We start from the raw sequence: 144,179 nt of genomic DNA on the forward strand, positions 1-144,179 counted from the left end.
TTAATTTTATAGTGACTGGAATAAATGCAAACAGAAAGTTGAATGCTATATTTTTGTAAAAGTTTGTATGATTCCTAATCTTCTATTCTTTCACATATATGTTCATAATGTGAATAATAGTGCCCAGGTGGCACTAGTGATAAAAACACACTTGTCAATGCAGGAGATGTAAGAGATATATGTTTGATCTCTGGGTGAGGAAGAGCTCCTAGAGTAGGAAATGGCAACCCATTCCAGTATTCTTGCCTGGAAAATTCAATGTACAGAAGAGCCTGGTGGACTACAGTCCATAGGATATCAAAGAGTCAGACATGACTAAGCAACTAAGCACATACGTATTCATAACATAATCTTCTTAATTGTTGACTGCCATTGAGACCCCAAAGCACAGGTATAACAAAAATATTTTAAAATAATAGTTTGTTGAGAAAGTTGAATTGTTCTTTCTAAACTCATTGCTAAACTGAACTAGCTGTTCAGATTGTAAGGCCAATGAGATTAATGGCAAATTCTGGAAAGGTTTAAGCAGGCCTCTTGCTGCGTCAGATAACAAAAGGTACACACAAAATGTATAATTTTTTATTTTAAGATCTTATGATCACAAAAAATCAGTTAATCATTGTTTAGCACATCTTCCAGAATATTGATAATAAAGTTAGGTAACAAAAATATTGTATCCTAGCCACCAAACTATTTTTTAGCTTGTATAATAATAGAATTTTGGATTAAATGCTGATTTTATCAATGTAACATTAAATGTTTTAGGACCATGTCTGCTGATTGTAGAGTGCTAAATCATAATCAGTTTTATTTTAAAACATATAATTTGCATTTAACTTTTAGGGTCAAAAATAATCTACCTAATCAATCAAATTTTTTTACAAATACATCCTGGAATTTACATGGGAAAATAAGTTGGCAGTGTTACTTGAAACATCTAGCAAACTAAGAAGAAAATGGCTTAATAGATTTCTGTATATCTGTGTGAGTGTGTGAAAAATTCAGATCAGTTAATTATTCTTAAGAATTTCAAAAGTATGATAAAGTAACAGTATGTAATCATTATATAATCCCTTACTTTGGGGTTTTCCCTCAACATTAACAAACCAACTTAAACTTAGGGCTAGGTTACAATTTTTTCTTATTCACCAAGTCATTAACAAATATTTCATATTAAATAGACCAGTGTTGTATATGGCTTCATTTATTTCAAATAATATAAATAAAACACTTTAAAGAATAAAATCACTTTGAGATGTAAAACAGGACAAATTAACTTACTTGGGTGAATTCACTACTTACCACAATTCAATCAATTGAATTCATTTATCTTAAAAAAGAAACACACTAGTAAACAGTAAACCTCTTATTTTACCTTGAAGAGGTTACAAATGCCACCATGCTGGGCTACAAATAAATGTCTGATTTAGTGAAAAAGCAAAATAGAAATCATCTTTACCAAAAATTTATTGCTATTTTCATTGTAATGTTTGGGAGGTTTTTCAAAAGTTTTATTTTTAAATAGGATAAATGCTTTTCCCTGCTGGGGTTAAGCCTTGCAATGCAGTGTTATGTACAGAAAATCTTTCAGCCTTTTAGTTTCAGAAATACATTCCATATTACTGAGAAATGCACCTATAAAGAACTAAAAGTAAATTGAGCTAAAAGAAATTCTTCTCATTGTCTGTGTCAAACAAGTTAGAGGAATACTCAATTTCTGTTGGAAACAGTAACAACTGGTGATTGTCATGATGTAATGTGTCATTTGCAATTACAGTCAGTTTTTCCATTAGGTTTTCAGATTTAATTTCAGAAAATGGATTCATATTTAAAGCTCAGAGCACCTGGCCTATGACTAAGCCCTGATTCAGTATAAACAGTTGGACTGTTTGATGAGAGGAACCTGCTTCTGGCTTTAAATGGCATTTTGTAACTATGGGTGCTGTTAAATGGCTTAGCTGGTTTGACACACAATGCCTCCATGTAAATAGAAATCCTCTTTTTAGCTACAAACATCTTCCTCTATTGTGTGTGAGTTTTCCAAGCTTTCCAAAATTTCATCAAAATAGAAATTTACAGAGTATTTCAGAATAGTTTTAGGAACTTTGTATCTAGGATCCATAATTCTAAACTGATTCAATTATGCCTTTTTAGGAACTTCAGGTGAAAAGAAATGAATCAAAATATCAAAGGGGAGATATCTTTAGGAGGCCTTAAAAGTAACAGTGGAATATTTTTTTAAATAGTTGCTATTAAAGAGATACATGATTTATCAACAACTTCCACGTTTACATTTTTAGCATATGTCATTTCAGACCTCTCTAAAAAAAAAATGTATACCTGTGTTCACATTGATCTTTGATTGAAGGACTAGCACAATCATGTTCCTAAAATATTTTCTTAGCTATAATCTAATTCATTATATACATCAACAGCAAAAGGTTGATACAGAACTTTTTATTACTGTACCATTTATGGCTGTGTACACTTAGACACATACACAGTTTTCCAACGTCTTTCTTCTGAGCTCTCCTTATTCATTGCCCTTACTATTCAGTGTGACTAGAGAGTTAATAGGATCATCATCATTCCTGGGAAGCTTGTAATTTTGGGTCTTATCAGATAGTTATTGAATTAGAATCTGACTTTAATATAATACCAAAATAACTCATATTGACATTAGAGTTGGAATAGCACTGCTGTAGACTACCTTCATGTCATAGTAGAAGCAATCATCTTATGGTCTGAAGATAAATATTGATCTCTGATATTGAACCGAGTTCCCACGAACCATGCCAGTAACCTGATTCACAATCCAGAAATATCTATATATTTTGTGGACATATAGATGAGTCACATTTCTACACTGTGGAGAATATATCAGGAGTTGTGAAAGTCACTCAGTCTGGGTTTCCCTGGTGGCTCAGATAGTAAAGAATCTATCTGCCTACAATGCAGGAGACCTGGGTTTGATCCCTGGGTCAGGAAGATACCCTGGGATCTCCTTTGATACCCAAAGATACTCCTTTGAGTGGCAACCCACTCTAGCACTCTTGCCTAGAGAATTCCATGGACAGAGAAGCCTGGCGAGCTATTTATATCAGGAGATATACTATTAATTAGTATTATTAATAATTATGTGTTCTGAGCTCTACAGTCCAGAAGAGACTATAAAATGTTATCTAATCACTTGACAACAGGGATACCAAGTTAAATGCCCCCCAGAAGACAAAACATTAAATTCTACTGGAGTCCAAAAAGTTAAAAAAATTCCAACCGTCTGAAAAATAAAAACCGTTATGGAGAAAGCTTCATTTAAGCTCGAAGAAGAATAAAATGTCAACACATATAGCTAGGAACTTGTTTCCTAGAGACAAGGTTATATTATATTAGTTCAGCTGTACAAGAGTGGGATATTTTGGTGAATAAGCAATCAGTCAGGCTTCCCTGGCGGCTCACCAGTAAAGAATCTACCTGCCAAGCAGGAGATGCGGGTTCGATCTCTAGGTCAAGAAGATATCTGAAGAGGGAAATAGCAACCTACTCCAGTATTCTTGCCTGGGAAATCTCATGGACAGAGGAGCCTAGTCAGCTATAGTCCATGGAATCACAAAAGACACATTGTAGTGACAAAAAAGAGCAACAAAAGTAGTCTGTGGCTGTAACTTGAAATATATTAAATGATAAGAGGTTAAAATTGAAACAGGCAAAGTGAATTGGGCTGATGTTAAGAGATTAGAAATCTACCTTGAGATGTTTTTACTTTATATCGTATTGTGATTGAATGACTTTCTTTAAGGGACCAATGTGAGTGCAAAATGTGTGATGTTTAGTTTTATGTAGCACCTTGAGATATGGACTCAGGGGAAAGAGACAGTGGGATGAATTGAGAGTAGTATTGATATATATACATTATCATGCGTAAAATAAGTAATTAGCTGATAGCTGGATATAACACACAGACCTCAGCCTGGTGCTCTGTGATGACATGAGGAGGTAGAGGATGGGAGGGAGGCTCGAAAGGGAGGGGGTATATGCATACTTATAGCTGATTCACACTGTATGGAAAAAATCAACACAATATTGCAAAGCAATTATCCTCCAATTAAAAATTTAAAAAAAAATTAAAGAAAAAAAAGAATTAAAAAACATCAGATTCAGTTTTGGACACATTGAAATGAATTAGCCAACACTGCGTCTTGTGTGTCTGTGCACATAAGATAACAGATGAAGGGAGAGAGATTTGGTGTGCATATTTGAGAGATATTGATACTGAAAAAATAGTTGAAACTGTGGAACCATATGAAATTCTGGTGGGCCTGAAGGGGAGAGGTTGGAATATGTTTTATAGTCCTTTGCCCTTTTCCGGCTATACTGTTATCAGCATCCCAGCAAAAATATGTTTGATTGTGAACTTTATTTCATTTACCTATATGATTCTTTCCTTTTTGAACTGTTAAGCAAGTTTCTAAAAGCAGGCTTCTCTTGTTCTGATAAATGGGACAAAACAGCTAGGTTCTCTGAATAGCCATTCCCTCCTGTCTCCTAAGCTTAACTGTGGCTTTAAGTTTCTCCCTCCTCTTGCCAAAAGTTTCCCCAACTTCCTTTGCAGCTCTTGTCAGGCAATGGAGTTTTTATCAATATGATAAAGGCAAAAGTTACTGGGAATCCATTGAACCTTATTTGTGTTTTACCATGTTGTGCCCTAAGATGTCAGCTGAATGGCTGGAGCTCTGGCAGCCATCTTTCAAGTGTAAAACGGGGATCATAACAAAAGCAAGGAAACAAATGATGTCAGAAGAGACATGTGTGCTTTGAAAACATGCTGGAGCCACAGCATCAGTCTTAGATTTTTAAGTTCTTACAAAGGAAAAAAAAAAAAAAAAAAAAGATAGTTTGTTTAAACCATTATTTTGGAGTTCTTTGTTTCTCTTACCCAAATGCTAGCCTTTAATTCATAAAATTAATTCAATGTGTTCCTAATAGAATCTTAGTTAAACTGAATATGCATATTTAATATCATCTTGGGCAATGTGTACCTTTTAAGGGCAAGAAGCCTTAGTGTACCATCTAAATCATCTCATTATCAATGTGGCTTAACAATATGTGTTAAACTAGGAATAGATTTTAATGAAAGGTGTGGCTTTTAGATGACAGGCTTATTTATCACTTTAATATTATTTCACCTTTCTGTTCCAGTTGTCTTTTGTTGATAGGAGCAAGCATGAATTCATGTTAGCAACCACAACATCAATCATAGGTACCAGCTAAGAAAGCATAACATCTGAAAGTTCCTTGATTCCATATTCCTATCATGCTAGCCTAGTGCAGAGTGGAATGCACACTGATCTATTAGGGGATGATAAAAAGCAATGTGATTAACTAGTGTTTTATATCCTTTGAAATCAAAAGCATAAAGAAAATACTGACATATGGGAAATCTAGTGAGACTAAGAAATATTATATTAGAAGTAGAAAGCCTTATTACTTTATCTTATGTAATTCATCATTGTTGCCTTCATCAGTTATCTTCCCCTCTCCCAGCACAATAAAAAGCGATGCCTTAAAAAAAAAAAATGTCCAAGTTGGGCTTATATTACATGCTTTTAGGATAAATGCAACTTTTCCTCCTAACAAATATCTAAAATTACTCAAGTAAGACTTTGCAAATGAAATTACAGAAATATTTCAATTGAACACAGGAATTCTACTCACACTGCAATCATATTTGTCTTATCTATCCAAAAACCCAAGCAAAACAAAGTGGACAGCTGGTTTAATAATACTTCACAGGATCCAGGTGAATAAAAGATGGAATTTTTAGAAAATATTTGAAGAAATGTTTAAACACCAGTAGTGGAAACTTGTGATTGCTTGACCAATAAATATTTACTTCTTTTCTGACTGAGTCAAACTTTTGTTTTCAGCCCTTACCAAGTCAATAAATAATCACCCATCTCGAGCTCCAGGTCTCATACTTGATCAGTTTGAACCAGCCACTCAGACCCCATTCTTATCTTCAGTCATGGATTTAGGCATTGGCTTGTGAAGCAATTCTAGGCAATTAGATTAAAAAAAGTCTGTTTCCCAGGATCCTCTAGAATAGGTTTTCTATCATCTTAAAAGAAAAACATCTTCCCTTCACATTCACTGGCCTTTTTCATTTCTGGGTGCGTTGGCTGGAACTGCTGTAGGTTTTCTTTGGCCTCGTAGAGTTAGCCTGTGAACAAGCCAACTTGCTAAGGGTGGCAGCACAGATTTTTAAAGGTCCATTGGTCCTTAATGAAACTTCTTAGCAGCTAAATTTGTAATCCTGGAGTCTTTTATATCCAGCCTCTTGTTTTACAGCAGGAAAATGTATTTCTTATGTTTTAAACCAGACAAGCAGGGTTTTCTGTTTCTTGTAGCCAAGAGCATGCTGATCAAAGCACATGAGCAAATAAATACCAACTGATACCTATCCTGGGCAAACCTAGCATGCCTAGTAGGATTATAAATTTACTGTTTATGATTTTTTAATTTTTAATGTATACAAATGTACTTTTCACGTTTAATGAACATTGAGTTCAGTTCAGTCACTCAGTCATGCCTGACTCTTTGCAACCCCATGAACCACAGCACACCAGGCTTCCCTGTCCATCAGCAACTCCCAGAGTTTACCCAAACTCATGTCCATTGAGTCAGTGATGTCATCTAACCATCTCATCCTCTGCCGTCCCTTTTTCCTACTGCCTTCAATCTTTCCCAACATTAGGGTCCTTTCAAATGAGTCAGCTCTTCCCATCAGGTGGCCAAAATATTGGAGTTTCAGCTTCAACATCAATCCTTCAAAGGAACACCCAGGACCGATTTCCTTTAGGATTGACAGGTTGGATCTCCTTACAGTCCAAGGGACTCTCAAGAGTTTTCTCCAAAACCACAGTCAAAAGCATCACTTCTTAGGTGCTCAGCTTTCTTTATAGTCCAACTCTCACATCCATACATGACTACTGGAAAAACCATAGCCTTGACTAGATGGACCTTTGTTGACAAAGTAATGTCTCTGTTTTTCAATATGCTATCTAAGTTGGTCATAACTTTACTTCCACGGAATAAGTGTCTTTTAATTTCATGGCTGCAATCACCATCCGCAGTGATTTTGGAGCCCCCAAAAATAAAGTCAGCCACTGTTACCCCATCTATTTGCCATGAAGTGATGGGACTGCATGCCATGATTTTAGTTTTCTGAATGTGGAACTTTAAGCCAACTTTTTCACTCTCCTCTTTCGCTTTCATCAAGAGGCTCTTTAGTTCTTCACTTTCTGCCATTGGGTGGTGTCATCTGCATATCTGAGGTTATTGATATTTCTCCCAGCAATCTTGATCCCAGCGTGTGCTTCTTCCAGCCCAGCGTTTCTCATGATGTACTCTGCATATAAGTTAAATAAGCAGGGTGGCAATATACAGCCTTGACATACTCCTTTTCCTATTTGGAACCAGTCTGTTCCATGTCCAGTTCTAACTGTTGCTTCCTGACCTGCATACAGGTTTCTCAAGAGGCAGGTCAGGTGGTCTGGTATTCCCATCTCTTTCAGAATTTTCCACAGTTTATAAGGGAGATATAAAAAATGTTCTGGACTATAAATCCCCATTGGAACTTTTAAAGTGTGATCATTTGAATGCTAATTAACCTAGGTTGAAAAGGCAATTCCTGGATCCTATGGATTCCTGATAAACTATACAGTATCAGCATATTGAAAGTTAATTATCAGATTTTTAAATTGAAAGAATTTGAATTGACCTTAGTTGTTTGAGACACAATGGTAGATACATAGTAAAATTTTGAGTACTTAAAAAACTGGGCACTTTTGCATCTTCTTCATTAAAAAAATAAGTTCATAGCTGAATATTTTCATGAAACTACTTCAAAAACCTTAAAATCTTATTTTAAAACTAAGTAAGTCTGCAAAAATTACTTCCCTTCAGTCCCAAAGATATGTCTCATACATTAAAACTCTAACATAACCACTATCAGCACACCAGTTCCTAAGAATTTGTTAAATTTAATTTTAACTGATTTAATCAAGTTAGCATATTCTTTTCAAAAATCCCAAATAGAATATGTACTATCTTTGTAATAGATAAATGACATCTAACATTTTAAGATAGTATTTAGATTGTTAGAAATGAGATCAATAATACAGTTCCCAGAGGATGTACAAGTCCATTATATAAGCATGAATGAATCAACTTAAGGATGGTTAATTTATGGAGGAAGTATTAATCTCTGTGTTGTTGCCTCTTCTGCCTCCCAAAACTAATTGCAGAAAGAAATCCACAGTGTTGTGTGTGTGTGTGTTTTAATGAAAATACTTGTCAGATTCAGCAATGGCCATAGAAATGTGCTTTCTTGGGAGTCAGACTCACAACTGAGCTTCATCATCTACCTGCTGTTAGGTGAACTGACAAGAGTTGGGCACAGAAAGTAACTAACTGCTTTCAATGTAAACATGAGAATTTATGTGTACTCCTCAGAGATAGAACTGTAGAAAGAATCTGAATTACTGCCATCATGATGTTCTTACTTTTTATTATTAATATATGGATGTGAGAGCAATTTTCTGCAGGTAAAATAATACACTTTCAAGGCTTCTTCCCTGGCATAGGTATAACTGTTCTTATGGGACGCGACTGAAGCAGCCACCTTTCTATTCAATCGCTAGCACACGATATAAGTTTACCTTAAAATTTTTATCAGTATTATTTGTGTACAATATGTGCTTAACAACCCATAGCAATAAGTAAGAATTGCAAAAGGGCATTTTATCATAAACATAAATATAAATGTGTTCAACCTATTTCAGGGTACATTAGTAATTTATTTAAGGCAAGCTTCATAAAGTTAGGAAACTAGCTCTTATTCTATTGTTCTGCAAGATGAGTTTTCCAATTACTAGCACTTTAAAATGGGATAGTATTGTAAGATTTTTAATGAAAATATGAAACTAAGAGATTTAATATATTTCTAATTAGAGATACCTATTTTCTCATATACTTTTTTTTTCTCATATACTAAGTAGAGATTATTCTTTCTCTGTGTAGTAAACTGGTACATGTTTTTTGGGTAAACTTACAGAGATTAGTTACATTATGGCATATAATTCTACATAAAAGCATAAAAAAGAAAATATTCTTGATAAATGGATCATTTTGTGAATGATTACAATTGACCTTATACTCTAGTTCCAATGTATGGGTTAATGATACTCAGAGATTCCTTTTATTGTTCAACTCAGAGGCTAGTTTTATAAGCAAAAAAAGAAAAAAAAAAGCATTAAGGTAACTCCTGTTATTAAAAAAAAAGTTTTAGTGCTATTGATGAGGCAATTGAGATTAAATCATAATTTTTTCACATAAAAAGTCCAACATAAGATGCATATAACAGTTAGTCAGTCTCAGTACACAGAACACCTTATAAATCAACATAGACTGTTTTACCAGCACAACTAACTGTTGTTGGAGTTGTGAATTTAACATTGATTTACATAGCTTTTCTTTGTTTCAAATGTGAGAACTACAAGCACTTGGGTTTCCAATTTATGAGGTAGTTGAATATAGCCGTCAGAAATTCAGAGCAAATGCATCAAGTTCTTGATCCACCACCAACACATTTTTCATCCTTTTGTGCCTGTACTGTAAAACTGTCCAGTCCTCTCAATACCTATTTTTCTCCCCCAAAACCTGGACTTCTGTTTCTAGGTATCAGCTACATTATTGTCTCTTTCTCCATTAAACCTCTTTCATACTCTAGGTGGCTAATGCTGATATGTATGTGTGTTTTTTCCCCCCCTTAACTATAGTACATATTGATTGTACCACTCTTTTTGAGAGAGAATCTATATTGTCACTGGTATTAACAACTCTGCGAGAAATAGAACTAAGCACCTGCTCTGAGTCAGATTTCAGATCATTCCCCATAGCTAGCTACTGCTTTAGCCTAGGCTGAAAGTGCAAGTCGCTCAGTCTTGTTGGACTCTTTGCAACCCCATTGATTATACAGTCCACAGAATTTTCCAGGCTGGAATACTGGAGTGGAGAGCTTTTCCCTTCTCCAGGGGATCTTCCCAACCCAGGGATCGAATGCAGGTCTCCCACATTGCAGGCGGATTCTTTACAAGCTGAACCACAAGGGAAGCCCAAGAATACTGGAGTGGGTAGCCTATCCTTTGTCCAGAGAATCTTTCCAACCCAGGAACTGAACTGGGGTCTCCTGCATTGAAGGCAGATTCTTTACCATCTGAGCTGTGAGGGAAGTCCTTTCACTTTCACTTTCTTTTGCGGAAATGAAACAGTGGGCGTGGCCAGCTTCTGGCCTCCATCTCAAGTCTACTAGCCTTAGCGAATCCCCCACCCGAAATAAAAATAACCACACACACACACACACACACACACACACACACACACACACACACACATTCACCAGTGTTCCTACTTCTCCAGGTGTTGGGTTCATGGATGGTGCATTCAAAGAAATTACACATTTTTACATGGTAGGTCATGTAGGAGCGGATGTTGGCTTGGCAGGTAATTATAGCTGGTTCTTTCTTTCTTAGACCCTTTTATAGCTTCCCCAGACCTCTCATCTCCCAAGATTTCAACTAATCTCTGGATAAGGAAGATTTTTTTTCCCCAAGCCTGAGTATTTACAGCCCCCTTTCTACCAATAGTCCTTCTGATACAACTCACTGATAGAGCCCCTCCCCTCAAACCATCTTCCTCTATCTTTAATCTTCTTGTTCCTTATTTATTTTTGCTATCACAATGGGGTAAGAGAGACAACACTAGTTTTTCACACTTCTTGGCAAGTGCTATATAGGCTCATTCCTTAGACAATAAATTTTACTGAGTGCCTGATAACTCTGGGCACTGGGAATATATTTCAGAACCCCCCCCCAAAAAAAAAACAAAAAAACTAAACTAAACTAAACAAAATCTCCCCTCTTTGAACTAGAAAGGACAAAAATAAAAACTAAATATATAGTGTGCAATGTGGTGATAAATTCTGAGGAGGGAAAGTAAGCAGGAAAGAAAATATGAAGTATCTTTGCATGAGTGGGTAGAGTTGAAATTTCAGATAGGGTTGTTCAGTGCAGGCCTCCATCCCGAGAGCATTAATTTTGACTACTTGTGACCCGACAAGGATAGAGGATGAATCCGAACGATATGGGAGAAGATTTTCCAGACAGAATAATCATCAAGTTCAAAGTGAGCTGAGAATATCCTTGGATGTTCAAGGAACTTTGCAGGACCAGCATCAATGGCATAGAATGCGATGTGTTAGGAAGGTGGAGAGAAGTAATGTGGTGAGGGGGGAGAGGTACCTTTGCCACTAGTATAGGCTCCAAGAAAGACTCTTGGATTTTTACCCTGAGTGAGACAAGAGGCCTCTGGAAGATTTTGAGCAAAAGATCGAAAGGATTTTGTTTATGCTTTAATATGGTCATTATAATTTCTGTGTTGGGTCTACTCTGAAAAGCACAAGGGCCAGAAGAGGGAGAATGGTTATTCGACTCTTGCTGGTGAGTGATAATGTAGCAACATGTACCAGGATGGTGATGTTGGAGTTGATGAGCAGTTATGCCAGCAAATTTGGAAAACTCAGCAGTGGCCACTGGACTGGAAAATGTCAGTTTTCATTCCAATCCCTAAGAAAGGCAATCCCAAAGAATGCTAACTACCACACAATTGCACTCATCTCACACGCTAGTAAAGTAATGCTAAAAATTCTCCAAGCCAGACTTCAGCAATACGTGAACTGTGAACTTCCAGATGTTCAAACTGGTTTTAGAAAAGGCAGAGGAACCAGAGATCAAACTGCCACCATTCCCTGGATCATCAAAAAAGCAAGAGAGTTCCAGAAAAACAACTATTCTGCTTTATCGACTACGCCAAAGCCTTTGACTGTGTGGATCACAATAAACTGTGGAAAATTTTGAAAGAGATGGGAATACCAGACCACCTGACCTGCCTCTTGAGAAACCTGTATGCAGGTCAGGAAGCAACAGTTAGAACTGGATATGGACCAACAGACTGGTTCCAAGTAGGAAAAGGAGTTCGTCAAGGCTGTATATTGTCACCCTGCTTATTTTAACTTACATGCAGAGTACATCATGAGAAATGCTGGGCTGGAAGAAGCACAACCTGGAATCAAGATTGCTGGGAGAAATATCAATAACCTCAGATATGCAGATGACACCACCCTTATGGCAGAAAGTCAAGAGGAACTAAAAAGCCTCTTGATGAAAGTGAAAGAGGAGAGTGAAAAAATTGGCTTAAAGCTCAATGTTCAGAAAACTAAGATCATGGCATCTGGTCCCATCACCTCATGGGAAATAGATGGGGAGACAGTGGAAACAGTGTCAGACTTTATTTTTTTGGGCTCCAAAATCACTGCAGATGGTGATTGCAGCCATGAAATTAAAAGACGCTTGCTCCTTGGAAGGAAAGTTGTGACTAAACTAGACAGCATATTAAAAAGCAGAGACATTTCTTTGCCAACTAAGGTCTGTCTGGTCAAGGCTATGGTTTTTCCAGTGGTCATGTATGGATGTGAAGGTTGAACTATAAAGAAAGTTGAGGGCCGAAAAATTGATGCTTTTGAACTGTGGTGTTGGAGAAGACTCTTGAGAGTCCCTTGGACTGCAAGGAGATCCAACCAGTCCATCCCAAAGGAGGTAAGTCCTGGGTGTTCATTGGAAGGACTGATGCTGAAGCTGAAACTCCAGTACTTTGGTCACCTCATGCAAAGAGTTGACTCATTGGAAAAGATCCTGATGCTGGGAGGCAGTAAAAGAAGGGGATGGCAGAGGATGAGATGGCTGGATGGGATCACTGACTCAATGGGCATGAGTTTAGGTAGACTCCAGGAGTTGGTGAAGGACAGGGAGGCCTGGCCTGCTGTGATTCATGGGGTGGCAGAGAGTCAGACACGACTGAGTGACTGAACTGAACTGAACTGTGAACTTTGGGGTATGTTTTAAAGTTAAAATTCACCTGATTCACTGAAAACTTGCCATGCATGAGAAAGAAAAGGGTTATGGATAAATCCCGGTCTGTGGCATCAGCGATTAGAATATTGAGGTAAGCAGTAGTTGAAATGCTACAGACTGTAGGGGCAGGCTTCCTGGGTAGGAGTCCTAGGGAACCTGTAATGTTTGAAATTCAGTTTGTATACTTATCTATGGGCATTAAGGAAGGTGTTAAATACATGAGTCTGGAAGTCAGGGAATAAATCAGCACAGATGCTCTCTACCAAATACTATTAATACTTTTATGTACCACAACCAAAACGTAGAACTATGGTCATAAATGTACCAATACAACCTTGTTTCATGTGCATTTTCTCATTCTATCCTAAACTAAAAGGAAATCCTTAGACTGATAGTATTTTTCCAATTTACCAGTTTAGGATAAGGAGACTCTAAAATTTTGGAGTTATTTATTCCTTTCAGGATACAGATTAAACTGCTCACCCTATGTCTTTTATTTATAGCATAAACAGTTAACATCAAAGTGTTATTTAGGGCAATCATGTCATTTCATGCGTAAAAAAATTTTTGGACAAGCAAAATTCATGTTTCAAATTCTCTCTTTATTAAGATATTTTTCTTTATCTGGATAATATGTCTCTATTTTTCTAAAAAAGTAGAGATATTTTATTTATATGCAGCAAAACACCAATTCAACAATGGCTCCCAATTATTAAAGACATTTTCATTTTTTGATTTATTTTCTTTCTTATGAATTATATTTAAAAAATTTTTCTTTTACAGACAAGACAAGCATCTAAGAACATCTTCACTGCTCTATGTACTATATTAATAAGCTTTTGATTCAACTATAAACTACCTTGGAAACTCAGTAGATTTCATTACATTCTTACTTATATAAAGTGAGAGAAATGCTTGATCTACAGCTATATGTAGTACTGGGCCAAGGTTTTTGTGTCTTCTCTTTCTAGGACCCCAGAAGAAGGAGCAGTTTCTACATTGAGCAAACTATTCTGATTGATGGCAGAAGCCTGAAGGGGAAGTGGGGGGAAGATATCTGAACAACAGTGGGGCATTTACAGCTCTAATTAGAATGTGACTTATGTCATGTACATACACATTCCACTGAGCAAATCAAGTTATTTGACCAAATCTAAAGTCAATGGGGCAGAGAAAATATTCCCCAATGAAGCATGACAGGAATGGAGAGGAAATAAATAAATGTGAGCCAATAGCACATTTCATTTTCAATTTTTTTTTCCTTAAGCTAGTTTTTTCTTCCTTTCTACAAATAAAATCATCCCCAAGAATTCAAAATCAACAATACTGATCTCCCTCATTGCAAATGCACTTCTAGCTCATAATTACCTCTTAGTCTAAAACTCAAATTGACATATTAAGACAAATTATATTTCAAACATACATGTTCCATTTAGACTGAGTGAGTTAGTGGAAGTTTAATTTGTTTTTATTTTTTGCAGTGGTTGATATTATTATTTTCATGCCATTAATTTGTATTCACATCTCACCAGACAATATCTTCCCTAGCTATGAAGATCTTTGGCACTTTGTCTGCCCAGAAATATTGTCATGTATTCATCATTGTCAAGAGATTTTTCACAAACAGAAAGAACCGCAGAATCCAACAAAGGAAATAAACTATTGAATTCCATAAAATGAAATAGCTCAAACAAGTTGGATATGACCTTTCCACTGAAGGAATCTCTTGATATTCTTATACAAAGGTGTACAATAGTTTCTTATCATTCTAAGAAAGAATTCTAAAAGCTTTCTATCTCTAAGATAAAGTAACAGCCAAGATCATACCAGGGGATGAAATCATGTTTTCAAAAAGGAGCACAATTACATATTTTTAGGTCCTACTGGAAAGGGGAAAGGAAAAGACATTAAAGCAAGAGAAAGCCTGAATTATTTGGGTATGGGGTGTGGTGTTTGCTGGAATGCCTAGTTTTGCTCTATAATTTATGTATAATTCAATACTGGTTGGGAGTGGGGTGGAGGTGTAAAAGCTTCATCTGGTGATTAATTAGTATATACCAATTTTATAATACTTCATCTCAGAGTTTCTTTAAAAAGTGTGCTATATACCCAAAATACTCAAAGTATATTTAACCAGTGGCCATTTATTTCTCTCAACTTCAGTAACAACTGTTTTATGAGGGATCCAAGGTACATGTTAGAGAAAGAAAAGGCAACCTACTCCATTATTCTTGCCTGGAGAATCCTATGGACAGAGCAGCCTGGAGGACTACAGTCCATGGGGGTCACACAGAGTCGACCAGCCCACATATACACACACATACACAACATATATAATGTGTGCATGGGTATGTGTTTGTGTATACACAAATACATTAATATATGCATGCATTAACATATTCATATTCATACACACACACACACATATATATACATATATATCTATATACACACACACATTGGAGAAGGAAAAGGCAGCCCACTCCAGTATTCTTGCCTGGAAAATCCCATGTAGCCTGATGAGCTACAGTCCATGGGGTCCCAAAGAGTTGAACACAACTGAAGTGACTTAGCACATACACATATATATGCATATATCTATTACACTTGAACTGGCATGCATGAAACAAATGTTTTATGAAGCTATAGTGTTGCATACAGTTTATGTCATAAAGCGGACTTTGATATTTCTGTTCATTAAAAATAAATCTTGCCCATGACTTAATAAATTAATTTCATGAGCCGTCAGCTTGAAAAACACTGTTCTAAACCTAGTTTAACACTATTTTATTTCACTGTTTGGTAATTTTAAAAAATAACAACAAAAACCTGGTTTAGAGAGTACACTAATGTAGTAAGTAATATTTGATATGTCAGAAAGCACTGGAGAATAATTTCTGAAGTTGATACAACCAGAGATTACACTCAAATCACATGGCAGAATCAGTTTTCGAATCCACCACTTTTGTTGCTGGGCAGAAACAGCTCAGTTTTCTGTCACAGATGCTAGACAGAAGCTCTCCTTCCACTGCCTACCCTAGGGGGAGGGGCTGCCATTTCTCGGGGTCTCTATTTCCCTGATGGCTCAGTCCGTAAAGAGTCTGCCTGTAATGCAGGAGACCGGAGATTGATCCCTGGGCCAGGAAAATTCCTTGGAGAAGGAAATGGCAACCCACTCCAGTATTCTTGCCTGGGAAATCCCATGGACAGAGGAGCCTGGCAGGCTCCAGTCCATGGGGTTGTAAGAGTCAGACATGACTTGACGACTAAACCTGCCTGCCTACCTAGTTTAATGAATGCAAGGCTCGAGCTAAATTTCTGATTGTTAGGGCTCATGTGACAAAGTTAAACACATCCTGATAGAAAACCTTGCTAGATGAACTTATACCTTGCAGAGGGGTAGACTCCCGATACATTCTGTTTCACCAACTAAGAAGCATGTCGAAATATTTTGAACCACCAAAAATTGTAACAAATGGCATTTGTACTGTACAGCACGGCAGACCTGGCCCATGCTTAATGATCTTCATGATATGAGATTTCCCTATTGAGAAAGCTGCAACAACATAGTTTCAAAAATATAGTACAACATAATATAGTGATTTGACTGGTAGACTTAATCCTGTATATATTGTTACATATTCTCCATAGATATTTTCTGTAATTGATTCCAGTTAGTGCTTTATTAAGACAATGAGAAAAAGTCTAATTTAATGTGTGATAAATACATTTCCCTGATGATATGCATTTTGTAATCCATATTATGTAATACATCTGATGAATCAGTGATAATTCAGTTTACCTTAGAAATACACGACAAATGAAAACAATTGTAGACTTGAAATTTGTGTTTACTTATTCCTTTTTCATTTAATAAATAACAACCTATAGAAATTTCTGTTAAGATACTTATTTAGTGTCAATGGCTTATTGAAAATTATTTTAGAAATAGCATGATAGCGATTATAAATAATCATATAATAGCAAAAAATTGCATATGGATTATTATAGGGCCTCGTGTATCAATTTGGAATATGCAAATTGATATTTAAATATATTTAAAACCTTTTTAAAGATTATTTAATTTATATCAAGTAAAAACTTATAGCAATCCATAGTATGCTAATGTTTAGATTCCCCCATATACTACATGGGTCTAGTCGAAGAAAGAGGCTTTTTTCACTCTTAAGTTTTAAAAATAAAGAGGATTCAATCTTTATTTTTAAATTGAAATAAATAAATAAATAACCCCTGATTTTCACTGATGTGAAATGGGAAGGATAACAACTTCTTTACCTCTAACATTCCAGGACATAGAAAACATGCCATTCTTCAAATGCTTTCCGACTTAATAAATTACCACTGGAAATTAATTTTAGTTGAAAATTCTACCAAATACCCTAAAGAGGATGCAATTAAGGGGCAGGTGCCAGTTCCTTTCCCCTCTGGACTATTATATGTGGAAATTGATATGGTTTTTAAAAGAGAAGATTATCAAATAATCTCTGGTGAATGAAAGCTAAGTATTATTTTTGGGAGTGAAAAGCACTAATAAATGGGGATCCAGCCATTATATCTTTGAGGTGCCTCAAGCGCAGACATGTAAGATTTTTTTTTTTTTTCCTGGCTTTCCAGAACCTGTTCTGCATTCACATGCAGGATTTTATGAGTCTATAAGTTGTAAACATATTCACTCAATATTTATTTATTTATCTGTTATGATCAGTTATTAATTCCATTTCCAGCCCCTTTTTCCTCCCTAGAGAAGTTGTGGGGGAAGATCCCATGCTTCTAATAGTGACTTGGGCTTTCTTTTGAGCAGCCCCCATCTAGAAGCTTTCCAGGAGCCCTCCCAGAGTCACCTCATTAAAACAAAAGATGCCCCTAGTGCTCTAACACTTAGGAATTTGCAAAGGTTTTAGGAACCTTAGGTAGGGGACTGGGAATAAAGATCAAATATAAATGTTTCTTATTATAAATTGCCATAGCACAACATATGTTTATTTTCTGATTTTTGCTTCTTTCTTATAAAATTTAGCATACAACGTATGCTGTCTTGCAAGCCTTCTTTTTTAAAAAATATTAACTCATACCCTTTCACCTATTTTTCTATCTCTGCCACCCCAGCAACCAATAATCTGTTCTCTCTATGAACTTGGATTTTTTTTTTTAAACTCAGCATATAAAAGAGGTCATGTGGAATTTGCCTTACTGTGTTTCACTATTTTATCTTAGTGTACTGCCCTCAAGGTCCATCTTTTTTGCATAGGGAAAGATTTCATTATTCTTTTATGGCTGAATAATACTTAATGATAAATATGTATAGATATATACCACATAGATATGCTGCATATATGTATATATATCAAAGTATACTCATTTTGCTTATTGCCTAAGAATAAATGCTCATTCTTTCTGTTAATTTTGAGAAATAACAAAGATGTCCATGATCTTGACTTTCCTCCTTCAGCCATAATTTATGATCTTGATTTTTCCATCAAAGATTTGAAAGAGTGATAATTCAGGTCCTAGCTTTAATTTTACACAGAAATTAAAATCATCCACAAATGCTTTGAGCAAAATATATTGGGATCTATTTGCTTTTCCTCCTAAAATTAATTGCCTCATAAGCATACACTCAGTATTCCTTGAACTTAACCCAGCCATGGGTGTCCTAGCCCTAGTTTGCACTGGATCACCAGAGCTAATTATTCAATTTTGAGAATTTTACAAACACTTTGATATTCATTGATGAATCAGCCATGATGGGATTACTGGCAAAATGAAAATTGGGAAATGATACAAATGAGAGATTTTATTTCATTTTTTCAAACACCATAGTTCTACCAGCACATTACTGAACACAGCATGGGTTTATGAGTATGGAACATTTTGACATACTTACCTGGCAGAGAAAACTCTGAGTATTTGTTAATGGTTTGTAGTCATTCATGCTTACATACCTAGGCATAGATATAGCTACTGTATCTGTTGGCCCTAAAGACTATTCTTGTGTTAGGAAAATACCTTGAGGTTGAAACAATGAGGATCAAAATGAATGGTCTTGAAATTATGTAAAAATATTACTAATTTTCTGCATGTATGATGGTGTGGCAGTTACTGGAATTGGGGACTGAAAGATGGCTTGAGAACGGAGGAGATGGTTATGAGGAGGCAGTGGTCACAAACAATTATGGGAGTATTTTAAAAGACTGAACACAGTCCTCTATCCTAATATTAATACTATATAGAAAATGAAGAATGTCCATTCTTCTCTCATTTTGTCCCTACAGCAAGTATCTGACTACTCTACTTAGCAGATCTTTCCTCTCTTCAGAGAAAAATGAGAATGTTCAAGGTTTAGTAAAGGTATATAAATAAATACAAATATATGTGTGTGAATTTCAGAAATGTAACTCAGTAAAATTTTGTGTGGGTTATATTACTAAAGGCATTGAATTTAGGACTTCTGACTCATCACATGATATTTAATTAAAGAATATATTTAATTTTAGAGAATTTTCTATTCTTCAATATAATCTCTACTTTTAATATGCAAAGTAAAAATATCACAAAGACAACTGTAGATTACATAGACATCCCAATTATATTAAGGATACTCTATATGAGCCTCTTGATGAAGGTGAAAGAGGAGAGTGAAAGAGTTGGCTTAAAACTCAACATTCAAAAAACTAAAATTGAAGCATCCAGTCTCATCACTTCATGAGGATGGGAAAAAATGGAAACATTGACAGGCTTTATTTTCCTGGGCCCCAAAATCACTGCAGATGGTGACTGCAGTCATGAAATTAAAAGACACTTACTCCTTGGAAGAAAAGCAATGACAAACCTAGACAGCATATTAAAAAGGAGAGCAACACTTTGCAATAAAAACACCTTGCAACACAGGTCCATCTAGTCAAAGCTTTAGTTTCTCTAGTAGTTATGTACAGATGTGAGAGTTGGAACATAAAGAAGGCTGAGCACCAAATAATTGATGCTTTCAAACTGTGGTGTTGGAGAAGACTCTTGAAATTCCCTTGGAGTGCAAGGAGATCAAACCAGTCACGCTTGAAGGAAATCAACCCTGAATATTCATTGGAAGGACTGAAGCTGAGGCTCCAATACTTTGGCCACCTCGTTCGAAGAGCTGACTCATTGGAAAAACCCCTGGTACCAGGAAAGACTGAGGGAAGGGGGAGAAAGGAAGACAGAGGATGAGATGGTTGGATGGTATCACTGACTCAGTGGACATGAGTTTGAGCAATCTCTGGGAGATAGCAAAGGACAGGGAGGCCAGCATGCTGCAGTCCACAGAGTCACAGAGAGTCAGACGTGACTTAGTAACTGGACAACAATGACTCTGAATGAAGCTGTTGACTCATTACAGTTTTCACCTTTCAATAAATTCTTCCTCTTGTTGAAATGTAACACATACTCTCCATCTAAGATCACATCTCCACATCCTTTTTCATTTGCATATATTTATCAGGCCATCTTAAGAGTTATAACTTCCCTCCTAATTCTTCTTCTAATTGTCTAGGCAAAGGATCTTAACTTGTTAGGGACTTAGGGTGTGTCTATGCTGGAGAAGCTTGAATGTGGGAAGAGAAGGGGACAACAGAGGATGAGATGATTGGATGACATCACCGACTTGATGGACATGAGTTCGAGCAAGCTCCGGGAGTTGGTGATGGACAGGGAAGCCTGGCGTGCTGCAGTCTGTGGAGTTGCAGAGTCAGACATGACTGAATGACTGAACTGACTGACATTGGAAGAGAAAAAGTAAAATAGCCATCCAAACATTTTGCTTCATCAACACAGAACACTTTCTTAGAGGAGCAGAATATTAGAAATAGCTAAAACAGGATGTAACTTATTCATTAAGTTGTATATGTCTTAAGATATAGTTTTATATAAAATAGACAGTTGAACTCTGTGAAAGGAAGAAAGATAATACTCCTGGAACTTCAGATATCATCTAACTGAGAGGCATTTTGGAAAATTAACTTCTATCTATGGAAATCCTTGTTGATGTCTTTATACAAATTAATCAGTTTATTCCCCACTTAATAGCCAATTCACAGCAAATATATTCCTATAAATAAATACTTATATCTTCCATGTAACCTTAACTAACTTCTTAAGAACTTTAAAGGCCTGCCAGCTGTCTACTCTGTCACATTCATAAATGCTTCATTTTGGGATGTTACAGCCATCACAACATAGAAGTATTACTTTCAGCTTTCAAAATATTTGTTAGTTATTTGTGTACAAAGATTCTAAAAAATACCTTCCCCCAACAACAACAACAATTTTAAAAAAAAAAGGTTACATTAAAGGGATCTAGTGATTTCCAAAAAGTTTAAGATCTAAAACTTCAACCTGCTTTTAGGAAAGGTCTTCTGGTGTATAGAATTTGCTCTGTTTTATGGGGGCAACAGAATCAGGATAATGTCAATAGGAAGCACTGAACACAATGAAAATACATCGACTGCAGCTGTTGTAACAATAATAGTGACAGGAGGAGGGTACCAAGACTAATGGTACCTAATGATGAAGATGACAGATTCTATTTTTAAAAACAGGAAAGCCTAGCTGTATTGTACACATACTCTAACCTCAACAAACTATGTCTATTGAGTCTCTACTATTAATTGACATGACTCCTTCACAACACTGCTTCTTAACCTCTTGCATCATTCTCTTTTTCAGCTAGATTTTTAGATAGTATGTATACACACAAATGCACAACACAAAATTAAGTGAAAGTGTCAATTGCTCAGTCATTTCAACTCTCTATGGCGCCGTGGACTGCAGTCAACCCTCCATGGCGCTGTGGACTGTTGTCAACTCTACATGACGCTGTGGACTCTAGTCAACTCTGTATGATGCTATGGACTGTAGTCCATGAGTCTCCTCTGTCCTTGGCATTGTTCAGGCAAGATTACTGGAGTGGGTAGTCATTCCTTTTTCCAGGGTATCTTCCTGACCCAAGGACTGAATCCATGTCTTCTGCATTGCATTCTTTGCCATCTGAGCCACCAAGGAAGCCCCGACACAAACTGAGGCTTTCTGACTAAAACTTTAAGCTAAAATTGACTTTGACATTATGGTTACATATAGATTTTGCTTATTAAAAATGCTAAGGAAACAAAATTAATGTGGGCAAAGTAAAAAATGTAGAGAAATAGACTCACGATGCATGAAAAGTAACCTGAGTTTCAGTACTGTCTCATAAGTGTTCTTTTAGACATTTTATGAGTACATTTAAAAAATAATTTTTACTTGAATTTGAAAGGCATACTGTGAATTTGTTTTGCTACAGCAGTTCTATGGCCCTAATTATATTTTACTTGAGATATTATTAAGCTACTTTTTGTACTACATGAATCTCCACCTTTATAGCAGACAGAAATAAGTGGTTGAGGCATGAATTGAGAGAATGCAAATGGAAAGACTCTGATTTAACTTTTGCCACAGACAAGTCACATGTGAACACAGTATTTGAATATCATTCATAGGAAAAGTAAATTGTTGAATCTGTAATTAGCTGTATTTTTATGAAAGACTAATTGTCACCATATAGCTGAGAAAACTGAATATCTGTTATATGTAGGAAGAAGTATAGAATCTTTGCATCTATCCTCATATTCTGGGGGCACATAGATTTCTAGAAAATAATTTTATATGTTTTGGTTTAATCTCTGGCTACATGTCTGGATGTCCAGGTTGTATTTATCTTTCAGCCACAAAGTGGATACAAATGCATTGGAGTCAGAACGTTCCCTGTTCCTGGTCTGGAGAAAAGGTAATGTCTCTTTTGTTTCCAGGTTTCAGTCTTCCCTGTGATGTTTTGTGATATCCTCTCTTTGTCTTGCCTACTGATTAATTGGGCCAAAGTGAGGTAATCTTGGGACTTTGTACAATGTTCTAAACATGTTATATTCCTGATGCAGTTTTATCGCAATTTGACTCCACTTCCTCCTATCCATGGTAGCTCAGTCCGTAAAATATCTGCCTGCAATACAGGAGACCAGGGTTCAATCCCTGGGATGGGAAGATGCCCTGGAGAAGCAAATGGCATCCCACTCCAGTATTCTTCCTGGTTACGGTGCATGAGGTTGCCAGGCTCGGACACGAAATAGCGACTAAACCCCCTCCTACTTACAACTTTTAGGAAAGCTTCTAACCCCGTCTTGAGTAACGGGTTCATAGAGTCGATGCTTCTGTTAGCTACTCCGGTCTAATTCTCCACTGTGATACGGCTGCTGCTGGCGTTCACTTTTATTCTCTGACCTTTTTCAGGGGCAGCTGTGAGTGCCACCGTTTCCACTGGTGCTTGCTCTGGTTCCACGTCCTTTCCTGTTAGCACATCTCTGGGTTACTTAATGTTAACAGTGCTGCTCCTGTTCTCATATCTGACACCACAGCTGCGAATTTGGGTCCCCTTACTCTGATATAAATTGTGGTGGAGTTCTGGTCTGATTATTTCCTCTGCGCTGGCTCTTTCTCCGGATACGATCTCTATTCTCTGATAGTATACAGCTCTTTTAGTGAATTCTATGCCATATGTGGGTTATAGCTTCTTAGGTTAGTTTGTGATATGTGTACGTGTGTGTGCGTGTGTAAGAGAGAGAGAGAGAGCTCAGTCGCTTCAGTTGTGTTCGACTCTTTGACACTCCATGGACTGTAGCTTGCCAGGCTCCTTTGTCCATGGAATTTTCCAGCAAGAATATTGAAGTGGGTTTCCATTTCCTCTGCCAGTGGATCTTCCCGACCCAGGAATCAAACCCCTGTTTCTGTATCTCTTGCATTGGCAGGTGGATTCTTTTTTTCTTTTTTTAGATTTCATCAAGGAGGTTTATTGCAGTATTATTTCTAATGGGCAGGTGGATTCTTTACCATTGCGCCAGTTCACCAAATAGTCCTAAGTTCTTAGAACACTACCCAACATGGTGTTAAATGTAGGGAAACCAGGGAAAAACAAGACAATACCCCAGCCCTTAACTATTCATTTGGCTGGAAAGACGGAAGGGAACTGCAAATCAATGCTAGTGCTGTTTAATAGTACTGATGATTTCCTCACTGGTTTTACTCCAGTCTGCTCCAGCACTCTCCTTTGCTGCTGGGTAACCTACAGAGAACCATTGTGAACCCTGCAGAGACTTTTGGAATGTTCTGTAAGTTACTAAAAATAGGTCCTGTCTTTTGATCTCTCCAGCAGATCATCAGTTTTTCATCTTGGACTGCTTCCCTATTGTAAATGCTAGAAAGTATTGACAGCATGCTCTGCTCTGCTGAAAAGTGGACATTATTAGGCTCTAAATGCTAAAACAGACCTTGCTCTTTTTGCATCTGTCAAGTTTCTCTTTGACATGCTCTCTTCACATAAAAAAATCAATCCATTCATCAGTTGTTGTTTTTTTTTTTTTTTGCAAACATTAAAAGCCACAAGAAGAGGTGTGTTTTTAAATAATCAGAATGGAATTAAAAGTAGGTTCATAAAATTTCAAACTGCCGATTTTCTTTATAGATACTGATTAAAGAATTACGGTTCTTATCTTGTGTTTACATGGGGGACACACTCTTTTTAAATATTGTGCTCATTTGTAGATTAAAAATAGGAATCCTAAACTACAACAAAGGACAGACTTTACATTTTAATTAGTATTCAAAGCATAGAGCATCCTTAACTTTTTGAGAATAGTAATAGCATCAGATGAATTCTTCATTAACTTACTCCCAAATAACAAACATGTATTCAAGTCAGGAAATTTTCTCAATTCTTGACTCTGAGTTTATCTATTATACTTTCCATACAACAATTATTGCTCATGAATTTTTATGAAAGCAACTTAACAATATATTATAACTGAGTCTATATGAACTCAGTGAATTGGGGAATTGTCACACTAGATATAAATGCAAATTGCATAATATTTCCAACTAAGAAACCTACCTATTTCAGGTCAATAGTCTTTTGGCTTGAATTGCAAAGAATTTTCCAACACACTATTTGGCGTGTATGGGCATGAACTTAATCAGTCTTATCATACCTGGTTTCAAAATGTCAATGTTTTTAAGCACTTAATAATTAAATATGGATGATAAAACATTCCCTGACATTAACATGGTATGCTGGACTGGAAAATTCACAATAAAGACACTAAAAATTAAGGTGACAGTCAATAGCCAGATGGCTTCTGTGATGTTCTAAAATACACATGAAAGGTTTTATTAATTTTACCACCATCTGGGATATAGTTGAAAATTAGCATCGATGGACAGTTAAATCCAGTATAATCTGGATTTCACAATGTGTTTTTCTCCAACTTCTGCTATTTTTATCTTTGGTGATAGTACATGGCATCATTTCAATTCTTTTCCATGTGCATGCAGAAATAAGATACCTGCCTTCTGACAGGACAATATTGTTAAAAGTACTGCAAATTGAAATGAGAAAACGCTTTTGTATATATCCTTGGTGGTAATTGATTTTTATACACATTTTAGCTCATTTCTTTATGAAACCTATTGTTATATACTTTCAACAATTAACATTGATTTGATTTAATCTTCACTAACACCTGAAATGTTTTATATATAATTTTCAAATTAAAAAAGCAAGGAACGATTTTCCAAAATAGGTGTACATCCAGAGAAGTGGATTAGAGTGATCTTTTAGATGATGTTTTGCCCTTGGATAAGCAGGTCAGCCTTGCTTAAGTATAATACAGTTTCTCCCCCGTGAATTTAAGGTAGTGTAGCTTCAAATGGCATTTGCTCTACCAGACTGGGGATTGGCACATTATGACCCCTGGACCAAAGCCTGCTTACATTTTTTTTCAATTGCCCTTGCACTAAGTTGCTTTGTTTCATTACATTTTAAACAGCTACAAAAAATAAATAAGCAAATAAATAAACACATAATTATTAAGAAGACTATGTGACAGAAACTATGTAAGAGCAAAGATATTTATTATTTTTGCATATATTATGAACACTCTTTGCAACCTAAGGTATTTATCTCTGGCCCTAAGCAGAAAGTTTGCCAAACTCAGCAACTAGGTTGCAAGTTAGTATAGAGAATTGAGTCTGTTATTTTCAACACTGACACTTGATTGCAATAATTTTACAAATATAAGAACTATATCAATACACCTAAATCACCCTTCATTAAATATGGCAGAGCTCTTAGTTGAAAGTGAAAGTGAAAGGCTCTCAATCATGTCTGACTCCTTGCAACTCCATAGACTATGTAGTCCATAGAATTTTCCAGGCCAGAATACTGGAGTGAGTAGCATTTCCCTTCTCCAGGGGATCTTCCCAACCAAGGGGTTGAACCCAGGTCTTCCGCATTGCAGGAAGATTCTTTACCAGCTGAGCTACAAGAGAAGTTCAGTTCTTAGTTGACTAGTGCTAAAAGACCAAACCCTAAATGGCTAATACATCAAAGCACTGGTAATACTTAGTGTAGATGGCTGGGAATATAAGTTAATGGTGAATATTAAGCTATTTTACTTAACTTACTTTTTTCTAACCCTAAAGGAAGTAGTCATATTTCTTTCTGAATTTAATAATACAATTTTGTAATGTCTTTGAATTTTATAAACTACTACTCTATTATTTCATTTAATATTCAGAAAGATCCTGGATTTCCCTGTTTTATTTATAAGATTTACATAAAGCCATGTGCTACATAGTAATAATCTGTATTAATAAGTTTCCTGTCCCCAAAACCCATGCCCTCTCCTCTACAAAGGGTCACATCTCATCAGGAGAAAAACAGATTAAAAAAAATAACAAAACATAAAGAAAATTCTAAGAAAATTTTATTATGGGAAGGAAAAGAGTGTTCTTATGCATGTAAAAATGAGTAAAAAGCTTACCAGCCTCAAATAAACAAATAGATTGCAAGTTTAAATAAATTGTTTAGTCCATTATCATTTTCTTTGAGTTAAATTTTCAGTAAATATAAATAGAAGTTAAATTGTCATGGTATTTTATTAGCACTAGGTTATAAAATAGCTGTCTCTTTTTAAAATACACTAGTTTAGAATGGTTATTGTGAACCTGTCTACTTCCAGGTAAAGAGATCATAAGCATTAGATGTCATATTCAATGATAAAATCAAGATGGTTGTGAAAGTATACAATAAAAATATTGCATAGCTTTTCTAATATCTTATAAAGAAAAAATAATACAGAATAAAAACACTAGTGGTATGAAATTCACATTTTTCCTTCAGTCTTCATTTTATTTTTTGCTAATCACCTTAAATTTAGTAGAGCAGAAATGTATCAATTATTTCAAATTATAAATGTAATATGTTTTAGTAAATTGTAAGAGGTTACATTTCCTCACTGATATTCAGTAACTTAACATAAAGTAAAAGTTACGGTATTTCTGAGTCATGTAGACATCCTTTTTACCACAACCATTAGTGTTGGTTTCTAAAACTATAGCTTTATTACTCTATTAAAATCTTTTATTCTTCCTTATATAATGTGGAGCACTCTAGCTTTCCCTGTGGCGTAGAATCTTCCACACTTAGGTTTTTACAACCTCACTGAATAAAACACTGTCCAAGTTGCCAGTTATTATAAATATAAAACTTTATGTATGAATGGCAAATACACTTGATGAAATATTACAGATATAATATTAATATTAGCATTAATATTAATTGATGCAATATTAATTGACACAATTCTGCATGAATTCCAAGCACATTTCCTGAAATTAAGGTAAATTTTGTCTCATGAACCAGCTCACAAGGAGATCAGATCCTTAAAAATAGATTTTATCTGTGATCTGAAGTTATTCATCATGAAGTTCATACTAAGGGAATTTATGATCTTATATTTCAATTTTGGATTAAGGAAAATAAATCATTGAGAAAAAATTATATTTCACAAAGTTAATCACATAGTACTTACCATGTAATAAAATACTTCATATAAACAATCTAATTTTTTTTTCAAAATTTAAATTTGAAAGCCAAAGCAGAAAAAAAAAAAAAAAAAGAAAGCCAAAGCAAAAGTACTAGTCAATTCCCAAGCAAGTTCAACCGCATCTATTCCTTTCTGTGACTTATTTGATCCATAAAGACCTACCTAGTTGAGCGCAGCAGAAGCATTGCTTTGACTTTCCCATCTCAGTGGAGATTAAATGAGAGGATTTCTATCTAATAGTAGAGGATCGACTCTGGTGGAGTTTTTGGGCAATTGTTCATTCTTTCTAAGAATAACAGTTCTGCTATTGCACATGACTTTGGCTTAATTTTCTTACTTTTAAATGGAAAGAGAAAATTATGACCTAAATAATTAAGTAATATCCCTAAAGGACTTATCTCCTCAGGGAGAACATAAAGCAGAATAAATGTGTTTAATTATAGTTTGGTCATGCCTAAACTATCATAGCCTGCTTCTGTTTTATTTTTTTATTTAATTGCATCTTGCACAAAATTATGGCAAATAAACAAACACAATGAGGATTCCAAATCTGCCTCATGCACCAAATGATACATGATTTTGAAGATATTGGCAATTTAGAAATTCAGAAAAATGATGATATGTTTAAAGCAACAATAAGTTTAATTATACTACAAGCATATTTTCTAAAGAATTCACTCAAGGTGTAAGGGGAGTCTCCATTTCCTCAGCCTTGAATATTTTATCTCTTGAAGAGAATGGACTTCCTTCCACCATTCACAAATGAGTCCACATCATCAGCGGAAACTCGTCCGAGAAGGCTGGTCATGGTCATGACCATGACTAAGGTCATGACCCTCAGACTGCGAGCCCGAGTATTAGGAGTGTGTCCGAAGCTCAGTCCTGTCATTTGCCCACAATAGAATCTCAGGCACAAGTAGTTCACTATCTGAGCTTCAGTTTTCTCATTTGTAAAATAGGCTTGAAAATATCACACTCATAATACTGTTGTGAGAATCAGTGAAATGACTAATGAAATACTCAGGGTAGCACTTGTTACAGAATATGCATCTAATACAACAAAAATGTTGTCTATTATTATTATTATTTACCAGCTTGTTTCTATATACATCTGGAGGTATAAAAATTCAATCCCAGTAGTGCTTATTTCTGTGTCAAATGGTCCACCCACGAGCCTGAAGCTCACTTCTGAGACTTTGTCCTTGCTATCACTTCTTTCCATTTCCCTTTCAATGCTTGCAATGATATTACAGCATAACATGTTTAAGATTCAAGTCAAATTCACTATGTAAGCAAGTTCACTTTGGATAAATATACATACCTCCCATCACAGTATATTCTACAATACTATCATTTAGTTCTTAAACATTAATACTCTAACTGGCTGCTTTTCATTTCATTTTTGTAATAAATCTAGTGTGCAAAATATTATTGGGCAAATAATAGATAATAAATTATAATAAATAGATATAATAAATAGATAATAATAGATAATTAAATATATTAGACAAATAAATTATTACTTTTTTTTAATTTTAGAGCTACTAGAAAACTAAAACTTCCCCTTTCCTGGTCCTGTACTGTCAATCAATATTGTACAGAGAAAATAATGTACATACAGCACTCTGGTGGATAACTTTTTCTAGCTATAAGATATTTACTCAGTCATGTCCAACTCTTTGTGACCCCATGTACTGTAGCATGCTAGGATCCTCTGTCCATGGAATTCTCCAGGCAAGAACACTGGAGTGGGTAGCCATTCCCTTCTCCAAGGGATCTTTCCAACCAAGGAATCGAACCTGGGTCTTCTTCATTGCAAGCTGATTCTTTACTGTCTGAACCACCAAGGAAGCCCTGGTGGATATGCCTTTATAAACCAAACATGCCAGTTAATTGACACAATATTGAAATTAAACTAAGTTGAGACTCTTCTATAGTCACAGTAGCATAAGTACTGAAACATTGTTAGTAAACATTACAGTAATTATTAGAAACATTACAGTCTTAGCACACTGTGCATATGTGTGCTAAGTTGCTTCAGTCATGTCTGACTCTTTGCAACTCTATGACTGTAGCCTGCCAGGCTCCTCTGTCCATGGGATTCTCCAGGCAAGAATACTGGAGTGGGTTGCCATGCCCTCCTGCAGGGATCTTCCAGATCCAGGGATTGAACATGCATCTCTTACTTCTCCTGCATTGGCAGGAGTGTCACCTGGGAAATCCCTTAGCACAATGTTCAATATGCAATAGGAATTCAGTTCAATTCAATTTCTTATCTTGTAACTGAAAGAAATCTTTCTAGGTGATGTGTAATCCTCCCAAGTGTTCTTTGTCAAAACTAAATTCTATCAAACATGGTAATTTTAAATATCATCAACTGGCCTAAGGAACTCTTTGGGGTTGAATAAGACAAAACGCTAGAGATGTGTTTATTCCAGGACTTGTTAACATTAAAAAATACTGTCAAACAATAAAATAAGTGATGAAAGTCCCCATCGACTTTGGAAAATTTATTTTAATAATAGTAAAAATTATACTATCTTAAAAATTATAGCCCTGAAATGTTATCCTAAGGACATTTTAAGAAAGAAAAAATTACGTGAACAAAGATGCTAATCACCATTGTTTCAAAAACAGTGGAATGCTAGAAAAAATAGCTTTAGTTAAATGACTCTTTGTAAACTGATAGAATATTATATGGCATTTAAAATTATAACTGAGTACTATATCATATGAAATACGTTTAAGTACAACTTCAGGCAGAATAAAGCAAAGCACAAAATTATATGTTCTCTCTGATTAAAAGTACTCAGGTTGTGTTTTCAGGATATACAGTGTAAAATAATTTTTTCAAATTTCAAACATTGCTGAATTTTCAGATGTCAATTTTCCATTAGAAAGATTGGGCTGTTGAATTTGGTAACATGGATGGTTTGTAAAGAGGAATCTGATTCATTCTTCTATGTTCCATTGAGAGGTGTTAGATCCCCGGGTTGGGAAGATTCCCTGTTGAAATGAATGGCTATCCACTCCAGTATTCTTTCCTGGAGAATTCCATGGACAGAGGGGTTTGACAGGCTATAGCCTTTTAGGTCTCAGTGACTCAGTTTCTCTTGCTAATAGAACAATGAAAGCAATCAGTTGAAAATCAACTTGCCCAAAGAGTCCATATCTTTATATTTACTGGTAATGGATTTAAATTTTTTAGAGATTTATTTATTCCCTTTCCCCAAGCAGTTTGACATAATGCACTGAGATGAAAAAAATTACATACATATATACATATTTTTTTCATGATGTGATTGCAATGCTGTTCATATTAAGAGGACGTATCTTGCACATTAACAAACAAACCTAGATATGACAAAACTATCTTGGAAACAATGAGTCTTCATAATCAAAGATGCTGGTTATCCATGGAGTACTTTTGGAAGAAGCTAGTCTCTTCTCTGAAAGGTATAATTAAAAAAAATTTTTGTTTTAGTTTAATCTTTTATTTATTTATTTTATAAATGTATTTATTTTAATTGGAGGCTAATTACTTTACAATATTGTATTTGTTTTGCCATACATTAACATGAAGCCGCCATGGGTGTATATGTGTTCCCATCCTGAACCCCCTCCCACCTCCCTCCCCATCCCATCCCTCTGGGTCATCCCAGTGCACCAGTCCCAAGTACCCTGTATCATGCATCTGAAAGGTATAATTTAAAATTATGACAGGCAAGCAAAAGTTCTTCATGAGTAAGAACACTTGGGTTTTATAAATTTAATCATTCCACATTTTTAATAATAAGTATAGAATTCATATAACTCCCAGGTGACAACTGTGGTAAAAGAATTCCCCAGCTAATACAAAAGGAGCTGATGTGGTTTGATCCCTAGGTCTAGAAGATCCCAGGAGGAGGAAATTGTAACGCTACTCTAGTACTCTTGCCTGGACAACTTCATGGGCAGAGGGGCCTGGTGTGTTATAGTCCAAAGGGTCACAAACAAACACACAATAATAGTAATGGATAATGGCTAACCTTTCTTAAGCTCCTCCCCTTTTATTTTTGCTATTCACCAGCATGTAAGTACCTTCCAGGTGTTATCATATTTCAGCTTCACAAGATCTTATTAAAATCGGTAACATTTTATATTCTTTTTAATTAGGTGGAATCTGAGATTTAGAGAGAATAAATAACTTGCATAATGTCACACAATTTCAGAAAGCCAGGAGAAAGAACATTGTACTATGTTGTGGTATTTGTTACTATTTACAATATATCATCTTCATCAACAAAGGCTTCCAGGCTAGATTCAACAGTACAATAAAAATGTACTTAGGTAAAAGAATAAAAACTCATTGTAGTAAAGGATATTTGTTCCAGAATTCTTAAGAAAAATATCAGAATCCAAATGTGAGATCACTGATATCTCATTTGTTTTATTTTTAACAAAGTGTTCTCTATGAACATGATTATTTTGTAGATTGGTAAGTCTTGGGCCATGTGTAAAACCTTTGCAGAAATGAAAGAATAAATTTAGAATATTGAAATCTTTTTCATCATGTTGATTTCATCTTTTCCTGCAGAATATCTAATGTTGTAAAATGGAGAGAAGTCAAAGAAATGTCAACTTCTCAGGCTAGCATAACTAAAAAGTGTAATAACTGTGATTTGAAACCATGGAGGGTTATGTCTGTGCTCTACTTAGTGATGTAAAAGGAAGGATCTGTAAAGACATATAGAAGAAGCCAGAGCAATTATCAGTCGATTCAACTTTAGAAGAGTTGCTGCATTAGTCATCAGAAACTGCAAATTTGGGGAGCAGGTGACAAAATAATTCACTTTTAAGTTAGATGACACTGGAGAAGCCAATTTTCACCAAAGTATTAACAGCTTACTACAATTAAGGCTTTAATTAGACCAAGAGATACAGTTTCTTATTTCTAGTTTTTATGCAGCAAAAACCTGAATTGCACATAACAGAGCTGTGGATAAAGATTTAGGGAACCTCATACATTTATGTATGAATTATAATGGAATCCATAAGAAAGATAACATCTTCAAGATATAAAGGGAAAAAATGAACTCAAGAAGCTCCAATTCTGCGCACCGCCATGCTTTTTCTTCAAGGAAAGTATCTTGTGAAGTGCTAAGATTTGTTCAGATAAGCTCTAATATATTGCTTTTTCTATCATAGTGTAAAAATCTTGTTAAGTCCTTAACACAAACAAAATCTAAAGACTTTTTTTAATATATCATTTTGAATAGAATACTCTATCCAGAAGATTTAGAGATTTGTATACCATTGTTAGGTTAGATGACTGAGAATGTCATTCTATGAAAATAAATTCACCATATTCTCTTAATTGTGTGATTTACATGACATTTATATTGTAATACACATGTTTAAAAGTTGTTTTAAAAGGAAGTATCTACTCATGAATCACATGCAAGATGTTTTCCTTGTTTTGACATAACATCTGTAAATAGATTATAAGGTTCTTAAAACATTTTGAGCTCTAATTCCATGTGGGTAAACATGGAACATCAGGAATTCAACCTGGTGGGGTAGGAATAAAGGAAAGATTTAATTAAATGTTAACACTTCTGAAGTCAACAGCATACCAAGGGAGTTTGCTATTTGCTGTGCTTTTATTTCCCCAAGATTATATTCATCAACTTTCTAAGAAAAAAATGAAGAAAGCAGAGGAAATCTGAAGCTCTTCTGTTCTTGGTTGTTTGGGAAGCAGGAAGGGAAAATTTAAAAATAAGAATGTCATAAAAGAGTTGAAAATCACAGTCAAGGAGCAGATAGAGAGTATGATATAGCAGGACTCATGTGTTAAGTGAGTTATTCAATCATGAGTCACATAGAAGTTTTCTTTTCACTGGGAAACAGTTTCATTTTAATCAAGTATTAAGGAATTTCTGACTTTTCATGTTACAAATGGAGAAGAACATAGCAAAAGTGAAGAGACCTGTATTTTCAAATAAATAGCTAACATTGCCCTTAATGGACATTCAAGCCATGTGGCAGGTCTTAGTAGTAGCCAAAATATTTATGCCCCTTCTCTTTCTTGAAGAAATCCACCAAACTGGAATTATCTGGGAATAAAAACCAACCTCAGGTATAGGAAAATGGTGAGGACAAGACTACAGAAATCAAGTTGAACAAGGTAAGGAATCAAAATAAAGAAGGAATTAGCAAATCAAAAAGTAGGAAAATGGGGCAGTGTTGAATAAAGTGTAATTAATCAAGTAAAGATAAAATGGGTGAGAACAAATATAATGCCTCTCTTAACAGATACATACAGATGTTTTTGAAGAGAAAGTGATCATTATAAGCCTTTTTACATTTCTTGAAGGAGAAAATTAACTAAAGCATTTGGAATTGAGTGAATATTAGAGGAGGAAGTAGGGATTCTGCAGTTTTGTTATTTACTTGATCAATATCCATAACCAGACAATTGAGCACCACCTTAACCCTCAATTCACTTTAGTGCTTGTAATCTATTGATTGTCAGCTAACCAAATAATTATGAAGCTCCACTTTTGTATCTATTGAGTAATCATAATCCTAGTGGCAACCTTCACTTATTTAAAATGAATAAAGATGTACCTAATAAATTGCAAATAGGCAGAGTATCATCAGTTTAAACATTCAGATTATCTCTTTATTTAAATAGAATTATACCAGCTATGGTTCTTCTAGTAGTCATGTATGAATGTGAGAGTTGGACTATAAAGAAGGCTGAGTGGTGAAGGATTGATGCTTTCAAATAGTGGTGATGGAGAAGACTCTTAAGTCCCTTAGACTGCAAGGAGATCAAACCAGTCAATCCTAAAGGAAATCAACCCTAAATCTTCACTGGAAGGACTGATGCTGAAGCTCGAATACTTTGGCCATCTGATGTGAAGAGCCATCTCATTAGAAAAAACCCGGACCTTAGGAAAGATTGAGTGCAGGAGAAGGAGGCTGCACAGGATGAGATAGTTGTAGGGAATCACTGACCCGTGAACTTGAGTTTGAGCAAACTCTGGGAGATAATGAAGTACAAGGAAGCCTGGCGTGATGCAGTCTGTAAGATTGTACAGTTGTAAATTACTTAAGTGACTAAACAAGAACAACATATTTTAAAAACTAAGTATCAACATAATGCAATCAACAAAATGCCTAAAATAGCAGTATTTCCTGTGTCACAGTCTACTTATACTGGGACATTTCTGTAGAAATTAAAAAATAAAATTACTCCTGAATCTGAATTATTTGTAAAGACACTTAAAATACTGCAAACAAATGCATGTTCACATATAAAGTTTAAAATATGTAAGTAGAACATATTTTAAAATAATAAATTTGTCATATACTTTAAAAACTAAAATACATAAAATTATTACTATAATATAGATAACTTACCAGCTTCTTAATTATATGTTTTGATAATACAATATAAAGCTTACTAGAATAAAGTATAATTATTGCAGTTTGTTGTCTATGCCTTTTCCCCTAGGCTATAAGAAAAGAATCAACAATGTGCTGAAAACTCAGAAAAAATAAATCCAGACAGACTCTTTTGCCAGGCTCTTCTTGCTTGAAGAACTAGAAGAAAAAAAAAAAAAGGATATGCTCAGGTAAAATCACTCAGCTTGGAATACAATTAACGGAGAATATTATTCTTTGACTTAGTGTTTGGGGAAAGACGTACAAATTTTCCTTAATCTCAAGCTAGTGCCAAACTCATGCCAGGATTTTAGAGATAACCTCTGATCTAATTTCTGGAAGTGTTTGTGTAAGATTGGAATCTAATTCTATGAGTATTAGGTAAAACTCAATTGCAAACACATCTGAATATGTAGGAAAATATCTGAAATATATTTCAGGGAAATACCTGAAATTACAGAGCTAGGGCTCAGGATTTTCAAATTATCAGAAATGTTTACATTACTTAATTCATACTCAGTCTGGTTTTTGTAAGTTTTAATTTCCTAAGAATCTGTGTATTTCCCCTATGTTTTCAAATGTATTTTGTATCACATCCACTATATGTTAAATCTCTGCTGCATATATTACTCTTAAGTTATTTGTATATATTATTTTCCTTTTATGTAGTAATTTATCCAGAGATTCGTCTGTCAGTTTTTTAAATAATCAAATTTTAATGTTTTACATTTCACCTTGCTTTCTGTTAGTTCATTTGTGTTTCTCCTTTTAATATTTCCTTCCCCACTTTTTAACAACTTTTATTCTGTTTTCTTCTTTTGAAAATTTACTTTGATCCTTTTCTTTTTAAATTTTTTATTCAATTAATTAATTTTGATTCATCTCTAAATTAAATCTTTAAAACTTTCTGCCAAGTACATGTTAGCCCCCCCCCACCCCCCCATGTCTGGGCATGATGTACTTTTTTAAACACTAGTCTCAAGTAATGTCTAGTTTCCATTGTGAGTTTTTCTCTTTAAACCATAAATGAGTTGAAGGGTATTTTAAAAAACATTCTAAACCTATTTGGTATAGTTAATTTTATTTTTGCAAATTTCTAAATTTGATTGTAAATTTATCATAGACACGATTATTTGAATCCTCTTAAGATTTGCTTCATGACCTCACAATGTGAATTCGCATACATATTTCATGTTTGCTAAGTAAGGATGTGTGAGTTTCTATGTTCTATAAATGTCTGACAACTGTGGCATTCAAATATTTGACTTTGCATTTTTTCTTCTGTTGGATGTAGCAAGTACTTAGAGGACTATGTTAAGATATCTGCACATAATGGAAAATTTATTGATTTCCCTTATAGTTGCTCCATATAATTATAGCAGATTGGATGCACTAGTAACCTTGAGTCTTCACCTCTCTGTAAGTCCACACTGTCTGTTGTGCCTCTGAATGTCCTCCCACTTGAGTCTGGCCTTTGTCTTTTTTGGTCAATGCAGTTTTAGCACGCATGACATGAACTTGAAGAGTACTTCATCAATTTTGCCTGTTTTGTGCCATCTTCTGAGATCATGCCCTCACTGGTCTTTTCAAGACATTCTGGCAAGACTGTACAGACTATCGGCAGTTAGCCAATAATAAGTTATATAAGTAAACCTATAAGAGACTAGAAAAGCTGCACAATCAAGCTAGGTTTAAACAGCTGATTTATGATTCAGCTAGGGATTCATGTAGATTCATGAGCTAAATATATGTATATTTTTGAATGCCTTTGATGTTATTGTGTGGGGGTTTATCACTTAAAAACTCTTAAAGAGAAACAATAGAGTTTAAGCTTTAAAAGGTACAAACATACACTCTATTATCAGGTATTGATAACATTTTATTATTATTTAAAGACTTTCCCTGAGAAAAGCAATAAGCTTGAATTTTTTTGTTTTACATTGGTAGAGGATTGCTATAATCTACTTTAATGTTTAATGTCTATCTTTTCTTCATTTCCATGTGTAGTGAGGTTCTTTATATAATATATAGTAGAGAGGATAGTGGCTCTCATAGTCAATAGAAATTCATATTATTTAAGTTGCCTTTCTGTGATACTAAAATGTAGCAAGACCCTATGCTCCTGCCCACCACCCACCTTGTCCCCTGCCTGCCTTTTACCTATAGAAAAACTTTAGCCAAAGAATAAGTTTAATTGGAGAAGTGAGAAAATGCAGAAACAGAGGAAAAGCAGTCCAACAGGACAAAATAATAATAGTTTAGCCATTAAGCAGAGTCAAGGTCTTTTACTTCTTTCTCAAAGGCTATGGATAATATTCTGAGCCGTATTCTGTATGATGCTGTCAGACCACTGCATGACCAATTTAAGATGACTATCAGAGCTAACTGTTTCTGCATGTCAGTGGTGGTGGGGGAGAGTTAGCCTTTGGACAGGTCATCATTAATAAAGCAAAGTTTCCTTTCTGCCAATCTTGCCTCTTCATTGGCTTTTGAGCCGTGAGCAGCCAGATGGTCACTTTCAGTCACACTACTAGTAAGATGGAGAAATTTGTGCAGATAACGTATAGCGTTAAACTGAAGTTGGATGCCTCTTTCCAACTTCAACTTAACCTAATATCTTATTTTCAAGAAATCACAAAATATCAAAATCTTTTAGCATATTTCCTCTTTGGTAGGCTAACACTGGACTCCACCTTAATGTTAAGTGGTATAGAACTGAATCTATATAAAGGCATTACATGCTATTCTCTCAGATTGAAACATGTATAATATCATATATGAAACAGATCACCAGCCCAGGTTGGATGCATGAGACAAGTGCTCAGGGCTGGTGCACTGGGATGACCCAGAGGGATGGGGTGGGGAGGGAGGTGGGAGGGGGGTTCAGGATGGGGGACACATGTACACCCATGGCTGATTCATGTCAATGTATGGCAAAAACCACACAATATTGTAAAGCAATTAGCCTCTAACTAAAATAAATTTTAAAAAAGGAAAAATAAATAAATTTCAACTTCTGATTTCTAAAAAAAAAGAAAAAACAACAAGTCATTCCATCAAAATATAGTAAGCTCCTTGCCAACAAGTGAGCTAGGCCTTTGTCATTGTTTTATTCATACCCACGATACATGTTACAATGGAATACCGTGGGTATTCATCTTTTAAGTCTGTCCGGCATTCTGAGCTTGAGTTAGGAGGACCATTCACCACAACCATATCAGATCCACCACCACCAAAAAATGTACCTGACTCTTCTGCCCATCAGTGATGCTACCTGAGACAGTGGGAGCTTTGCAAAGCGCATGTATGTTGCTACCAGCTGTGGCAGCTTTAGCCTAGAGGAAAGACTGGGCTAACTTGCATCCTTAAGCAGGGCAGTGGGTGGTGTGAATCAAGTGAGGCAGGGGCATAGAGTGCAAAACTTAAGGTGCCAAAAATTTAGATGAATTTCTTAACTAGATAGACAATATTTTCATGCCATATGTCTTAAAAAGTCAAAAGTAATACAAACATTATAATGAAGGAAATATCCAAATTTTAAGGATCTGACAGTGTTGTGAACTCTCAGAGTTCTCACCTTTCCTGCCTAAATATCATAAGATTCTTCCTCAACTGTTGACCTAGAGGACAGTTTTTGGAGTGAGTATTGGATTGTCCTCTTGTATAAATAAGAAACTGAAAATTTTATGTCAAGAATATCAAGTTTGATGTTCCCCATTCTCTGCAAGTGAGGCTACGTTTATTCATGACAACTTGTTTTTTTTTTAAATTTTTTAATAATTTATTTATTTTAATAAATACTAATTACTTTACACTATTGTAGTGGTTTTTAAAATTCTTTGATTCTGGAACATTTCCTTAACAATCTTAGTTAAATTTTGTTTACATACTGAAAATAGTTTTCTTTGATTATTTTGTTTATTTATTATGATTTCTGATTTTTTTAAAGTCTTAGTCTATTAATTTTATTACAATGACTGATCTATGTGGACTTATTTAGGCTCTTGTGTCTTCTTGTTTCTTTATTCATCTTACATGCTGATATACCTAGTTATCTTAACATAGTCTACTTTATTCAGTTTCATTAATCCTCCTACCAAATTATCCATGGCTTTAAAACTGATTTAGTCCCCAAATATCCTTGTAATTAATTTTATGTTATTTTCCATAAGCAAAATAGATCATATCTGTGGTTTTGTGATACATTTGCATTTGTAGATTAATCTTTCAACTCAATAATTTCTTCAATAATATTTAATATGCTGATTAACAAACACACTATATTTTGGTTTTTTACTTTTACAGTTATCCTTTCAAAAATTCTACTATTATTTTAATTTTTTAATTGTTACATTATTCTTATGGATGTTAGCTATTTTTCCATAAGTTCAATCCTCATAGTTATTTTTTTAATGCACTGTTTATTTCATATTTTATTTCTAAGATGCCTGAATTCAAAAGCTTCATGGGCTTAATTCTGATGTCTATTTTGTTTTCTGGTAATTAATTCTACTTATTTAGTAATTTTTAAACTCATGTTGTCTATATTTTTTCTTGAAATCCAACCTTTAGAAGTTACTCTAGGTCTGAATTAAAATACTGTCCCTTAAAATAGAAGGGTGTTTCTGCCTATTGCCAGAGGCAATCACTTAATATTTTTAATTCTTCACTAAATATCTTCAAATTTTCAAGTTGAGTGAATTTAGTCCAAAATCTATATAGGGCTAATTTGTCTTATTTTCTTAGAAGATTTTTATTTTCTTGCAGCTGAATACTTTGGCCAATATTTTATTATTTTTGTGGCTCTCTTCTATTCCACAGATATATCCACATAAACTTAAGGTATATTCCTTTGGTATCCAAATGTATATGAGTCACTTTTATTAATTTGGGCAATTCTCAGCCATTTTTGGGTGTTCCCATGGTATCATAAAGAGTTGGACACGACTGGGTGACTAACTCTTACAAGGACTAAATTTCACCAGGGTTTGCCATAAATCACAAGGATATCATTCTCTTTGGGCTTTCTTTACCATCCATGGATCGTTCTTTTACTTTATTACTGACTTCACACAGTACCTTACATTTTTATAAAATCAACATTATTGGATTCTATATTTTATTATATTTTTATAATTAAATTTTATATTAAATATTTTATATTATATGTATTATATTTAAAATATATTATATTTTAAAATTATTTCAAATATTATTGTAAACTATGTTATCTGAAAGCTTATTTTTTAAAAGCTGCTTTCATTAAATCACTTCTGAAATATTTTGTATGATTGCAAGCATCAGTTCAGTTTAGTTGCTCAGTGGTGTCCAACTCTTTGCGACCCCATGGACTGCAGCACACCAGGCTATCCTGTCCATCACCAACTCCTGAAGCCTACTCAAACTCATGTCCATGTACTCATGTACTCATGTACTCAAACTCATGAAGCTGGAATTTCAGCTTCAGCATCAGTCCTTCCAATCAATATTCAGGACTGATTTCCTTTAGGATGGACTGGTTGGATCTCCTTGCAGTCCAAAGGACTCTCAAGAGTCTTCCAACACCACAGTTCAAAAGCATCGATTCTTTGGTGTTTAGATTTCTTTATGGTCCATCTCTCACATCTGTAGATGACTACTGGAAAAAACATAACTTTGACTAGATGGACATTATTTGGCAAAGTAATGTCTCTCCTTTTTAATATGCTGTCTAGGTTGGTCATAGCTTTTCTTCAAAGGAGCAAACATGTTTGAATTTCATGGCTGCAGTCACTATCTGCAGTTATTTTGGAGCCATAGGAAATGCTAAAATTATTTGACATATTGCAAAAAATGAGTAAGTTATTAATGTCAGAGGCAGCTGGTCTAATATTTCAAATGTTGTTTAGCTAAGTAGGTGCTTGTGAAAGTGAATGTATTAGTCGCTCAGTCATGTCCAACTCTTTGCCTACCCATGGACTATAGCTGACCAGGCTTATCTATCCATGAAATTCTCCAAGTTTGAATATTGAAGTAGGTTCCTATTTCCTACTTCAGGGCATCTCCCCAACCCAGAGAGTGAATCTAGGTCTCTTGCATTGCAGACAGATTCTTTAGCATCCAAGCCACTAGGGAAGCCCAAGTAGGTACCTAGGGGATACATATTTTTGCAGACTTTTAATTTTTTTGCATATTTGTGCACCCCTGTAACTAATTTGTGAAAAAAAAAGTTTCAGTATTATATATGGATTATGAATTTTGGGGGGGTTTATTATATTTTCCTGACACATGGTTGTAACATGCAAAGGTATCTTTTACTCTAATTGGGAAAAATTCCTGCAACTAAAAATTTTTATACTGAAAATGTATCAGCTTGTTCCAAAATTTATATTCAGTAACTCATACCCTTCATAAGACATTAAATAATAAAAAGTAAAAAAAAAAAAATCTATCACATACAAAATATACCAAAAGAAAAAAAAAGAAAAACCTCTTGCAAACAGTGATATATCAAATCTGCGGTACATGAGCCCTGCCCCATTCCATTTATCAAAGTCTAGTTGTTCTCTAGGTACAAACAGATAACTCTGTTGTTTCCCAAGGGTATATAAGCAGAGCACTATCTAACACCAGATGAAAAATAAATGTACTTATTCAAGTGAAAAAGTATGGCAAGTGTTTCTGTTTTTTATGACACCAATTATTTCATGAATTTGCTGCTTTGTTTTCAGTATAAAAATGACAAACAAGGGCCATAGTGCATTTGGATATAAACCATGTCTATGTATGCAAATCACAATGGAAACTGGGGAGATTCATGTGGATAATTCAAGCCGACTGTGCCCTTACACTTGAAATGAGAAATACAAGATAAGAAAACACTGTTTTTAGCATATAGCTTAATATTTTAGTCTTTGAACTTATACATAAAGGTATGTATGTAGCCAATGAAAAACTATTGTCATATGTGCTTTCAGAAAGGTTATGTAATTTAATCCTCTCTCCCTTGGATGCTCTAAGCACACACATATATACACATACATGTATATGCATATAGAATTTGCATCCAGTGAAAACAGTGAACCAGAAAGATAAATGCATGATGTCACATAATTAAACCACAGTACTAAGTTTTATGACCATTTCTGCCATATTATAAGAACATATTCATTTTACCATATCACCTTATCTCATAAAAATGGAATTTTACAGTGGATTATGGCATATCAAATTATAATGCAAGGAGATCTCAAAATGAAATGTATTTGGTGATGGATAAAAATAATTACTATAAAATTTTTCTTAATACCTCTTTAATCTTTAGATATTAATACAAGATTTAAATAATTATATACTATAACTTTCACTTTTAAATTTTCATATTATTTTTCATATTTAACTAACTTCTATGTATGCATATTTTATTTATGTTATGTTGGTTAACAGTTTCACTCAATGTAATAGAGAAGTTGGATTGAGTGTGTTAGAAGCTAATTTACACAAAAAATGTTTTCAGTTGTAATTGAAATATCTTGTTTTTAAAGCTAATTCCTAAAAAATGTTATTATGTTTAAAACTTTTTGAAAATACTGAATTATCAAAAGTAGATCCCTGATAAACTATGAGATTATGGTATTCTCTATGAAAGTGCTCCACTGTATTTAGTTGCTCAGCCATGTCCAACTCTTTGAGACCTCATGGACTGTAGCCCACCAGGCTCCTTTGTTCACGGATATTCTCCAGATAAGAATTCTGAAGTGGGTTGCCATGACCTCCTCCAGGGGATCTTCTGAGATCAAATCCAGGTCTTCTGCATTGCAGGCGGATTCTTTGCTCTAACCTACCAGAGAAGTCCATTCTCTATGAATAATCAACATTTATTTTTAGTTTGTAAAGAATTGCCAACAATGTAAGAGGTTATTTGTGTAAATAAAACAAATGACAGGAACAAGAAAGAATAGAATAGAATGTCACTGGAATATTAATTGTTTAAATACTAAGATAATATATATTGTAGGGTAAAAGTTCAATACTATTATTGATACTTATACATAACTTCGTTTCCTCAAACGCATTTAAAATTAAACTCATCTGCTTTTCTAACTGTTCTTATCCTGGTGCTTCACCTCATCCTTCAGTGCTCTGGTGCTCAAATTTTAAGTGAATATAGCCACTGAAATGTATTTTTTTTTCCCACAAGGAATGTGGTGTTTCTTTAATGGACACTTCTTATTTTCAAATAGAGGCCAATGTTTCTTGAATAAAGGTATTGGTTAGTGAATATGCAGATTTGTTGTTGTTCAGTTGCTCAGTCATGTCCGACTCTTTGAAACTCCATGGACCATAGAATGAAAGGCTGCACTCTCCATCACCATCTCCCAGAGCTTGCTCAGACTCATGTCCATCGATTCAGTGATGCCATCCAACCCTCTCATTCACTGTTGTCCCTTCTCCTCCTGCCTTCAATCTTTCCCAGTATCAAGGTCTTTTCCAATGAGTCAGTTCTTCACATCAGGTAGCCAAAATTTTGGAGTTTCAGCTTCAGCATCAGTCCTTCCAATGAACACCCAGGACTGATCTCTAGGATGGACTGGTTGGATCTCCTTGGAGTCCAACGGACTCTCAAGAGGCTTCTCCAACACCACAGTTCAAGAGCGTAAATTATTTTGCACTCGGCTTTCTTTATGGTCCAACTCTCACATCTGTACATAACTACAGGAAAAACCATAGCGTTGACTAGACAGAGCTTTCTTGGTAAAGTAATGTCTCTGCTTTTTAATATGCTGTTTATGTTGTTCACAACTTTTCTTCCAAGGAGAAAGCATCTTTTCATTGCTTCAGTCACCATCTGCAGTAATTTTGAAGCCCAAGAAAATGAAAATTCCATCATTGTTTCCATTGTTTCCCCATCTACTTGCCATGAAGTAGTGGGAGTGGATGTCATGATCTTCATTTTTTAAATGCTGAGTTTTAAGCCGACTTTTTCACTCTCCTCTTTCACTTTCATCAAGAGGCTCTTTAATTCCTCTCCCCTTTCTTCCATAAGGATGGTGTCATCTGCAAATCTGGGGTTATAGATATTAAATTAAAGGACACCTACCCCTTGGAAGGAAAATTATGACCAACCTAGACAGTTTATTAAAAAGCAGAGACATTACTGTGCCAACAAATGCCCATCTAGTCAAAGCTATGGCTTTCCCAGTAGTCATATATGGATGTGAGATTTGTAGTATGAAGGAAGCTGAGTGCCAAAATATTGATGGTTTTGAACTGTGGTGTTGGAAAAGACTCTTAAGAGTCTCTTGGACAGCAAGGAGCTCAAAGCAGTCCACCCTAAAGGAGATCAGTTCTGAATATTCATTGGAAGGACTGATGTTGAAGCCGAAACTCCAAAAGTTTGGCCACCTGATGAGAAGAACTGATTCATTTGAAAAGACCCTGATGCTGGGAAAGATTGAAGGCGTGAGGGCAAGGGGACAATGGAGGATGAATTGGTTGGATGGCATCACGGACTCAATGGACATGAGTTTGAATAAGCTCCGGAAGGGGTGATGGACAGATGGTGTGCTGCAGACTGGCAAAGAGTCAGACACGACTGAGCGACTGAACTGAACTGAACTGAACAGTAACATGGGTGAACCTAGAAATCATACTAAGTGAAGTATGTCAGGCAAAGACAAATATCATATGATGTCACTCACATGTGGAATCTAATTGAAAAAAAAAATGATACAGATTGACTTATTCACAAAAGAGAAACAGACTACAGATATTGAAAACAACCTCATGATTACCAAATAGGAAAATAGAAAAGAAAGAAAGGGGAGTCACTCAGTCATCTCCGACTCTGTGAGACCTCATGGACTGCAGCCTACCAAGCTCCTTCATCCATGGGATTTTCCAGGCAAGAGTACTGGAGTGGGTTGCCATTTCCTTCTCCAGGGGATCTTCCCAACCCAGGGATCGAACCCAGGTCTCCCCCATTGTAGGCAGATGCTTTACCTTCCGAGCCACCAGGGAAACACAGGACAATAGGAGGCAGGGATAAATGAGGAGCTTGGTGTGAACATAAACAGACTACTATATGTAAGATAGATAAACAACAAGGGCCTACCATATAGTATAGGGAGTTCTACTCAATATTCTGTGAAAACCTATATGAGAAAAGAATTTTTAAAAGAATGGATATTTCTATAACTGAATCATTTTGCTGCACACCTGAAACTAACACAGCATTGTAAATCAACTCTACTCTTACAAAATCAAACAAAGAATAATAAGTGAATCCAAGGCCACAACTTGTTCAGTTCAGTTCAATTCTGTCGCTCAGTCATGTCTGACTCTTTGTGACCCCATAAACCGCAGCACACCAGGCCTCCCTGTCCATCACCAAATCCCGAAGTCCACCCAAATCCCTGTCCATTGAGTCAGTGAGAAAGGACAAAATAAAAGTGATAAAAAGAAGGAGGGTTGCTGGCGGCTGACCACCATGGCTTATGTTCTTTCTAAACTGCAGCACTGAGGGTAGCTATCCCTTTTATGTTTTGCATTCTGGCTGTTTTATGTGAATTTGCTTTTATCTCACCTAATTATCAACAGATTCTTTTTCCAGGTTCTCCTTAACACACGTTGCCTTATTAAGGGTATCTGAGAAAATCTAATATGCGACCCGAATTCTTAGCAAGATAGCAAAAGTATATGGTTCTTCAAGGTCTCCAGTATGCCGTGGGGCTATGCCTTTTTCTGAAATGCCAGTTTACTGTTGGTCAATTCTTGGGGACAACCTACTTTACTTTCCAGCCTGATTGGTATACCTCTCTGCTGTTAGAGAGAAATAACCCCTAGATCACTTTTCCATTTCAGTGGAGATAATGATGCACTGAAATAGCTCTCAGGTGTACCTGAAACTGCGACACTGCCAGGAAGTTTATATTTTAAAGCAAAGAAGTTACATCCCATTAGGTGTTACTATCTAATAAATATGCAGTGCACTGAAAGATTTCCAAGAAAGATGGAGAGTTGGTACATATTTCCAAAATTGTTTGACAGACATTAAAAGTGATATAAATCACAATAAAATAGAGATGAAAACTTCATCTACAGTAAAACTAGACAAGCTCCCATCATCATCCCACACATTTTGAAATATCAACCTGATATGATGAAATTTAGATGAAGCTGAGAGAGGATACTGGGAGTTAATACTCAATTTTCTGGCAAGTGAAGAAAGTGCAATTCAAAGACTATATACAAAATTATTATTTTTTTAAACATGGTAATATTTCTTTTCCTAAAAAAGTAAGAGCCATAGCCCTGGATACAATATCAAGAGCATACAAAGTGAACTATTTGGAAATTAGACTTTCAAGTAGGTCCGGGTAGAATTCCATCATGGAAAGTGGTATGTTACTCAGATTTTAGCATGCAGCAGAATGACCAGAAAGCATTCTTAAACAGCGATGACTGGTTCTCACTTCTCAGAATTTCCAGCAATTACTCCAGTAAGCCTGGAGAGATGCCTGAGAATTTAATTCTCTAAAAAGTTCCCAGGTGATTTTAAACCTGCTGTTCGGGGATTAGTTTGAGAACCTCTGGTATAAATGACTTAGTTGATGTGATGTGTTGTTGTTATTGTTTAAAAGATTTAATTTTTTAGAGCAGTTTTAGGTTTACAGAAAACCTGGATTGAAGGTACACATTTTTCTCCATATAACCTTCTGCCTTCACACATGCCCAGCTTCTCCCACTGTCAGTACCCCCTCCATCAGAGTGATACGTTTGTTGTAACTGATGAATCTGCATTGGAACATCATTATACCCAAAGTCCACAGTTTACATTAGGATTCACTTTTCATGTTGTACATTCTATGGATTTGGACAAATATATTGTAGCATGCATCATTATAGTATCACAGAGTAATTCTGCTGCCCTAAAAGTCCTCTGTGTGCCTACTATTTATTTGTACCTGTCCCCCCCCCCCACACACACACACACACTCTAGCCTCTGGCAACGACTGACCTTTTTATTGTCTCCATATTTTTATCTACTGGAGAATGTCATGTAGTTGGGAATCTACAGTCTGTACCCTTTTTAGATTGCTTTATTTAACTTAGTAATATGCATTTAAAGTTCTTCCATACTTTTCATGGCTTCATAGCTCATTTCTTTTTAGCACCAACTAATATTCCATTGTCTGGATGTAGCACAGTTTATTTATCCATTCACCTACTGAAGGACATCTTGGTTGCTGTATAAATGACTTTTAAAAAAAAGTGTTTTATTTTTGTCTTCAGCCTAACTTCCCAAGGAGAAAGAAAAAGGTTTGAAGACAAGGGAACAAGCTTTCTCTAATAGCTGTGGAGTGGGGGTCAGGGACACATAAGGGCAGTTCTCTGAAAAAGCTACTGTGCTACAGAGAAAGGAAAAAGTGTGGTGTCATGTGGGGATGACTTTGTGCTGTATCAGCTTATTAGGCTAAATGACATTCTAAGAATTCCCACTCTAGTATTTTTCAAACTAAGCCAGCTTTGTATTTTTATTAAAATTATACACATCAACACACCTAGTATAAAACTTAACCTAGATATTTCCAAGTATAACCAATGTGAACAATAAACATCTAAAATATATTTTAAACATTCTAAGTTATAAAGGAGAAATATTCCACAACAATAATCATACTTCTTTATTGAAAACCATGTAGTAAACTTTCAGACTTTTAGACTAGTCATTGTAAGATATCAGTGAAAAGGAGATGGAAAAAAGAAACATAGAAGCTACTATTATTTTCTCATATATTAGAACAGAGGGCATTAAGCAGATTTTGTAGAAAGAAATAGTTTCAGCCTGAAAAGAGTTAATAATTTCCAGGCAATAAACAAGCTGCTACCTAACAACAAAGAATTAATATTGAGCAACCAAAAAATGAAATGAAAAAGGCCATAGGCTCTTTACAAAGACTTTGCAAGAATTCAACTTTAATCACAAAGTCATTAAAGGAAACGAAGCAAAATGAAACTTTGTAGCAGAATTTATAGCCAGATTGAGTTAGAAAACTTTTTAGATCGGTTAACAAAACAAAAAAAAAAAAAATTAAATTAAAAAAAATACTTAGATGTTTAAGAGTACAAATGAAACAGGATGAAGCTCAGATTAAGAACATGATTGATTCTGATCTAGATACTTTTATATTGTCAGCGAGTAGATTGTTAGCATACCAAAGTTTTTTAAAATGCAAACATTTATAAACATAAGATAATAGCTAGTTGCAGATATCCATACAGATTTATACTTCATTTAGGTAATCCTGAAGAACTGTTTTATGTTTGACAAAATTCTATCATTTTGGCAATGATTTCTGAGACATTGCAAGAACAAGAAAGAACAGAGATATTACATCTGTAATTCTTAACTTTCTTTTCAGATCGTAAATCCCGTTGGTGTAGCTAGCTATCTATTATTTCTCTGCCTCAAGCATTCCTGACAAAGGAAGATACAGCAATTATGGGAGTGGTACTTAGTTACACATTTGTAACAATCTGGTGACAGTTTATGGCTCCTTGCCCATCAAAATGCTAGAATAATTTCTCTCAGGTTGGGGGTGTGGTGGTTGTAGAACTATTTCTAGAACAGAAGAAGATTGCTTATATATATATATATAATCTTTAACAGTTTTAGTCAACTAAAAGCCAAATGATTTATGGCCCTTCATATTCCCATTTGTGGCTCTTTTCAAATTTTACCTAAGCTCTGTGTGATTCTCTGACAATTTAAATAACAGAGCAAAAAAGACTATTTAAAACAAAGTCATATTATGACTGATTTGAAAGAGACATATGAATGTGACAGGGTCACCAATAGAAACTGGTGTCTTTACTAAAAATTGCCTGGCATTCTAAGTAACCCAAGGCATGGAGAACAGCATCACATGGGTGAAATTTTGTCAGAATGGTAACTGTCCTACACGTGTTCATGCTGCCATACGTGCTGAAGAAGTTCTTCAGTGTGGTTATGCTTACTTACCTTCTCCTGTGCTATGAATTGTGATGGAAGAGTTCCCCTGGTGGCAGAATCCACCTGCCAGTGCAGGAGATGCATGTTTGATTCCTAATTCCAGAAGACTCCACATGTCAGGACGCAACTAAGATGGTGAGCTACAGAAGTTGAGCTTGTGCCCTAGAGCCCGGGTTCTGCAACAAGAGAAGACACTGCAATGAGAAGCCCGTGCATCACAACTAGAGGGTAGCCCTTGCTCACTGCAAGTGGAAAAAGCCCACACAGCAACAGTAACGAAGACCTAGCACAGACAATAAATAGGCAAATAAATCAAATTATATATATATAAGAAAATAATTGTAATGAAACATTTGGCAAAATGCTGTTAACCATGAGGGGGCATATGTTGTAATAGTATTTGGTTACACAGTTGATTACAATCAAGTCAGCATTGCTAAATACAAGTGTGGCAATTCTCCTGCAAACAATTCAAATTCTCTGATATATAAGCAAAACAGATCATTATATTATTCATCCTTCAGGCAACAGGGCATCCTGGTGACATTTGCACTGAAGTAATGCTAGCTCTCTGTGAATAACCCTAGGTAGAAGGAGAATTCTGAATCTTAACAGGTACTCAGAATAAATCCAGTTATAGTAAGGACCTCTCTCCCATCCCCTTTATACAGCTGAATTGGAGACCAAACATTGAAATACGTGGTGATATTTATTTTAGAATAGAGACTTATCTTAAAGAAAATGTAAAATATTCTAACATACACACACACACACACACACAACCCTCACAATAAATAAACATTAATCCAGACACACATCTGAGTTGGAAGAGTGATGTGTATATCATATTTACTTTTTGTTTAAAGCTATCTTTTTTTCTAGCCTGGTAATTTAACTACAATTTAGAACATATCTATGGGAAAACATGAAATACAAAAACAACATATTTACAAGATGTTTTATCATCTTTCATTCTCTTCTCTTTTGAACACAACCTGTATATATTTTGGAGATTACCAACAATCAGTTAGCCAAGCAATCTCAGTCAACAATCTGCTGTGTGACAATCTCCTGTCCCTATATGTTCCATGAATATGTTCAGGAAGAATTTGGCATGTTGGTGCCTTTGATGAATTCATTCAACAAATGTGCATTTAGAACCCACCATGAAGCATGTGCTCTCCTAGATATTTTTCTACATAAGTTATATGCATGTGATCCTTCCCTCTAAATCTCAGGTAAATAGGGTTGGGAGTACAGAAAAGATCCATGACAAACCTCAGTATGTAAGGCAAAGAAGACATTCCTGTCCACTCTGGAATTCTGGTCAGTGCAAGTGGTTTCTAAGAGGAAGCCTCTTTGAAGCTTCCTGAGTTACAAAGGAATGAGTCAGATCTGATCTCTGCTTCTTTCCCACGCTGTGACCTTGGGTAAATATTTCAATCTTGTTTTTCTCTTCTGTGAGTTGGAGGTAAGAATATCTATACTTTCTGTCTCCCTCACAAGTTTGTTTTATATATACTAAGTATTTTTGCTAGTAGTAACAGTACTACTATAATAGTAGTATTACATGAACTAAATTGCTTCAGTCTTGTCCAGCTCTATGCGACCCCATGGACTATAGCCTGACAAGCTCCTCTGTCCATGGAATTCTCCAGGGAGTGGGTTGCCATGCCCTTCTCCAGGGTATCCTCCTGACCCAGGGATTGGACCCACATCTCTTGCAACTCGTATGCCTCCTGCATTGGCATGTGGGTTCTTTACCACTAACTCTACCTGGGAAGACAGTAGTATTATAATATTATATTATAATAATAGTAGATGAAGTATTTATATTATTGTTAGCACAGTATATTTAAGCAATTCTGCTTTTAATCCACTTTCTAATCCACAGGTACATCAATGAAAAGGGAACAGACAAAATGGCGAGAGAGAGATAGGGAATATTAAGCATTCAAAAGACTGAAACATGAGTTCTGAACAAAATGCAGCAGCAAAAGCCTGAAGAGTTTACAAAATTAACCAGTTCTACCCTGTTTCTTCAATGAGCTTCATTCTAGCTTATCTAATTGGTATATTATCAATAAGAACCATTTTCACTGGATTTGTATAATGCATGTGGTATGTATTTGAATGAATAATGATTATCTCTAAGTGGACAGGTAGCAAAGCCAGAAATCACAGAGAGCAGCATTTATAAGCCACACATCACATGGGAAAAGCAGGCACCTGGAAGACTGAAACAATTGCATCTGACCTTGATAACTGAATGGATTACGTGCACCCAAACCTTGCTCTTTAAAACAAAATAATAGAAGTATGCTTCAGAGGAGATAAATGAGTTTCTGGAGAGGTGCAAAAGACACATTGCCTTGTGCGCTCTAAAACATTAGTTATATGGGAGAAAGATTCTTATCCCTATTATCCCCCAAGGAGGAAAGGCCCCTGGGAGGAGAGGAAAACAGGCACAACATGAATTCATGGAACATTTTCATTTCTGTGAGCAACTGCTGACAGACACTAAATCCAGTGCTAAGTGTCATGCTGTTGTGCGGCCCTTTCTTGCTAGTAAGCCCAGTGAGATTACCTTATCTCCCCTGGCATAATTGTTCTTTGTTCCAGTTGAATATAATGGAGATTTAAAAACTCTAAGAGATGCTGTTCATAAAAAATGAAGAAAACTGAGACCCTATTGAAAATGAAAATCTATTGCTAACAAACTTATTTTCTTTCGATGCTACTCACCCTTAGTGTTTTATGATTTCATGATATCATATAGAATATCCCATCAGTAATTATAAAAGTTCTCGTTATAGATCTAGATGTCTACTTTATATGTTTGCCGTTATTTTGAAAAGAGAGAATGGAAAAAAAAAAAAAACAGGAAGCAGTAAAGATGTTTCTTTGGTTTCCAAAAGCTTTATGGACAAGAATTGCTTAAAGAAAAATGTCAGTTGCTTGTTTCAACCTGAACGTGTAAAAGAAGGTCATAGACATTTTAGATTTATAGTTAGATCGAGGCTATGCCTGAAGAACTAAATAACAAGGTCTGTCCTCCTGAATCTATTTATTGTTTTTTCCTTAAAATGAATGGAATTTTGGATTCCATAGAATATTTATATAGAATTAATATAATGAATTGTGTTGAAGTAAATAATTATAGTAAGTATGATCAATTAATCTTGAATATATTGATAATAATGATTAATTAATAATGTAAATATTTACTCAGGTATTTCCAAATAAATCCAAGTATACAATAAAAGCAATGAAAATTGACACTGGATTATGAGAGTTTTTATAACTGGAATATATCCAAAATTTATTGGGATTCTTCTTGGATGTCATAAAAACAGCATTATTTGAGCATGCATTAAATTGTCCCAAGGTTATTCTCTGCCAAGGACTATTCCAAGTGCATGCTGGTCCTGGGGCACCTCTGAAGAAACATGTTTATCTCAACTCCAGCATGACATAATTTCCCTGTCTAGTAGAGGCAATTTTAGGTTATTGATTCTAGCAATTGAAATATATGACTCCAGAAAACCTGGAATAACTAAGGGTTGCCAATGTCAAGAAATATTTTATCACTGAAGATTGCATGTATACTACAGAGATTTGCTGTCAGAGTTAATTTTTCTCCCTGAATAGCCACAAAAAGTCATTTCAATATTTGACTTTGTCATCACCATGCTGTACAACATCATAGAGAACTCAACACAGATACAACTGTTGGGCATTTCCCAGAACATGAATACCAAGGCTCATCATTGATACATAGCACTTGTTAACTAATCACACACTGTAAGGTCATGTGTCTGAATAATTTGCTGTATAATTTGTCACATTAGTTAAATTAAAATAGTATATGCATGGAAATGCATATACTATTCTTGTCAGTTAACTTGATGATGGGTGATATGTTAAAGCTAATCATCTGCCATAACGTATTATTCCAAACATGAATGAGCTTCCCATTTGACCCAAAGGTTTGTAAACATATAAATATGGGCAACTGACTAAGTTACTTCATACATAATCATATATATTAAATGCAAAGTAATGTCTTTAAAATATACAAATTTGGTGGCATGGTTTTGTGCAAGGAGACGTCATGTACCAAGACGACCATGTCTACGTGGTGCAGGTGTGACCCAGGGTTCACAGGGGAAACGGACTGGCAGAGACGTACCAGAATGAGTTCAGTTCAGTTCAGTTGCTCAGTCGTGTCTGACTCTTTGCGACCTCATGAATCGCAGCACGCTAGGCCTCCCTGTCCATCACCAACTCCCAGAGTTTACTCAAACTCATGTCCATCAAGTCGGTGATGCCATCCAGCCATCTCATCCTCTGTCATCCCCTTCTCCTCCTGCCCCCAATCCCTCCCAGCATCAGGGTCTTTTCCAATGAGTCAACTCTTCGCATGAGGTGGCCAAAGAACTGGAGTACTCTCTACCAAACTCTCAGTCTACAGCCTAGGTGGTTTATACAGTGTACCCCAGAGGCATTAAGCAACACATTGTTTTCCTACAAAACAAGAACAATATAAAGCAGAATTGACATATATACACTATTCATGTGTAAAATAGGTTGCTAGTGGGGAGCTGCTATTTAAAACAGGGAATGCAGCCTGAGGCTCTGTGATGACCAAAGGGGTTGGATAGGATGGGGGAAGGGCTATCTATATAACTATGGGTGATTCACGTTTTTGTATGGCAGAAGCCAACACAACACTGTAAAGCAATTATCTTCTAATTAAAATATTTTGAAAAAGGAATGTAGCAAGGAATACCCAGGTCCAGGTTATATGTAGAATGTGCATAGCAAAGACAATGTCTACACACCAAGGATTGTGAGAAGAGTTTTTCAGAGCACATCTGACAGAGGTCTTGTTTTTTGGCAGAATGCTTAGTCCAGCTGAGCCATCTCTCTGCTTGATTATTGACATGGGAGGATATTTTCCTCCAGGGCTGTTAAAACTGGTTTTTCATCATATATCTATTTTTCTTCTGCATTTCTTCTTATGACCAAAGACAAAGTCTCCGTTAAGAGATATATTTTGCTTAAGTATTGATTCACTTCTAGTATACTAAAAAAGAGTTGTGTACTGTATCAACATCAATATAAATTTGTTTATATATGAATAGGGTTCTTTCCATATTTTCTTTCTTTCTTTCTTTTTTTATTAGTTTCAGGTCATCTGTTTTGTTTCAGGTAATTTCGCAAGGTGTTAGGGACAAAAAATCAATAAATAAAATTGAGTTTTAGACTTGTGAGAATTTTAGTATAATGTGGAATTGGGTCTGTAAGAATGCCAGAACTGTAAACTATATAAGAAATATAGGCATAAATTACACAAATAAATACAACTTACTGCAGTAGTGATGGTTAGAGAATACAGTTTATAACAGAGAGTGATAGACTCCCTGAGGGAGAAAATGGTGTCAATAAACTTCAAAATAAAAGCCAGGTTTTTTTAAAGTAATACACAAGTATTTTTAAGTAATGCACTGATTTAATATGTTTGGACAATTATAACAAAAAACTCCAGTCTGGTGGCTTATACATAGCAGAAATTTATTCCTCTCAGTTCTGGATACCAGAAGTCCAAAATTAGAATGCGAGCATAAGATTCTGGTCAGGACCACCTTCTGGGTCATAGAAGGAACAAGGGAGCTCTCTGGGGTCTCTTTTATGAGCATTACTCCCAATTGTTAGGGCTCTGCTCTTTTAACCTAATCACTTCCCAGAGACAGTGCTTCCTAACACCATCACCTTGGGGATTAGGATTTCAACATACAAACTTTGAAAGGACATAAACTTTCAGAACATAACAGGTTCTTTACAGATGAATGTGGTCGGAGGTGGGATTTTAGGTTGAGCTGTAGTATGAATAAAAACCTAAGAGTTATGAACAAACAGATCATTGTGGGGGGGATTTAATGTATTTCATAGAATGCCTGGCACATAGGGTGTGCAGAGAAGAGAGGGCTAGAGATTAAGTGCTTTGATATGGAGGTGCTCCCTTCAGTTCAGTTCAATTCAGTTCAGTTGCTCAGTCGTGTCTGACTCTTTGCAACCCCATGAACTGCAGCACTCCAGGCCTCCCTGTGCATCATCAACTCCCAGAGTTTACTCAAACTCATGCCCATCGAGTCGGTGATGCCTTCCAGCCATCTCATCCTCTGTCTCCCTGTTCTCTTCCTGCCCCCAATCCCTCCCAGCATCAGGGTCTTTTCCAATGAGTCAACTCTTTGCATGAGATGGCCAAAGTATTGGAATTTCAGCTTCAGCATCAGTCCTTCCAATGAACACCCAGGACTGATCTCGTTTAGGATGGATTGGTTGGATCTCCTTGCAGTCCAAGGGACTCTCAAGAGTCTTCTCCAACATTTCATGCAAAGATGAGTTCGATAAAGGTGATCCCTTATGCATCCCTAATTTCTTCAACTTTGAATTTTATGCTGTGGTCAGCAGCTGACTGGTTTAATGCATGGAATGACTTAAATAGGATTACATTCAGAAATATCACATAGAAAACAGACTGTGGGCAGATTGTAAAGAGATGAAATTAGCATGGTAGAGACTGGTTAGGAAATGACTGATTTAGTTAGTTTAATTACTATTATAAATTTCTTATGATTTACTCAGATTTGAACCATGTGTATCTTGACTTTTGCTGAAGAACAAATTCAACTTGAATGAATAGATTACTAAAACCACAGTTTGACAATGAGAAAAACACAGAAGTTAACTGAAAAACAAACAAAATAAATATATAAATCAATGGGAAAAGCAGTGTCAAAAAGGAAATATGAAAAGTAGCTTCAACCATTTAAAAATCAGAGTTAAATTTATTCAATGTAAATAGATTAAATTTCCAAAGTAGTATGATTCAATATACACTTTTTAAAATATTTTTTTGATGTGGCTATTTTTAAAGTCTTGAATTTGTTACAATATTGCTTCTGTTTTATGATTTGGTTTTTTGGCCACAAGCTATTGGGAATCTTATCTCCCCGACCAGGGACCAAACCCACAACTCCTGCATTGGAAGGGAAAGTCTTAACCCCAAATACTCTTAACTTCAAGAAAAACTGCTATGTGAAATATATTTTTTGTTATTTAGTTACTAAATCATGTCTGACTCTTTGTGACTCTATGGAATGTACCCTGCCAGGCTTCTCTGTCCCTGGGATTTCCAGGGAAAATACTGGAGTGGGTTGTCATTTCCTTCTCCAGGGGATCTTCCTGACCCAGAGATAGAACCCATGTCTCCTGTATTGGCAGACAGATTCTTTATTTCTGAGTCACCTGGGAAGCCCTATTTCAAATATATGTAAATGAAAGTCACTCAGTTGTTTATGACTCTTTGTGACGCCATGGACTATACAGTCCATGGAATTCTCCAGGGCAGAATATTGGAATGGGTAGTTGTTCCCTTTTCCAGGGGATCCTCCCAACCCAGGGATCAACCCAGGTCTCCTGCATTGAGGGCAGATTCTTTACCAGCTGAGCCACAAGGGAAGCCCAAGAATGCTGGAGTGGGTAGCGTATCACTTCGCCAGCGGATCTTCCCGACCTAGAAATCAAATCGGGGTCTCCTGCATTGCAAGTAGATTCTTTACCAACTGAGCTATCAGGGAAACCACAAAAGGGTGTGTTGCCTCCCCATTGGGGAATTGAACCTGGGTCTCTCACATGACAGGCAGGACTACTCACTGCTATACTAAAAAGAATTTGAAATATATACACTCATCATATTCACAACTTGCATATCCTTTTAGTTTAGCAAGCATTAGAATGAAACAATTAAAACTATTGCCCAAGTTTGACTGCAAGAGCCTATCAAATATTGGGTTTGCCATCATTTATCTTCAAAGATTCAAAATTCCTTCTGAGGCCTTGAATCTCTTCTGAAGCTAGAGATCATCCTCATAGATGTGATCTTGATATGTTGACTGTGAGGGAATATTTATATCTATTATGATTTAAATATTCAGTGAATTTTTTAGTAAGATTTTTCTCTGAAATTTCTTCCTGATCTGCAGAACTTCGGAGATCCAAGTGCAATATACCTGCAGTTCTGGCTCCCCCTGGAGGATATAAGGTGTCACAGAACTTTTAAAGCTATCAAGTCAAAGCTAGTTTCCCACAAGCAAAGCAAGGTTGGGAAGATGAAATGAGACAAAATTCAGGGACTTCTGCTTCTGATTACGAAAGAATAACTGGTACTGGGCTTGTCATCTCACATAATCAGCATTAAAGTTCAACAGAATATATGAGACAACTGTCTTCAGTCAAAGACAAATGAAGAAAAATCAGATCAAAGTGTATGGAGAGAGTAACCTGGAAACATGCTTACCATATGTGAAAAAGATAGCCAATGGGAATTTGCTCTATGACTCATGGAACTCAAACTGGGCCTCTGTAACAACCCGGAGCAGTGGGATGGAGAGGGAGGTGGGAGGGAGATTCAGGAGAGAGGGGACATATATGTACCTAAGGCTGATTCATGTTAATGTTTGGGAGAAACCCAAACAATACTGTAAAGCAATTATCCTTCAATTAATAATAATAATAATAATAATAACTGATCATCGAGGGAAGAGAAGCTCAGGAGGTGAACCTCAAATCACCATGGTGCCTAGCTCCTTGGCTGGTGGAAATTTCATGAGCAGAACAGACTAGAGTCTTATCAGAGCACCGTGGTACTACTGAACCCCAGAGGCAGAAATCAGAGTGGAAACCAGCCACCTAGACTGCGGGCTCTGGAGAGTAGCTTCAGAGCGTTGAGGAATGAGGAGGCAAGAATCTATCAAAGGGCATCCTGTAAAGCCCTGATGAATGCTTGGCTGAGAATGAGCAGGACAAGATGGCAGGAACTTACCACACGTTGTTAGCAAGTTGAGAACAGAGGAGCAGGAAAAAGGTCAAACTAGGGCTGAGGAAGCTTCAAAGATTCAGTCAACCTGAAGGGAGAGAGTTCATTAGTAATTTCATAATCCCTACGGGCTGAAGCCAGAGCTCGTAGAAAGGCTTTGATTTGGGAGTGAGGACAATGTCCGAAAGATATACATTAAGATTAAAAACGTGGTTAGGATGAAAGTAAAAATATACATCATCAGACAGTAAGCATAGAAAGCTCTATGACTATATTATTATCTGATAGCAAAGACTAGAAAACAGAATGAATAACATACAAAGAGTGACATTTTCTAATGCTAAAGGGGCAATTCATTAGAAAGTCAACAGTTCAAAATATGCATGTACCTAAAAACATAATTTCAAAACAGAAGGAAAAAAAAAATCTAACTCATTAAAAAAAAATTGAAAAATTCTTAAAATTAATTTGAAATTTTAACATTCTTGTCTCTTAAAAAAAAAAGTCTAGAGAAGAACAAGATGGCAGAGGACTAAGTGGACATGGAGTCTGTCTCTCTTCATGGATACATCAGGAATACACCTTCAGACACAGAAGTGCATGCAGAATACCAGCTGAGAGTGGACAGGAGTACCTGACCAGTGGAAAAGAACATGGATAACTATGCAAAACTCAGTAGGACTGGGGAACAAGGGGAAAAACAGGAGTGTTATTAGGACTGGACTTGCCCTCTGAGGGTGGGGAAACTGAAGCAGGGGGGTCCAATCCCCATATCGGGGCAATTTTCTGATCAGAAGAGAAACATTTAAGGCTGAGAGTGAAACAGCTGATCTTTGGCAGCCCAAATGGAATGAGAATCAGACAGTCCTTGCCGCAGCCATGCATATCTTGGACAGGAAGGCAGGTCGTCTGGAAGGCGCAGTGGCTGGGAGCTGGAATTTAGGGATTGTGACACCATCCCAGGGTGAGGACTGCTGTTGACTAAGGAGAGACAGACTGAGGGCACGTGAGGGAGGAGACTGTTGGGGGGAATGCCTGTGGAGGAAAGCCAGGCAGCCATGGAAGCAAGGCGATACTGCTGAGTCACGCGTAGGGGGCGGAGCCACCACCATAGCCTCTGTCTCTCCACATGCCGGCATCCGCAGCTGAACAGAGAGGCTGGCCCATCAAATGCCTGACGCACTGAACTGCAGAGTAGGACCCCACCCAGGATGCTTCTTTAAGTGACTGCTGCCCCGAACTTCAGAGTAGGACCCGACCCAGGGTGATCCTGTAAGTGACTGCTGCCCCGAACTGCAGAGTGCCTGTACAGGAAACCCTCTAAGTGCCTGAACGGGCAGAGCCACAGAGAAATACTGGCCAAAGAGGCCTTCCGATCACCAGCTACAAGAAGCCCGAAAAGACTCTGACAGGGCTGTACCTCCGGCAGCAGAGGCAGTCTGTGTCCTTGCACGCTTGCTGCCGCCAGGGTCCCCGCAAGCCAAGCAGCTGTGCCACCTTCACACTCAACTCCCACTGGGGCAGAGCCGCCACAGGCAAAAATGTCTCGCGTCTATGCACACAGGGTCACTTCGGTTGTGTCTGACTCTTCGTGACCCTGTACACTGTGGTCTGTTAGTCTTCTCTGATAGGTAGGGGGGTTCTCCAGGTAAGAATGCAGGAGTGTATTGGCCGATACTTGTTGCCATGCCCTTCTAGAGCACTGCTATGTCCTGCTGCCTTAGCTGCCAGCTCCCCCGAGTACCTGGTGCTGCCAGAGCCCCTGTGACCCAAGCAGCTGCACCACCTCCCCACGTGGCCCTCACTGGGGCAGACCCAAGTCCTCCAGGGCAGCCTCAGGAGCAAACCCCAGTGGACGACCCACATGCAGAGGTGGAAGTAAAAGCACAATCAAAACCCAGGGCAGTGTGGCTAAGGAAGACGACCCAAAACCTGCCCACCGGCTGCACAAGCTGCAGATTAAATCCACACCATCAACTAGGCAGACTCTGTGCCTATGGAATATATAAATGTCACTGAGAGCTCCCACAAAAGAAAACGCACCAGTTCTGACAGCTGTGGACATTGGAGGCAAGAACACACAGGAGCAGGACCAGATTAGACTCTGACCTGCCCCCACAGCAGGTCCAGAGATCAGCACAGTGTGGGAGGGCGTCCCAGGGAGGGGAGGTGGACTGTGAGTCCCGGCGAGGGAAGGGACTCTGACAGCAGTGACTCAGGAAAAACATTTATTATTTTTATTTTTTGACTTGTTCTGTAGAATCTTTTGGATATTTTTCTTTTTTTCCTCCCCTGCCCCCTTGTTGGAGCTGTCAATTTTATTGGCACTATGAAATCCAATTAAGATTTTAAGCTTTTTTTTTTTCCCCCCTCAGTTACATTGTTTATTATTGTTATAAACCTCTGCCTCTGTCTTGGGCTTTGGCAATTCTGTGGAGTTTCCTTTTTTTTTTCTTTTTTCTTTCTTCCATATTTTTAAAAATAATTTTAACTTTTATTTTTTAAAACCTATTATTTTTTTTTCTACATTTATTGCTTTGTTTGTCTTTCCTACTGCTCCTTTTCCCTTGCAGTTAATCTTTAATGTATATAAATCTTAATCTACCTCTATTTAACTTTGCATATCTATTCTTTCTTTCCTTTCCTCTTAACATATTTGTTAGCTTTGTTTTCATTATTTTATTCCCCACCTGGCACCTTGCTTTAGTTTTCTTTTCCAGTTTATGCTTTAGCTAGTTTTGTTCTTAACTGGTAAATATACTTTCTAATTTCCCTTGTTCTCTGGGTCACTCTACTGTGCTTTATTTTTGTTGGACTGTTTTGACCTTGCTCATGTGTGTATATGTATCTGTGTATATTCCATTATTTCTATTACTATTTGCCTGATTTTGTAATTGTCATTTGTCTGGGGTTCATCTTTGGTTTCTCATTTTTGGATATTTGTTTTAATCTCACTTAATGTCATACTAAACCAGTTGTGGAATCTTTGTTCCTGACCAGAGATCAAGCCCTGAGCCTTTGGAGTGGGAGTGCTGACTCCAAGACCCTAGACTACCAGAGAACTAACCTTAGGGAGTATCAAATAGTGAGAACTCACACAAATGAAACCACTTGAATAAAAGACCCAGCATCACCCAACCACCAGTAGCACCCGTGCTACTAAACAACATCAAAACAGAAATACAAACCCAATCATCAGCAGGCAGGATTAGTAGCACCTCTCTCAGACTTGCCCATCAGAGGAAAAACAAAACAAGCAAAAAAAAAAAAACTCTGCAAAAATCTTACCTATAGGAAGCTTACACAAACCAGTGGACCAACCTTAGGAGGACAGAAACCAAAAGGAAGAAAGAATTCAACCTTCTTCAAGGAAAGAATTCAACTTTCCTTGAAGCCAGGGAAAAGGAGATCTCAAGAACAATAAGTTAAAAAAAAAATAATGAAAAGGCAGAGAAATACTACACAAATGAAGGAAGAAATTAGAAATACAGAAGTCCAAATAACTAAAGAGGAAATAGTCAAACTACCTGAAAAAGAATTTAGAATAAAAATAGTAAAGATGATCAAAAATATTGAAAACAAAATGAAGAAAATGTAAGAATCATTTAACAAAGACCTAGAAGAATTAAAGAATAAGCATACAGAGACAAACAACACAATTACTGAAGTTAAAAAAATACTCTAGAAGGAGTCAATAGCAGAATATCTGAAGCAGAATGAATCAGTGAGCTGGAAGATAAAATGGTAGGAATAACTTCTGAAGAGCAGAATGAAGTAAAAATAATGAAAAGTACTGAGGATAGATAGTCTCAGAAACCTCTGAGACAATATCAAACGCATCAGCATTTTAGCTTCAGGGGCCCCAGAAGAAGAGAAAGAGAAAGGACATGAAAAAATTTTTGAAGGGATTATAGTTGAAAATTTCCCCCAAATAGAAAAGGAAATAGTCTATCAAGTCCAAAAGGCACAAAGAGTTCCATACAGGATAAACCCAATGAGAAACATGCCAAGAAACATACTATTCAAACTAACAAAGACTAAACACAAAGAAAGAATATTAAAGGCAGCAAGGGAGAAGCAACAAGTTAACATACAAGGGAAAACCCCATATGCTTAACAGCTGATCTTTCAGCAGAAACTCTGAAGGCCAATAGGGAATGGCAGGAAATATTTAAATTACTGAAAGGGAAAAATCTACAACCAAGATTATTGTACCCAGCCAGGATCTCATTCAAGATTCGTGGAGAAATAAAAAGCTTTTCAGACAAGCAAAAGTTAAGAGAATTCTTTTCCACAAAACCAGCTTTACAACAAATGTTAAAGGGACTTATATAGCCAAGAAATACAAGAGAAGAAAAATGATCTACAAAATCAAGCCCAAAGAATTAAGAAAATGGCAATAGGAACATATACATCAATAAATAAATGTAAATGTATTAATTGCTCCACCAAAAGACACAGACTGGCTGAATGCATACAAAAAAAAGACCCATATATATGCTGTCTACAAGAAACCCACTTCAGACCTAAAGACACAAATAGACTGAAAGTGAGAGGATGGAAAAATATATTCCGTGCAAATGGGAAGCAAAAGAAAGCTGGAGTAGCAATGCTCATAACAGACAAACAGACCTTAAAATAAAGAAGATTGCAGGAGATAAGGAGAGACACTATAATGATCAAGGGATCAGTCCAAGAGGAAAACATAACAGTTTTAAATATCTATGGACCCAACATAGAAGCACCTCAAAGCATAAGACAAAAACTAACAGACATAAAAGGAGAAATTGACAGTAACAAAATAATAGTAGGAGACTTTAACACCCCACTCACAGCAATGCACAGATCATCAAAACAGAAAATTAATAAGGAAACACGAATCTTAAGTGATACATTAGATTATATGGATCCATTCAAATGCAGAATACACCTTCTTCTCAACTGCACATGGAACATTCTTCAGGATAGACCACATCTTAGGTCAAAAATCAAACCTCAGTAAATTTAAGAATGTTGAAATTGTATCAAGCATTTTCTCCAACCACAATACTATAAGACTATATATCAATTACAAGGAAAAACAAAACAAAACTGTAAAAAACAGAAACGCATGGAGGTTAAACAACAAATTTCTAAAGAACCAACAGGTTACTGAGGAAATCAAAAGGGAAATAAAGAAATTTCTAGAAACAAATGACAATGAAAACATGACAACTCAAAACTGATGGGATACAACACAAGCTGTTCGAAGAGGAAAGTTTATAGCAATACAATTTTACTTCAAGAAACAAGAAAAACATTGAACAGACAACCTAATTTACTCCTAAAACAACTGTAAAAAGAAGAAGAAGAAGAACAACAACAACAACAAAAAAAAACCAAATTAGCAGAAGGACATAAATCATAAAATTCTGAGAAGAAATAAAGGAAACAATAGTAAAGATTAATAAAACTAAAACCTGATTCTTTGAGAAGATAAGCAAAATTGACAAACCTTTTGCCAGACTCGTCAAGAAAAAAAGGGAGAAGAATCAAATCAACAAAATTAGAAATGAAAAAGGAGAGGTTACAACAGAAAATGCAGAAAGACAAAGGTTTACAAGAAACTATTATGAACAACTATATGGCAATAAAATAGATCAGCTGGAAGAAATAGATTCTTAGAAAAGTTCAGTCTTCCAAGACTGAAACAGGAAGAAATAGAAATTATGAACAACCAAATTACAGGCACTGAAATTGAATCTGTGATGAAAAATCTCCCAAGAAACAAAAGCCCGGGACCGGATTGCTTCACAAGAGAATTCTATCAAACATTTAGAGAAGAGCTAATTCCTATCCTTCTAAAACTCTTTCAAAAAATTGCAGAGAAGGAAGACTTCCAAACTCATTCTACAAGGCCACTATCACCCTGATGCCAAAACCAGACAAAGACAACACACAAAAAGAAAGCTACAGGTCAATATCACTGATAAACATAAATGCAAAAATCCTCAACATAATTTTAGCAAACAGAATTCAGTAACACATCAGAAAGTTCATACAACATGATCAAGTTATGTTTACTCCAGGGATGCAAGGATTCTTCAATATATGCAAATCAATCATTGTGATATAACATATTAACAAATAGATAAAAACCATATGATCATCTCAATAGATGCAGAAAAAGCCTTTGATAAAACTAAGCACCCATTTATGATCAAAACTCTTCAAAAAATAGGTATAGAAGGAAACTACTTCAACATAGTAAAACCCATATATGAAAAGCCTACAGCAAGCATTATTCTCAATGGTGAAAAACTGGAAGCATTCCCCCTAAGATCAGGAACAAGACAAGGGTATCCACTTTTCACACTGTTATTCAACATAGTTCTGGAAGTCCTAGCTACAGCAATCAGAGAAGAAAAAGAAATAAAAAGAACCCAGATCAGAAAAGATTAATTAAAGCTCTCACTGTATGCAGATGACATGATACTGTACACAGAAAATACTAAAGATAGTATCAGAAAGTTATTACAGCTAATCAGTGAATTTTAAAAAGTTGTACAATATAAAATCAATACACAGAAATTACTTGCATTTCTACACACGAACAATGAAAAATCAGAAAGAGAAATTAAGAAATCAATCTCATTCATCATTTTAACAAAAAGAATTAAATATCTAGGAATAAACTTACCTAAGGAGACAAAAGATCTCTACACAGATAATTATGTCAATAAGGAAAGAAATCAAATATGACATAAACATATGGAGAGATATTCCATGTTTCTGTATAGGAAGAACAATATTGTAAAAGTGACTATACTGCCAAATGCAATCTACATTTTCAATGTGATCCCTATCAATGGTATTTTTCACAGAACTGGAACAAAATTTTTCACAATTCATATGGAAATGCAAAAGACTCCAAATAGCCAAAGAAATCCTGAGAAAGAATGGAGCTGGAGAAATCAACCTTCCCAACTTCAGCTTATACTACAAAGCTACAGTCATCAAGGCAGTATGGTACTGGCACAAAAACAGAAACATAGAAAATGGAACAAGATAGAAAGCCCAGAAATAAGCTCATGTACCTATGGGTACCTTATTTTTGTCAAATGAGGCAAGAATATACAATGGGGAAAAGACAGTCTCAATAAATGGTGCTGGGAAAACTGGAGAGCTACATGTAAAAGAATGAAATTAGAACACTTGCTAACACCATACACAAAGATAAACTCAAAATGGATTAAAGACCTAACTGTAAGACCAGAAATTATAAAACTCTTAGAGGAAAACATAGGCAGGACACTCGATGACATAGATCAAAGCAAGATCCTCTATGACTCACCTCCTTGAGTAATGGAAGTAGAAACAAAATTAAAATTAAACAAGTGGGATCTGATAAAGTTAAAAGCTTTTACACAGCAAAGGAAACTACAAGCAAGGTGAAAAGACAACCCACAGAATGGGATAAAATAATAGCAAATGAAACAATTGACAAAGGATTAATTTGCAAAATATGCAAGCAGCTCATACAACTCAATATCAGTAAAACAACTAGCCCAATCAAGAAGTGGGAAAAAGACCTAAACAGACATTTCTCCAAAGAAGACATACAGATAGCTAGCATGTTGAAAAGATGCTCAACTTCACTCATTATTAGAGAAATGCAAATCAAAACTACAATGAGATATCACCTCACACCTGTCAGAATGGCCATCATCAAAAAGTCTACAATCAATAAATGCTGGAGAGAGTGTGGAGAAAAGGGAACACTCTTGCACTATTGGTGGGAATGTAAACTGATACAGTCACTATAGAAGGCAGTATGTATATTCCTTAAACAGCTAGGAATAAAACCACCATATGACCCAGCAAACCCACTCCTAGGTATATACCCTAAGGAAACCAAATTTGAAAAAGACACATGTATCCCAGTGTTCATTTCAGCACTATTAACAATAGCTAGAACATGGAAGCAACCTAGATGTCCATCGACAAATGAATGGATAAAGAAGTTGTGGTACATATACACAATGGAATATTATTCAGCCATAAAAGGAACACATTTGAATCAGTTCTAATGAGGTGGATGAACCTAGAACCTACTATACAGAGTGAAGTCAGTCAAAGAGAAAGGTAAATATTGTATTCTAATGCATATATATGGAATCTAGAAAAATGGCACTGAAGAATTTATTTTTAAGACAACAATGGAGAAACAGACCTAAAATAGACTTATGGACATGGGGAGAGGGAAGGAGAGGGTGAGATGTATGGAAAGAGTAACATGGAAACTTACATTACCATATGTAAAATAGATAGCCTACAGGAATCTGCTGTGTGGCTCAGGAAACTCAAACAGAGGCTCTGTATCAACCTAGTTGGGTGGGATGGGGAGGGAGATAGGAGGGAGCTTCAAAAGGGAGGGGATGTATGTATACCTATGGCCAATTCAAGTGAGGCTTGGCAGAAAACAACAAAATTCTGTGAAGCAATTATCCTTCAATGAAAAATAAATAAATAAGCTTTTTTTTTTTTTTAAAGTCTCCCTGAGTAACTAATTAGTAGAACAAATAGATGAAAATGTATATATACAGGAGATCAGAGCAATACTATGAATCAAACTGACCTAATCATCATTTATAGAAAATTGCACCCAATGATTGAAACTGTAAAATCTAGACATGCTTTACAAATACATACATGGGGAAAAAAAAAATTCTGGTCCATAAAGTAAATTTCAATAAATTTTAAAGCGTACAAACTATGAGCTATAGTTTACCTGACTCAAAATGTGTTAAATTAGACATGAAAAAAACAAGAAGCAGAAAATTCCCAAATAAATAATTGGATAATAAACTTCTATGCAACCTACAAGTCAAAGGAAACATCTTTTGGAATATTTAAAAATATTACAAAATAAACAAGGAATACCTCAAATAAAACATTTGCAAGATATAGTAAAAAGCAATACTCAGTAACAAGGCTGTAATTCTAAATTTCTGTATTTTAAAAAGAATAAAAGTCCAAAATGATTATGTAAGTTCCTACCCAATTAACTCAAAAAGCAAGAGCAAATCAAATTAAAAATAATAGGCAGAAATTAATAATGGTGGTAATAGAAATTTTGTTGTTGAACACAACAATAAACAAAAAATACAAAGGAAAAGCTGTTTTTTTTTTTTTACCAAGTTTTAATCAAATTGCTAAACCAATAACAAGAATAATCAAGAAGTAAATAAAAGATAAGAAATTATCAATATAAGGAATCAAAGAGATGATATCACTACTGATCATACAGATTCTAAAAGGAAAATATGATAACATTGATTACTTATATGAAATGGAAAAATATTCCTTGAAAAAGGTAGCTTAGCAAAACCAAGAAGCAATAAGGGACCAGAACACTTTATTCAAGAATTATTTAAATAAATGTAATTTATAATCAAAATCTTCTGACACAAAAATTTTATTCAAGCCAAAAGAGTTTCAGAAGTTATTTCTTTATGACATTTAATACTCAGAGAGAAGTAGCTATTTTAATTCCACTTTGTTCCTTTTACTGTCACCACTTTTAAACTGTATTGTTTTGAGAAGATAGTGATTTAACTTTTGCTTCAGTTATATGGTTTATAACCTCATGAGGGTAGTATACCAGGTTCAATAGTGGCTCTAAGAAATAGAGCTGCAGAATGTAACCGTACTTGGAAATCAGGTCTTTGCTGATGAAATTAATACTAAATTAAGGTGAAATTATGCTAGAGTAAAGCGGGCCCTAATCCAAGGACTGATGTCCTTAAGAAAAGAAAGCAGAGACACAGATATGGAGAATACCTTCTGACCATCTAGGCAGAGACTTGAGGGATGAGCCAACAAACTAAGCAATACCAAGGATTGATAGCCACCCCCAGAAGCCAGGAACAGGCAAGGATAGATGAGAAAGAACAAAGCCCTAAGGATAGCAACCTTAATTTAGGACTTCTAACATCTAGAACTGTGAAAAAAATGCATTTCTGGTGCTTTAAGCCACCTATTCTGTGGTATTTGTTATGGCAGCCCTAGAAAACTAATGTAGATTTTTGTACAGAAATGTGTGGTGCTGCTGTAACAAATATGTAAACAGGTGGGTGTAACTTTGGAATAGGATAATGGATAGAGGCTAGAAAATGTTCTGAGTCTCTTAATAGACATATCCCAGATTACCTTGAGGGGCTATGAATGCAACCATGAAACTAAAAGACACTTGATCCTTGGAAGAAAAGCTATGACCAAACCAGACAGCATATTGAAAAGCAGAGACATCACTTTGCCACCAAAGTCGTATAGTCAAAGCTAGGGCTTTTCCAGTAGTCATGTATGGACGCGAGAACTGGACCGTAAAGGCGGCTGAGCACCAAAGAATTAATGCCTTCAAACTGTGATCTGGGAGAAGACAATTGGAATCCCTTGGACAACAAGGAGATCAAACCAGTCAAGCCTAAAGGAAATCAACCCGGAATGGCCATTGGAAGGACTGATGCTGAAGCTGAAGCTCCAATACTTTGACCTCCTGATGCGAAGAATTGACTCATTGGAAAAGACCATGATGCTGGGAAATGATTGAAGGCAAGAGTAGAAGTGGATGACAGAGAATGAGACGGTTAGATAGAATCACTGACTCAATGGATGTGAGTTTGAACAAATCCCAGGAAATAGTGAAGGAAAGGGAAGCCTTGCATGCTGTAGTTTATGTGGTCATAAAGAGTTGGACTTGACTTAGCAACTTAGCAACAACAACCCTTAAGGTACTTTTGATAGAAATACAGATATTAAAGATATTCTAATGAAGGCCTAAAAAGACACAAGAGGGCTACAGAGAATGCTCTGCCATCTTAAAGAATGCATATATCATTATGAACAGAATTTTCATAGAGATATGAATGTTAAAACTAATTTTGTGGTTGCCTTAGTTGTTCAGATTGGGTAAATTCCATTGATATGTCCTCAAGGTCAATGACTGTATCCTGAATTATCCCCCCCCCCACACACACCTTGTACTACTGAATCCTTCCCGGAAGGTTTCTTTCTCTTTCATTGTATATTTCATTTCTGTAATTTTCATTTGGTTCTTTTGTACAATTTTTACTTCTTTGCTGATGTGTTTCATTTCTTGTTTGCTTCAATAGAATGTGTAACTGACTATGGAAGCATTTTTATTAGTGTTGGTTTAAAATTCTCAGCAGATATTTTCAACTTTTGATTCATTTTGATGTTGGTGTCAGGTGAATGCCTTTTCTGTGAATGTATTTTCTCCTGACTTTCCTTATTCTTGGCATGGTGAGTGATCTTTATTTTCTCCTGGACATTTTGGCTATTTTTTTGTTTGCTTGTTTTTTTTGAACACTCAGAATCTTACTTAATCCTTTATTTGAGTAGGCAGCCTCCCTATTTAGGTTTACCACACAGACTTTGGCCTATATTTGTGGGCTATGGGTCCAAACACCATTTCATTTTTACGTTCTTTGGATGACAGTATAGCCCTAATAGCAAACCTAATAAGAATTTTTTAAGACTTAAACATTTCCAAAAAATCCTCTAGATATAGATGCAAAAATCATCAACAAATTCTAAAAAATATTTAAAATTCAGTAACATGAAAATTTTAATAAATTATCAGGAAATTTTATACCAGAAATTCAAAGAAATTTCCATTATACATTCTAAAATCAATTACATTATTTGAATACACTACCAGAATTTAAGAATGAATTATTGCATTGTTTCAGTAAATGCAGAAATAGAAAAAAAAACACAGGGGGATACACACAATTTTGAAGATGAAAGTAATATAATGAAAATATTTTACCAATTGTCTTATATTCATTGGCTACAAAAAGATAATATCTTTTTCATTGATGGTTAAAAACTTAGAAAATATATTCAATGAAAACCTAAATTCAGTTCTGATTATGATCTCTAGAAGGTCTGCAATACTGCCATAATACTTAAACTATCTTAATTTCACTTTCTTTTGTAAAATCACTATATTTATTGTTCTATTCCAAACAGGATTTAAGAATAAGTGCAAAATCCATGTCAAGTTCTTAGTACATAAAAAGCACTTGCTCAATAGCTTAGTGCTGCTGTTTGCTAATAATTTTGTTATTGGTGTCAAATTTATAGCAGGTGATTATTTATGTTTATAGAATGATTACATGCATGAATAAGTGACTGATTAGATAACATAGTGAAATCTCAATCCTACTGTTCTTTTTTGTGTTGTTTTTTATTCACAAATTTATTTATTTAAAAAAATTTTAGTTGTTTAGTTTTACAGTGTTATTTCTGCTGTACAGTAAAGTGAATCAGTTACACATGCACATGTATCCACTCTTTCAGTCTTTTCCCATATAGGTCATGACAGAGTATTGAATAGAGTTCCCTGTGCTGCACAATATGTTCTCATTAGTTATCTAGTTTATACATAGTAGAGTGTATATGTCAATTCCAGTCTCCGAATCCATCCCACCTCCCTTTTTTCCTGCCTTGGTGTCTGTACATTTGTTCTCTACCTCAGTGTGTCTATTTCTGTTTTGCAAATAGGTTCATCTGGACCATTTTTCTAGACTTCATTTTTTTTTTCTTCTTATTTTTGGTTTGCATGTATGCAAAAGCTTCGAGCTTCCTAGGTGGCACTAGTGGTAATGAACCTGCATGCCAGTGCAGGAGACATAAGAGATGCAGGCTTGATAACTGGGTCAGGAAGATCCCCTGGAGGAGGGCATGGTAACCCACTCCTGTGTTCTTGCCTGAAGAATTCCACAAGCAGAGGAGTTTGGCAGTCTACAGTCCATAGAGTCACAAAGAGTTGGACGAGACTGAAACTACTTAGCACACTCACATACAAAATCTTCAGGATATACTGAATCCAATGGAAACTTTAGTCAGATAAACAACTATCTGTTGGATGCCTACTATGTGCCAGGCATTGCCTTAGATGCTAGTGGTACAGAAGCATCTCCTAACTTTGTTCCTCAAACATTAATTTTTCTAGCCATCAAAAGTAACAGTTAAAAATTAATAAAGTATAACAAATACTATATTAGAGTAGTGACATCTAGTCTAGCTTGAATGTTTCCAAAATTACTTCTTGAAAGTTATGACAGAGGTAAAATTGGAAGGATAGTAGCAAACTGACAGGCAGAAAGACTGCTCTGATTGATCACTGACATTCTCCTGGGTCTCTGTGCCTGGGCAAATGTCTTGAGGCAAAAGAGAGAATGGGGGAATAACAAAATACAAAGAATTAAATGAAGCTTGGTCATTCACGGATCATCTACGGCAAGGTAAGAACAGTGAGAGATTTCTATGTGGGTCAAGGACCAGGAAGGAAATTGCAAAAGTTGCCAATGATCTAATCACCCTAAAGCATAAGAAACATGACAGAAATTTGGGCCTAGAACATGAACAAGGAATTCATAAATCACCGTGAAGTATATTCACTCTCAAAGAAGTGAAAAATAAAACTACTGATATGATAGTTTATATAATCTGATGTTTGTTATACATTTTATATATACATATGCATATATTTATATACATATATATATAAAAGTAGGTATAAAGTTACCATATACAGTGTTTTAAAGGTCATGAAGTACTATGTTGTCATTAGAGAAAATAAAATAAAATTACATGTTCTTTTATGGGAAAATCTATTAACAGAAAAAAAGCATATATTTAAATATATAAATAACATTATAAGGGAATGTATATATATTACATATATGTGTGTGTGCATTTAGACACACATGCATGTATATTTCTGTACACATAATTATAGAGAAATAGTCAAGGACATTTTTGAGAATGCCCACTTCTAGTAGAGTGAGTCTTGTGCATGTTTGGTAGATTATTTTTTCATTTTAAAATATATGTTTTTATCATGTTTATGCTTTACTTTTTTTAAAAAAGTTGAAGAAATTAGAAAATAGAAATATACTCCTGAGTAGTTATGTTTAAAAACAATGACTATAACACTCACTCTGAAATTTGATTCAACCTGGTTACAATATAATGACTTCTTGAAGTATATTGAAGAATCTGATTATATTTAGCCTATTTGCTGGAATTAATATTCAAAAATGTTTCATCAAATTTTGAGACAAATACTATATAAGACTCTGAATATAATTAGGGCTCCTAATATAATTAGGTTCCAGATTGTTTACTTATTCCTCAGTGATCATGGAAAACAAGATAATGGTTATAAGTTTTTAATTGCTCATATGTAAAGTAGGGACAATAACCTTATGTGCATCAAACTATAGAAATTTGATTATAGAAATTATCAAATTTTAAAACTGCTTTGAAAAACTGACCACATTCCAACTGACCTGGATGTCCTCTCTATCAGAACCTGTTTGCAAGAGTTTTATGAGCTATATTATACTTGGAGCAATTATTAATACTAATATTAAATGGGATAAGATGATTCCAAATATACTGTTTTAGCCTTATTGTTTTTGGAAAATAAAAATAAATAAATAAAATTACAATACCCTTCAAACAGCATAAATGTTACAAAAAGGTATACTATTTTTTTCTAAATAATCTTAATTAAATAAATCAAATTGGTTGTAAAAATTTACACTATCAATATTTGTGCTCAGTTTTCATTAGGAAACATTAAATTTACATGCAAGGGAATCATGGCTTTTTAGCAGAGGGCACAGTTCTTTCAGCTTCTGCAGGATTTAAATACCTCTTGCATTTGTTTCCATCTTTCTGACTTTCTTAACTCTGTATAACAGACTCTAAGTCCATCCAATTCACTAAAAATAACCCAATTTCATTTCTTTTTATGGCTGAGTAATATTCCACTCTATGTATTAAAGCACATGTACGTAATCTAGAAAAATAGTACAGATGAATCTATTTGCAGGGCAGGAATAAAGACACAGATATGTGGGCACAAGGCGGGGGGGAGGGTGGGGCAAACTGGGAGACTGGGATTTACAAATATCCACTTCCATGAGTAAAACTGACAGCTGCTGTATACTCAGCTTGGCGCTCTGTGATCACCTAAAGGGGTGGCGTAGGGGGTGTTTGAGAGCGAAGCTCAAGAGGGAGGGTATACATGCGTATATACAGCCGATTCACTTTGCTGTACAGCAGAAACTAACAGCATTGTAAAGCAATTATGTTAAAAAAAAATGCCTCTTGTAAAATGACCTTTCCTCCATACTCCAGTTGGGAGTTGTCAGCTAGAGTACTTGAGGAAAGATAGATCTCTACTGCCTCACTGAGCAGAACTGGTTTTGAATGGTACTTAAACTGATCCAAATCAAGGTGACACATTATTGCTGAATGGGAACATGTAAAAAATATTAAGGAGGGGGGAATCAACATTTGGGGATGAGAGGTCAAAGAAAAGAACTGAGAATTACTTCCCTTATTCTTAAATAGAGTAATCAAAGTAATATTGTATAAAATGTGCATTATTTGTTTAAAGGGATTTAAGAAAAGTTAATACCATGTAGCTAAATTCACAAGTAATAGTAACTAGGCAGGAGAAATTTGGATATGATTAGAGTGACATATTTCATGCAGTTTTCTTCTTTTGTTTTATAGAGAGAAAGCAAAGATAAATAAAAATAGAGTATAAATAATGTAATCTCTAATTGAAAATACCATAGGATATTTGCAGTTATTTTGAAATACCTGCCTTCCTTTTCAAAAGTTACAAAAAGTCTTCAAGCTTCAACAGAGTTCTTATGACTTTGTTTTGAGCCCTGGACTTGCTGACCTGAAACAGAACAAAGATGTAGAAATGACATTCAAGATTCTTAATTGGTATCATTAAAAGATTTTTTTTTTTCATGCCAAAGGACAGTGAGAGACCTCCTTGAGATTACTGTGCTCTTGGGAAAACTGAAACTGTCTTCTAATGAGAACACAATGCTTGTAGCTCTTAGAAAAGCACCAGTGAGCAATTTGTATATGCTTTAAAACAGATATTCTGCTCTGAAAGTATTCTATCTGGGTTTTGTGTCCCAAAAAGGTAAAAGAAAGAGCTGTGACAGAGGTTGAGATAGTGCATGTTAATTTGAGAGATATAGAAAATCTGAATGAAAAATTGGAATTTGTTTTCTTTTTTCATGTGAGCCCATGCACTTGTATTATGTATGTGACTATCCATCTGCATATGGGAGCTGGAGAAGCATTTAACAGAAACTTCATGATTTATTGCAATGCATGTCACACCAGGAGCTGCCATCTACTGAAAGTTTTGCATGAAAATAGTAGGATGGTAAATGTCAGAAATTTAATGTTTTTTTTCTTTTCTTTTAAGCAAGTGTAATTTTTAGAGAATGTGTTCACATAAAAATGGCTTTATTATATGTTCAAATATCTTAATATACTATTTAAAGGGATTATGTGTGTTTTGATAGAACATTACCACTGGGACTATTATTGGCCAACTGTTCAAGAGCCCTTGATTGTGTTTGTGTATGTGTGTGTGTACTTAAAATATAGTCATTCTCCTTACCCTCTCCCAAGCAATTATGTAGTATCAGAGGCATCTGTAACTTTATCCAAAAGTGTCTGTGACCATTATGCTCACTGTGTTCAGTATGGCCTTATCCAATGAGTGCAATCATTGTGTTCAATACACAAGTGAGGGCCTCTTCATGTCTGGTGTTCATTCTTCCACAATATAGACATAGTGCTTGCTCAAAATAAGTAAGGATGTGTCCCAGTTTAGAGAGTCAGTGGAATTCTGGAGATGCAATCCCCTCTGTTTCATATTTTTTTCCTCTGCTAAATTTTCAATAGATAAGAGTTCATTAAGAGCTTTCTCTGGATTTAAAAATAATGAAATATTTTTTTATTTAAACCACAAATTTGGAATAAAAATTTGGTTTCATTCTCTCATTTGTAAAATATTTATCATATTGGCCACTGAATATGCTATGTTTATACTAGAATAGGATCTTATATAGATAAATAATCTTGGAGGAGGACATGGATACACACTCCGGTACTTTGCCTGGAGCATCCCATGAATAGAAGAATCTGGTGGGCTAAAGTCCTTAGGGTCACAAAAAGTCGAACATGAATAAAGCCACTTAGCACGCACGCACATAGGTGAATAATGAATATTTTTTTTGCCTCAACTATTTACCTGGTATCACCTGGAGGAGAATAGATATAAGTTGATAATCAGAATATAGCAAGTCCTAAAACCTCAGTCATAAGTAGGAGTGCATATGAAAAGGGAGGCAACATACACTCTGCCCAGGGAGAAAACTGGAGAAAATGTTACTGCATGTGCACATCTTGACTTCTGAGAAGAGGAATTAGGTGAATAAATGGAGAAAGCTGACTCCTTGCATACTATTTTCAAAGAATTCTATGTAGGACACCGATGTAGAGAGATATGAAAAGCGATGGGACACAAATGTAGAAAGCCTCATGCATGTGCATGTGCGCTAAGTCATTCAGTAGTGCCTGATTCTTTGCAACCCCATGGACTGTAGCCCACCAGGCTCCTCTGTCCAAGGGGATTCTCCAGGCAAGAATACTGGAGTGGGTTGCTATGCCCTCCTCCATTGATCTTCCCAACCCAGGAATCCAATCCACATCTCTTAAAGTCTCCTACATTGGCAGGCAGGTTCTTTAAAATTAGCCCCAACTGGAAGCCTGGAAGGCCTCTTGAGGGTCTTCAAACAGATCTCCAGGAGGTTTGGACTTCTAAGTTCAGGGGTGATCAGAGGATTTTAAGTAGGAATGTGGCATAATAAAACTTTTTGGTTTTATTAATATTTTATAAGCTGTGTATATAAGAGAAAGATTAGAAATAGGAAAGTAATTTCAATAGTCTGACAACAGAAGGTGAAAACAAACCCAAAACAACAGCAGTGGGGATGGAGAAAATGTGATAGCTTTTTGTTTTTATTTAATTAATATTTTGGAGTTCAACTCAATACAACTTGTTGACTGAATAATGAGGTTCACTAGCTTGAAGATAAGGAAATAACTTAAGATAACATTCAGATTTTTGACCTAGGTAAATCTGTATATCTGGATTTGTGTTAAACAGGTGTATACACTTTTGAAATTCTTGAGAGTGGATTAATCATACCTTCTTTGCTGTACAAGTGAAGAGTTTGAGATAACAATCCCAGATAATTGATAATATTATTGAGATAATAATCCCAGAACCAGAAAAATGGTAATCAGAATGTTATTTTTATCACCAATTAAAATGAAAATTTAAATATGGGGCCAAGTGAATCTTCTGATGCACCTGACTTAGACTGAGGCCTCCATACATCTAATCTTAGGTCCAGCTGGACAATGATAGATTTCCTCTGTTTCCCCTCAGGCAGGTGCAAACCATCCTGTCTCTATAGGCAAGCAGGATTCTCATAAAAGAAGTTCAATATTTGTTAAAATACTCACAAATATACATATTCACTCATATATATATATATATATACACATATATGTATATATAAAACACATGAATTTATACATAGACCTGGATTTATGTAAAGTATGCTGAAATATAAGCACATACATTTCTATATAAAGTGAGTGAAGTCGCTCAGTCGTGTCCAACTCTTTGCGACCCCATGGCCTATAGCCTACCAGACTTCTCAGTCCATGGAATTTTCGAGGCAAGAGTACTGGAGTGGGTCGCCATTTCCTTCTCCAGGGGATCTTCCCAATCCAGGAAACGAACCCGGGTCTCCCACACTGCGGGCAGACGCTTTACCGTCTGTGCCATGCTGTTTATTTGGCTTTGTCTTCACTAGGTGATATAAGATTGCCATCTTATTAATTTGACATGAGTGCTCTGATATATGAGAAAAGTTTATTATAATAATTCACTTAAAATCTAACATATATTCATATAACATATTTATCTTCAGAATTTTAAAATTAATTTTGAATACTGCTATGCTGCTGCTGCTGCTAAGTCACATCAGTCACGTCTGAATACTGGTATAGTGTTTTCCTCTTCTAATATAGCCTGAAATAACTTTTCAAAACTGCGCTTCACTGAGATATATGCATCTGTAGCTACAGGTCGATTAATATATTAAAGATATGCAGCATATTTTTCATTATGTCACATTGATGGTAAAATTGAAGATTTTTATGAAAATAATTGCACAAAAGTTTGCATTGAATTCCAGTAAGCTCCAACACTATCGTTTATGTTTAAATTTGAAGTTGTAACTATATGTTACCGCATTTTTATGATCAGTATTGATACCTGTATTTCCATGAAAGAAGGAGTGAAAGACTTATTGTTTGCAAACATTACTACCTTTCTGTTAGATGTTTTGTACTAGACTAGCTGAATTAACATACCTGAATGAAGAAAGGTGTGAGCCATGATATTGTACAATGTCCCTTGGATATCTTTATGAGGTATGATTAAATTTACAATTAAAAATATTTGATGTTCTTTCTCATACCCAAAGATATTTTAGAAAATAAGAACCAACTGGTTTTGGTTTTAATTAGAAAAGGTCAGGGCCCAGGGTTCCGGTTAACAGTAATGGGAATGAAAGTCAAAAACTTTCCAATAAACTGGAAAATTCTGAAAGAGATGGGAATACAAGACCACCTGACCTGCCTCTTGAGAAACCTGTATGCAGGTCAGGGAACAACAGTTAGAATTGTATATGGAACCACAGACTGGTTCCAAATAGGAAAAGTGGTACATCAAGGCTGTATATTGTCATCCTGCTTATTTAACTTATATGGAGAGTACATCATGAGAAATGCTGGGCTGGAGGAAGTACAAGCTGGAATCAAGATTACTGGGAGAAATATCAATAACCTCAGGTATGACACCACCTTTATGGCAGAAAGTGAAGAAATAAAGAGCCTGTTGATGAAAGACAAAGAGGAGAGAGAAAAAGTTGGTTTAAAGCTCAACATTCAGAAAACTAAGATCATGCCATCCGGTTCCACCACTTCCTGGCAAATAGATGGGGAAACAGTTGAAACAGTAGCTAATTTTATTTTTTTGGGCTCCAAAATCACTGCAGATAGTGATTGCAGCCATGAAATTAAAAGATGCTTACTCCTTGGAAGGAAAGTTATGACCAACCTAGACAGCATATTAAAAAGCTGAGACATTACATTGTCAACAGAGGTCCATCCAGTGAAGGCTATGGTTTTTGCAGCCGTCATGTATGGATGTGAGAGTTGGACTATAAAGGAAGCTGAGCACCAAAGAATCGATGCTTTTAAACTGTGGTGTTGGAGAAGACTCTTGAGAGTCCCTTGGACTGCAAGGAGATACAACCAGTCCATCCTAAAGGAGATTAGTCCTGGGTGTTTATTGGAAGGATTGATGTTGAAGCTGAAACCCCAATACTTTGGCCACCTGATGCAAAGAGCTGACTCATTTGAAAAGACCCTGATGCCGGAAAAGGTTGAGGGCAGGAGGAGAAGGGCACGACAGAGGATGAGATGGTTGGATGGCATCACCGACTCAGTGGACATGGATTTGGGTGGACTCCAGGAGTTTTTAATGGATAGGGAGGCCTGGCTTGCTGCTGTTCATGGGGTTGCAAAGAGTCGGATACGACTGAGCGACTAAACTGAACTGAACTGAAGTATGAACATAGGCACAAACAGCTGTCTTCCTAATGGCTTATGTATTTCAATTTTTGGGTTTAAATTAAGATGGGTTTTATTTTTTATACTTTGGGTATTTTCCTATATTTTCCTATATTTGAAATTTATGAATCTAAGATTCCCATCATCATCTTGGCGTTTTTTTTTTTTTTTCTTTCATATCTTCCTGGAATATCAGTCACTTTCCTGCTTCTCTATTCTCTTCTTCTACTTTTTACCCAGTTTTTCTTACTATGTACTTTTTACTATTTTTCTCTATTGTACTCATTCTTATCTATCATATGTGTTGCTATGCATTGGATTGTAGATCCAAGGAAGATAATTGTTAAGTCCTAATTCCAGGTTCTGGTGAATGTGGTTTTATCTATTAATAAAGTCTTTCCAGAAGTTTTCAAGTTAAGATTAGGTTATAATGCAGTAGAATAAGTTTGAATCCAATGACTAAACCCTCACAAGTAGAGAAAATTTGTGCATAGAATCACAGAGAGGAGAAGGCCATGTGAGATGTTGTTTTGAATGAAGCATCCAGAAAACAAGGAAAGATGAGAATAACCAGCGAACACCAGAAACTAGGAAGAAATAGGGATCTTCCCTTAGAGATTTCAAAGAGATCATGACCTAGACTGCACCTTGATTTCATACTTGCAGCTTCTGAACCTTCTTGAAAGAACTTATTTCTATTGTTTTAAACCAGCCATGCTCACGCTCACTCAGTCGTATCGGACTCTTTTGCAACCCCATGGACTGCAGCCCACCAGGCTCCTCTGTCCAAGGAATTTTCCGGGCAAGTGCACTGAATTGGGTTGCCATTTCCCCCTCTAGGGGATCTTCCCAACCCAGGGCAGAATTGGCATCTCTTGCAGCTCCTGATTTGCACATTAATTCTTTACCATTGTGCCACCTTGAAGTTTTTCATATTCATTATAAACACACTTTCATGTTAGAGCATAGTATTCAATACTTATTTTACTTTTGTATTTTTCCACGCTTCAGTAATATATTTGTATTAGAACATTTTTTTTCAGCAGAAAATATATTCTCACTAATTTGTCTTAATTATCAATCTTGAATGCACTCTAGATGGTTTATGTATAATCCTGAGGAAAATTCTTCTTAGGGCCAGAAAAGGTGTACTTAAAGTTGTCTAGGTCACTATTACTTCTGTAATTCCATCATTGAAATCAGGGAAATGAATATTCTATTCATTGGGAAAAAAAAAGTCAATTCCATCTTATGTGGAATTTATTCATATACATATGTGTTAAGATATTTTGTCATTTAAGGATAACAGAACAATATCTTCTACTGCTCCTGTGTGTGATTTTTCACACAGTGATAGCAAGGTTATTGAAATGTTTCAGTGTTTTCTGAATTATAATTTAGCAAATATAATAGCAATGCATATGGTAAGCAGCCTAATGTGTTAAGAAAAATTAGTCTTAACTCAATTTCTAAAACTTTTAACAAATAATAGTAAATCTTGAAAGTAGGTGAGTGTTCTATTTGGTTCTCCACACCCAACAGCACACCTCTAGCTGGCTGTATTTTTTCCTTTTTCTTTTTTGACAATGTTGTACTTCTGAGTAGGATAATTTTTAAAAAGTCACTCTACAGTATATAATTTGAGCCATTATGTTCCGAGCTCCATTTCCACTTTTTATAATTTATGTGATATCTTTCAATTACTGAATTATATGTTCAAAACTTTCTTCAAAGTGTTATTAAAGTACAACAATAACAAACAACAACAGAATTTTGCACTTTCTTAAACTGTCAAAGTTAAATGGAGTAATATTTTTATCAAAAAGGGAGAATCCTCAACTCTCTTTCTGAATTATTATAATATTAAATACATTGCTACTGGAAAATCAGCTTTTGCAAGCTACAGATTTGGACATTTTTCCAAATTTTATTTGAATCAATTTTCTTGGACAGTCGATTATTATTTGGTAGCATGAAAGATGACCTTGAAAAAATATATATAGATATTATATATAGAAAATTATATATAGAAATATATATATAGACATATATATAGAAATTATATATATAAACTTATATGTAGAAAATATTATATATTGAAAATATATAGATATTATATATGCAGATATCTATCTACATCTATATATATCTTCAAGGTCATCTTCTGGGCCACCAAATTACAATATATGCATATTTTTGTGCACAAAACATATACATATATATATATATCCAAAATAGTTTCACTATATATTCATAATAAATCATGATTATCAATGCTCAGAAAAATGTAAGTTCCTTTTAAAACATGTCCTGAAAACCACCAATATTGCAGGCATGATTCTAGGTGCATGGAACTTAGTTAAATAACAGAAGCTTTCACACTGAGACATTTTAGAATGTGAGAGCTTATAACTGTTACATATAATAAGTAAACCTTATGGTGTACTAGAAGATGGAAAGAGCAATAGAAAATGGGGAGGGGACAAGCAATATTATGTGAAACAGAGTTAGGTGGATCTGAAGCTCTTTGGACTTAGGAAGAGCAGTTGATCTGGAATATGTGTATACTGGAGATGCAATAGGAGGTGGTAGAGATCACTGACAGTAAGATTTGACTCAAAACCTGAAGGATGTAAGAAACTGGTCAAACAAATTTTTCATGTTAGAACACCTAGAGCAATGCCCTTACTTAGAGAAGATCTATTGCATCAACGGTCAATGTGATTAACGTGAGTGATCCAAGACCAGATTATAATGAAGCTCAAGAGGTAATGGGGTGAACTCTTACAGGACCATGAGGGGCACAGTGAAAACTCCAACTTTTTACTATGAATGGAATCAAGAGCATCTATAATTTTCTGAGTAGATTACATGTAAAATGGCATACTCTAGCAGCTATTTATGGCCTTCCCTTGTGCCTCTGACAGTAAAGAATCTGCCTCAGGGCAGGAGACTCAGGTTGGATCCCCAGGTCAGGAAGATCCGCTCCAGTATCCACTTCAGTATTCTTGCCTGGAGAACTCCATGGACAGAGGAGCCTGGCGGGTTACAGTACATAGGGTCACAAAGAGTCAGACACGACCGAGCTGCTAGATGGACAACAGAATTTGGGGGAACAGGATAAATAGAGGAAGATGCATTAGTAGTTTACTACAGAAATATATGAAGAGAATACACATATATATCCCAAAGAGAGGCTTTGGGATGGGGGCATCAGAGATGGGGAGAAGTATTCAGATACTGAGAATTGAACCAATGTGATTTCCTGATTCAGGAATCTCCTGATTTCTTATGGATGCAACATATAAATAAAGAGACCATACAAAATTTGTCCACATTAGAAACCTTTGAGAGTACAGCAAGGTGATAAAATGATTAAAATAATATATTGAAAATTTCTATTTATTGACTGACAATTGTTTTATTGATTGACAAACTGCTTTTATTATACTAGTGACTGTATATTATAGTTGTACTGAAAAAATTCAGTAAAATTTTATTTTAAATAAACAGAACAGACAACTGAAAACTAAAATTTTTGAAGAAGAATTTCATTTTGGTTATCTGAACATTAAAATATAGCATAAGCAAAATAATTATTCTGCAAACATTCTCATATTTTCTTAGCTATGTTTGTCTGTAAGACTATATCACCTGCATTTTTAAAAAAGAGCCTTTTAAAAATATGGTATCTTTTTATTTTCTGTTCACATAATTGGCTACAATCTGCTTCTCAGTTGTACTTTTTCAGTTAATAAATTTAAAATTATGATAATAGATCTTACTCTCTATACCATAAGGAGCAATGGAGATGTTATTCTCTACAGGATTTAACATGCTTAGTAAACTCACAGAAATTTCCCCTGGAAGATAGTCTCTATTCTACTTTATTTGACAATATTTATATTTCAGTCTAAATATTTTGTTAAGTGAGTCATTTTGCTTTTATTCACGGTTCCATTTTTGAAGAAAGAGCTTTTCAGATGAAACTGTTCAAATGATTTATTTCTATTATTTGAATACATTGCTAAATAAAGATGCTGAAACTTTTTCATTTCATTCCAAACTGAATATAAGTTATTCCAGATAAAAATAGTAACTCTAGCCAATGATTTTTCCCACAGGTCTAAATAATCATTTTTTGTTTGCTTTTATAGATATAAGTTTGAGTTTTCTTATGTGCAATCATTATTTCCAGTAATTGAATTTTTCTAGCAGTTTCAAAAATGAAAATTTTGAAGTGTTGTGCTTACAGAATAATTTGATTAAAGATTCACAGCTAGGTTATTGAAAAAAAAACATGAAATGATTTTGAGGAGTCATTTGCAATAACATTAAAAATCATTAATGGGATTTGTAGGTTGATTTATAAAGTAATACTTCAAAGATTTTCTAATATTTGCAACTTAATGTACAGTACAGAAAGTATATTTGTGATGTTTAAGGCATTTTTGTATTCATCATCAGCTTCATTGCAAAAATTTTATAACTCAGCACTCTATGTATATTTTTCTTATAAATTTTGACAACTACAGCTTTTACTTTAAAAAATATGGATGCTTGCTTATTTAGACATGATATAAATGGTGTGTTCATCACAATCAATTTAAAGTACATTCCTCCTGTACAGATTTATTACCCTAGTACTTGCTATTAATTATTAATGCAAGAATTAATAATTTTAACTTCAACCCTGAAATTTTAACATTGTTTACACTTTAGCATTCAATGTAATGTCAAACATGTCTTCTTTAATAGGATAAATTCCAACAGTTTTGCTTTGATTCACTGAATGAGTTAAAAAAAAGCAATCCACCATTGGAATTTACTTAACTGATTTTCTACTAGGAGCACCTGATGATGGTGAGGGTTTCATTTAAGCCTGAAGTTCTTCTGCTTAAGAAACTAACACATTAACATGTTGTCGTTGTTTAGTTGCTAAGTCCATGTCGGACTCTGTGACGCCATGGATTGTAATCCGCCAACCTCCTCTGTTGGAGAAGGAAATGGCAACCCACTCCAATATTCTTGCCTAGAGAATCCTGTGGACAGAGGAGCCTGGTGGGCTACAGTCCATAGGGTCGCACAGCATTAGACATGACTGAAGCGATTTAGCATGCATGAATGCATTGGAGAAGGAAATCGCAACCCACTCCAGTGTTCTTGCTTGGAGAATCCCAGGGATAGAGAAGCCTGGTGGGCTGCAGTCTATGGGGTTGCGCAGAGTCGGACACGACTGAAGCGACTTAGCCACAGCAGCAGCAGCAGACTCCTCTGTTCATGAGGTTTCCCAGGCAAGAATACTGGAGTGGGTTCCCATTTCCTTCTCCAGGGGACCTTCCTGACCCAGGGATTGAACCTGTGTCTCCTGCCTTGCAGGCAGGTTCTTTACCACTGAGCCACCAGAGAAGGCCAGATAGCACATTAGCTTGTATCAGTTCAATTCTCTATGTGCAACTGAATGGTAACATGAGAAAAAAATAATTTATGAAATCAATCATTTGATCTAAATGAAAATTCTTGCTTCACAGGATGATATGCAAGTTTATCTTCTGTGGCTAACATTCTTTAAATCATCCCCTTTGAAGATAAACTTCTTAAAATACTGACTTTAAAAGTAGAAAACAATGTATATCTTGTTCCTTTTAGCTTTCATTTTCATGTTGCTTTGGTATCAGTTTGTCACCCCAGGTGTGTGATTAATGTCATAAAAGATACTGTGCAAATTAAAAGTACAACATCAAATTTCTCAATAAACAAATATAGCATTTACTTTTCCATTTACTTTGCAGTTTAACTCTTTGGGATTAATTGTTGCCTAAGGATTTTTTTTAAAAAAATGCATAGGTAGCAATAAAACAGTAAAAGTTTAGAATGTATAATAAGCTGACATAGCAATGTAGCAAGAGTATTTAGATTATTTTCTTCATATACCATAGGAACAAAACACCATCTATTTCTGACACACAGGATATGCAACTAATTGATAATTTTTCCATTTCTCATTGGCTTTTACCAAATGGCAAACTGAAGCCTTACATAGCACTGAACAGACCATGGCAAATGAATGACTTGGACAAGTGACTTGCAAAGACAGTTGTGTGACATATTCATAGAATATATCTATCTTCTCTACTACTAGAAGATAGAGGATCTTAGCTGTTTTTTGCTTCATGAGCCTAAGCACTGCTTTTATTATGAGGGAGCATTCTGAGTGGCATGTTTGCAAAAGGAATGTTCATTGTGATTAGTTAGGAAAGCTCTGAGAAAGAAAGACAGATGGATTATTACTAAACATCTTTTATAATGTATACTCAATTGAGAACCTTGTTCATTGCACATATATCTCTATCACTAGTAGATGAGATCATGGCAGAATCTGTATGAACAAACAGAGCAGAATATACATTGCCTCAATTTAATGCAACTGTTAGTAATATTGTGTCATTAGTAACAAAAATCTTACACAAAACCTAAATTGGAAGAATCATTGGCAAAACAGAAACAATCGAAGTGTTCCCCAGGAATATCAGTTTGCATGATCACTCTAGGGATGAAATAAAGACACAAGTTAAGGGAGATTTAAAATCTTTTATTCTCTGTCTGAAAACAAACAATAACAACAACAAAAAGATTCAGTGGATGCTAAGAATAAAGTTAGATCATGATTTTGTCAATCAAAGAGCTTTGGTTAATTAACTCATTTGAGGAAGAAACAATACTGTAACCAATAGACCAACATCTGTGATGCAAAGAAAGACAAAGAGATGTTGGGTGTCATCTGGCCGAGAAAATTAAGCAGTTTGGATCTGTATTTATAGTAAAGTTATGAAATAGAGTTCAATACTTTCTGAAACAATAAGAGGTGGGTGGGGGGAATAAACAATGACTCTGATAGGCAGCAGATGTCCTGAGAAACATCCACAAAGCAGATGGCAATGATGTATAAAGAACAGGACTTTGTGATGGAAACAATATGAAGAATATTATTTGGAAACATTTATGAAAATATTTTACATTAGAAAACCTTAGTGATTGTGTGAGTACCTGGAAATCTTACAAGTATAATAACAATTAGAGAAGTGCTAAGAAAGAAAGCAAGATGGATAGATACTGACAGAGAGAGGGTTGACATTGAAAACAAAAGAAAAGTAAAATCCTATTTAAGATGTTACAATGCTCACCATCCAAATAACAAGCTTTAGGATTTAATCTATGATCGACATAGAAATGAGGGAAATACTTTCATGCAGAACATAGTGTTACAAAAAGTTAATAATGATATATAAATGTGTTTTAGCAAGGTGAGCATCACCTTCTACTTGTTAACAGAATGCATTGTGTAAACTGTGTAAAAATATTTGCTGTGGTCTATGCCTCTATAATGGACTTCCCTGGTGGCTCAGATGGTAAAGTGTCTGTCTACAATGCGGGAGACCTGGGTTCAGTCCCTTGGTCGGGGAGAATCCCTGGAGAAGGAAATGGCAACGCACTCCAGTATCCTTGCCTAGAAAATCCCATGGATGGAGGAGCTTAGTGCAGGCCACTGTCTATGGGGTCGCAAAGAGTCGGGCACGACTGAGCGACTTCCCCTTTCCCTTTCCTATGCCTCTATAATATCCCCTTTTCCCCAAAGCCCCCAGTCTACTCTTGCAAATGATCTCAACTTCTTCTGAGTTAATCTTTTATCTCTAAAGATAGATTTCAAACTAGGAAACATTTTTTTTTAACTCATAAGTTCAAAAAGTCATATGGTGACTAAAACTTGAAAAAATCAGCCTATTTCAAAAAGCAAGCAATGTTTACTTAAAAATTGAAAATTAGGTCATGAACAACTGGGCAATAGAATTCTCTGATCAGACAATGGAGAATGTTTGTAATAGGTGAGTTATCATTGAACACAAGTGACATTCATGGGATTTTTTTTTGTTTGTATTGACACAAATGTAATTGCCTTTTAAATGGCTTTATAAGCTTTTGCTGGGAACATGTTATGATCATTTGACAATCCTTTTTCCCTTTTTCCATTTAAAAATCTGTGGGTAACTCACAGACATGCAGTATTGCAATTATTTAAAGTTGCTACATTATCCAAAATGCCAGTAACTTCATTGCGAAAAACTATGCAGGAATATGGCATCCATGTTATAAATGATATGATGACATCTTAACTTAAAATGTCACTAGAGCAGTTGTTTAAAGCCTGAATTGCTCACCATAAAGATTAAATCTTCATGTAATGCATCAAGCAGCAATGAGCTGATAATCCATCTCTACTTGCTTTCTTCAAATATAAGGATTTATTAGCATAGAAAATGGGACCTGCTAATTTCCTAACCACATATACAGTGTGATTTACTGAACAGATAACATGATTATTTTCCTTTCATTGCTCTTTAGTTATCTTCATTATCACTGTTTGAAAGAAAGCATATTTCAAAAGCTGGACAATTACATCATTCTATCAATTGTACAACTTGCTAAAAATAATAATTTGTTGACATAAAATTAATTTTGAGTTCAATTTACAGATGTAATATACTGGGAATGTATTTATATATTTAAAGCTTTAAAATTTTGGATATCTCCTTGAATAGTTTGTAGTTAACTATACAATTAAATTCTCCAACCAGGCTTCAGCAATACGTAAAACATGAAATTCCAGATTTTCAAGCTGGTTTTAGAAAAGGCAGAGGAACCAGAGATTAAATTCCCGACATCCGTTGGATCATCAAAAAAGCAAGAGGGTTCCAGAAAAAATATCTATTTATGCTTTATTGACTATGCTGAAGCCTTTGACTGTGTGAATCACAATAAACTGTGGAAAATACGTCAAGAGATGGGAATACCAGACCAACTGACCTGCCTTTTGAGAAATCTGTATGCAGGTCAGTCAGGAAGCAACAGTTAGAACTGGACATGGAACAACAGACTGGTTCCAAATAGGGAAAGAATTGCATCAAGGCTGTATATTGTTACCCTGCTTATTTAATTTATATGCAGAGTACATCATGAGAAATTCCAGACTGGATTAACCAGAAGCTGGAATCAAGATTGCTGGGAGAAATATCAATAACCTCAAATATGCAGATGACACCACCCTTACGGAAGAAAGTGAAGAACTAAAGAACCTGTTGATGAAAGTGACAGAGGAGAGTGAAAAGGTTGGCTTAAAGCTCAACATTCAGAAAACTAAGATCTTGGCATCTGGTCCCATCACTTCATAGTAAATAGATGAGGAAAGAGTGGCTGACTTTATTTTTTGGGACTTCAAAATCACTGCAGATGGTGATTGCAGCCATGAGATTAAAAGATACCTACTCCTTTGAAGGAAAGTTATGACCAACCAAGACGGCATGTTAAAAAGCAGAGATATTACTTTGTCAAAAAAGATCTGTTTAGTCAAAGCTATAGTTTTTCCAGTAGTCATGTATGGATGTGAGAGTTGGATTATAAAGAAAGCTGAGCCCTGAAGAATCGATGTTTTTGACCTGTGGTGTTGGAGAAGACTCTTGAGAGTCCCTTGGACTGCAAGGAGGTCCAATCAGTCCATCCTAAAGGAAATCAGTCCTGAGTATTCATTGGAAGGGCTGATGCTGAAGCTGAAATACCAGTACTTTGGCCACCTGATGCGAAGAGCTGACTCATCTGAACAGACCCTGATGTTGGGGAAGATTGAAAGCTGGAGGAGAAGAGGACGACAAAGGATGAGATGGTTGGATGGCATCACCGACTCAATGGACATGAGTTTGGGTGGACTCTGGGAGTTGTTGATGGACAGGGAGGCCTGGCGTGCTGCAGTACATGGGGTCACAAAGAGTTGGAGACTACTGAGCAACTGAACTGAAGTGAATTATACAATAGTTAATTATTTATAGAATATTTCACAGCATATTTACCAGTAAGCTGTGTTATATTCTAATTAACTATCTTGAGAAGCAGTGTCAATATTATTTTGAATGATGTTGTGTGTGCTTGTGAGTGCTTAGTCCCTTAGTTGTGTCCAACTCTTTGTGACCCCATGGACTCTAGCCCTCAGACTCCTCCGTCTATGGGATTCTCCAGGCAAGAACACATGTTGAGTTGCCATTGTCTTCTCCAGGGGATCTTCCTGACCCAGGGATTAATCTGTGTCTCCTGCACTGCAAGTTTGATTCTTTACCAGCTGAGCTATCAAGGAAGCCTGCTGGTGGTGGAAACACCAACACCCCCAACTGCCTTCGGTGCCTATATATTGGAATTTTAGAATCAGAATCCTTTTACTCCAACTGGCTTTTGTGTTCCTTAGAAAGTCCTGTGTGTGGTGTTAGAGCAGTCCTAACTCATACTGTATGACTTTTCTCAAGGTTCAGTAAAATACAAAGGTTGGAAGGTATCTGCTGACTTAACAGGTCAATTTTTTTTTCATTTATCTGAGGTTCAGAGAGTCTGTGCATGCTTAGTCACTCAGTCATGTCTGACTCTTTGTGACCCCCATGAACCATAGCCTGCCAGACTCCTGTCTGTAGGGACTCTCCAGGAAAGAATACTGGTGTGTATTGTCACACCTTCCTCCAGGGCATCTTCCCAACCCAGGGATGGAACCCAGGTCTCCTGCATTGCAGGTGGATTCTTTGCCATCTGAGTCACCAGGGAAGCCCAGTACTTGAGAAACAAAAAGTCAGTAGCAAAATGATGGAAATATCTGATCTCTGCTAAAAATGTTCAGCTGACAACATTTTAAGTTGTAATGGACTTTATTCAACAGTTTGTGAATGGGGCAGCACCCCATCTACCAAACAGAAGCCACGAAGAGATATACAAAGTAAGTTTTTAAAAACAAGAGAGGGAGAGAGAGGAGGAAGCCAAATGTAAATGTTATTTTGAGCAAGGCCACCATCCTTTGAGGAAAGAGCAGTCTACCATACAGAATACCTCAGGAGGTTGATCAGGAAATTTTAGCTTGATAGGATTAAAATTCCATGCCTGGGAGAGTCTGAAACTGTAGCTAGTTTAGGTTTGATGTATTAGTTGGCTGATGTGGGACCTATTCAATTCAGTTCAATTCAGTCACTCAGTCATGTCTGACTGTGACCCCATGGACTGCAGCACGCCAGGCCTCCCTGTCCATCACCTATTTCCAGAGCTTACTCAAACTCATGTCCATCATGTTGATGATGCCATCCAACCATCTCATCCTCTGTCATGCTCTTCTCCTCCTGCCTTCAATCTTCCCCAGCATAAGGATCTTTTCAAGTGAGTCAGTTCTTCACATAAGGTGGCCAAAGTATTGGAGCTTCAGCATCAGTCCTTCCAATGAATATTCAGGATTGACCCCTTTAGGATGGACTGCTTGAATATCCTTGCAGTCCAAGGGACTCTCAAGAGTCTTCTCCAACACCACAGATCAAAAGCATCAATTCTTTGGTGGTCAGCTTTCTTTATAGGTCAATTCTCACATCTTATTATTTATTTTTTAACACTCCCATTGAAATGATTTTCCAATTATGCACTCCATTTCTTCAGTTAAATAATATTTAGATGAGGATACTTGTGCTAGGTTTAATTTTGTTTTACTTAGGCTTGCTAATAATTGATAGCTAAGTAATATAATTTTCCAGAAGTGTGCCACTATCCAATTTTTTCCAGAAGTGCCAGAGTGACCTCTCACAAATGTTCAACTGGTCATGGTCCTTCTCTGATTCAAACACCTTTAAAATCTCCTAACACTTATAGTTGTGCTTTTTAACTTTTTGTTTTGTTTTAACTCACAAGAGAGTAGCAGAGAAGGCTATATGATCTCCAAAACTGACTTCTGTTTCCTCCTTCCTCCCTTTATTTCTTCCTCCCGCCTTTTCCCCTTCTTTGCTTCCCTTCACCCTCACCTTTCTCTCTCTGTGTCTCTGTCTGTCTCTCTTATTCTTAGGTAAACTACATTCCCAAACCTCTCTTTCAGTCAGTGATGGCCAAGTGAGTGGGTTTTAACCATGGATGATAAACTGAAAAGGTTTGCTGCATCAAGCTTATTAAGGAGACCAGTATGTCTTTTTTTTTTTTAACCCCCTTTTATTGCTTCTAGCTTAAAATCACCATCAGGGTGATCAGGGTGACCCTGGAACAGTGGTGAAGACTGTTTCTGAGTGATTCTACAGCAGAGAACTCCCCCACCTCCAACTTCTTTGGGGCTTGATCAGGAATACCTCTTCTTAACTTTAAGTGAAGAAAAATAAACTTTTATTATATGAACACATAGATATTTTAAAATATATCTCTTCTAGTCACTTGTGCTACTGTTAAAGTAGAGTCCCCTGATTTATGACTCTGTGAATCCTAATTTATGGTTTCACAATTTTGTATTCAAATTGTTTGTGAATCTGTTCCAGCCATAAGGAGGAGAGATTTTGATAAAAGGGATGGTGTTTTAGATTATTCTAGAAGCGTTTAATTTGCACGCTGAGCACATCATGAGAAATGCTGGGCTCGATGAGTAACAAGCTGGAATCAAGATAGGCAGGAGAAACATCAAAACCTTAGATATGCAGATGATACTATACTAATGACAGAAAGTTGAAAGGAACTAAAGACCCTCTTGATGTGGGTGAAGGAGGAGAGAGAAAGAGCCAACCTAAGACTAAATATTAAATATCTAAGATCATGACATCCAGACCGAATACTGAAGCGGTGACAGATTTCCTCTTCCTGGGCTCCAAAATCACTGCAGATGGTGACCACAGCCATGAAATCAGAAGATGATTGTTTCTTGGGAGGAAAAGTATGACAAACCTAGAGAGTGTGTTGAAAAGCAGAGATATCACTCTGCTGACAAAGATCCATATTATCAAGGCTATGGTCTTTCTAGTGGTCATGTTTGGATGGGAGAACTAGACCATAAAGGAGGGAGACCACCAAAGAATTGGTGCCTTTGAACCATGGTGTTAGAGAAGACTCCTGAAAGCCCCGTGGACATCGAGGAAATCAAACCAGTCAAACTTAAAGAAAATCAACCCTGAATACTCACTGGAAGGACTGATGCTGAAGTTGAAGCTCCAATATTTTAATCGCCCAATATGAACAGCTGACTCATTGGAAAAGTCCCTGATGCTAGGAAAGATTGAGGGCAGGAGGATAGAGGGCATCAGAGGATGAGATGGTTGAATGGCATCATCGATGCAATGGGCATGAACTTCAGCAAATTCCAGAAGATGGTGAGGGATAGGGACGCCCGGCATGATGCAGTTCATGGGGTCACAAGCAGTTGGACATGACTGGGTGACCAAACAACAACAACGACATCCACTAATCAATAAAAGAGTAATTTTGGAGTAATAACTGAGGTTGAATCTATGCGGCTAAAATATTTTTCTTCTTATATCAAATGAATCAGGACAAACAATCAGGCTGCACAGTTTAAAAATCTTTAGATTTGTGAAATGGAAATAACTTATGCATCAATGAAGAAAAATAGCTCATTTTATTTTTTTAATTCATGTGAAGCTTTGTAAAATATTACTGGAATGTAACTGCCTATCTGGAAAGTGCCATTGCTTCAAAAGCTATTGAAAATTACATGTTTTATTTTGTAATCTTAAAAGAAGCCTAGGATGATACAGAAGGTTATACTTATATATTTTTTAAGATGCAATTATGTCCTGCACCTCTCTTGGTGTTTTAGGTGGTTAACAGTATATCTACATGAGATGAATTAACCAAGGTAACAATTAGTGTACTGCAAGTTGTCATTTGTTAAATGGTTGAGCAATCACATAGACAAACACTTTACTCTCAAAACCTAATTTACTTACAGAAATCAATACCGTTTTTTTTTTTTTTTTCCCCTCTAAGTGGTTTATGGAACAGAGCCTCAGCAAACTGCAGAAACACAACCGCCACCACACATTATGGCTGTTTTGTTGATATTCATATATATATATATATAAAGTATAATGACTCTAAGAGTTCCTTGGGAGGAAAAGGAAATTAAGCTTTTAACAACTTGTTGATTCCCTAATTTTGTTTAATTGGATAATGTCAAAAAACATTAATTTTGGCACTAGGAGTTATCTTCTAAGTAAGAGATTAACTAAGGCACTTACTGCCATTTAATAGACTAGGACCATAGCTTAGGTACCTTGATTCCCATTAGAATACTCACTACTAGTGGTTTTAAGTGGATGTGGTACTGCTAATAGGGAAGAGTTTCCCAACTGTTAGAGTTGTCTCCAGTTGTCACAAATATTGGCAATAATCACTGTCCTCTAATGTTTATTGGAGAAGAAGGATAGAAGACCAAAAGACAGTCCTGCCTAATAATTCACTCATATTTCAAATGACCACTGGATGTTCAAGAAAGGAAAAAACCTTATAATTATCTGCTTTATAACCTATTTAAAATATATGTCAGTACAAAGTACTTTTTGAAGTCCTAATATATACAGAATTTTCTACAAATGAAAATTCCCTTTAAGTCAAGAAAAAGTTTAAAATTTTATCAAGTGGTTTATCATCTTGGAAACTTATCACTAGTGCTTGTGGTATCTGAGTAACCAATAGCACCAGTATCCATCTATAGACCTGTGACATTCTTGATGATTTTTCACATTACTACAAGCACTTGGGAATCTTCATCACATCTTATGATGACTTAGATGTATTCCTTTACAGACTTAATGGAGCCTTATTATTATATTATAAATCACTTCTCTTACAATTTTTAATATTATGAATTACTAGCATTTTGTTGATTTTTTAAAAATGTGTGGTTGGGTAAGTTTAATGAATGTGAACTTTATTTCAGGATAATAAAGGGAATATTATTCATATTAAAGTCAGGGCTTATGTTTAAATGTGAAATCAATGTGCTATAAATTGAAGCGTTTCATTTGAGTTCTTTTCTGTATCTTTTTCTTTTTTTCTCATCACAGAATGTCTTAAATGGAAGTACAAATAAAAATATCTTCTGAAAATGTGTTTAGGAGGTATGGTTCTTAAGAGTTGAGACCAAATAAATTCATGGATGAGATCTGGTCTAAATAGGCTAAATGTATGTTTTACTCTTATTTTCAGGAGGTAGCCCTTTCATGTCAGGGCACCTTTCATGCTCTGTACTCCACCTCAGTTTTAGGTTTCTTTCTTAATTAGCACTAAATAGTTATTAGTTTCTATCAGACCAGCTTATTATGGGGAGACATAAAAGTTTTGTTATAGTTTAACAAAACTATTTGATATTTTTCTGGAATATAAATTTGTTGATTGCAGTGTTAAATAAGCAAATATATATACACACATTAAATATATATTATATATAAATATTCTATATATAGAGAGATCTCTTCAAGAAAATTAGAGATACCAAGGGAACATTTCATGCAAAGATGGGCTCAATAAAGGACAGAAATGGTTTGGACCTAACAGAAGCAGAAGATAGTAAGAAGAGGTGGCAAGAATACACAGAAGAACTATGTGAAAAAGATCTTCACGACCCAGATAATCACGATGGTGTGATCACTCACCTAGAGCCAGACATCCTGGAATGTGAAGTCAAGTAGGCCTTAGGAAGCATTACAAGCAACAAAGCTAGTGGAGGTGATGGAATTCCAGTTGAGCTATTTCAAATCCTGAAAGATGATGCAGTGAAAGTGCTGCACTCAATATGCCAGCAAGTTTGGAAAACTCCACATTGGCTACAGGACTGGAAAAGGTCAGTTTTCTTTCCAATCCCAAAGAAAGCCAATACCAAAGAATGTTGAAACTACTGCACAATTGCACTCATCTCACATGCTAGTAAAGTAATGCTCAAAATTTTCCAAGCCAGCCTTCAGCAATACATGAACCGTGAACTTCCAGATGTTCAAGCTGGTTTTAGAAAAGGTAGAGGAACCAGAGATCAAACAGAAAACATCCACTGGATCACCAAAAAAGCAAGAGAGTTCCAGAAAAAACATCTATTTCTGCTTTACTGACTATGCCAAAGCCTTTGACTGTGTGGATCACAATAAACTGTGGAAAATTCTGAAAGAGATGGATACCAGACCACCTGACCTGCTTCTTGAGAAACCTGTGTGCAAGTCAGGAAACAACAAGTTAGGACTGGACATGGAATGACAGACTGGTTCCAAATAGGAAAAGGAGTACGTCAAGGCTGTATATTGTCACCCTGCTTTTTTAACTTATATGGAAAGTACATCATGAGAAATGCTGGGCTGGTTGATTAACAAAGTGTAATCAAGATTTCTAGGAGAAATATTAATAACTTCAGATATGCAGATGACACTACCATTATGGCAGAAAGTGAAGAAGAATTAGAGAGCCTCTTGATGAAAGTGAAACAGGAGAGTGGAAAATTTTTCTTAAAGCTCAACATTCAGAAAACTAAGATCATGGCATCCGGTCCCATCACTTCTGGCAAATAGATGGGGAAACAGTGGAAACAGTGACTGACTTTATTTTTTAGGGCTCTAAAATCACTGCAGATTTTGATTGCAGCCATGAAATTAAAAGACACTTACTCCTTGGAAGGAAAGTTATGACCAACCTAGACAGCATATTAAAAAGCAGAGACATTACATTGTCAACAAAGGTCCATCTAGTAAGAGAGAGAGACAGAGAGAGAGAGAGACAGAGAGAGTAATGGAGAGATTGGCCTGGTAGTTTTCCTGAAGCAAAATTAAGGGGTCAATATATATGTTTGACTTTTCTCTCTTTTTTTTTTTTTGACTCCTCCCTCTCATTAAAAATGTTTCTTTAATCCTATTCTCTTGAATTTAGATGATCTCTGTGTGTGTTACTCACTCAGTCGTGTCTGACTCTTTGTGACCCCATGGGGTGTAGCTTGCCAGGCTCCTCTGTCCATGGAATTTTCTAGACAAGAATACTGCAGTGGTTAGCCATTCTGTTAGGTGGTCTAAGATGTGCTCAAAGGGCTTCCCAGGCGGAGCTAGTGGTAAAGAACCCGCCTAATAATGCAGGAAAACCGGGTTTGATCCTGGGTTGGGAAGATCCCTTGGAGGAGGAAATGACAACCCACTCCAATGTTGTTGCCTAGATAATCCCATGGATAGAGGAACCTAGTGGGCTACAGTCTATAGGGTCACAAAGAGTCGAACATGACTGAAGCGACTTAGCATGCAGGCACGCAGAGGTGCTAAAACCTGTTCCTATGGGCTCAGAAGAGTCCATTAATTTCCAGGAAATCTGCAAACACAGGTACTAAAATTTTAAACATAGCTACTAGTAAAAATGAAATAATATAAACTTATAAATAAGTAAATATTCAAAGTTCATCATTTATAATTCTTTTATCACATGTTGCTGTTGTTCAGTCTGAGTGGTGTCCAGCTCGTTGTGACCCCGGCAGCACACCAGGCTTCCCTGTCTTTGACCACCTCCTGAAATTTACTCATTGAGTCAGTGATGCTATCTAACCATCTCATCCTCTGCCACCCCCTTCTCCTTTTGCCTTCAATCTTTTCCAGCTTTAGGGTCTTTTCCAAAGAATTGGTTGGCTCTTCACATCAGATGGCCGAAGTTTTGGAGCTTCAGCATCAGCATCAGTCCTTCCAAGTAATATTCATGGTTGATTTCCTTTAGAATTGACTGGTTATTGCATGTTGCTTTTATATAATTCTTGAGGCTATTTAAATATTAAAAATATTTATTTGTGTGATAAAGTCTGTATTAAAATCTGTATGGTGAAAATACCATATAAAATGGTGCTACTGAGTATTTCTTTCCATTTCCATTTTCAGTGACATCAGGTTGGTAGCTTGAAATTGGCTATGGTAGTATTTACACTGTGAAACTGGCAAATCTACAAATCAGAGTTTGTCAACCCTCTCCGCAGAGTATTATCAGCACAACACTCTCAGAAACCATGCCTGTTCATTACAGATAATCAGGATATGTAAATCCTATGTATTGTGCTAGGCATTAACCAGGAGCTAATGCAGTTAACTATGAGTTAAAATAGGTCATGACTATAAAACTATTCAAAAAATTCTAATGATGAACTATACAAAACTGATCTCCCCTTTTATATATACTTTCCGTATAAAGTCAGTACTTGTTAATGACTGTACATAGCAGGTCAAATTTTTCACTAACTTATTGAATGCATTTTGCAACCAATGTTTCTAGGAATCATTAAGAAACAATGTTGCATAAAATTAAATTTCAATGGATGAGTTACTGATTTAGCTCACCCTTATGCCATTGTAAACAACTGGTTAGATTATGAATTTTGAAAACTGCCAAGCTACAATTATCTTGAACATGTTGCATAGTTCATAATTTTAGATGTTTAATTAATCATTCATGTGCTCTATCAGATCCACATTTTCTTTATGAAGGGAAAGGATCCTCACTTTCTCTGAAGGTATATTGTCAGCCAGACACACCTAGCACATCTCTTAGGCCCCAGTTTTGAGTAGGCTTCTTAAAAACTATTTCCTATCCAGCTTCTTAAGTAGCATAAAGATAAATATAGATAGAATTTTATAGACAATCTGATCACAATAAAGACATCTATTCCTTTATTTAACAGATACTGCACATTTTTTCATATATAAAGTAATTCACTAAAGCAGTGTTATCATTTGCTCTCCCAAAATAACACTGCAATAATTTTTACATGATCAAAAATGATATTAAATTCAAATTAAGTCCACATTTGACTTTGTCACAGGATAGGCTACCCACTCTCGTATTCTTGGGCTTCCCTTGTGGCTCAACTGGTAAAGAATCCACCTGCATCATGAGAGACCTGGGTTCAATCCCTGGGTTGGGAAGATCCCCTGGAGAAGGGAACAACTACCCGCTCCAAAATTCTGGCCTGGAGAATTCTAGAGACTGTATAGTCCGTGGCGTCACACACAGTTTAACAAGACTGAGTGACTTTCATATACATCTCATTTTGGCTTTCAATAAGCTAAATGTCAAATAGGGTTAATTTTAAAGCCATGTTTTTCTGTAATCCTTAACTTTCCATATTTATATTTTCCCTTGTGCTAATGGTTTATTTCAATTCAGAAGTTTACTTTTTTTTGTCTTTGTTTTTGCCCTTAGTATACTCATAATCTTGGAGAAAGAGACAGTCTATATAAAGGCAAACTATTAGGTAAAATTATACAAACTTGTATGTTCTTATATTTTATACTAACACCTGGTAAAATAAATCAAAAAGTCAAGCTAAAAAAAAAAAAAACTCAATAAACATTTGAGCATGTGTTTTATTTCACCAAGTTATGCCTATATATGTTATTGGCTGAGAAAATCACACAGATAGATAAATAAAAGTGAAACTATACCTAACAACAATTTTTATTTTCACTTTGGCAAATGACATTTGAAGCAAAAATTAAGCAGGTGTTCACAAAATAATTACTACATTGAAATGTATATGATTTTATGATTATGAATAGAGCCCTCTGAAGTACACTTCATAAGTTCAAAGGAAAGTATGTACAAATATCAATTTGTGTTCTTGAATTAAATTATCTAAATAATAAATTTATGTAGGGGAAATGTATTGATCATGATAATTTGTAAGGATGCATTTGTAATTCATATTACAGTCTTTAAGTGACTGGCCGTTTTTTTGTTTTTTTTTTTAATCATCAAAGTTTTTCCTTGGGAATATTCAATTGCATGCTTTTTCCAACTGGACAGTTAATGTTGCTGATGTTCTTGTGTTTAGCATAAAGCAAGACTGTCTTTATCGCTTTAACTAATCTACTTTAGAATAGAGTAGTTGTACTGTGACATATTGGGGCAGTTTGTCATTTTTATATGAAAATATTCCTTTCATATGATAATACCTTCATAAAGATAATAGTTTCAGCCACAGTAGGAAAATAAGAAGAAGCAATGAAAGTTGCTGGGGTGAAGAGACAATTCAAAGTGTGGTGTTTTAATAGTGCATAAATGTAACACAAAGTAATGTAACCAATGCATTTGACAATGTGATTTCTTTTCTAAAGACAGTTTAAAAAGATTAATGATTTATCAACACTCATCTCACAGTCAAAAGAAAGAGATTTGATTTGTCATTGCCTATTTTGTTTATTGTGATATTTTGGTGTGTTTCTCTGATAAAATGTCACATTAAAACTCTTTATACTTTAAATAGCTCATCTGAATTCTACTTTTTAAAATATTGTTTAGATGACTAGTGTTACAGAGTAACTGCTACTTTGCTGAATGTTGTCATTTTTATAAAGTGAAATTTTCCTTTGGAGGAACGCTATTTATAAATCCACTCAATACTCCTGAAAGTCTTTATTTGATGTTGGTAAGTTACTCTAATGGTGTTATGTTTACAAAGGAGGTTTCTAACTGAAGTGACATTTTCCTCAACAATGATTTAATAACTTAATGCTGTGTTGGTTAATGGCTTGATTTATTCTACCACTTACATAGTAAAAGCTTTGATTTAAAAAGTACCTCTTTGCTATATTATAGTAAAGAGGATAGGGAATTTATTATGGGGTTCTCTTGGTTTATATAATACACAATATTTAATTCCAAACAATCTTCTGTTATTTTCTTGTAACCATGATTACACTTTGGTAGTTCGGTGAGACACTAGGAAGTCATAACTTATTTATTATCCCAGAGCAGAAGAACTGTTTTGGCCAGATAATACAGTTTTCAGTAACTTTTAAAAACATGCTTCTCTTAAATTAACTAATGTTAAATTTGTCTTGGCATATTGATCTGAGCAAAGACAAAGTGGTTAACTTTATAAGAAATACAAGCAAAAGTGCTCTTTATTTCATTCCATCATTGCACAGATGTTAAAGGCTTCTTATATGGCAGATACTCTTCTGAGCTTGGGAGAAACACTAGATATTCACAATATAAATACTTTGATACCAAGTATATTTTTGTGGGTTAGATAACTAAACAAAATTAAAGGTATATAATATGTCAGGTTGTGAAATGTGCTCCAAATAAAAATAAGTAAACAGAGTTATAGATCTGATGGATCTGGAAGAAGTAATTTTAGTTTAGACAAGGTAGTCAGAAGATACCTCTTAAAGGGAATTTTAAGTAGAAAATTGAATAATGCAGGGACGTAAATCACAGACATCAAACAGTAAAACATTCCCCATGGAAAGAAAAGATCAGATTGCATAGACTTTGAGCATGTATGGAATTATGAGAAGTTGGAGTAACAGGAGAATAGAAATCATGAGAGATTTTGGGGCCAGGTAATGTCATCTTAAAAAATAGTCACAATCTATATTTTATTCAGTGGGAATTTTTAGGATTTCAAGCCCAGGAGACAACATCTCAAGTGGCCCTGAGAGAGCTGCTCCAAGGAGCAATGGGAAAGAATCAGATTATACAGAAATTTTGCAACAAAGGGCAGGTAGTCTGAACATCAAGGTTATTGCTAATTAAATGAACCCAGATATTTCAAGTTAAGGAATTTAGCACTTTTCTATGTATGGAGAAATGCAAGAGTTTGAGCTCACTGAAATCATTCCTTTGATGTAAATCTCAGCTCTTCTGTACCAATATCCTGTGTTTTTTCACAGTCTGATCTCCCTTGAGATTCACCATGGGGAGTGGCTGCAGTCCTGATGACTGTTCACAGGTACTCTCCTTCCTGAGTGCCCATAGGCCTCACCAGCTCACATTGGGAGGCTATAATCACTGATGATTTGACATCCTTGTTTACTAATATGACAGGAAATATTTTGTTTCTCAGTAAAGACTTTAGCTTTTAAATCACGTGAGACACAAAGCTGTTGAAAGTATTAAGCATAGTTCTGATCTTTTTTATTTTCTATAAAAATGCACTGCTTATGCATGATATTTCAAGTGAAATGTGCAGTAAACATATTTCAGTGTATGACCTATATGTGTCAACTCATTAAAATATTAATATAATATTTATAAATTGTCAAAAAATTGATAAACCTTGACAAATGCTACTAAGAAATTTTTTAATGCAATAAAATCAGTTGAGTATTAAAAGCACCATCAACACACTAAGATGAATAAAAACAATGGAGAATGAATTAAATTCACTTTTTACAACAGTGAAATATAGATTTAATTTTAGGCCAGTAATAAAATTGCATTTTAAACAAATTATAATTTTAAATTTTATAAAGATTCCTATAAATATTCAGACAAAAGTTTTAGGTACTAAAAGCAAGGAAATGAATCAGGCTGGCATAAAATTTTTCACCCCGACATAAATGCTAGTAGGCAATGGGACTTCCACAGAAATCTGAAGAAATAAGTAATCACATGTTGTGAACCCCAAGATGCTACAACCAAACATCTTATCTTGAAGGAAAGCAGCATAAAGATTTTCATAGATCAAGGAGTCAGAAAGAAAAGAAGTTTCTTCCAGAATAAACAACTTGGACTTCTGGGCTAAAATACTGAATAAAAATACATTACATTTTTTTTTTTTTTTTTTGCTTTTGAGTTTTCAAACTATAAGTATATAGATACAAACCTAAATATATTTAAAGAATTTATTTCATTTTTTAACTCTGGAAATGTTTAAACAAATTGATTTAAATTAAAGGTTTGACTGAGTAATATTCCATTATATACCATTTTGGAGTTCCATATGCATTTTGGAGTGATGCTCACTTCTTTTCAAGTGAAGTCCCAGGGCTTTCTGATAAACTGTAACAGAAGTACACAATTATATGGCATTTAAATTCAGAGTTTCTCTAAAAGCAGAGATTAAGGCATACACTTGGGTATAGGTAACCTGTTTGGGGGATGATATAAGGAAATAGGAAAAAATTATTCTGAGAGAGTAAGACAGAGAAGGAGACACAAATGTGTATTAGTGATTCAGAAACCACTGTGAAGAATGTGACTCACTCTGTACAATACACTACAGACTTGTCCTTCTCAGGAATAAAAAATGAATATTTTCCCACTGACTCACTTCCTCCATTCATTGAGAATAAATAACCTCTGGAAGACAGTAGCTTCTAATTCCCCAGCTGTCCTATTTGTGGGTTGAGTGACTTCCAAAAAAAAGTCTTTGAAATAGGCAGTGAGAAATTAGGCACAACTTGAGATGAGATGTTTTAGCATGCCCTAGCAGCAGCAGCAGAACTCTCTAACACAGCAGAAGGGGATTAAAGATATGGAGAGTAGGCATGTTGTCAGGACACCAAAAGATTTTGCTATAGTTCACTATCTAGACCCCTCACAGCCAATCATACCTCACATTGAATCAACTCTATAATAACTTCCTTTTTAGTCAAGAGGGAGTAACAAAGACCATATTTATCAGCCCATTAAAAAAATAAATAAATAAAACTAAAAAAATAGACAAACTATAAAGCAAGAACATTTGAGGCATTTAACTTAATCAGGCAACAAAGTATGATGATCCAGGAGAGACTGAAAAGGTGAGATTTTTCAACTGTCACAGATCATCAGCTGGAGAAAATTCCCAGGCCATAGCACAAGGCGGAACCCAGGTAGGATCCAGAACATACCCTGAATTCATTCGAAGGAGCTGGGATCCTAAAGAAGCCAAGACAGCCAACATTCACAGGTAAGGGTGATGGAGAAGAGAGATACACACATAACAATGACTCCATAGATGTGTCGAGTTCCATTCAAGTGTTCAATTGACTGCTTGTCAATTGAGGAAATTACTAGAGACCAGGGGATTTAGTATGGACATAACGGGGACAACCATAACAAATTTTGAGGATATCACTCATCTCTGAATTTCTTTCAGAGACCAGTATTACTTCTGATTTACTTTTTCTGGTTAAAGAGTGCAATGGCAGGCACATCACTTGGCCTGCCTACTGAGCCACTTGGGAAGCCCACTTCCATGTATTTGTAAACACCATAGCTCATTGTGGAACAATGAACTTGGCTGTTACTCTTCATTATTTCCATTAGAATATTATTCTAACTCTTCTCTTACAGACAAATGCAGTCATCTGTCTTGTACCATTCTGGAATCTTTCATCCCCCTTGAAATGAAGAAGCACAGTTCCAAACAACTTTTCCTACTGTCAGCTGTGCTACAGAGCACAGATATTCCTGACCTTAATGATTTCAGCCTCCTCTCTACAGGACAATCTTTATTGCTTTTGTGTAATCAGGGTCCTCTGGGACTTAGTGAAGGACACAGTCAGATAATGAGATCTCTAGTCTTATGTAAAAAATCTATTATTTAAAGCCTCTTTCCTGCATTTATTATCCCCATTCCCAGTACTCTGCAAGGCTGAAATTGATATGCTCTCATTTCGTATAGGCGATTGTTGTTTAAAAGTTTCAAGCAGCTATCCTAGCAGTATATTCAGACTAATTCCAGGTGTCCTTGACAAGATGCCAAAACTTGACCAGATATCAAAACTTGACTGATGGGAAAGTGAGAGGCTTCTCAGTTGGCTCAATGGTAAAGAATCAGCCTGCCAATGCAGGAGATGCAGGAAAGATCCCCTGGAGGAGGAAATGACAACCCACTCCAGTATTTTTGCTTGGAAAATCCCACGGAGAGAGGAGCCTAGCAGGCCACAGTCCATGGGGTCGCAAAGAGTCAGACATGACTTAGCGACTAGCATGCATGCAATGGGAAACAGAGAACAACCATAAACCCAGTTTTCTTCAGTTATATTTTTCACTTCCTTCCAGCCCAACAACTAGAAGATCTATTCTCACAAATATCTCTTTTATTCTTGCTGGTACATAATGTCAGGCCCTGCAATATTTTTCTATAAATAAGCAGCCAGGATCCCCAGGAGGGAGTATGCTTTTCAGCTAAAGCCTTGCTGAGATCTAAACCTAGTGACTCATCATGAGACAATGGTGAGCATAGGCATGGATCATGAGTAAGACAAGGGTCCTGTTTAAGAGGAATGCTCCAGGTGAGGTTTCTCTAAGACCTCCAGGCAGGAGAGTATGCTGTCTTCTAGCAAGGAGCTGTGTGCTACCCATGCTAGCCCCGAGCACTTAAGGGTATCAGTGGGTTCAGTTGTCTATATACAGCCACACAAGTGCCTCACTCATTCTCTATTGAGCCCCGGTTTTATCATGGGAAATCTATCAATACTCTATACTGTTTGCTTTACTATTCCTTTACTTTTAGTTAAATCTGTGGCCTGATTTGTAGAAGTTTAGACAGTGGCTACAAAACTTGAGGGCCTCAATGAATATTGCCACATAAGCCTTTTGCCTTCCACAGCAGGTATTAAGTGCTATTTGGCCACATAAGCTTTTTGATTTAGAAACAAACCAACTTTATTATTTTTTCTGCTTCTTTGCCACACTGCATAGCATATGGGATCTTAGCTCCCCAACCAGGTATTGAACCTACACCTTCTGCATTGGAAGTGCAGAGTCTTAACCTCTGACCCACCAGGGAAGCCCCCAGAAAATAATCTAAATCTTCATCATTACTCTTGCCTCCATTCTGTTTAAAGGCTAGAATGAGAGTATAACTCAATCATTCCCCTTTTATCTGTGTCTCATCCCAGTCAATCAGAAGTGATCCTCTCAGGGCCATGGTGCTATGATAAACCCCAGGACACCATCCTCTACTTCCTACCAGCAATGAGATGCTGTGATCAATTGACAGGTGAGTGTCTCAAACTGAGGGTCTGCTTTCAAGGGCCACTTCTGCTGCCATTCACTTAGTTTAGGAACTGCCTGAAAACAGAAAGTGTCAATTATTTCTGAAGAATTTTGTCCTGACAAACAAATGCTTAAAGTAGAAAGTGTTAATGTTACTTGGTGAAAGATGCATGATAGTATTTATTACCTCAATATTCGGTTGCCTTTTAAATTCATATATTTTTCTTTTCTCCTTGTCTCAACTACTATTGCCCTGTTAACTTCCCTTAGTTGGGTCATAATATAATCATCTTATTTGTATTATTTTACCTTTCAAACATTTTCTAAATATCATTTTTATTTTTATATGTTTTTAGAATTAAGTGTCATATTCTGGAGAAGGGGGTATATCAGTGGACTTTTCATGAATATAAGGTCATATTACAGATTATGTATTCAAGTAATAATAGTATAATTACAGTAAATAACCAATGCATGCTTATTATTCACCCATTGATTTATCAATGTCATGAATATAAGGTAAATATAAATATATTTTAGTTTATGATGGATGAAGGTATATCTCTTTTTAATGTATGCATCTGTGCTTACTTTTTAATAAAATGGAGAGGTCCAAAGTAGCTTTTCTGTTTTTTTATGATTTCAATACAAAATATTTGTACTCCATTATCTAGGAGTGCCTGAAACAAATAAAAATATACTCCCATTGAATAAACTCAATTTTACTCTACAACAGGAAAAAAAGTACTATATCAGGAAATCTTTATACACCACTAGCAAATACTCTGAGTTTTTGTACAAAAATATTAAATGAGATGTTGCATATTTGTCTAAATTTCTCCAGTAATATACATGTGATTATCACATGAATATGAATCCATCTATTAAACTTGCTACTATTTTATATTCTAAATTTTTAAAAATTATATACTTATTGGAAAACTCATTTTTCAGGACAAATACATATTTTATATCTTAATACATATGCTTGGAGCACTTTGAAACTAGAGTAAAATTTTATACCTTTTTCTAAAATTATTTCTGATATTTAGCATTTCTAGATGAAAGTTAAATGTAAACCAATAAAATGAACTAATGTAGGATTGGGATATTATATAAACCTGTATTAATTTCAGACTCCAGCAAAAATTAGTCAATATTGTAAAATTCCTCTTTGCTCAGCCTTAGTACTCTAGTTTGTATTTAATTCAGCTTGTTAACCAGAGATGAGAAAGAGAGTGTATCATTCTGTTGAAATAACGTCTAATACAATGTGGTCGCAAAGGTGGGCATCCATACAAGCATATTGTCTGCAGTGTCACTTCATCAAAAGGGACCATTTAGCTTTCCTTTGACCTGATTTGGCACATTTTTATATGGAATTCTCTCACATAGAATCGGATCTACTTGTTAGAAGATTAGCGAGGGAGTGTATGATGTCTCAAAGGTCATCAGAAACCATCAGAGGCCCGAAGAAGTCATAATTAACTTGGTGTTTAAAGAACAGAACAACAGGGTCACCAATAGCAGATTCTGGGCAGGCAGCCAGGACACTACCATGGGAGTCGTGATGTCTAAACGTAAATTGTGTAGGCAGGGCCTGTGATGTGTACTGATCAGAAGCAAGGCAGCTATTAACATGGCAAGAAAAAAGAAAAATTTAATAAGGTGAGCAGATGTCCTGGAAAGCCTGGAACATTAGCCTTCAGCTTAATGTCTACAGCATATATATTCTCAAATAGACATGACCCTATTCTAGAATCCACTCCTACCATAAGCCCATAACTAGTTTGAGCCTGAGGGTGAATAGGGAATTAGTGTTCCCCAGAGCCAGCATGAAATTGGAAGGATAGTGAGAGTCAGAGACAACAAAAATAAGATGAAACTCCTGGATCAATTTCTTTGTGATTCTGAGGGCCAAATTAAAAAAAAAAACAACAAAAACAAAAAACAAAAAACAAAAACAAAAAAAGCAACCTCCAAATCAGAGAACATTTTACTCCATTTAAACCTTTAATAGAAATAAGGTATAATTTAAAAAGAAACTTTTACAAAATTCAACTTAATATAGGCTCCTATTTTTTTTTTCCCCAAAAAAACTACCCTATGCAGTCTCCAGTATACCTTAAGTTTCTTTGAAAATCTTCAAAATAGGCAGAATGTAGTCATTTGTTACTACTTGATAAGCATAGAAAAGCAGAATTTTGTCCAATTTTATTTTTCCCCTTATTTTGGCATTTTTGATACTTCTCCCTTTCAGTGTCTTTCTCTTGTACCCCTTCATCTAATCTCTGCACTTGGTTGCTTGTCTAGGGCCCGACTTCCTCCTGATCCTTCATTGAATGACGGTATTATATCATTATCATGGAGGACAAGCTTCCACTGCTGCATAGATTCCTGTCTTGTAGTTTAGCAAAATAACCATGCCAGAGAGCAGCATTGAATGACGAAGAAACTTCTACTGAGGCTAACAGTTGTGAGTGTTTTGCATTACCACTGAGAACAGCACCTTGGGCCCAGAAAGTGAAAGTCACTCAGTCTGTCTAACTCTTTGTGACCCCATGGACTATACAGTCCATGAAATTCGCCAGGCCAGAATATTGGAATGGGTAGCCTTTCCCTTACCCAGGGACTTTCCAACCCAGGAACTGAACCCAGGTCTCCCACACTGCAGGTGGATTCTTTATGAGCTGAGCCTCAAGGGAAGCCCAAGAATACTGGAGTGGGTAGCCTTTCCCTTCTCCAGGGGATCTTCCCAACCCAGGAATTGAACCAGAGTCTCCTGCATTGCAGGCAGGTCCTTTACCAATTGAGCTATCAGGGAAGCCCTTGGACCCAGAGGCTAGTATCAAAAATCCAAGGATCTTTTGTTAACTTTTCACTGGAGAAAAGTCCTCTTCTAACTAAGAGTGCCTCTCCCCTCCTCCCCATTTAACCTGTTGCTTTTTTTTTTTTTTAATATTGAATTTGTTACGATTAGCTTCTGTTGTTTATATTTTGCTTTTTTTTTTTTTTTTTTTTTGGCCAAAAGGCATCTTGGCTCCTTGATCAGGGATCACACCCTCACCCCCTGTTTTGGAAGGTGAAGTCTTAACCTCTGAACCACCAGGGGAATTTTGAACCTGTTATTTTTTAATGAAAAATCTCAGACACATATAAAAGTAAAGAAACTTAGCAAGAATCATTATGTACTCATTGTTCAGCTTTAGCAATTTTCAATCCAAAGTCAATCTAGTTTCTTCCACACCAGTACCAAATCCTCTGTCATGTTTTTTTTTTTTTTTTTTGAATCTGTCTATCAAATTATGTGTTCCATAAATATCTTCACAGAATATTTTCTGTTAATATCAAGGCAATCTATGCTGTTTAACAGCAGATTACCTATAAATTCCTACTATTTTGTAAAAATAATTATTCTAATTACCTGCAAATATGTATATAGTCCCCAGTGAAAAATATACAGGTCATATGAAATAGCCTAGTATGAGTTCAGTTCACTTAAGTCACTCAGTCATGTTCGACTCTTTGTGGATCCATGGACCACAGCAAGCCAGGCTTCCTTGTCCATCACCAACTCCTGGAGTTTACTCAAACTCATGCTCATTGAGTCGGTGATGCCATCTAACCATCTCATCCTCTGTCATCACCTTCTCCTCCCACTTTCAATTTTTCCCAGAATCAGGGTCTTTTCAATACAGTCAGTTCTATGCATCAGGTAGCCAAAACATTGGAGTTCCAGCTTCAACATCAGTCCTTCCGATGAATATTCAGGACTGATTTCATTTAGGATTGACTGATTGGATCTCCTTGCTGTCCAAATGACTCTCAAGAGTCTTCTCCAACACCACAGTTCAAAAGCATTAATTCTTAGTGCTCAAATTTTTTTTAATAGTCCAACTCTCACATCCATACATGACTACTGGAAAAACCATAGCCTTGACTAGACGGACCTTTGTTGGCAAAATTATGCCTCTACTTTTTAATATGCTGTCTAGGTTGGTCATAACTTTACTTCCAATGAGTAAGCATCTTTTAATTTCATGGCTGCAGTCATGATCTGCAGTGACTTTGGAGTGCAAAAAAATAAAGTATACCACTGTTTCCCCTCTGTTTGCCATGAAGTGATGGGGCCAGATGCCATGATCTTAGTTTTCTGAATGTGAACTTTAAATCAAATTTTTCACTCTCCTGTTTCACTTTTATCAAGAGGCTCTTTAGTTCTTCTTCCCTTTCTGCCTTAAGTGTGGTATTATCTGCATATCTGAGGTTGCTTGTGTTTCTCCCAGCAATCTTGATTCCAGCTTGTGCTTCTTCTAGCCCAGTGTTCCTCACGATGTACTCTGCATATAAGTTAGATAAGCAGGGTGACAATATACAGCCTTGATGTTCTACTTTCCCTGTTTGGAACCAGTCTGTGATTCCATGTCCAGCTGTAATTGTTGCTTCCTGACCTGCATACAGATTTCTCAAGAGGCAGGTCAGGTGGTCTGGTATTCCATCTCTTTCAGAATTTTCCACAGTTTATTGTGATCCACACAGTTAAAGGCTTTGGCATAGTCAGTAAAGCAGAAATAGATGTTTTTCTGAAATTCTCTCACTTTTTTGATGATCCAGTGAATGTTGGCAATTCGATCTCTGGTTCCTCTGCCTTTTCCCAAACCAGCTTGAACATCTGGAAGTTCACTGTTCATGTACTGCTGAAGTCTGGCTTGGAGAATTTTGAGCATTACTTTACTAGTGTGTGAGATGAGTGCAATTGTTCGGTAGTTTGAGCATTTTTGACATTGCCTTTTTTAGGGGGATTGGAATGAAAACTAACCTTTTCCAGCCCTGTGACCACTGCTGAGATTCCAAACTTGCTGGCATATTGAGTGCAGCAGTATCACAGCATCATCTTTTAGGATGTGAAATAGCTCAACTGGAATCCCACAACCTCCACTAGCTTTGTTCATAGTGATGCTTTCTAAGGCCCACTTGACTTCACATTCCAGGATGTCTGGCTCTAAGTGAGTGATTATACCATCACAATTATCTGGGTCATGAAGATCTTTTTTTTTTTATAGCTCTTCTGTATATTTCAGCCACCTCTTTTTAATATCTTCTGCTTCTTTTAGGTCCATACAATTTCTGTCCTTTATTGTGCTCATTGTTGCATGAAATGTTCCCTTGGTATCTCTAATTGTCTTGATTAATTCTCTAGTCTTTCCCATTCTATTGTTTTCCTCTATTTCTTTGCATTGATCTCTGAGGAAGACTTTCTTTTCTCTCTTTGCTCTTTGGAACTCACATTCAAATTGGTATATCTTTCCTTTTCTCCTTTGCTTTTTGCTTCTCTTCTTTTCATAGCTATTTGCAAAATCTTTTCAGATAGCCATTTTGGCTTTTTGCATTTCTTTTTCTTGGGGATAGTCTTGATCCCTGTCTCCTGTACAATGTCACAAACCTCCATGTGAGGTTCATCAGGCACTCTGTCTATCAGATCTAGTTGCTTCAATCTATTTCTCACTTCCACTATATAATCATAAGGGATTTGATTTAGGTCATACCTGAATGGCCTAGTGATTTTCCCCACTTTCTTCAATTTAAGTCTGAATTGGCAATAAGGTGTTCATGATCTGAGCCATAGTTTGCTCCCAGTTTTGTTTTTGCTGATTGTATAGAGCTTCTCCATCTTTGGCTGCAAAGAATATAATCAATCTGATTTCAGTGTTGGCCATCTGGTGATGTCCATGTACAGAGTCTTCTCTTGTGTTGTTGGAAGAGAGTGTTTGCTATGACCAATGTATTCTCTTGGCAAAACTCTGTTAGCCTTAGCCCTGCTTCATTCTGTACTCCAAGGGCAAATTTCCCTGTTACTCCAGGTATCTCTTTCCTACTTTTGCCTTCCAGTCCCCTATAATGAAAATGACATATTTGGGGGGTATTCTATAAGATCTTATAGGTCTTCACAGAAACTTTCAACTTCAGCTTCTTCAGTGTTACTGGTTGGGACACAGACTTGGTTTATCATGATACTGAATGATTTGTCTTGAAAATGAACAGAGATCATTCTATCGTTTTTGAGATTGCATCCAGGGGCTGCATTTCAGACTCATTTGTTGACCGTGATGGCTACTCTATTTTTTCTAAAGGATTGTTGTCCACAGTAGTAGATATAATGGTCATCTGAGTTAAATTAACCCTGTCCAGTACATTTTAGTTTGTTTATTCCTAAAATGTCAGTATTTACTCTTGCCATCTCCTGTTTGACCACTTCCAATTTGCCTTGATTCACGGACCTAACATTCCAGGTTCCTATGTGATATTGCTCTTTACAGCATCTGACTTTGTTTCTATCACCAGTCACACCCACAACTGGGTGTTGTTTTTGTTTGGCTCTGTCTCTTCATTCTTTCTGGAGTTATTTCTCCACTGATCTCCCATAGCATCTTGGGGACCTATGACCTGGAGAGTTCATCTTTCAGTGTCCCATATTTTTGCCTTTTCATACTATTCATGGGGTTCTCAAGGCAAGAATAGTGACATGGGTTGTCATTCTTTTCTCCAATGGACCACAATTTGTCAGAGCTCTTCACCATAACCCATCCATCTTGGGTGGCCCTACACAGCATGGCTCATAATCTCACTGAATTAGACAAGGCTGTGTTCCATGTGATCAGGTTGGTTAGTTTTCTGTGACTGTGGTTTTCATCCACTCTTCCCTCTGATGGAGAATAATAAGAGGCTTATGGAAGCCTCCTGATGGGAGAAGTACACGCCTTAGCCAAGTATATGTGCAGGTTAAATGACAGAACTGCTTGAAAAAGGACTATCAAAACTGTGCAAAGTTAGCATAGAGCTGCTATTTATCTGCTTGCATCTCTGCATACTTTCTGACACTTACAGTGGGAAGCATCATATAGCTTGTATTAACATTTGAGGCATCCATCAATGAAGAAAGTATTTAATATTATGTGGTAAATTAGCCCATATTTTGACCCAATACAGAATCTGTAATTCAAATGACAGGAAAGGAAGCAGAGTTCACACCCAAGTTGCATAAAGTAAATGTAGAAGGCTTAAACATACTCTATCAAACAGTCAACATTATTTTGAAGGGCACCCTCACCCAGAGAACTATAATACCATTGTGTTTATTCTTCTTTTGAAAAATTGTTCACCTGAATTTTCATTAGGGGATTCAAATTTGTTTTTACTCTCTGGAACATTAGTTTGAAATCAGAAACAAACAAACAAAAAAGAAATAACAAAGATTATTATATGCAAATAGAAAACAATTATGAAGAAACAAAATGAATGATATGTCTTGAGAAAATGCTAATAAAAACAGAATGAAAGCAAAACCTATCATGGTTACAGTAGTTTGACTCGAACATGTCCTAAATTCTCCTGTTTCATTGTATAAATCTAGGTATTATCAGGAAATCATAAAGATCTCCATGTTCCTTGTAAAAGAATAGAGTTGGTGTTATCAGGAACAGTACAAAATGCTAATGACACAAAGATAAAGCAATTAGAAGATTGTATTTTACATTGACTGTTTTCATATTGAACATGTTGACAATATTTTGTAGGATATTTGCTTGCAAAAACATTAAAATCTTTAAAAAAAAAATAGTGCCTTCTATCCTGGATTGACTGTATCGATAGTGTGATTTCAGGTGATTTATTTTCCCTAAAGTAACTGGGCCTGAGGGCCTGAAGGAAGAACCTGCTGTAAGCCAATGAACCATGATGACAGAAGCCCTGATGACACACAGGGGTTAATTTAGCTGCTACCACTGGAGGAAGATGTCAACTAGCACGAATCCCATAATTTTTAAAACTTTCCCTTAATCTTAGAGAAAGACGACTTTTCAGTAGGGACAGTTGCTGTGATTATAGGAACTCTGTTTAAAAAATAACTTGACTTTCAGAAGACACTATATTTTTCCTTTTGCTGTGCCTTGTTTTATTTCCATCAAATATGTTGGATACAATGTAAAGGCAAATAATAGAAGAAATTAGAGGTAGTGTTCTAGATTACAAGGAACTGAGTAATCTTGGCGTTTAATTGTAAAGCAATATCTTAATTTATATTTGTTATTGCTGTTCAGGTGCCATTTCAGGTCTGACTATTTGTGACCCCATGGACTGCAGCATGCCAGGCTCCTCTATCCCTCACTATCTCCTTTCATGTCCATTGGGTTGGTGATGCTATCTTAAGTTATTCATATATATCCCCTCTCCAAAAATAAAAATAGAGACCAGAGACTAAAACAATGATGATAGCAGCAACAAAACTATAAAGGAAAAATAACAATACTGAATAGCTGGAGAAATTTGAATATAGGTATAATATTAGATGGGCTTCCCAGTGGTAAAGAATGCACTGCCCAGTGGTAAAGAATGACTCAGTGGTAAAGAATCCACCTGCCAATACAGGAGATACGGCTTTGATCCATGGGTTGGAAGATCCCCTGGAGAAGGAAATGGTAACCTGCTCCAGTGTCTTGCCTGGGAAATCCCATGGACAGAAAAGCCTGGCGGGCTAGAGTCACAAGAGGTGGACATGATTTAGCGACTAAAGAACAACAGCAATGTAATATTAGATAAAAGTTCTGTAAAACTTTATCATTTTCTGTGTGATAATGTTGTTACCACTATGTAACACACTTTATTTCTTCTTTCAGGAGAAACATGATAAAGTTTTTAGGTTAAAATGGAATGACATCTACAACACCTGCTTAAATGGTTCAGCAAAAGTAAAACAAATCAACACATATATGAAAGAGACAGACAAAGCCAAAAATGATGGCAAATATTCCTGAAGCTTTTGAAATTCTTAAAATACACTTTTTTAGGGAAAAAATAAAGCAATGTATATCTAGCAATTTGATTGAATATGATTAATAAAAATTTATTGCCCCAAATTTATTTCATCTAATACCATAAATCAATAAGAGAGAGAAACAAATTGGTACATGAAAATAAACACACACACTCACAAAGGGTGAAATATCATGCAAATAAAGTTGAGTAAGAAAAACCACACACTAAATAGTACAAACTAATTATTTCAATTATATTTCTAAAACAGGGACAATTATTTTGTAAAGACTAGTCAAGTTAGTGGTAATTTTACAATGTAAAGATGGGTAAAAAAGAAAATGTTTATCTACTTAAGAAATTGAAAAAATATTACTTTTGACAACAAAATATTGCAAGTAAAGGTCAGTATGAGAGATTTTAAATAAGAACTATGGTGGGAAATAAGCAGAATTAAATACAGTGAGAAATATACAAAGTGATCTTATGCTGTGACCTCAGTATTCATGAGTATAAAGAAGAAAGATTAGACAGAATTTGGGGAATACAAGGTCAAATATGGAGAAGGTGCCAAGAAAAGCTAAACATTTAAGGAAAGAAAGAGAATGCCTAAAATTGCACTTCTAAAATTTGTATCAGACATATATATCTCTCCAGCATTTTTCCAGGTTGTCTCTTCCCTCAGCTATTTAAAGGTTATAAAATATTTCCAAGGGAGTGTCTATTTTTCACACTTCATTGCTCTTTGAATGTCTGCTTATGCTCTTTTAAGAGACAGTTAAGTGGATTATGTAAGGGAAGAGAAAAGAATGTTTATGAATGCCTTAACATGATTTATAAATATGAAATGCTGATAAACTGCAATCCTGTTAAGCTATTATGATTCTTTTTTAACTTGAAAAAATTGATAATAAGAAAAAAATTCTGAGAAATTTAAGTAACTAAGGAATAAATGTCAAGATCAAATTGCTGTGTGTATCTACTCTATACATACTTCATAATGGAAATTTTTTGAGACATTATTTGGTATATAAAAGAATACTTCTCTTTGATACTGTGTGTTGTTTTTCTTTTATTAAACATATCTTCATACATTTGATGAAGAACATAGGGATTCTCTATTACTTAGGTGTCTTTCATTTGTCCTGTACTAGAGGCTTATTCCTGCTAGGAAGATTAGCTTTGCATGGCTCAGTTCACTTCTACAGTGGGAGCCATAAATCCATCAAAACCCATAAAATAGACTGATGGCCTCCTAATTAAAGATGGAATTTATGGTAGAGATGATCTTCTCGGGAAAATTCTTCAGGAAGCAATAGAGTAAGAACTGCTTATTTTTCTCTATTAAGAGGTTGTTAACTTTATTTTGAAGCCATGAAATGGAGATATAAGGAACATGCATGTAGTTACTATATTAGCTCTATTACAAGCTTGTAGCAAATATATAACATTTGGCACCAAGAAGTGGGTCATTAAATAACTGTAAAAATTGTTTGTAAAACATTGATGCAAAGATGATCCAAATGATAAATGGGGAGAATTACTACGGAGAGAACACTGATGTCAGTTTAGATGCCGGTGAATTATCCTGGTACTTCAAGGGCCTGTCAGAGCTTCTGATTACTGAATCTCATTTTTAAATAATAAAATGTTTACTGGTTTTAAATAGAGACAAGGTAAGGTATCTATAGCAACAGTTTTACATTTTGCCTCACTGTTATTTCTATTATCAGGTGTATTCTCAAATAGATAAATTTTAATTTCACTGTCGTGAAGATTAACATTGCAATCAACAAAATAATTTAAAATGGAAATAAGAAAATTTAGTCTTGTGTAACACAAAGTTGGCTATCTTACATCCAAGATTAAATATAAGTTACAGATATGTGGTTAACTGAAACTGCAGTTTGTGGGGTGTAATAGAAAGAAAATCTTATGAATAAATTAGCATGAATTATTTCAACTTAAAAAAAGAGGTTTAAAAAAAAAGATCCACAGGTTTGTTTTAGAACCTGATTTATACTCTTTCACCAAATTGTTTGTAACTATCACCAAACACCCTCTATACTCTCCATTCAATTTATTTTTAAAGTGTAAACTGACAAAAAAAAAATTATCATCAGAGAAAGTTATTAAACTGTTATTCTTTTGTTTAAAATATTCTTTATCTAACACAAAATTCCTATTTGTTACTGAACCATTAATCGATTTCAAAAATATTGAAATAGTTATACAAATCTTAGTATTCTATATATGTACATTTCTGTTCATTTTGAAGAAATTGGTGCTAAATGCATTTTAAATTATATATTTTAATGTTTTAGAAACAAATTTTCCAAAAGTTTCTCATTAAAACAATGATTTTAAAAACATATCAACCTATTTTAAAGAGAATATAACAACATGATTAAAGGAAAACAATTGTGCTTCTATATGATTTGCAGATAATTGGGTCATCAAAATGTATTCCTTAAATACATACATTTTTTATTGTCAATTATACCTCAATACTTGGAGAAGGAAATGGCAACCCACTCCAGTATTCTTGCCTGGAGAATCCCATGGGCAGAGGAGCCTGGCTAGCTACAGTCCATGGGGTCACAAGAGTTGGACACACCTTAGTGACTAAACCACCAAACCACCATACCTCAGTAAACCTGAGAGAGAAAAAGGAGAATGCAACCTGCCTTTCACTCTCCCTCTCTCTTTCTTTTTCAATCTGCTCTCAACCATGAGATGATTTAAAGTGAAAGTCACCTACAAACAAAAAGAGTGACTTCCCCAGACACCTGATCGGATACTGCCCTGATCTTGAATTTCCTAACATCCAGAGCTTTGAGAAATAAATGAGCAAAAATGGATAGATAGATAGATAGCCACTATCAAATTAAGCCTGGGCAAATTTGCTATAGAAGATAGATGATGGTAGTTGTCTTAGGCTGTGAATGGGGCAATGAGGAATGGAGAGTTATTATTAATAGAAGCAAAGTTTCAGTTTTAAAAGGAAAACGGTTATACAAATAAATGATGGTAATGGTTACTCAACAATGTGAATGCATTTAATGTCATTGAACTCTGCTTAAAATAAAGTCGGTGAATTTTACCATAATTAAAAAGGAAAAGAGAAAAACATCATTACATACAAGACATATTCTATTTGTTTGATTATTTTTCTGGCTACTATGTAAAAATAAGTCAGATTACTTACTTTAATTTTCCATTTAAATAACAATTAATATCAGTGTCAGTTCAGTTCATTTGCTCAGTCATGTCCGACTCTTTGTGACCCAATGAACCGCAGCACACCATGCCTCCCTGTCCATCACCAACACCCAGAGTCCACCCAAACTCATGTCCATTGAGCCAGTGATGCCACCCAACCATCTCATCCTTTGTCGTCCCCTTCTCCTCCTGCTGTCAATCTTTCCCAGCATCAGGGTCTTTTCCAATGAGTCAGCTTTTCACGTCAGGTGGCCAAAATATTGGAGTTTCAGATTCAACATCAGTCCCTCCAATGAACACCCTGGACTGACCTCCTTTAGGATGGACTGGTTGGATCTCCTTGCAGTCCAAGGGACTCTCAAGAGTCTGCTCCAACACCACAGCTCAAAAGCATCAGCTATTCGGCACTCGGCTTTCTATATACTCCAACTCGCACATCCATAATGACTACTGGATAAACCATAGCTTTGACTAGACTGACCTTTGTTGACAAAGTAATGTCTCTGCTTTTTACTATGCTGTCTAGGTTGGTCATACTTTACTTCCAAGGAGTAAGTATCTTTAAATTTCATGGCTGCAATCACCATTTACAGTGATTTTGGAGGCCAAAAAAATAAAGTCAGCCACTGTTTCCCCATCTATTTGCCATGAAGTGATGGGACCAGATGCCATGATCTTAGTTTTCTGAATGTTGAGCTTTAAGACAAATTTTTCACTCTCCTCATTCACTTTCATCAAGAGGCTCTTTAGTTCTTCACTTTCTGCCATAAGGGTGGTGTCATCTGCATATCTCAGGTTATTGCTATTTCTCCTGGCAGTCTTGATTCCAGCTTGTGCTTCACCCAACCCAGCATTTCTCATGATGTACTCTGCATATAAGTTAAATAAGCAGGGTGACAATATACAGCCTTGAAGTACTCCTTTTCATATTTGGAACCAGTCTGTATGTCCATGTCCAGTTCTAACTGTTGCTTCCTGACCTGCATACCGGTTTCTCAAGAGGCAGGTCAGGTGGTCTGGTATTCCCATCTCTTTCAGAATTTTCCACAGTTTATTGTGACTCACTCAAAGGCTTTGGCATAGTCAATAAAGCAGAAACAGATGTTTTCTGGAACTCTCTTGCTTTTTCGATGATACAGCAGATGTTGGCAATTTGATCTCTGGTTCCTTTGCCTTTTCTAAAACCAGCTTGAACATCTGGAAGTTCATGGTTCACATATTGCTGAAGCCTGGCCTGGGGAATCTTGATCATTAATTTACTAGCATGTGAGATGAGTGTAATTGTGCCATAATTTGAGTATTCTTTGGCATTGCCTTTGTTTGGGATTGGAATGAAAACTGACCTTTTCCAGTCCTGTGGCCACTCTGAGTTTTCCAAATTTGCTGGCATATTGAGTGTAGCACTTTCACAGCGTCATCTTTTAGGATTTGAAATAGCTCAACTGGATTCCATCACTTCCACTAGTTTTGTTCATAGTGATGCTTCCTAAGGCTCACTCGACTTCACATTCCAAGATTTCTGGCTCTAGGTGAGTGGTCACACCATTGGGATTTTCTGGGTCATGAAGATCTTCTTGTATAGTTCTTCTGTGTATTCTTGCCTCCTCTTCTTAATATCTTCTGCTTCAGTTATGTCCATACCATTTCTGTCCTTTATTGAGCTCATCTTTTCATGGAATGTTCCCTTGGTATCTCTAATTTTCTTGAAGAGATCTCTAGTCTTTCCCATTCTATTGTTTTCCTCTATTTCTTTGCATTGATCGCTGAGGAAGGCTTTCTTATCTCTCCTTGCTATTCTTTGGAACTCTGCATTCTAATGGGTATATCTTTCCATGTTGACTAAATATAAATAATATGAAGTTCAATTGAAACTGGTCTGAATCCAGGTACATATTTGAATTTATCTGTTCATTTGTGTCTGATGCTGGATAGTTTATAGTCACTTCTGTTAATTAAAGGACATAGTATCCTACATAAAGTGTTTCTATACTTTGTTGTGCTCTGAGCTCTAAAAGAGAATTGCTAATTGCTCCCATGAGAAAGCACTGATTATTTGAGACACACATGTTCAAATGCTGTAAAAGTGAAAGTTCACCCATTAAGTTCAACACATATTTTATAAAAGAATAGAAATAGTATATAATAAAAGAGAGCAATTATATCTATTAGTTGCTAAATCACCCATTTTACCGCTGTGAATGTGACCAAATAGTTTGCTATAAAGTGGAACATTACAGTTATATTATCAAGGTAAGTGAATCCTTTGAATATTTTCTTATTTCTAAAACTGAATTCAGATTTTCACTTTCATAATTTCAATGTGAGACATGAAACAGAAATATTCTGCAACTTGGGAGGATTAATTTGTCATCCTTTAAATATTTTATGATTTATCTTACCAATAGTCCTCATGCTAAATCATTTTAGTGTTACTGAGTCACACTTGTTTTGAATGTGTCATTAGCAACAAGTGACCTTGGGTGTTTGTGTGACTATGTGTTTGTGTGTTTTGTGGTGTGTATGAAGGTTTATGTTGAGGGTACCTTGGTTCAAAGAAGAGAATTTATCAGAATTTTTGTGTCAAAAGACACTCATATGGACTTCCCTGGTGACCCTGATCCAGGAAGATTCTCCATGTCATGGGCCAACTAAGCCTGTGGGCTAAAGTTACTGACCCCATGCACCCTAGGGCCTATGCTCTGCAACAGGAGAAGCCACCGCGATGAGATGCCTGCACACGGCAGTGAAGAATAGCCCTGCTTGCTGACCCTAGAGATGTAATTCATATTCATATTCACTTCAGTTGTGTCCGACTCTTTGCAACTCATGGACCTTAACCTGCCAGGCTCCTCTGTCCATGGGATTTTCCAGGCAGGAATACTAGAGTAGGTTGCCATGCCCTCCTCCAGGGGATCTTCTCACCCAGGAATTGCAACCATGTCCCCTTCATTGCAAGTGGATTCTTTAACACTGACCCACTGGAAATTAATGATGTAATTAAGAACCTATAAAACCATTCCCCTATGCACACAGACAGACAAGAGCTGAAACACTGCTGAGAAAGAATATATATAGATATCTCCATTCTATTTCCTGCTTCCTCACCCCATCCCAACATAATAAGATCATGATCTGAAAGTTAATACTAATAATTATTTTGCTTTCTAAAAATTTAACTTATAGCATCCATGTATATACTTACAAAGGATACTTTTCTCATTTTGATTCTTTTCTCTTTATAAACAAAAGATGATCGTATAGAGTATGGTGAAACTCTAAATGGTTATTTTAATATAATTTATTCATCTTAACTTTTTAGAGTTTCACCTGTAGTCTATATGACCATCTTATGTTTATAAAGAGAAAAGAATATAAATAAGAAGATCCTCTGGAGAAGGAAATGGCAACTTATTCCAATACTCTTGCCTGGGAAATCCACGGGACAGAAGAGCCAGGTGGGCTACAGTCCATGGAGTCACAAAAGTCAGATACTACTTAGCCACTAAGCAACAAGAACAACAACAGAAAACAAATTCATCTTAACTCATTTAATACAGCATGGCAAGACTACACTGTGCTTTAAACACATTCTATTTATGAACAGTAAGTTGTTTTCAGGTTTTATCTTCTAAATATTTCTCCCTTGAACATTCTTGCATGTTTCCTTTTAAACTTGGGAACAAATTTATTTTAGAGATATGCTTAAACTAGTATTAAGAGAACAAAAGAGAGAAAAAAATCATATTGGTATATGCAGTATGTGATGTTTCTATTTTAAGTCATTGCCAAACTGTTTCTACAAGCAGTATATAAAATAGGTCACTAGATGATTGGTATGTAGCTAAATGGGTAATTAATAAAGAATAGGGAGATCATATAATTTATTGCCTATAAAGGCACACTTTTTTTTTAAACAGAAGTGATTCTACTTCTGATTAGATTGTTAGAAATAATCATTATTTTTATTAGTGTTTCACTGTAACTCTTATGAACCTTAAAGTGATAGTGTTAGTGCTCAGTCATATCTGACAGAGTGGGTTGCCATTTCCTTCTCCAGGGGATCTTCCTGACCCAGGGATTGAACTCAGTCCTCCTGCATTGCAGGCAGATTCTTTACCATCTGAGCCGACAACCTGGGCTGCCCTAAAAAAGCAAACAATAAAATCCATAACAAAACAAATAATCAGCAACAAAAACTGGGTCTATGGTTAAGATAATGTTGGAATTGTCCCCACCATATTTATGTTAGGATCTTAGCTTTATATGAGATCAATATTTTCCAGATTCTAGATAACAATAACTCAAATTTCAAGAGAGGAAATTTGAATTATGTTATATGAATGCATCATCACCAGACCTTTCATTTTTCATTGATTCAGTATTATTTGAAAGTAATTAGCTATGAGGGAAACCTGGGTTTGGTCCCTGGGTTGGGGAGGTCCCCTGGAGGAGGGCATGGCAACCCGTTCCAGTATTCTTGCCTGGAGAATCACCATGGACAGAGGAGACTGGTGGGCTACAGTCCTTGGGGTTGCAAAGAGTCAGACACAACTGAATCAACTAAACACACAAACACAGATCATTTTTTATCATTTATTCTTACAAAATTCCTCTAGCATAAAATAAGTATGGGGGAAATATACAAAAATATAAATGGAATATTTAATTCTTATTTATGTCTATTGGTATATTCAGACCTCATTATACTCAATAGGGGGGAAAAAAAAACTTCATTTCTCTTTATTTCTATCATTTCTGAATTCTTGAAGGGGAAACTTTTTATCTGAACCAAAATGTCAGTGCTGTGTTTTAAGGCAAAGGGTGTTGAAGCAGTTATCTTTTATATTTTCTTCTACAGACTATACAGAATTCTTTGTTTTTAATTCTTCTATTGGATTTTCAGAGGCATGTCCTTGGGGAAAAGACATTTGTATTAATCTACAGCCACTGTCACAAGTAATTTAATGGTGATACCAGTATACATCCAGCTACCCTTTTTCAAGTAAACAAAAAAGTCACATTGTGATTGAACTATAAAATCAAGGAAGTACTATTATTAGTAAGGGTTATAACGAACACTCCATAATTTTTAGCATTGGTGAAAGCATTCTTTTTTTTTTTTTTAGCAATGTGAAAATACACTTTTTTGTGTAATGTCCTAAAATCTATAGGGAGAAGACTAGAGAGATTGCTAGATCCAGGACTAGTATGGATTCTCCAACACTGTTCTATCTTTTTAAATTGTCCTTGTTCTGTTAACCTACTTTTCTCCTTGTCTATCTGCTATATTACTGTTTGCCTATCATTCTATCATCTACTTTTTATAGCTTTCAAAATAAAAGTATGGAGACATTTCTAGACAATGTGGAGACACTTTTAAATTAACAAAAAAATATAGTCAAGTTCTGAGTCGAAATGTTAGCTTTGCCACTTTCAAACTACATGAGCTGAGCAAGTCACAGGCGCGCTCTCTGCCTCAGGTTCCTTGTATTCCTATGATATCAGTGGACAGACAGTGTAATAGTCCTTACTTACCTAGTTTGGGAGAAGGATTTATAAGTTATTTTGCATAAATTTACCAGCATAATGGCAAGTAAATTTAGTTATACATATATGGATAACAGGCATTCAGGACGTTTAGTGCTATTTTAAACACTTTTACATGGCTAATTTAATTTTCACAATTGCATTGCTATTTAAAAAGATCAAAGAAAGTAAGTGATTTTGCAACATCACACCACTAGATAAATAAGAGTTTCAAACCAGAGTGTCTGACTTCAAATCCTGTGCTCCTAGCTTCTTCCTACAGGGAACAATAGATTAAGCTACAGGTTACAAGTCTGCATTAAAATTATGACAATGCTAAAATTAGTAATTTTGTATTCTTCAACTGATGTGGCTTTATTATAGTTCTCACTTGACTTGGGGTCCCTTCTGTTTTTAACCCTCATAAAGTGTTCAGTCTTTGTCCATTAAGTCTGAGACCTGCACTAGCCAATATTCACGAGGGATATGTAATTATTCCTTCTGTAATTATTCTTTGGGACTACTACGGTGGATCTTCCTCATCGTGAAGTTGTGTACAAAAGGAATCTAAATATCTTTGTCCAGGGAGGAATATTTCCTGCTTGGACACAGAGCTGGATTCCAACTACCTTTTTTACAGTGCCAGGCCAATTTCTATTAAATTTCTATTAAATCTTTGGAGCAGTATGTCTGTTCAACACAGTTCATTGTCCTAAGGTACAGTAACATTTTCTGCTTTGTTGCAGATATTAAAATTTAGTCAAGTTCAAATATAGTAGCTAGTTACATTTCCCAATGGTTGATTCTTTCAAATTGAAGTTCATTTTTCAGCTGAAGAATATGTGAATGAGAGCTCTCATCATTAGGCAAAGAATATTAGCTCTTAGGCTATTAATCAAGTTTTATCCCTCTCAATTTTCCTTGTGACCATCCTCAAACAGCAGTTATGCACACATATACACATGCACATACACACAGACATGGAAACACACATCATAAAGAATTGAATAGTTTCTCCTTGGGTGGAATAATCATGCATAAAGTATAAGCTGTAGCAGAAAAAGGAAAATTTTATTTTTTTATCATTTTCTTCCTATAAATCATATAAGAAAGGATAAGAATGTTTTTCAGTCATGCTTCTAATTTATTAGACCATTGATAACAAGACAAAAAAGTATTTCCCTCAACATTATTTAAAATGATTAAATTTGTATTATTTAATGAATTCACAGAAAACATAAGCATGATACTTATATAAAAGTCCTGGGATGGTTTGTCCACAATACACAAACATGAACTATCACAGAACAGAAATTGAGGGAATGTGGGGACAATTTATTTTCAAAATATTTAGTAATGCATTATGTTCAAGGGATTCAATGGTTCATATTTTGTCTTTTGACAAACAGTGGTGATCAGAAGTATTTAGATAAAATGTTCTTAAAATATCTCTATGTCTAAAGCAAATTACATTCTAGAATTACAAATATATATGGGAAACCACCAAAACATTGATTTTAAAACTTGGTTTTATAGAAGCACTAGTGCTAAAGGAAGAAAGATCTGAGAAGAAAATATATATGCATGATATCTGCTGTAAAATACCCTTTCAACTATGGGAAAAGAAGTCACAAATATGAGAACAGCATGATACCTTTGAGAGGCTTGACTATTATCATTAATGACCCAAGAATTTTACAGTCATAAAGCTTCCTATACATGGCAGGAGGAAGATAAATGTGATCACTAACAAACATAGTTCATGACTGGAGTTCCATAAAATCCCCAGAAATACAGCATGAGTTTGTAAGTTTTGATCAATAACATAAAAATGTATCTATATGTTAAATTCTTTATCACCGTATTTATATGATTTCTAGCTGCTTTAGAACTGTGTGTTCTTACTAAGGAAACAGATTCTAGTGTTTTAATCCTTGTTACTGTGTTTCTAAGTAAAAAAAAAAAGCAATGTGGAACACAGATGTAGTATATTTCTTGGTTTTCTTGCTTTCAAAATAAACTATGATCTCTGCTTTATATCTGTTTGAAATAATGAAAATAAACTCAGCAGATGCAGTACACTTTGCATTTCAGTTTTGCTAAATTTCTATACATGTATTGTGTATGGGTGAATTTAACTCAGATGACCATTATATCTACTACTGTGGGCAGGAATCCCTTAGAAGAGATGGAGTAGCCATCATGGTCAACAAAAAAGTCTGAATGCAGTACTTGGATGCAATCTCAAAAACGACAGAATGATCTCTGTTCGTTTCATTTCCAAGGCAAACTACTCAATATCACGGTAATCCAAGCCTATGCCCCAAGAAGTAACACTGAAAAAGCTGAAGTTGAATGGTTCTATGAAGACCTACAAGACCTTTTGGAATTGACTGACACACAAAAAGATGTCCTTTTCATTATAGGGGACTGGAATGCAAAAGTAGGAAGTCAAGAAACACCTGGAGTAACAGGCAAATTTGGCCTTGGAGAACAGAATGAAGCAGGGCAAAAGCTAATAGAGTTTTGCCAAGAGAATGCACTGGTCATAGCAAACACCCTCTTCCAACAACACAATAGAAGACTCTATACATGTACATCACCAGATGGTCAACACTGAAATCAGATTGATTATATTCTTTGCAGCCAAAGATGGAGAGGCTCTGTAGTGTCAGCAAAAACAAGACCAGGAGCTGACTGTGGCTCAGATCATGAACTCCGTATTGCCAAATTCATACTTAAATTGAAGAAAGTAGGGAAAACCACTAACCCATTCAGGTGTGACCTAAATCAAATCCCTATGACTATACAGTGGGAGTGAGAAATAGATTTAAGGGACTAGATCTGATAGACAGAGTGCCTGATGAACTATGGACAGAGGTTCGTGACATTGTACAGGAGAGAGGGATCAAGACCATCCCCATTGAAAAGAAATGCAAAAAGGAAAAACAGTTGCCTAAGAAGGCCTTACAAATAGCTGTGAAAAGAAGAGAAGTGAAAAGCAAAGGAGAAAAGGAAAGCTATTCCCATTTGAATGCAGAGTTCCAAAGAATAGCAAGGAGAGATAAGAAAGTCTTCCTCAGTGATCAATGCAAAGAAATAGAGGAAAACATTAGAATGGGAAAGACTAGAGATCTCTTCAAGAAAATCAGAGATACCAAGGGAACATTCCATGCAAAGATGGGTTCAATAAAGGACAAAAATTGTATGGACCTAACAGAAGCAGAAGATATTAAGAAGAGGTGACAAGAATACACAGAAAAACTGTACAAAAAAGATCTTCATGACCCAGATACTCACGATGGTGTGATCACTCACCTAGAGCCAGGTATCCTGAAATTTGAAATCAAGTGGGCCTTAGAAAGCATCACTATGAGCAAAGCTAGTGGAAGTGATGGAATTCCAGTTGAGCTATTTCAAATCCTGAAAGATGATGCTGTGAAAGTGCTGCACTCAATATGCCAGCAAATTTGGAAAACTCAGCAGTGGCCACAGGACTGGAAAAGGTCAGTTTTCGTTCCAATCCCAAACAAAGGCAATCCCAAAGAATGCTCAAACTACCACACAATTGCACTCATCTCACACGCTAGTAAAGTAATGCTCAAAATTCTCCAAGCCAGGCTTCAGCAATATGTGAACCATGAACTTCCAGATGTTCAAGCTGGTTTTAGAAAAGGCAGAGGAACCAGAGATCAAATTGCAAACATCCACTGGATCACCAAAAAAGCAAGAGAGTTCCAGAAAAAACACCTATTTCTGCTTTATTGACTATGCCAAAGCCTTCGACTGTGTGGATCACAATAAACTGTGGAAAATTCTAAAAGAGATGGGATACCAGACCACCTGATCTGCCTCTTGTGGAACCTGTATGGAGTTTAGGAAGCAACAGTTAGAACTGGACATGGAACAACAGACTGGTTCCAAATAGGAAAAGGAGTACATCAAGGCTGTATATAGTCACCCGGCTTATTTAACTTATATGCAGAGTACATCATGGGAAACCCTGGGCTGGAGGAAGCGCAAGCTGGAATCAAAATTGCCAGGAGAAATATCAATAACCTCAGATATGCAGATGACACCACCCTTATGGCAGAAAGTAAAGTGGAACTAAAAAGCCTCTTGATGAAAGTGAACAAGGACAATGAAAAATTTGTCTTAAAACTCAACGTTCAGAAAACTAAGATCATGGCATCCGGTCCCATCACTTCATGGAAAATAGATGGGGAAACAGTGGAAACAGTGGCTGACTTTATTTTGGGGGGCTCCAAAATCACTGCAGATAGTGATTGCAGCCATGAAATTAAAAGATGCTTAACTCCTTGGAAGGAAAGTTATGACCATCCTAGACAGCGTATTGAAAAGCAGAGACATTATTTGTCAACAAAGGTCCATCTAGTCAAGGCTATGATTTTTCCAGTAGTCATGTATGGATGTAAAAGTTGGACTGTAAAGCAAGCTGAGCGACAAAGAATTGATGCTTTGAACTGTGATGTTGGAGCAGACTCTTGAGAGTCCCTGGGACTGCAAGGAGATCCAACCAGTCCATCCTAAAGGAGATCAGTCCTGGGTGTTGATTGGAAGGACTGATGAAGGTGAAACTCCAAATTTTTTTGGCCACCTGATGCAAAGAACTGACTCATTTGAAAAGACCCTGATGCTGGGAAAGACTGAAGGTGGGAGGAGAAGGGGACAGCAGAGGATGAGATAGTTAGATGGCATCACCGACTCAATGGACATGACTTTGGGTATACTCCAGAAGTTGTTGATGGACAGGGAGGCTTGGTGTGCTGCGGTTTATGGGGTCACAGAGTTGGACAAGACTGAGACTGAACTGAACTGATGGCAGGATCCAAGCACCATGGCCCTCAGTGGGGTCAAATCCACTCCTATTTTTCACTTTTCCTATTATTGGAATAAAAAGAGACCTATAAATAGACTGATTTGATGAAACAAATGGAATGCCTTTATTCCCTCTGCTACTGCTGCTGCTAAGTTGCTTCAGTCGTGTCGGATTCTGTGCAACCCCATAGACGGCAGCCCACCAGGCTCCACCGTCCCTGGGATTCTCCAGGCAAGAATACTGGAGTGGGTTGCCATTTCCTTCTCCAATGCATGAAAGTGAAAAGTGAAAGTGAATCTGTGATCCCATGGACTGCAGCCTACCAGGCTCCTCCGTCCTTGGGATTTTCCAGTCAAGAGTACTGGAGTGGGGTGCCAATGTCTTCTCCATTATTCCCTCTATCTAAATACTAATAAATTAAAAAAAAAATCCTTAAACTTTAATTTCTTGTCTCTTCCTGTAGTGTGAAGTTGTACATATTTGCATACCAAAAGCTTATATTTTATTAGTTTGGGATAAAGTGGCTAGACTGTGACTTTATTCCACAGATAGACAAGACAATACATACATAAATGTCCACACATGATGTGATTAACAATGTTGATTTGGCAAACAGTTGCTAACCTATTCTGATAAGCCTGAGTTTTTGTGAAGCAGAAAGAATAGCTTTCAATAGAGTTAGCTTTCTAATTTTTCATAATGTTAGCAAAATCTTAATTTAATGCATTTCATTTAATTTTAGGGCTTCCCTGATAGCTCAGTTTGTAGATCATCCACCTGCCAAGCAGGATATCCCTGATTGATTCCTGGTTTGGAAAGATCCACTGGATAAAGGGTAGGTTGTTCTCTCCAGTATTCTTGGGCTTCCCTTGTGGATCAGTTGGTAAAGAATCTGCCTACAATGAGGGAGATCTGGGTTCGATCCCTGGGTTGGGAAGTTCCCTCGGGGAATTGGCTACTCAGTTCAGTATTCTGGTCTGGAGAATTCCGTGGACTATACAGTACACAAAAGAGTCGGTCAAAAAGAGTAGGACATGACTGAGTGACTTTCACTTTCATAATATTTATCTTCTTTTATAACTTTTAATTTTCTGTAAAAATGTCCAGGATTTTTTTTTTGTATCCTTGTAAAAACATAAACCTGTAGGAATTAGAAATATGAACAAAGTAAGATTATCATTCAAAAAAATAGAGAATGCAAAAAGAAAAAATTGGACATTTTTTTACAGAAAATTATAAGCTATAAAAGAAGATAAATATTATGAAAGTGAAAGTGGGCTTCCTTCACGGCTCAGCTGGGAAAGAATCTGCCTGCAATGCAGGAGACCTGTGTTTGATCCCTGGGTTTGGAAGATACCTTGGAGAAGGGAAGGGCTGTTCACTTCAGTATTCTGGCCTGGAAAATTCCATGGACTGTGTAGTCCATGAGTTGCAAAGTGTCAGACACGACTGAGTGACTTTCACTTTCACTTTCAACTAGTGTATATTTTTATATTTTCCTATTAAATGCTATGTGTTTATGTTTGGCAAGATCAAATAATAATTATACTATTTCTAAAATTTTACTATCATGACAATAGATGTATACCAGTTGATTTACTATTGCATCATGTTTAAACTTCTGCAGATAAGCTATGCACTTAAGTCATTCCCAGAGACAAAAATACAAACTAAACCTATGTTTCAATATTCAAATATAGCATTTAAGTATTATTTTTGGCCAGTTGGTCATATGGTTACTTGGGAAATTAAAAGGTCTTAAGATGTGTGCAGCACTGGACTATTTCTTTCTCATTACATTCAGTTCACTAGTTATCCCTTTCACAACTATGAGAATTGCACTTACAGAATTGAAAAGATCTACAATGAGTCCCTAATCGAACACTCGCAGAAAGATCCCTCCACTTCTGTGATGTCAGCCTCCTTCTTAAGGAAGGAAAATGTATTAGGTCATTACATTTTAAAAGGCAATTATCACTGGAGTACTTTTGTTCTGTAGTTAACTTTCATCCATTCTTCTGTTGTAATAGACTTTCCACGTCTCAGTCCACTAGTATAGCTGGAAAAGAGCTGGATGATGCTACGTTTTTAATAACTTTGTATGTGTATGGAAAGAGTTGTCATGATACTCAGAGCTTTCTCCTTTGCAGACTTAATAGCACTAATGTTTTTCTCTAGTAGAAACTTTTAAATCTTATTTCTCATCTAATGACATGTTCCATGGCCCATCTGGAAATTGTGATAACGAAATACAGTAGGGCTTTGCAAGTTTTAAGACAGGTTTTAAAGTCAGGCTTTTGCACATAGAAGAAATACAACACATGAAAACTACAAACCACTCCTTTAGTCTCTAGCAGTATCAAGAAATTTTTTTTTTCAGAATGGAATTAAAGTTTAGTCTCCCCTGGCAGCTCAGACAGTAAAGAATCTGCCTGTAATGCAGGAGACCCAGGTTTGATCCCTGGATCAGGATAATCTCATGGGGAAGAAAATGGCGACTTATGCCAGTATGCTTGTCTGGAAAATTCCATGTACAGAGGAGCCTGGTGGCTAAAGTCCATGGGGCTGCAAAGAGTCAGGCATGACTGAGCTACGTTCACCTTGGGCTTCCCTGGTGGGTGGCTCAGACAGTAAAGAAGCTACCTGCAAAGTGGGAGACCTGGATAACCATGATGGTGTCGTCACTCACCTAGAGCCAGATATCCTGGATTGTGAAGTTAAGTAGGTTCTAGAAAGCATTACTATGAACAAAGCTAGCAGAGGTGATGGAATTCTAGCTGAGCTATCTCTAATTCTAAAAGATGATGCTCTGAAAGTGCTGCACTCAATATGACAGCAAATTTGGAAAACTCAGCAATGGCCATAGGACTGAAAATGCTCAGGTTTTATTTCAATCTCCAAGAAGGGCAATGCCAAAAAATGTTCAAAGTAATTTACAGTTGTGCTCATTTCACATGCTAACAAGGTAATGCTTGAAATCCTTCAAGCTAGGCTTCAACAGTACATGAATGAGAACTTCCAGATGTGCAAGCTGGATTTAGGAAAGGCAGAGGATCAGAAATCAAATTACCAGTATCCATTGGTACATAGAAAAAGCGAGAGAATTTCAGAAAAATACTTCTTCATTGACTACCCTAAATTCTTTGACTGTGTGAATCACAACAAACTGTGGAAAACTCTTAAAGAGATAGGAATACCAGACCACCTTACCTGTCTCCTGACAAACCTGTGTGTAGATCAAGAAGCAACAGCTAGAATCAGATACTGAACAGACTGGTTCCAAATCAGGAAAGGAATACATCAAAGCTGTGTAGTTTCACCCTGCTGTTTAACTTGTATGCTGAGTACATCATGCAAAATGCTGGGCTGGATGAAGCTCAAGCTGGAATCAAGATTGCTGGGAGAAATATCAATAAACTCAGATATCAGATAATTCTACCTTAATGGCAGAAAGTGGGGAAAAAAAAATCTAAGGAGCTTCTTGATGAGGGTGAAAGAAGAGAGTGAAAAACCTGACTTAACACTCAACATTAAAAAAAAAAAATTAATATCAAAACATCCACTCCGATCACTTCATGGAAAATAGCTGGGGGGAAATTGGAAACAGTAATAGATTTTATTTTCTTGGCCTCTAAAATCACTGAGGAAGGTGATTGCGACCACGGAATCATAAGACACTTGCTCCTTGGAAGAAAAGCTATGACAGAAATAAACGGCATATTAAAAAGCAGAGAAATAATCTTGCTGATGAAGCTCCATATAGTCAAAACTATGGTTTTTCCAGTAGTCATGTGCAGATGTGAGAGTTAGACCATTTAGAAGGCTGAGGACCAAAGAATTGATGCTTTCAAACTGTGGTGCTGGAGAAGATTCTTGACAGTCTCTTGGACTGCATGTAGATCAAAGCACTCAATCTTAAAGGAAATCAACCCTGAATAGTCATTGGAAGGACTGATGATGAAGCTTAAATGCCAATCCATTGGCTACCTGATGCGAAGAGTCAACCCATGGGAAATGACTCTAATGTTGGGAAAGATTGAAGACAAGAGAAGAGGACGACATAGGATGAGATGGTTGGATGGCATCACCAATTCAATGGACATGAGTCTGAGCAAACTCTGGGAGATAGTGAAGAACAGGGAAGCCTGGCTTGTTGTAGCCCTTGGGATGGCAAAGAGTCAGACTCAACTTAGTGACTGAACAACAGCATCAATAAATCTTATAGTAATAATAATAATTTAAAAAAAGGACAATCACTACTAATAGTCATCCTATTTCCATAGGATCAGGGAATTTAACTCAGGAAAACATTTAAGGTGAGACTTGAACAGTTCCATTTGGATTATGTTAAGATGGCTATGGATAACCTTCATGCCTACAGAAGTAACAAGAAGTCACAGTATTAAAAAAAAAAAGAAATGGTTTTCTTTAAAGCTGTAATAAGGAGCTATGGACATAAATATGTAAGAACCAACTCTGTTGGGAGGCACCCTTGACAGATGAGCAAGGGACAAAAACATTTATACATGGGTCCAGTTGTTGAGGTTGAAATCAGAACAGACATGGGAGACATTTTCTGTAGCCTGAGAAAGACAGCAATTGGGAAAATAGACACATTTTGATGAACTCTGGGCTAATATGTGAGATTTTAATCTGAAAGAACCTCCAAGACACAGTTAATCCTTTTCAACAGGTAATTCTCTTTGATGGGAATTTTCTGAGGAAGCAAAAGTTAGGATTATGATTGAAAAACTCAAATCCTATCCTGTGTTCTCAAGTCTGGCACTATCAAAGACTCATGAATTTGGCTACTTCTGGTATCATAGTGTCTCAAACGTGTCATCTTGCAATCAATTTTTACTTAGTATCATGTTCAGTAATCTTAGTCTTACAGACTTGGAGTCTAGTTAGCTCACAACATGACTGTAGCAAAACCTTGCAGCATTGTGGATTCCAAAGTGTACAAAATAGCAACTCACAAATATAAGAGAATGAAGAAAATCCATTTAGGATAAATACAAAGAAGATCAATTAACTTGGGGATGAATATAAGACAATGAATGACAAAGAAAAAAGAAAACATGACCTCAAAAATATTTATCCAAAAATATTTTTAAGCAACAAATGTTAAACAGATTTTCAGACATAAAAATTGAAATAATATTTTGTCAGCACACTCATATTTTAAGAAAAGCTAAAGAAAGTTCTCCAGACAAAGGGAATATACCAGATCACACAAGACAGAATGAATACCATGAAAAGTATGTGTCCAGGCAAAAAATAGAATGTCATTTTATAACGTATCTACCTGTATTTTATTTAAAGAATTACTGGTCTTTTAAAGCAAGATACTAACAATGTATTATGAAGTTTATAACAGGTAGAATTAAAATATATAATGCAGGAGCATAAAGGGTGAATGACACATTTACCTTGTTAATGAAGTGAAACTGTTAGTCTCTTAATTGTGTCCAACAATTTGCAACCACATGGACTGTAGCCCACCAGGCTCTTCTGTCCATGGAATTCTCCAGGAAAGAATACTGGAGTGGGTTGCCAATCCCTTCTCCAGGGGATCTTTCCAACAGAGGGATCGAACCAAGTTCTCCTGCATTGCAGGCAGATTCTTTAATATCTGAGTGATGGTATAATTTGAAAAGATGTATTGATTTCCTACAGGTAAAATCACTGCAGATGGTGATTGCAGCCATGAAATTAAAAGACGCTTACTCCTTGGAAGGAAAGTTATGACCAACCTACATAGCATATTAAAAAGCAGAGACATTACTTTGCCAACAAAGGTCTGTTTGGTCAAGGCTATGGTTTTTCCAGTGGTCATGTATGGATGTGAGAGTTGGCCTGTGAAGAAAGCTGAGTGCTGAAAAATTGATGCTTTTGAGCTCTGGTGTTGGAGGACACTCTCGAGAGTCCCTTGGACTGCAAGGAGATCCAACCAGTCCATCCTAAAGGAGATCAGTCCTGGGTGTTCATTGGAAGGACTGATGTTGAAGCTGAAACTCCAATACTTTGGCCACTTCATGCGAAGTGTTGACTCATTGGAAAAGACCGTGATGCTGGGACAGATTCGGGGCAGGAGGGGAAGGGGACAACAGAGGATGAGATGGTTGGATGGCATCACTGACTCGATGGACATGGATTTGAGTAAATTCCGGGAGTTGGTGATGGATAGGGAGGTCTGGCGTGCTGCGATTCATGAGGTTGCAAAGAGTCGGACACGACTGAGTGACTGAACTGAACTGAACTATTGTAACCTCCAGAGAATCTACCAAAGATTTTGCTATAAAGTTCATAGTCTGTTCCTCTTCCCATTCTCTACCCTTGTATTAATGAACAATCCGGCTTTAAAGCCATTAGCCAAATTAGAGCAAGTCATCTTACTTGTCTCCTAAGAAACCTGTGTGCAGATCAAAGAAGCAGCAGTTAGAACTGTATATGGAACAAATGACTGGTTCAAAATTGGGAAAGGAGTATAAGAAATTTGTATACCATCACCTTACTTATTTAAGTTATATGCTAACTTCATCATGCAAAATGCCTGGCTGGATGATTTGCAACCTAGAATTAAGATTACGGAGAGAAATATCAACACTTCAGGTACCATTCTAATGGACAGAATTTGAAGAGAAACAAATGAGACTCTTGATGAGGGTGAAAGGAAACAGTGAAAAAGCTAGTTTGAAACTCAACATTCAAAAAACTAAGATCATGGCATCCAGTCTCATCACTTCATGGCAAATAGATAGGGAAAAAGCTGAGAAGATTTTCTTTTCTTGAGCTCAAAAGTCATTGTGGATGGTTACTACAGCCTTGAATTAAAAGATACTTGCTCCTTGAAATAAAAGCTATTTCAAACTTAGACAGCATGCTAAAAAGCAGAAATATCACTTGGCTGACAAAGGTACGTATATTCAAAGATATGGTTTTTCCAGCAGTCATGTACGGATGTGAGAGTTGGTCCATAAAGAATGCTGAACACTGAAGAATTAATTATTTCCAATTGTGATGCTGAAGAACACACTTGAGAGTCCCTTGGACTGCAGGGAGATCAAACCAGTCAATCCAAAAGGAAATTGACCCTCAATCTTCACTGGAAGGACTAATGCTGAAGCTCTAATATTTTGGTTACCTGATGTGCAAGGTCAACTTATTGGAAAAAGACTCTGATGCTGGGAAAGATTGAAGGCAAAAGGAAAAATGGGGAGCAGAGGATTAAATGGTTAGGCAGTATCACCAACTCAATGGATATGAGTTTGAGAAAACTCCAGGAGACTGTGAAAGACAGAAAGGCCTGGTGTGTTGAAGTTCATGGGGTTGCAAAGAGTAGGACATGACTTAGTGAATGAACAACAACAAAGATCTTCCCTTCTTGACTGCCAGCCTTGTGGATTTCAGACTTCCTTAACTGATCTCCAAAATCACATAGCCGAGTCCTTATAATATATATTCAAGTATATTCATCCTCTACTGATTCTGCTTCTGTGGTTGACCTCTGAATGATATAGTACTGGTTCAAAGGTTCAGGGGAAAAGTTTTTATATACTTGCAAAATTTATGCAAATTTTGATTGCTTAAAAAATATTAAGAAAAGCCAGTAGGAAGATAAATTGTAATAATAATAGAATTTAAAAGGAGATTTTTTGTTGAATGAAGAATGCAGAAGGGCTACTTCAGAAAAAGAGACACACATGTGGAAAGAAACAACATAAAGCATGTTCATTCAGTCCAGTCGCTCAGTCGTGTCTGACTCTTTGAGACCCCATGAATCACAGCATGCAAGGCCTCCCTCTTCATCACCAACTCTCAGAGTCCACCCAAACCCATGTCCATTGAGTTGGTTATGCCATCCAACCATCTCATCCTCTGTTGTCCCCTTCACCTCCTGCCCTCAATCTTTCCCAGCATCAGGGTCTTTTCCAATGAGTCAGCTCTTCACTTCAGGTGGCCAAAGTATTGGAGTTTCAGATTCAACATCATTCCTTCCAATAAACACCTAGGACTGATTTCCTTTAGGATGGACTGGTTGGATCTCCTTGCAGTCCAAGGGACTCTCAAGAGTCTTTTCCAACACCACAGTTCAAAAGCATCAATTCTACGGTGCTCAGTTTTCTGTATAGTTCAACTCTCACATCCATACATGACCACTGGAAAAACCATAACCTTGACTAGACGGACCTTTGTTGACAAAGTAATGTCTCTGCTTTTTAATATGCTGTCCAGGTTGGTCATAATTTTCCTTCCAAGGAGTAAGTGTCTTTCAATTGCATGGCTGAAATCATGAGCTGCAGTGATTTTGGAGCCTAGAAAAATAAAGTCAGCCACTGTTTCCACTGTTTCCTCATCTATTTGCCATGAAGAGATGGGACCGGATGCATGTTATCCATACATTATTCAATTAATGACAAGCAAGAAGTTTATCAGGAAAATAGTGTCGTTTTCATGAGGCATGTGGGAAAGCAGAAAAGAAAATATGAGAGCACTGCTGAGACCAGATTTTCATGAACATTTTATGTCATTATATGATATTTGTAATGCAATCTAGGAGCAATATTAAGTTAAAGAAGATAGGTAGTTACTATTGTGTCATAGTTGATTTGCAGAGAATAAATCCAATACAGATGTGGCGGAGGGTAGGAAGAGAAGATAGAGTCCTTGAGTAGAGTTGAAGGAAATTTAATATTATTAACAAGAAACTACACAATTTTAGCCAGAGAAAGATGAAGTGTGCACTTAGATAGCAAAGTGGATAAGAAGATCATATTTTGAAATCTGGAAAATTTAAAGACTGATGCACAAAGAATTAATGGAAGTGAATGAATCAGTGATGTTTCTAAGGACTTTGATTTGAAAGAAAATGATCATGGCATAGATGGATGACAAAATTCTAGAAAAGAGCAGGCTCCAAACTGGAGAAATAGAGTTCAGTTTGGGCTACATTTGACTTGTGTTACATGTAGGGTAATAATTTAACAGTGAATAGCATTTCAATAGACATCTGTTTGGATGTCATGGGGCTTTAACATTTAGGTATCATCAGAAGAGTTGCATAAATATACTGGGAAGAATAAAAATGGTTGAAATAACAGAAAAATGGTACTTTTAAGCAAGCAGAAAAAAAAAAAGTTGCTAAATATTTCCCCAAAACTATCTGACCATAGTTCAGTTCAGTCACTCAGTCCTGTCCAACTCTTTGTGACCCCATGAACCACAGCACGCCAGACCTCCCTGTCCATTATGAACTCCTGGAGTTTACCAAAACTCATGTCCATTGAGTCAGTGATGCTGTCCAACCATCTCATCCTCTGTCATCCTCTTCTCCTCCTGACCTCCATCTTTCCCAGCATCAGGGTCTTTTCATAAGTCAGTTCTTCGCATCAGGTGGTCAAAGTATTGGAGTTTCAGCTTCAACATCAGTCCTTCCAATGAACACCCAGGACTGATCTCCTTTAAGATAGACTGGTTGGATCTCCTTGCAGTCCAAGGGACTCCAAGTGTCTTGTCCAACACCACAATTCAAAAGCATCAGTTCTTCTGTGCTCAGCTTTCTTTACAGTCCAATTCTCACATCCATGCATGACTACTGGAAAAACCATAGTCTTGACTAGATGGACCTTTGTTGACAAAGTAATGTCTCTACCTTTTAATATGCTGTTTTAGGTTGGTCATAACTTTCCTTCCAAGGAGTTAAACGTCTTTTAATTTCATGGCTGCAATCACCATCTGCAGTGATTTTGGACGCACCAAAATTAAATCAGCCACTGTTTCTGCTGTTTCCCTATCTATTTGCCATGAAGTGATGGGACTAGATGCCATGATTATAGTTTTTGACTGTTGAGCTTTATGCCAACTTTTTCACTCTCTTCTTCTCTTTCACTTTCATCAAGAGGTTCTTTAGTTCTTCTTCACTTTCTGCCATAAGGGTGGTGTCATCTGTATATCTGAGGTTATTGATATTTCTCCCAACAGATATTGATATTTCTCTATCTCTCTTCATCCCAGCTTGTGCTTTTCCAGCCCACCATTTCTCATGAAGTACTCTGCATATAAGTTAAATAAGCAGGATGACAATATACAGCCTTGATATACTCCTTTTCCTATTTGGAACCAGTCTATTTTTCCATGCCCAGTTCTAACTGTTGCTTCCTGACCTGCATACAGGTTTCTCAAGAGGCAGGTCAGGTGGTCTGGTATTCCCATCTCTTTCAGAATTTTCCACAGTTTATTGTGATCCACACAGTCAAAGGCTTTGGCATAGTCAATAAAGCAGAAATAGATGTTTTTCTGGAACTCTCTTGCTTTTTCAATGATCTGGTGGATGTTGGCAATGTGATCTCTGTTTTTCTGCCTTTTCTGAAACCAACTTGAACATCTGCAAGTTCACGGTTCACGTTGCTGAAGTCTGGCTTGAAGAGTTTTGAACATTACTTTACCAGCATGTGAGATGAGTGCAATTGTGTTAGTTTGAGCATTCCTTGGCATTGCCTTCCTTTGAGCCAAATCAGACATCATCATCTGTCTTTATATATATATATGGGTGGGAGGGTGGAAAAGCAAAGACTTGGAAACAATGTCCATTCTAACCTCATTTAGAATAGCATTTCTAAATGGTTTCAAGCATAAATATGCTTAAACACTATATACCTGTGCACAGGTAATCGAGATGATTATTTCTCTATTTATAGTCATAAATGAAATATTCTCACATATTCTAGACAAAAGTTATTTGAAAGCCTTGGAAATATTTTTTTTTCTGTTCTCTGTTTTGTAATTAAATATGTAAAACGTGTTTCTCTTGGTCTGATTCTTTACTCTTTGCCATTTTGTGACATTTTGAAAATAGTATGCCAAATAGAAACAGCATGATCTGCCCTTTAGAAAACAATGGCAAAAAATGCTTGTATTCTCAAAGCTGAACTAGTGACTTGAAATGAACAGAATTAGTTCTTAAAGAAGCCCATGTATCATAAGTCACAAAACACTAATCTAATTGTTTTGGGGATGTTTCATTTTCATTAACTTTTTTTTTTTTTCATAAATGTTATTATTTCCTAGAATATGGTAACTTTTAAATGGAAACTTTTCAAGTAATTTTTACACTATGTGGAGCTAATGGAAGATGTTACCTTTGTTTTAAAGAGCCAGAGCATATGACAGGATTCTCCAATAAAAAAATAATTTTAAGTAACATTTTCCTTTATAATTTGAAAGAAATAGTCTATCAATAAGTATAGTAATCAATAAGTGGTAGTACAGAGAACAAATAAATTCACAAGTGAGTTATTTGGATTTAGAGTAACTGCAGGGTTTATTTTTTATCTTATTTGTCTTCTGTGCAATGTGGATCTGGGTGTTAAGTGTTACATGGGCTTATAGAGTGAAACATAACTGATTGCTGTGCTATGGTAAAATGAGATAATGTATGTAAGACACTGGGATATAAATGTTATTTTTATTATTGTCACAGCTTCCACATTTTGGAAAACAGTCAGCCTGATTGATGTCAATATCAATTACAGAGATACTTGATCTAATCTCTTACTTGTTCAGTTATAATGTTCAAACCATAATCCGATTTACTGCATGGCAGTGTTGTAACAGTAAATTGTAGTTTTAGATAAGAAAACACTTAAAATATATTCAGTGCTTGACACACTATATTTTTGTTCATTTCCAAGTACCTTGATGTTGGATTATTTTCTGAGTGCCTAGGTATTAGAGTTACTAAAACCAAGTATTTTTGCACACCTGGTAATTTAATTAAAAAAGTCTTTACAACATGCATGGTTATTTAGGCATAGTGTGCTTTTTTTATTTAGGTAGGTTGATATAGAATTAGTATGCTATTTTCCCACTTTAGAGGACAAACATAACTGATGATAATTCACAAAATGTATGCTGTTTGCTCATTAGCAGGACCTTGACAATAGCAAAAGCTGTGCCCTCTTGCTACAGTATAAATGCCTTGTGTACCATACCTGTAGAATTCTGTTTTTCTTTATGTCACATTTATAACAAATTTTTAAATATACAGTTTGAATCATATATTGAAACATTTTATAACCATATTTTAGAATTGAAAATGGGGCTGTAAGACCAACAGTTCTATAATTAATAAAAGTTTATGTCATTTAAGTAGTTTTTAAATAAGATACCAAAAATTCATCCCTTGTAAACATCTCCATATGTTATTTTTCATGTCAGTGAATCTTAAATAAATGTGTTCTAATTTGGATGAATTTCACTAAACCAGCATTAACAGCTACCTAACATTGTATAGAGTTTTGCCATTTACACGATACTTAAATGGATGTGTAAAATACTCAAAAATAGTTTTAAAATATATTATATTCCAGATGCTATAACAAATGCATTTGAGTATCAACTTTCTTTTACAGATAAGTTAGTAAATCATTATTATTCTATGTTTTAGATAGATCTTGAGACACTAAATATTTGGAGCATTTGTATAAAAATTAATGGCATCCCTGGTAGCTCAACTGGTGAAAGAATCTGCCTGCAATGCAGGAGACCACCAATTCCTGGGTCAAGAAGTACCCCTGGAGAAAGGATAGGCTACCCACTCCAGCATTCTTGGGTTACCCTGGTGGCTCAGATGGTAAGGAATACACCTGTAATGTGGGAGACCTGAGTTCGATCCCTAGGTTGAGAAGATGCCCTGGAGGAGGGCATGGCAACCCACTGCAGTATTCTTGCCTGGAGAATCCCATGGACAGAGAAGCCTGGTGGGCTATGACCCATGGGATCGCAAGAGTCAGACATGACTGAGTGACAAAGCACATAACACACACAAGTGGAAAATTTAAGGCGTATAATGCTGAGTCAGTGAATTTTCAGGAAATAATACGGCAAAAAGTAATATTGAAATTTTGCAATACAACATTTTACTGTTTTTAAAAGAGTATGTTTTGTGAAATAAATATTAAATTTTAAATACATCAACTCTAAAAGAATTTAAAATAGAATATGAACACTACCATTGAATTCTTCACCTTAAAATCTGAGTCCCTTTTTACTCTTAACACTCTTAATTTACATCTCATCAAGAAGACATGACCTAGGAGTCCATTATGTGCTGGAATCCAGAAAAGATTTAGACATGTTTTGTTAAATCTGTTAAAAAAACTTCTCTGTAGCAAATAGCATTTATTTTATTAAGTAAATTCATGCATAAGTCCTTACTATCATGAACAATAGCCACTGTCTCAAGCCCACACCTACCCTCAGGATTGTTACATCTACGTTTCACAAAAACCTTAAATGTCTATGTCTTAATGCTTTCAGGTTAGCACAAATCTATCTACTTTCTGCTATGAAAGGTAAGGATGCGACTGACTTTAATCTTCATTGTTTCTCTGCTACTCTCATCCTAAGGTTTAATATTTGTATGATTATATGTAGTTTTCAGTTGCATGTCTTTAATATTTACATAATAAGTTTATCCCGTATGTACTTAGTTATGAATTTTAGATAATGATTTTGTTTTAGGAAAGGTAAAAAGACTAAGGAATTTCCTCATACTGTCATTCTCTCTCCTGTCTTTCTGTATGATATGTTTTCATACTTATGAATACTTATATTCTGTTATATAGAAATAACTGTTTTCTGAGTCTTGGCTAAAGTTGATTCTAAAAAATAAAAATTGAAATCAAATTACTTTATCATTAACAGTGTACATATAATTCACTACATAGCTAAAGGTACATTAGTCTAATAGCACAATGCCTGGATCACTCAAAATAAAATATTCTTAGCATGATAAAGAATGCTAATAATTTATCTTCCTACATTTTCTAATAACATGTTTTTTGCTTTTTTTCTGAGCCCTCACTATTTAAAGTCAGATATCTACTAAACTATTTTTTTATATATAATTTGGCCTTTTTACAAGATGATTTCAGTTCATTTCAGTTCAGTTGCTCAGTCGTGTCTGACTCTGCGACCCCATGGACTGCAGCCTCCCTGTCCATCACCAACACCTGAAGTTTACTCAAACTCATATCCATTGAGTTGGTGATGCCATTCAACCATCTCATTCTCTGTCATCTCCTTCTCACGCCTTCAATCTTTCCCAGCATCAGGGTCTTTTCCAATGAGTTAGCTCTTCACATCAGGTGGTCAAAATATTGGAGTTTCAGCTTCAGCATCAGTCCTTCCAATGAATATTCAGGACTGATTTCATTTAGGATGGACTGGTTGGATCTCCTTGTAGTCCAAGGGACTCTCAAGAGTCTTCTCCAACACCACACTTCAAAAGCATCAATTCTTCAGTGCTCAGCTTTCTTTATAGTCCTACTCTGATATCCATACATGGCTACTGGAAAAACTATAGCTTTGATTAGAAGGATGTTTGTTAGCAAAGTAATGTCTCTGCTTTTTAATATGCTGTCTAGTTTGGTCATAATTTTTCTTCCAACAAGTAAATGTCTTTTAATTTCATGGTTGCAGTCTCCATCTACAGAGATTTTGGAGCCACCAGAAATAAAGTCAGCCACTGTTTCTACTGTTTCCCTATCTCTTTGCCATGAAGTGATGCGGCTGGATGCCATGATATTAGTTTTCTGAATGTTGAGTTTTAAGCCAACTATTTCACTCTCCTTTTTCACTTTCATCAAGAGGCTCTTCAGTTCTTCTTCCATTTCTGCCATAAGGGTTGTGTTATCTGCATAACTGAGGTTACTAATATTTCTCCCAGCAGTCTTGATTCCAGCTTGTGCTTCCTCCAGCCCAGCGTTTCTCCTGATATATGCTGGATATAAGTTAAATAAGCAGGCTGACAATATACAGCCTTAACATACTTCTTTCCCTATTTGGAACCAGTCTATTCCATGTCCAGTTCTGGATTTATATAATATGCTCCTCACTTCTACCAGAGCTCTCACAGGCAGTGCCTTTAATATTCATATTTCAAACAGCAGTTTGTTCAGGGAAATACAGTTTTATAACTTCTTTCTCTTCTCCTGGGCCTTAAACATGCTCTCAGTTTCCTCCCACTGTCAGAAATCTGAAGTCTAGCCACCCTGGCTCAGTATTCACAAGGTAATACAAGACTGAAATAAAATAACATTTAGGCAGAGTTCTCACCAAGAGTCTCTGAGGAAAATCTGATTACAAAATCCTTCATATTGTAGTAAGAACCAAGATTCTTGTGGTTGTAGAATTTAGATTCCTTGTTTCAATATTGAATGTCATCCGGACATTGTTTTCACCTAATAAGTGGCACCTGCTGTACTTTCCATATGGCTTCTTCAACTTGATGCTTCAAATTCTTCTCATGCTTAAAATCTCTAATTTCCACATCTGTGTTCAATGGGAGAGAATGATGTCTTCAAAGGGCATATATGGTTAGATTTAGGTCAGGATCACCCATATCATCTTTCTATCTTTATATATATATTTATTTATTTTTGACTGTGCTGGGTCTTCATTTCACATGGATTTTTCTGTAGTTGCTTCTTACTGGGGCTACTGTTCATTGCCATGCACAGGTTTCCCATTGCAGTGGCTTCACTTGCTGTGGAATATGGACTCTAGGGCATGTGGGCTACAGTAGCTGCCTCCTGTGGGTTCAGTAGTTGCAGCTTCCCCTCTACAGCATAAACCAAATAGATGTGGCACCCTGGGTTAGTTGCTCCAAGGCATGTGGAACTCTTCCCAGACCAGGGATTAAAACCATGTCTCCTGTGGCTGGTGAATTCTTTACCACTGAGCCACGTGGGGAAGCCCCTCATCTTACTATCTTTTTTTTTTTTTTTCATTTATTTTTATTAGTTGGAGGCTAATTACTTCACAACATTTCAGTGGGTTTTGTCATACATTGACATGAATCAGCCATGGAGTTACATGTATTCCCCATCCTGATACCCCCTCCCACCTCCCTCTCCACCCAATTCCTCTGGGTCTTCACAGTGCACCAAGCTGGAGCACTTGTCTCATGCATCCAACTTGGACTGGTGATCTGTTTCACTATAGACAATATACATGCTGTTCTTTCAAAGCATCCCACCCTCGCCTTCCCCACAGAGTCCAAAAGTCTGTTCTGTACATTTGTGTCTCTTTTTCTGTTTTGCATATACAGTTATCATTACCATCTTTCTAAATTCCATATATATGTGTTAGTATGCTGTAATGTTCTTTATCTTTCTGGCTTACTTCACTCTGTATAATGGGCTCCAGTTTCATCCATCTCATTAGAACTGATTCAAATGCATTCTTTTTAATGGCTGAGTAATATTCCATGGTGTATATGTACCACAGCTTCCTCATCCATTCATCTGCTGATGGACATCTAGGCTGCTTCCATGTCCTGGCTATTATAAACAGTGCTGTGATGAACATTGGGGTGCATGTGTCTCTTTCAGATCTGGTTTCCTCGGTGTGTATGCCCAGCACTGGGATTGCTGGGTCATATGGCAATTCTATTTCCAGTTTTTTAAGAAATCTCCACACTGTTCTCCATAGTGGCTGTACTAGTTTGCATTCCCACCAACAGTGTAAGAGGGTTCCCTTTTCTCCACACCCTCTCCAGCATTTATTGCTTGTAGAGTTTTGGATAGCAGCCATCCTGACTGGCGTGTAATGGTACCTCATTGAGGTTTTGATTTGCATTTCTCTGATAATGAGTAATGTTGAGCATCTTTTCATGTGTTTGTTAGCCATCTGTATGTCTTCTTTGGAGAAATGTCTCTTTAGTTCTTTGGTCTATTTCTTGATTGGGTCATTTATTTTTCTGGAGTTGAGCTGGAGGAGTTGTTTGTATATTTTTGAGATTAATCCATTGTCTGTTGCTTCATTTGCTATTATTTTCTCCCAATCTGAGGGCTGTGTTTTCACCTTACTTATAGTTTCCTTTGTTGTGCAAAAGCTTTTAAGTTTCATTAGGTCCCATTTGTTTATTCTTGCTTTTATTTCCAATATTCTGGGAGGTGGGTCATAGAGGATCCTGCTGTGATTTATGTCAGAGAGTGTTTTGCCTATGTTCTCCTCTAGGAGTTTGATAGTTTCTGGTCTTACATTTAGATCTTTAATCCATTTTGAGTTTATTTTTGTGTATGGTGTTAGAGAGTGTTCTAGTTTCATTCTTTTACAAGTGAGTGACCAGTTTTCCCAGCACCAGTGTTAAAGAGGTTGTCTTTTTTTCCATTGTATATCCTTGCCTCCTTTGTCGAAGACAAGGTGACCATAGGTTCATGGATTTATCTCTGGGCTTTCTATTCTGTTCCATTGATCTATATTTCTTTATGCCAGTACCATACTGTCTTGATATGACTGTGGCTTTGTAGT

This window comes from Odocoileus virginianus, chromosome 25 (genome assembly GCF_023699985.2).
Source record: "Odocoileus virginianus isolate 20LAN1187 ecotype Illinois chromosome 25, Ovbor_1.2, whole genome shotgun sequence".
Taxonomy (NCBI): domain Eukaryota; kingdom Metazoa; phylum Chordata; class Mammalia; order Artiodactyla; family Cervidae; genus Odocoileus; species Odocoileus virginianus.